Source organism: Adiantum capillus-veneris, chromosome 3 (genome assembly GCF_014529385.1).
Source record: "Adiantum capillus-veneris isolate H3 chromosome 3, ASM1452938v2, whole genome shotgun sequence".
In the NCBI taxonomy this organism is placed as follows: Eukaryota; Viridiplantae; Streptophyta; class Polypodiopsida; order Polypodiales; family Pteridaceae; genus Adiantum; species Adiantum capillus-veneris.
In genome coordinates, this window is record NC_140933.1 from 13,155,804 (window position 1) to 13,299,982 (window position 144,179).

The window sequence follows — 144,179 nt, forward strand, 5'->3', positions numbered from 1 at the left end:
CAAGGGGCAATTTAACTGCACAACCTAGCCACTATAGATGGCCCCTTTAACACAACCATGCCGAAGCGGAGTGATCTTTTTTGCACACAAACAAACATAATCATTACATTACTATAAGTCTCAAGTCTGGGTGTAGCAGGACTTGAACCTGCGACCATTAGATTAAAAGCCCAATGCTCTACCAACTGAGCTATGCACCCAAATGTTATTGCATTATTATTGCTATTAATTAGCAATGAAATAGATTTCTATGTAGTAATTAAACAAAAAAGAACAACTTTGGCTTGAGCATATCACGATGGCATTATAGTAGTATACATAAATGAATGTTATCTAGGTAACTATCGCCAAGATTCCTTAGCCTCATTTGCTTCATGTCAACCATTAATACCGAAACAACAATTTTGCCAATACAATAGCCAAAATTTCAACAATGGCTTAGTAATGTTTTATAATAACTATGTAGCGGGGTCCCCATTCTTGTTTCGGATTAGCTCAGTCGGTAGAGCAGTGGATTGTTAATCCATGGGTCGCAAGTTCGAGTCTTGCATCCGGAGAAAATAACTAAAACACCGTGTAAAGTTTTTAATTTCATGCACGGTTCTAAATGAGCGGAAAGATCGAAAATCTCCTTTTCGACTCTGACTCTCCTACACCAGTCGTTGCTTTTTTTTTGTTACTTCTAAAGTAGCAGCTCCTTAAGTGATTCTTTGGCTTAATTTTCCTACATTTCCCTAACAAGTGGCATATGGTAGTAGGATTATTGGCCACTTCTAACATAATATTAAAAAACAAAATTGCCGTTACTCAAATAAGCCAAATTATATCTATTATGATTGGAGTATTTGTTGCAGACCCGGAGGTTATGCAAGTATAATAACTCATACGTTTATTTATATACTTATGCACCTAGGAACTAAAGCTTTAACTTAACTGCTCTATGCCAACACCGTCTGTAAGGACCAGACAGTATTGCTTCCCCTCTGGGGTTCGGCTTTAGGCCAATTCTGGATCTCCTCTACCATCTTGCCTTTGTTTTTTGCCTTTCTTTCCTTCTCTTTCTCTTCTATTCCTGAAAAAGAAGCAAAAGCAGTTGTTTCATCACATCAGGAGGTTGGATTGTTTTTGGCTCGAGAAGACGCAAGGCAATGGAGTTTTGCTTCAAGTTCTTCGTTTAAAAGCACTATAGCACTTATGTTCCTCTTAATGGGAATAAAACATTTTCATGTTTTGACGGCTTCACCCTTTCTTCCTGGGCTTTCTGTAGCATGACATCTCATTCGGCTAGAGATTTTCTAGCTTGACAACCACATCACTCTTAATTTAACTTTTTACGGCTACTTAATTTAAATGTGAAACATGGTCGTATCTCATTCGGCTAGAGACTTTATTGCCTGATATCTCATTCGGCTAGAGACTTTATTGCCTGATATCTCATTCGGTTAGAGAATAAATTGCCAGATATCTCATTCGGTTAGAGAATAAATTGCCAGATATCTCATTCAGCTAGAGAATAAATGGCTTGTTGCTCTTTCTACTAGAGAATAAACAGTGGAAACTTATAAAATAATTACTATTAACCATGATTTACTCTTCTTTTATCCCAAAAGCTTCTTATATTATGCAGTTTAAACGCTGCAATTACTATTACGATCGTATTGATTTACGGCCCATTTACCCTCCAACACAAATCTATAGCTATTCCCTGCATCTTACAAAAATGTATTACTCTAACCATAGCTATTCCTTGCATCTTACTAAAATGTATTACTCTAACTATACTTTTAACCCCAATTTAAGTGTTTTTAAACCTTATAATTGTTTAAAAATACATTTTATTAAAAAAAGAAACTTAAAAACAAAACAAACAACAAAGCTTTAAAATAGGCGTGTGTTATAAGGTGGAATAGGATAGATCAATAAGCACTAATGCTATATTACATGAGGCTGCTCAAGGTGCGGTAGCCCAAAGGAAAATTACCTTTCGAATTCCCAAAACAAACAACAAAGCTTTAAAATAGGCGTGTGTTATAAGGTGGAATAGGATAGATCAATAAGCACTAATGCTATATTACATGAGGCTGCTCAAGGTGCGGTAGCCCAAAGGAAAATTACCTATATTACATGAGGCTACTCAAGGTGCGGTAGCCCAAAGGAAAATTACCTTTCGAATTCCCAAACCAAAATACCCTTCAAATTTCAAATATTCCCAAAATACCCAGTATTTTTGTCAAAGATTCCCAAAATGCTCCTCAAATTTTTCGAAATACCTCTGGTTGTGAGATTAATTCTCCAAACATAAAAATGTTTGTAGCTTTTCGTAATAAGACTGATTGCCTATCAATAAACTAGAATTTGAGTTGGTTATGTAAACTTCGGAGATGAATTGCGTCATTATTTTTTAACATAATTGTCCTTTGTTGCGAGGTGATTTGAGACAAATTACATGCTAAGCACTCAAAAACGGATCTCAATTGTCAAAAAAGAATAAAGATTAGAAAATCTTAAACAATCCAACCAAAATAGATACAAGGGTATTGGTCCCGCATGCCTGACCACCAACACAATGGTGTAGGATGGTGCAAGCACTTTTTAGGCCACATGGCTTCCCTAGATTCCTTTCTCCATAATAGAGTAGCATAGATATTTGAAATTGGAGGGTGAGATAACCTACAAATTTTTAAAACTTTCATTCTAAAACCCTTTAAACGTGGACAATTAATCTTAACAAATTTTTATTTGTAGGTTTTCGTTTATTCAACACCGTTGTGGATGCTCTCTCTCTCTCTCTCTCTCTCTCTCTCTCTCTCTCTCTCTCTCTCACACACACACACACACACACACACACACACTCGCTCGCTCAAAATTTTTCGCTTCAACGATACTTTCGCTCCCCTTCTTTGCTAGCTTAAGTAACATTGTGCAGCTTCTCAGGCTTTTGCTCCTTCTTACCGATGCTTTTGCTCCCACTTCTTGCCAACAAATTTTTTGGGAGATTTAGCACCTTGCGGGAGACGAGATGGGCTGCCACTTGGCAACTTGAATCTCCTCCCCCAAAAGAGGATCGATCTGTGTGCAGGGCCTTGGAATTCAAATTAATTATGGTCGTGCTGGCCAGAAACCGCATAGCACTATTGTGGTGTTGCTCACAAAAACCATAGAAAGAGGAGTCAAACGTAGGATTCGGTCGTGCTAACCCCCTCCAATCTCCGAGAGAGAAATGAAATGAAATGTTATATTAACGTCTTCGAAAGGCCAAAATGACCTATGAGACCAAAAAGCTACAATTGGTGAATCTGATATCATGTATGAGTACGGAAATTACAAAGAACTAACACTAAAACACTAAGGAAATGAATTGGAAACTGATTTGGAGTTGAGATGAGATATAAGGGGAGGGGTTGGTTGGTTCAAACGAAATATCTCATTGGTCGTTGTCGAATCTCATCAACCCCCTCCGTGGTTAGTACTCTGGTTGGGCGTATTGCATGTCGAGCTAGAGTGATCTATATCTTCTGCTGCTGTAGCCTTCGTCCGATGGTGGGAGACCCGCCGTGGTCGCGGGCATTTGGATCTGTCTAGCTCAATGGCTCCGTCAAGCAACGCACCTCTAGTGTGGGTGGCCTGTGAGATATGTTGTGATGACTGCTCCTCTGGCTCTCCCCTGGCTGGTGTAAAGAAATATGTGATTCGTCTCTGAGACTATCTCTCCCCTGATGTCCTCAGCAAGCTCTCCCTAAATCTGCGCAGCTCTAGCAAGAATAATCCGAGAGGCCGATCCTCGTATCTCATGACTCTAGAAAATGGTCTGAAACCTTCTCTGAACGGGCAATGGAAGCAGTCGCGTATCGCATAATACGCCGGGCAATGACATGTGTAGTGCAACTCTGTCTCTGGCTCTAAGATACATAGGTGACATATCCTGGCCCTGCTTTGGTACCCTCAAAATCGATCAGTCTCGATATGGAGCTGATATGAGAATGTGCGTATCTACCCAATAGCGCATCGTACCCCATGAGATAAGTGTGTATCCATGTATGCAGGCCTAGTCACAAAACCTTCCTCCGTGAGTTGGAGGCCATCTTCGTGCCAAACTCTTGGGTCGGTTGTATCCATGTGCTCCTAGTATCTAGCTGAATCAGATCCGGCCTATGAGGCTTGTGATCTCTGTCCATGTGAGGGACAAGGAGGGTGCATCCACGGAGTATTGAAACGGAGGCAATCTATCCATGTTGAAACCATGTGACTGAAACCATGTTGTCATTTGTCCATACCAACAAGGTTGTATTGCCTTGTAGTGCTAGTTGTCGAGATGACTCAAGGGCAAGCCGAGCGTATCTGTCTGTAACATTTAATGGCCTAAAAACTTGTGTGTAGCGGAAATTAGCATGAACATAGTGGGCATTTCATTAGAATAGAATCCTAATGAGAATTACAAGAGTGCTTGGGTGGAGAGAGCAACAAAAAGCATAACACCTAGTTAGATAGCATGAACAATACTTTCAAAAGAGAGAGAAATTAAGGTATTGACAACAGCTGAGGACCGGATTTGCATGGAGCCGGTCCCCCCTCCAAAAGGCTTTGTATTATGGTTTCTCCCATCAAGAGAGACATTGTACAATACAATTCTTTGTGTTCCTTCAAGACTAGCTAGTGCAATGAAGATGAAAGCTTCCTGCACTAAGAAAAACACTTAGCAAACACAACATCAATTATCCCGGTCTCATAGCCAAGACCTCACACACCTTCAAAGATGGTGAGAGCTAGCAGGGTATGAGAGTAGATTGAGCGGAAGGAGTATTCTTACGAGAAAGATGTACATCTCCTCACATAATCACTCATATTAGCATAGCTTAGCTTAGTAATTAGCATGGTAGAGGAGATGAGCATGCATTGAAGCTTGGCTCTTGGTTGGATTTGCATCACAAAGCCAAGAGTTGTTGGTGTAGGCCTCCCTTCTCACAAGCTTGGAGTAGGTGGTAAGCTTTCCATTAAAGCTTGAGAAGGAGAGAGAGTCTTCTTTACTTCACACATGAGATTGTGTGAGTGTGTGCCTTGCAAAAATCATCCCCCTCTCTCTCTTGGGCAACCCCTCTTGCTATTTGCTCTTGCTACCCTCTCATTGGACCTCCCCAGGCCTAGCCAATGGTAATTAAGCAGTATAAGTGATAGCCTTCAGACATGTGTCCCCCTTTCCACTTTTGTGAGAGCTTTAGGTAATTTAATAAATCAACTAAACTCTCATTGGACCCCTTTGCCTCCTGGCCAATAGGAATCAGGCAAGCCATTGGGCTGTCTGATTCTCATTGGACCCCTTGGGAGACTGTCCAATAGTCTTCTAGAGGACTAAATTCTCATTGGTTCTTTTATTAAGTGTTTTTAAATTAATTAAACTAAATTTACTCTAGCCTAATTCTCATTGGTCCACCTCCAAGGCCATCCAATCGGAATTGGGTACACCTTGTGGGCATCTGGGCTAGTTGATTTAATAAATCAACTACACTCTCATTGGACCCCTTTGCCTCCTGGCCAATAGGAATCAAGCAAGCCATTGGGCTGTTGAATGCTCATTGGACCCCTTGGGAGACTGTCCAATAGTCTTCTAGAGGACTTAATTCTCATTGGTTCTTTTATTAAGTGTTTTTAAATTAATTAAACTAAATTTACTCTAGCCTAATTCTCATTGGTCCACCTCCAAGGCCATCCAATAGGAATTGGGTACACCTTGTGGGCATCTGGGCTAGGGAGCTGACATGTGTCCCTCATTCCGTTTGTGTAAAGGGAACTTGTGTGTGTGTGTGTGTGTGTGTGTGTGTGTGTGTGTGTGTGTGTGTGTGTGTGTGTGTGTGTGTGTGTGTGTGTGTGTGTGTGTGTGTGTTTGTGTGTGTGTGTGTGTGTGTGTGGATTCCTCTCTCATCCCCTACAAGCAAGCCTCGCCTCCTCCTAAGTAGGGATTTGTAAAGACTTTTTTGACACACACAAAGCATCCAATGCCCCCATGGTTGACCTTTGGACACAAATTTTGAATTTTGGAACCTTAGCATTTTGGAAGTCTTAATGGGTTGAACCTTAGGGTCTTTTTAGCCCATTGTTGCACATGGCTCTTTTGGAGATGGCCCCCCCTTTGGATCCCTATTTTCCCTCCTTTGGATCCCTACTGTGGCCGGTCTGCTAGCTAAACCAATATTCTAGCTTTTTCTCCCCTGGCACTTCCCCATATTAAATTATCAGTTTAACATGAGAAAATAATTTAGGAGAATTAGATATTGATTATTATGACATTACCTCTCTCTTGAAATCATATTCGTCCTCGACTATGGTGTAGAGAAGGTAAAGCATATTCATGAGTCCTTTTCTTAGCGGGTAGAGGATCCCTATGTTACCCTACGACATCATTCCACAATGGATGACTAGTCCATTTGGCGTTTGAGAGCCTGAGGATGTTGCAAGCATGTCTACACATTAGTCCTATCAATCTTCCATAGTAGAGTGACAAGCTCTACTTGATGTTTGGGAAACGTTGTCTCCGCAAACTTGATCTAAGCATGCATACTACTTCATTTTTGTGCACAATAAAGAAAAAGAGAGTCTTATAAGACAAAAAAATTGTTCATTTTGTACATTTTCTTACTCTTGGGAAGCATTGTAAGCATTGACAAGGTTTAGGTTATCCTTTAATTGTATGCCTTGCATCCATCTATCATCTTCAAAAGGATAATTCTTAAACTTAATAACATATCGTCGGCGGATAGTCTTACCGCCTCTTAGTACCTTCTCTTCATGTTGGAGAATGGACTCAGGCTACATCACCTCCTCTTGGTCCTCGATCTCCGGTGGGTCTTCAATAGTTGGTTCTTGAGGTGGCTCTCCTTTGTAAGTCTTTAATAGGCTCACGTGAAAGCATTGTGTATGAGCCAATGATTGGGCAACTTGAGTTGATAGGCCATCTCATTGATTGGCCTAAGAATCTGGAAGGGACCATAGTACCTTTTTGCTAGTTTAGCATAGTACTTTTGGTGTCCCATAGGATTCTTGCCCGTTGTGTGCCTTAATTGAGCCTTGGGAAATTTTAATAAGACCCAATCGTTTTCTTTAAAGGCTTGGGCTCTTCTGTGCTTGTCAGTAGCAACCTTTTGCCTTTGTTGTGAGATAGAGATAGCATCCTTAATCTTTTGAAAAGATTCTTGTAGGTCTCGGCTATACTCATCTGCAACAGATCTTCCCGTGTAGCTTAAGTAGCAAGGGACTTTTTGATCTTCCCTCAATTACCTCAAAAGGTGCTTTTTCCGTGGAAGTATGTACAGTGTTATTGTAGGCATACTCCACTAAGGGTAAGTACTTCTCCCATTGGGATCTTTGATCTACTTCCGTTACATAGGCTTTTACTAGATCGAGAATTGTTAGGTTAGCTATTTCACTTTGGCCATCCGTTTGTGGATGATAGGCCGAAGAGAAGTTTAGCCTTGTCCCTAAATTCTCAAAGAGACCCTTCCAGAAATTACTAGTCATTCTAGGATCTATATTTAACACTATGGACATTGGCAAGCCATGGTACTTGAAAATTTGTGAAATGAAGAGGGTTGCCATTTGATGGGCTTTGATAGTCTTTTTGACAGGTATAAAATGAGCTTGTTTACTGAACATGTCTACTATCGTCCATATTCCCGTATTCCCATGGATAGACTTAGGCAATCCAAAGATAAAATCCATGGATATGCTCTCCCATGGTGAATTAGGGATTGGCAAGGGTTGAAGCAATCCAAGTTGCTTCCCTCTATCAAATTTTATCTTTTGGCATACCACACATTTAGAAACATACTCTTGTATGTTCACTTTCATGGTAGGCCAATAGAAATATGTTTCAATTCCCTTTAAGGTAGACTGAATCCCTCTATGCCCCACATAAGGAGGAGCATAAGATTCATACATTACTTTCTCACGTAGTGAGTTAGTAATGATAGTCTATTGCCATAGAGAAGATAACTATCTTGTAAAGAAAATGGTTCTTGTTTCTTCCCTAATGCAAGGGCTGAAATCACATCTCTAAAATCGGGATCAATAGCATACTCATCTATCATTGAAGATAGGTCATTGTGAGTTGCTATGGAAACCGGCCGTCTTGAGAGTGCATCAGCTACTTGATTATGCTTGCCAGCAATGTGAGCAATATGAAAATAAAATTGCGAAAGGAAATTTGCCCACCTCATTTGTTTGTCGGAGAGCTTGGTCTGCGTCATGAAGTACTTAAGACTTTGGTGATCCGTTCGCAGAATGAAACGAGTCCCCAATAAATAGTGCTTCCATGAGTCTAAGGCATGTAACTGCAAGGAGTTCCTTTTCATATATGCCTAGAGTTTTCTCAACAAGGTCGAGCCTTCGACTTTCATAGCCTATGGCGTGCCCTTCTTGAAGCAAAACAGCTCCAAGGCAATCACCACAAGCATCACATTGGACCTCAAATGGTTTTGAGAGATCCGGTAATGTAAGCACAGGTTGAGAGATGAGCTTTTCTTTAAGATTTTCAAAAGCATTGTTCTCCTTAGTAGACCATGTATACCTAACGCCTTTCTTTGTTAGGTCATGTAATGGTCCCACAATTTGTGAGAACTTTTCTATGAAGCGTCTATAGTATGCACACATACCTATAAAGCTTCTTAGTTCATGAAGATTCTTTGGTTTAGGCCATCCTTTTATTACCTCTAACTTTGATGGATCCATTTGGATGTCATCTTGAGAGATATGTGACCTAAATACTAAATCTCTTGCAAGAAAAATTCACTTTTCTTTCGATTAACAGGTCTTGCTTGTGTTCGTCTAATGAATTAGAGTAGATGATAATATCATCAAAGAACACTCCAGTGAAGGTTCGATGAGGCCTGAACAGCTTCTCCATCAAGCGGTTGAATGTGGCTGGTGCATTGGTCAAGCCAAAAGGCATGACAATGTATTCGTAAAGACCAAATGTAGTGCGAAATGCGGTCTTTACAATGTCTTGATCAACTATCCTTATTTGATGATAGCCACTTTTTAGGTCAATCCTACTGAAGTAGGTTGATCCTTGTAGCTTATCAAATAGGTCTTCTACCCGTGGAACGGGAAACCTATTCTTGATAGTGATCCTATTTAGTTCTCTATAGTCAACACACATACGATATGTGTAGTTTTTCTTTTGCACTAAAAGCACATGTGAGCAAAATGGAGATGAGCTAGGCCTAAACATGCCCTTCTCAACTAACTCATGCACTTGCCGCATAATCTCCTCTTGTTGAGCTTGAGAAACTCTATAAGGAGGTTTGTGTTAAGTATGGAGCCTGATTTACCCTTGTAATTTTCTGTGGTAAAAGCGCACATTTGTAAGGCCCCCATTATGAGGAGAAGCCATCGTGCATGAAGGAAAATCACTCACCGGAAACCAAAATTTTCACGGACAAGAATCAGGGGCAACTTTAAAGGCCTCGGGGACGGGGGCCCCCGAGATTTTTTTTTTTGCCGGAATATTATGGCCGGACGGCGGCCGGAAAGTGGTCGGAAAACAACCGGTCGGTTGGCAGGTGGCCGGTGGTCGGAAGTCAATGGCCGGTGGCCGGTGGCCGAATTCAAAAGCGGACTTGTCTTCTCAAGGGCGGCCACACATGGGCGGATTGGAGGGTCTGATTTGGACTTATTCGCACAAGGGCGGCTACACATGGCTGTCTCTCATAAGAGAGGGCAGCCCTTTTGGCCTATAAAAGGAGGCCATTTCTACACACATTTCATAGTGTGAAGTTGATGCAACAAGGTGAGTGTGAGGTGGTGAGAGTGAAGCAAGGCGGGAACTCCATTAAGGGTATAATCCCTTTGTAATTTACTTCTTGTTTTGAAGTACTAAAGCCATTGAGTGGCTGCTTTCCCGTGGACGTAGCCCACATTGGGTGAACCACGTATATCGTGTGTACTCTCTCTCTCTCTCTCTACTCTATAATTTCGTGTATATAAATCTGTCTCTCTCCATTAAGTAATCTACTCAATTATCTATTTAGCTACGTCTTATTTCCTAACAGTTTGTTAGGCGGTGAACTTCCTAGAAGGAGTTCAATTGCATGGTCATCATTACCTCGTTTAGGAGGTAGCTCACAAGGGATGTTTTCAATAAAGACATCTTGAAACCCCTTGAGAAAATTGGATAACTCTAATTCCTTTTGGTTGCTTTTATTTTCTTTTGCTAAAGCATTAGGTTCATTTTGAGGATATTTAACAAAAATCATGTACACGAAAATAGAGCTCTTTATTGACTTGTTGAAAGCTGGTGTATGTACAATGGGGATAGTGTTACCCATTTCCTTAGCATCTATATACATGTCTTTTTCCTTGAACTTAAAGGAGATTCTCCTTTCAGGAAATTTAACATTGGCAGCCAGGTGGTCAAACCATGGTGCCCCTAGGATTACATCCTCATGCTTGAGAGGAGAGATAAAGAAGTCCTCTTTGTCCACATAGCTTTGGACATGAAGCCTCAATTTCCCGATTAAGGGAGTGACTGAAGCTTCTTGCCCCTTGAAAGCACTGTCTGCGGGTAGAACATCTCCCACCTCATAGGCTTGTATGCCTAGCTTGGTGGCCAACTCTATAGATATAAAATTGTGAGTAGAACCAGGGTCAAAGAGAATAAAAGCATCATGTTCTCTTACCTTTCCCCAAGCATGGCATAGAGGAGATCCTTTGTGGTGAATTTGGTGAGTCTCCTCCTCTTGGATTTCAACCAAGGTAGCTCTAACAGGATCTTGGCGGTTGTTCTTTTGGGGACAAGCACGGTACGCATGCCCTTGGTCGCCGCACTTGAAACACCGGTTATCCTTGCGATAAAGCTCAAGCTCTTCAGGAGAGAGTTTGTTTTTACCTTTGTAAACTCCCTTCTCTTTAGCTTTGTTGGAGTTACCCTTAGGAGACTTTTGGACATTGTCCTTCCCCTTAGGCTCGTTGGCACCCTTGTTTTTCGTGGGCTTATTATTTCTTTTAGCCCGCGTTCGGGAAATTGATTCGAGAGGCCACCATAGTATTGTGTATTACCGCCGATATGGTACGTGGCCTTTGGGAGTTGACATACTCCGCCATTTCTTCGTTTAAGCCCGCACAAAATTGTTGCTTTTTCTCTCCAAAATCCAACTTTTTGAAGACGGTGGCTTTGAGTCGTAGGTCCCAAAACTTGTCTACATATTTGTGGATGGATTCATAGGGAGAGAGCTTTAAGCTTCGCCATTCGGTGAGTACTTTGTCTTTGGCATTGATGGCCAAAAACTGCTTCATAATGGAAGCTCTTAAATCTTTCCATGTTCGTGGAGCTTCACCGTTGGCTCGTAGGCTAGACCACCATTGCCTGGCGGACTTCTGAAAGTGCATAGCTACATGGCGTAGCTTAGAGGACTCCGTGAAGCCCTCATCTCCAAATGCCGCATCAAACTGTTGGATAAAGGCTAAGACTTTGTCCGTAGCACCAAATGTGCCATCATAGGTAAGGAATGAGATGCTCTTCCCTCCCTCTTTGAAGTTCTTCAGCTTGAACGACCTCTTCCATGCGGCATAGGATTTCCTATGGCCTCTTCTTTTTGATGGTTCAAAGGTTGCACCATCACTTTCTTCAGAAGATGAAGAATTTGAATAAGGTGGAGAAGAGGGTGACCTCTTTCTTGCCTTTTTCTTGTCTTGATCTTCATCATCTTCACCATCACTTTCATGAGAGGAAGAGGATGAAGAAGATGGAGAAGAGGGTGTCCTCTTCCTCGCCTTTTTCTTCTCTTGCTTTTTATCATCCCTCTTTGAATTATGATGTGGAGAAGGGTGCGATGGTCTTCTCCGCTTTGGTGGTGATGGAGAGCGTTTAGCCTGCCGTCTTCGGGAGCCATCTCCCCCGAGGTGGCGGGAGACTCGCTTCTTTCTCGTTCCTTCGGTGGAGGCTCTTGAGTTCTCCTTTGGGAAGGAGATGCATCATCAAGAAGTAAATTCTTGAGCCCTTCATATGGATTCTCTTCTTCTTCCCGAATCGGAGAGAGACCTCTTTTGGAAGACTCACTAGGAGGCTTCGTAGGTGTTCTCTCGTCATGGTGGTGATCTTCGAGAATCCCATGAGCACGGAGCTGCCGTTGCACTTCACTTTGGAGAGATGGATTGCCCATAGCTTGTTGAAGCCTAGAAACAAGATAGTTAACAAGCATCGAAGCATCATTAGTAGCTTGCTCATTAGCAAAATCAAAGTATCAACATTAATTTCACTCTCTTTACTATTGTCGGCCATTCTAACAACTTTTAGGTGTACTTTGGCACTTCAAGCCCTAGTTGCTACTCCTCTTTAACCCTTTAGAAAAAGCACTCAAGCTAATGTACCCGTGGCTCGAATACCATTAATTGCAAGGAATAGAAGAGAGGGTTGTTCAACAGCAAAACAGCATCGGCTCCTGTCAAGATTCTAATAGCTCAATAGTGGTTAACAAGCCCCGTAGGACTCCACTATTAAGACCATAGCTCTCGACGTTGATGCCCCGTTAACTGCACGAAAGCAGGCGCACTGCAAGGCTGAAAAATCCCTATTCTACTTACTCACAGGCAATTAATAATACCAACCATTTATAGCTAGCTTGAGGACCTCCCTTCTTGAGCAAGAAAAGAGAAACCTTGTGCTCTGATACTAATGTAACATTTAATGGCCTAAAAACTTGTGTGTAGCGGAAATTAGCATGAACATAGTGGGCATTTCATTAGAATAGATTCCTAATGAGAATTACAAGAGTGCTTGGGTGGAGAGAGCAACAAAAAGCATAACACCTAGTTAGATAGCATGAACAATACTTTCAAAAGAGAGAGAAATTAAGCTATTGACAACAGTTGAGGACCGGATTTGCATGGAGCCGGTCCCCCTCCAAAAGGCTTTGTATTATCGTTTCTCCCATCAAGAGAGACATTGTACAATACAATTCTTTGTGCTCCTTCAAGACTAGCTAGTGCAATGAAGATGAAAGCTTCATGCACTAAGCAAAACACTTAGCAAACACAACATCAATTATCCCCGTCTCAAACCCAAGACCTCACACACCTTCAAAGATGGTGAGAGCTAGCAGGGTATGAGAGTAGATTGAGCAGAAGAAGGAGTATTCTTACGAGAAAGATGTACATCTCCTCACATAATCACTCATATTAGCATAGCTTAGCTTAGTAATTAGCATGGTAGAGGAGATGAGCATGCATTGAAGCTTGGCTCTTGGTTGGATTTGCATCACAAAGCCAAGAGTTGTTGGTGTAGGCCTCCCTTCTCACAAGCTTGGAGTAGGTGGTAAGCTTTCCATTAAATCTTGAGAAGGAGAGAGAGTTTTCTTTACTTCACACATGAGATTGTGTGAGTGTGTGCCTTGCAAAAATCAGCCCCCTCTCTCTCTTGGGCAACCCCTCTTGCTATGTGCTCTTGCTACCCTCTCATTGGACCTCCCCAGGCCTAGCCAATGGTAATTAAGCAGTATAAGTGATAGCCTTCAGACATGTGTCCCCCTTTCCACTTTTGTGAGAGCTTTAGGTAATTTAATAAATCAACTAAACTCTCATTGGACCCCTTTGCCTCCTGGCCAATAGGAATCAGGCAAGCCATTGGGCTGTCTGATTCTCATTGGACCCCTTGGGAGACTGTCCAATAGTCTTCTAGAGGACTTAATTCTCATTGGTTCTTTTATTAAGTGTTTTTAAATTAATTAAACTAAATTTACTCTAGCCTAATTCTCATTGGTCCACCTCCAAGGCCATCCAATCGGAATTGGGTACACCTTGTGGGCATCTGGGCTAGTTGATTTAATAAATCAACTAAACTCTCATTGGACCCCTTTGCCCCCTGGCCAATAGGAATCAGGCAAGCCATTGGGCTGTTGAATGCTCATTGGACCCCTTGGGAGACTGTCCAATAGCCTTCTAGAGGACTTAATTCTCATTGGTTCTTTTATTAAGTGTTTTTAAATTAATTAAACTACATTTACTCTAGCCTAATTCTCATTGGTCCACCTCCAAGTCCATCCAATAGGAATTGGGTACACCTTGTGGGCATCTGGGCTAGGGAGCTGACATGTGTCCGTCATTCCCTTTGTGTAAAGGGAGCTTGTGTGTGTGTGTGTGTGTGTGTGTGTGTGGCTTTCTCTCTCATCTCCTACAAGCAAGGCTCACCCCCTCCTAAGTAGGGATTTGTAAAGACTTTTTTGACACACACAAAGCATCCAATTCCCCCATGGTTGACCTTTGGACACAAATTTTGAATTTTGGAACCTTAGCATTTTGGAAGTCTTAATGGGCTGAACCTTAGGGTCTTTTTAGCCCATTGTTGCACATGGCTCTTTTGCAGATGGACCCCGTTTTGGATCCCTATTTTCCTTCCTTTGGATCCCTACTGTGGCCGGTTTGCTAGCTTAACCAATATTCTAGCTTTTTCTCCCCTGGCACTTCCCCATATTAAATGATCAGTTTAACATGAGAAAATCATTTAGGAGAATTAGAAATTGATTACCTCTCTCTTGAAATCATAGTCGTTCTCGACTATGGTGTAGAGAAGATAAAGCATATTCATGAGTCCTTTTCTTAGCGGGTAGAGGATCCCTATGTTACCCTACGACATCATTCCACAATGGATGACTAGTCCATTTGGCACTTGAGAGCCTGAGACTACCGCAAGCATGTCTGCACAATAGTCCTATCAATCTTCCATAGTAGAGTGACAAGCTCTACTTGGTGTTTGGGAAACGTCGTCTCCGCAAACTTGATCTAAGCATGCATACTACTTCATTTTTGTGCACAATAAAGAAAAAGAGAGTCTTATAAGACAAAAACTTTGTTCATTTTTAACATTTTGTACATTTTCTTACTCTTGGGAAGCATTGTAAGCATTGACAAGGTTTAGGTTATCCTTTAATTATATGCCTTGCATCCATCTTGCATCTTCAAAAGGATAATTCTTAAACTTAATAAGATATCGTCGGATAGTCTTACCGCCTCTTAGTACCTTGTCTTCATGTCGGAGAATGGACTCGGGCTGCAGCACCTCCTCTTGGTCCTCGATCTCCGGTGGGTCTTCAGTAGTTGGTTCTTAAGGTGGATCTCCTTTGTAAGGCTTTAATAGGCTCACATGGAAAGCATTGTGTATGAGCCAATGATTGGGCAATTTGAGTTGATAGGCCATCTCATTGATTGGCCTAAGAATTTGGAAGGGACCATAGTACCTTTTTGCTAGTACTATGCTAGTTTAGCATAGTACTTTTGGTGTCCCGTAGGATTCTTGCCCGTTGTGTGCCTTAATTGAGCCTTGGGAAATACTGCACATAGAGTGAAAAATGCTTCATAAGCAACAACTTGAGGAATACGCATGCCGTTCCAAATCAGCCTTTGCTAAACACTAGGGCCCATAACACCTAGTGTGCATGCATTTAGCAAAAAGTAGATCCGAACCTGTATATCCATGGTGATCCTTGCCAATACTTATGGCAAATGTGATGCGCCTAGCACACATTAAAAAGGAATCTGAATAGTTCTGAAAAGAAACTAAATATTTTTAGTTGCAATCTTCTGCAAGCCTTGCTGAAACGTTTGAACCATAATAGAATGTGAAACATTGATCACTTCTAGGTACAAACAATGAAACTTTTTCATTAACAACTTAGAGCCTTGCTATATGTATAAACAACCATCTGTAATGTTGTTTAGCAGTACTTGTACCTGAAGAAGTCATTCTAAGTATCCGACAATTTCTGGCCACTGAAATTGCTCCTGATACGTCGTGCTGAACATGGTCTAGAAAACAGATTTGACCAGCACCTAGGGACTTTGTCATGACACATAATTGAAATAATGGCACCAGTGTCAATTTAGAGACTCATATTCTCCACATGTGGAATATGTCTCATGTAAGGATGTTTAAAAAAGAACATCCTTCAAGTACAAGATGTACTTGTGTGTGGAGGTAATTCTAAACACTCTCTGACAAGAGTGAGAGGGACCCTCATTCATTGCTCCACACTGGCTAAACCGAACTCCTTGAGTCCCTAGACCATGTTGTATCCCATGTGGCAACATGTGCCAAATCGAACCCGACAAGTCGATTCTTAAGAGTATAATCTATAGTGGACACTACAGCTCAAAATACTTGCTTCGACATGCCCTTCGCATGGCTCTAAAACATTCAAGTGTATTTACACGACTTGAAACAAAACCAAGCATAGCATACTAAAAAATGGAATAACACCAAATCGATAGATGCGTACCTGGAGATTTGAACTGAATGTTCACTTACCCGTATTCAAATACAGAGGAACACGTCGTCCACTCGTGAAAAACAAGCAACATTGTACTGGAAACCCTGGGTGTTGCCTTTGCAATCCAAACCCTTTGATTAGAATCTACGTAGTCAAACCCCTTGGTAAGACCCTTTGTAATAACTTCTTGACTAGCAGGTAACAATAACCAACATAGGCAACCGTGTCCAGAAATGATTGAAATCATGTAAAAAGTTGAATTTGTCTGCTACCCCATGGTAGATTACTGGCTTCTTTCATTGAAAGTAGAACTAGGATAGATCAAACTATGACCCTCAATGTGTTTGGGGAGATGTAGCAATCACCCTCCGAGTCTTACCCCAAAACAGTATGTCCATAGACAATCCGTAGTGCTATAGAGGGAGCCAGAGATCCCCACAAGTGAAATGCCTAGCCCTTATGGACATTCATGCTGTCTCAACCTATTGCTGCATCTATACTCCGTGGTAAAGATTAGCTGATGGGAGTTTAAGGTGATCAAAAACTCAACTCGAGTGTCGCACTATAATGACAAGACTCTTGCTTTTCCATTAACGTCGTTGTGTAGTCCAGTGGGTAGATCTGTTTGATCTTAAGAACAATCCCCCAAGGAATGCCAACCGTTGGGTCATACCCAAGATCTGACAATGACTCTTAGCCAAAGTGTGGGGCGCCTAGCCCTTATGACAATTATTGTTCAATCGATGAAACGATGAAGACTAATATAGAGGGCGTCTTGCCCAATTTCTAATTGAGAGTTAGAGCACCTTGGCTCATGCTGACTCCCAAACAAAACATGTATCAAAAGCTTCTTAGAAAGTTTTCATTATTCTTGAGAGAAATAAGAAAAAGAGAGAGAAGAAGAGTATACTGGACTAAGGAACTTTTCTTAAATTTCTAGAGTGTGTGCCCAGAATGTGTGCTCTTAGGCATCTTATGCCTGATTTGCAGCTTATCCTATAAGCATGCAGTAATTTGCCTACATAACTCTCGCATCAAAAGAAGAAACTGAAAACACAAGCCACAGCTTGACCCACTTACCATGTATGGGGTTGTGACTTGACAAAAATGACTTAATATATGGCACTTTGCCTGTGAAATAAGTCCTTGATTTAGGTTCCATTTAGTGGTATTGTGCGTTGACAGCAACCATAAATTTTAACAATCCATAACTTAGTTTGTCCGTGACAGAGTGTCTGGTGTTATAGCGAAAGCGTAATCTCTGAAGCGGTGGAATTCATGCCACCTGGTTAGCATGCTTTGCATACAGATATTTAAGCCCTTGGCAAGAGTGATAGCCTCAAACGTGAGAGCCAAAACCATTAGTGCCTTGCACAGTCTAAACTGGTAGGGATTCTGTGAGCTAATATTCCCTATTGTGCCAGTTCCCCGAAGCCTTGCTGCATATGAAATTGCCAAAGCACTTTGCTTTGCACAATGCGAGTAATTGCCAAGTAAAGTTTAAAGAGGAAAAAAACAAGAAAAACTTAAACTTGGCTAACCTGGTCGTTGTTGCTGCAACCAATTATCATGAAATTTGGAAGGAAAAACTCATTCGAAAACGGCGTATAGCCATATCTGCTTGGCCTAATTATGGAGACGAATCCTTGCTCCAATGAAAACAAGCCCTAAGAATCTGCTTGACAGCTTCTTGAAATGGTCGTTAATGGTTGGTCCTGTCGAGCACCTGCTGCCTCCTTCATCAAGATTAGCAATAGGCCGTGCCGATCTCCATGAGATTCTCAAGCACTACCAGCCTTGACCTTTGCCATGCATGAGAAGAAGCATTGCTTTTAAATGAGAACATTGCTCACTCAAGCCGTGCTTGAGTGTGAGTGGTTGTAGCTCATCGTGTGTTCAAAAAAGAGAAAAATAGCATGCTTTTGGGAATGCTCATAAGCCTGGCTTGTGCCTTAAGGGTTGAAATTGTATAAGCATGGAAAAGCAAATTTCAGGCAGCATATATACATGCTAAAGTACTCACATCGACTTGCCTAATAATGTTTGCCTTACATGCCATTTGTCCTTGACAAACACTGTGACATGTGTCCTTGACAAACACCCTTTGAAACAACCTCCCCTTCCACCATAATTCACGGTCTTGAAGCTTGCTTGTACAAATCTTTTGGCCCGTTGATGCGAGTAACAATCACAAGCCTTGCTTGTATGACGAGAGCATATACTTGAAAAAATTGGCAAACACAATCGAAAGTGATTTTGTACCTTATATTGTACGTGTATAAACGTGCTATTTGGATTGCTTGGCGCGGATGTTCCTAAACTTCGAACCGATCATCGACATCATTGTTGCCTCGCAGCCTTGCTCGAAACCATGTTGAACACAATTGGTGGAATTCGTCATTGTGGAGCCCATATGGTAACCAATTTGACAGATCAACAGTGATGGTGTGTTCTTGACATAATTAATTCTATCTCCCTTATAGCGCAATTACGCTTGTCTTATGACACCTTGACTTTGGATGGAAGCACCTCGCCGATCCTGCAATCTTCTTCTGTATTTCTCTCACCATGCCTTGCTGCTCCTGCCCACATTGCTAGAGCAGCCAGTGTGACCCTTCCTGCTCCTGCCCGGCCTTGCCCGAGCTCCAAAACACGTGGGCGACCGCCCTTGTTTGGGGAGGGTGCCCAATTTTAGGGCGCCCCCATGTTCAAAAATATGAACTCAGAAACAAAACCATGGCGGCCTAGCTGACGGCAACCGAGAGATGCAACCTGCGCTCGCAGGGGTCGCTGTGTTGCGTGCATGACAGGGATGAAGAGACGAAAATTGCCAATCCCGTCTTGGCGATCCTCTTTGGAGCAATCCTGACCCCAATCCGTGCAGGTCATCGATTGTCCAATCCCGTGCAAGCAGTCGCTCCCACGGCCCTGCTTCTTGTGTCGACCTTCATCCTCTTCGGCTTGTGGTTTCAAGGGGCCATGCCCACGGCCTGTGTCTTCACACGGCCTCCACGAGCTCCAAGCCCGCCGAGAGAGAGAGAGAGAGAGAGAGAGAGAGAGAGAGAGAGAGAGAGAGAGAGAGAGAGAGAGAGAGAGAGAGAGAGAGAGAGAGAGAGAGAGAGAGAGTTGGGAAGAGAAAGAGAAACCATGCATGCTTCATGCAACCTTCCCCCCTCCTCCATGGCTCCTTCTCCCCTGGCTCTGATACCAGTGTAAGGGCAAGGAGACTGGAACATCCTCATCACCACCCATCCATGCCCTATATAGGCCCTTGGCCTTATAAATATAGGAAACCCCTTGACTGCATGTCCGTCCAGAGAGAGAGAGAGAGAGAGAGAGAGAGAGAGAGAGAGAGAGAGAGAGAGAGAGAGAGAGAGAGAGAGAGAGAGAGAGAGTTGGGAAGAGAAAGAGAAACCATGCATACTTCATGCAACCTTCCCCCCTCCTCCATGGCTCCTTCTCCCCTGGCTCTGATACCAGTGTAAGGGCAGGGAGACTGGAACATGCTCATCACCACCCATCCATGCCCTATATAGGCCCTTGGCCTTATAAATATAGGAAACCCCTTGACTTCATGTCCGTCCTGGCCCTTGGCCCTGGACCTTGGCCGTGACGGGTCCTACCCTTGTCCTGACAACGTCCATGATCAACACCTCCCACTTATACCCACCAGTAGCCACATGGAGTACCTAGATATGGCCTCCCATAATACAGTAGAAAAATATAGTGCTTTGTAAATACATGACATATGGTTTACATATCCACCAAAGCATTGCCAAGTACCTAGATATGGCCTCCCATAATACAGTAAAAAAATATAGTGCTTTGTAAATTCACTTATGCCCACCATTAGCCACATGGAGTACCTAGATATGGCCTCCCATAATACAATAGAAAAATATAGTGCTTTGTAAATACATGACATATGGTTTACATATCCACCAAAGCATTACCAAGCACATCATTTCTTTACGAAGATCCATGATGATGGATGTGTTTGTCCATGTCAACATATGACATAATGCCAAGTATTGATCCAAGGTTGAAAGGTTTCAATTATAGTGGTCTTTATGATAAACACAAAAGTTGTGACATATCTCAAGCTTGAAAATTATATGACGTAGAAAAAAGAATGATTACTGCTAACATGTTTGCGCAGATCTTTGCTACACCCTCACAACGAAGTGGAGCGCAGCACAACCACCTCCTTGGCCCATTACGGGCTCATATGAATTGCAAGGATGCAAGCAAGGAATAAGACACCTAGAAGTGGTCCATGACCACGTAGGTTTGAGAGAGTAAAAAATAATGTGCAAAGATTGACTTATGATAGTTATGTTGCTGGTCATTGTGCATATATGGTGAAGATTACACAGTGGAACCCACTTGTTTTGAAAATTATATCAAATATGAGAAATATAGGCAAGCTATGGATGAGAAGATGGTTGTCCTTGATGTAAATGGAGCATGCGAGTAAGTACCATTTTTAGAGGGAAGGAATGCAATTGGATGCAAATGGGTGTACAAGATAAAGCACAATTCTGATGGCATTGTGAGTAGGTACAAGGAAAATCTTGTGGCCAAGGCTTGTGCACAAACAAATGGGATTGATTATGAGAAAACATTTAGCCTTATACCCAAGATGGCTATCATTTGTGTGTTTATTGCAGTATCTATAGCTTTAGGATGAGTCTTGAAATAGATAGATGGAAAGAATGCTTTCTTGAATGGAGACTTGGAGAAAGTTGTGTATATGATGCACCACTGGGTTATGTGAATATGAGGCTGTGTGACCTTGTCTGAAGGTTGAATAAAATCACTTGAGCTTGGTATGAAAGAATTGTGGCATTCCTTGTTTCTTTGGTTTTAAGATGTCTGATGTAGATCATTTATTGTATGTGCATAGGAATTGTTGTGATATGTATTTACGTGGATGACTTGATCGTTGGAGGTGATAATGTAGTTGAAGTAGAGGGTGTACACACTCTACTTAGATCATTTATTGCATGTGCATAGGAAATGTTGTGATATGCGTTTATGTGGATGGAGGTGATAATTGGTTGAAGTAGAGGGTGTGCACACTTTACTTATGCAAGAGTTTGAGATGAAAGACTAGGAAGACTTGTAGTATTTCTCGGGCATTCAAATTGTATGAATAGAAGAGGGTGTATGGATATCACAACGACAATATGCTTTGGATATGCTAAAAAAGTATGGTATTGCGGATTGTAAGCCAATTGCAATGCCCTTATATAAAAATTTAAAGTTAGAAAATGATGTAGGTCAAGTGCTCAAGAATGCTACCATGTAAAGGAAGATGGTTGGTATCTTGATCTACTTAACTATCTCACATCTAGACTTCAGCTACACAATTGGATTCATGAGTCCATCTATGGAGTCTCCCAAGAATCGAGATGTTGTGAGTTGCACATTTTCCTATGTGAGTGCTACTTTGGATTATACACTCTTTTATAGGGCTAATGTTGAGTTACAACACTATGGTTACACAGATGTGGATTGGGCTGGTAGCACATATAATCATAGGTCTACCATCAAATTCATGTTTTCAGTTGAAAGTGTTGATATCACATGGAGCAGCAACAAGAAGCAACATATGGTTTGTCTATCTAGTATAGAGGCAGAGTACAAGGCTGTTGTATTCATGTCATGTAAAGTAGTGAGGCGGTCCGAGGCGGTCAACAAAAGAGGCAACCTCTAAACACCCCTCAAGGCTCCTGTGCTGCTCAATGGGGCTGGGGGAAACCATAAACAAGAGAAACCACAACAAACCCATAGCCAACAACAAATGAAGGGGCACCGCCTAGTTAGAGAGTGAACTAGGATGCCGAAGAGGAGAATCCCTGAGCAATACAAGCGAGAAGGAAGGGTACACTATGAAGGAGTACGAGCGGAAGTGCGACGCGAGAGAGAGTGCGAGAAGAAGAGCACGACGATATGGTGAACTCGCTCTACTGTAATGTGTAGAGCATAGTGAGTTCTTATTAGGTTTTAACAAAAGAATACGTGTACATACCTGGCAGCCTGCCCACTTACCTGGGCGACCACATTGGGATTTATACCCCAACAACCTCCCACTTAAAGTCCAATGTGGTACTTTAAGTGTGAGAGAAGCTACTATACAAGCTAATATACAAGAGATGTAGAGAAGTGATGTACTACCCTACACCTAACTGCTTGCGAAAAGGCGCAAAGCTCTCTGAGGGAAGTCCTTTTGTAAGTAGATCAGCAGGATTTTCTGTAGTGTGAACTTTGACAAGCTAAAGTTGCTTATCCTCGAGCATTTCCCTGATGAAATGATACTTCACATCCACATGCTTTGTCTTTGAGTGATAAACTAGATTGCGAGCCAATTGTATAGCACTTTGACTATCACAATATAACACAGGCATCTCTTCTTTGATTCCCAATCTGTTACTAGTCGATTAAGACAAATTGATTCTTTTCATGCCTCTGATGCTGCAACATATTCAGCCTCTGTAGTAGACTGAGTAACACAATCTTGTAATCTAGAACGCCATGATATTGCTCCACCAGCCAATGTAAAGACATACCCTGACGTAGACCTTCGGTTGTCTAAGTCACCTGCATAATCTGAGTCTGTAAAACCCTTTACACTTAGCTCCTGACTCCCATAGCATATACGCATACTCTTTGTAGCTTTCAGGTATCTCAATATTCCTTTCACTGCCTCCCAATGTTTCTTGCCTGGGTTTGACATGTATCGACTTACTACTCCCACTGCAAATGCAATGTCTGGGCGAGTAGCAATCATTGCATACATCAAACTACCCACTGTAGACGCATATGGAATCTTATCCATTTCAGCCTGTTCTTCCTCAGACACTGGACAATCTTGTTTGCTAAGTTTCACATATGGTGGCAATGGAACACTCAATGCCTTTCCCTTCTCCATATTGAAACGTTGCAAAACCTTGTCAATATACTCTGTTTGAGATAACCAAATAAATTTCTTTGATCTGTCTCTCTCAATGCGCATACCAAGGATATGACTTGCCTCACCCATGTCTTTCATGTCAAACGATTTTGCCATCTTTGACTTCAAGGCTGAAATTTCTTCCAAGTGCTTGCCAGCAATCAACATGTCATCCACATACAAAATAAGGATCAGCCAACTACCATCCTTAGCCTTCTTTGTATATAGACAGTGATCGAACTCACTACGTTTGTAGTCTTGAGAAAGCATAAACTTGTGGAATTTATGGTACCATGCCCTCGGTGATTGTTTTAAGCCATAAAGACTCTTTAACAACTGGCATACCCAATCTTCCTTGCCTTTCTCAACAAACCCTTATGGCTGCTGCATGTAAATTTCCACATCTAAATCACCATGCAAGAACGCTGTCTTGACATCCATTTGGTGCAACACCAAATCTAATATGGCAACCAATGCAAGAAAGCATCTCAATGTAGTCATCTTGACCACCGGAGAGAAGACTTCATCAAAGTCAATGCCTTGTTCTTGCTTAAAGCCCTTGGCAACAAGCCTTGCTTTGTACTTTGGCTGACTATCATGAGCGGTGATCTTATACCTGTAAACCCATTTACAAGGTAGAGCCTTTTTTCCCTGTGGTAATTTAACTAGCTTCCATGTCTTGTTTTTATGTAGAGCTGTCATCTTTGACTGCATGGCCAATTGCCAATTCCCGGAGTCCTTCATTTGCACTGCTTCCTTGTAACATGAAGGCTCATTGCAATCAGTCAACATGACATAATTCATAGATGGAACAAACCTATCAAGAGGTCGTGTGACACGTCCAGATCTACGCAGAATAGGTGGCTCAGGCTCAGCCACAACCTGTGGTTCCACTCTATCCTGTCCTTGCTCCTCTTGAGCTCTGACATTTTGTCTTGCACGTGCAAGTCTATCTTCTTGGAAGACAACTCTTCTAATCTCCTCAACCCTTTCTGGTTTAGAATGATATTTGGATTCGTTAAAGTGAACATCATTGTTGCGGACAACCTTTCTGGATTCGGGATCCCAAAGTTTGTACCCCATCTCACCAGAATTACCATAGCCTAGAAAGATGCACTTTCTACTCTTTGGCTCAAGTTTGTTCCTAAATTCCTTTGGAACGTGACTATATGCCTCACAACCAAAGACTCTGAGATGCTTGTATGAGGGAATTTTGCCTGACCATACCATCTCTGGCACTGAATCCTGACTGTCCTGTCACTGTCCTATAAGCATAGACTGTGACAATGCCTCAACGGCAGTAAAGCAAAGATGCAATCCCAACTGTCTAACTCACAGTCAATACATCCTAGCTGCCTATCTAAGGGTGCTCGAGGGATCGCTCCAAGACCTATATCACTGAAAGGATCTCAACATTCGAGAATCCCCCAGCTCAATAAAACCTCACTCGACCCTCAACAAAGGCTGCAGTAAATCTGCCAGTACATAGACTTCCCACAAAGTCATACATCCACAAATTTCCCACTATATGCTGTAACCGCTACGGCGGTTGTTTGCTGTGTGACTCACAGCAAGCAAACCCTCAACAGACATACATCATCTCTGACAATACATCCCATGTGGAAGTACCTCCAATGTCAGGATGAAATCTAGAATATCAGGCAGCAAACACAAGCTACCTGATGAACTAGTGGATGTCGCCTACAGTCTGTGTGTAGATGCGCCCGTGTCGTATGTGACACGCCTCTAAGAACTGTGAGCCGTCCTTCGATGTGTAGACAGCCACAAATCAACACTCTGTGACTGTCGATATCCTCAGCACCTGCAGTCGTAGGCCGAAAACCCCAAATTTGCAGAGTCAGATCTGCACCCGCTGAGACCACGTAGTTGAAAATGGCATGCGCAGACCTTTGTCGAAGCCGAACGGTGCCTGTCAAATTTCACTTCAATCTGAGCTAGTGACTCTAGCCTCCTGTAGTGCTGCCCCGAGCGTCGATCTGAGCTCTGATACCAGTTGAAGGAGTACGAGCGGAAGTGCGACGCGAGAGAGAGTGCGAGAAGAAGAGCACGACGATATGGTGAACTCGTTCTACTGTAATGTGTAGAGCATAGTGAGTTCTTATTAGGTTTTAACAAAAGAATATGTGTACATACCTGGCGGCCTGTCCACTTACTTGGGCGACCACATTGGGCTTTATAACCCAACACACTAACACTAATATCAATGCTACAAATACACACACCAAACACCTAGAGAGAGAGAGAGAGAGAGAGAGAGAGAGAGAGAGAGAGAGAGAGATTTGTGCAAGAATTAAGCTTCAATTTAAATGATTGAAACGGGTGTATAAACAGCTTGAAGGAGAGTCAAGAGACATAATTAAGTTTGATGATGTTGTGATCTACACATTATCTTAGGGTTATGGGAACCCTTTCACCATACAACCCTCTTATAATGTTTTGTCGAGCAAAAAAAACAAACACAAGAGCTCTTAAATCACATACAAGCAAATACTACAAAATAATCTCAAAATGAAAACGTGTCACCTTAAGCCAAACGAGATGAGGTTGCCAAGCGTGAATTGGAGAGACTCAAGAGAATTTTGAACCACGATTGCACCCAACTTATTGATTCAATTGATGTGCAAGAGTAGGTACAACTTTGATTGAAAGTTATGAATCACTCACTCCCTTGCGATGCTACAACTAGCTCAAAGAAGCTTTCCTGTACACCATAAGTAATGGTGTATAGAGAGCTCGCTCTCTCTCCCTACAACTAAGATGGAGAATGGTACGCTCAAAGTAGTGAGCAACAGTATAGAGATTATACATTTACAAAGGGAAAAAGGCTCTATTTATAGGTGAGGAGAGCCCTTATTAGGATTATCTTATGATTAACATTTACATAGAAAACCATGTTTATGAAATTTTTAATATGTTCTTATGAGAGTGGGCCTCTCTTGTCTCTTGAGTCACATGGATGTGGGCTCAAGAGGAGAGAATTATTAAGGTGAAATAGAGAAGATTCTAGAGAGGTGAGTGATTTTTGTATGAGGTTGCTTACTCCAAGGTAGAGTAGAGTGAGTGCAATTTAAAAGAAAAGATAAGCATTTAATGTCCATAATCACTAAAAGAAATTTAGTACTATAATTACAATGGGTAGAATGACTTGAAGGGTTGAGAAAAGAGGGGTGAATAAGATGGAGGAACCATTGATATAACTTAGACTCACTCGTGCATAGATTGTCGAAAGTGATCGTCGATCGGTCTTCTTCCTCTTCTTTCCTTCACGCCACCACCATAGTTCAACACCTCCAAGAATATGAAGGTTTTTTGTTGATAAAAAACCCCCATTTTGCAAAGTTCTAGGCATGGTTAGGTTGCTAAAATTTTATACACTTTGAAAAGATGAAATAAAATTGTAATATGGGAGTAAAAGAGAGGGATATGTAGATAATGTATGTAGGTAGAGATTCAAGAAAGAGATATGGGTGTGAGAAAGGAGAGTTATGGTGAGGAGCCTTGAGAGCAACCATGGAAGTTGCAGTTTTGAGTGAGGAATTGAGAGGAATCAATGTGTGTGTGTGTGTGTGTGTGTGTGTAGAAGTGTGAAAAGAGGTGAGAGAAGACTAGGGGTGGAATGGAGGTGGACCCAAAAAACTCCACCAAAATGCTTGTTTTCCTCATTGCCAAAGTCTTTGGTGGCCCCCTCCTTTGTTGAATTTGCACAATGCATCCAAGAGTGAGCCCCTACATGAATCATATCATGATACAAAACATCCAAGTTATCTTTACATATGCATGAAGGAGGATCATTGGTGAATAAAGAAATATATACATGGTGGCACTAGTTTATAGACTACTCATGGATTTTAGCTTAATGAGCACATGGTGTTTGAATTATGAGTATAAAATTAAAAAAATATGTCAAAATTATGGGTATGAAAAAAGATATTGGAATCATATGATATGGTCCCTCTTTTGTATTATTTTGGGTGAAAGAGGAAAAAGTATGTAAAGTAAATGAACATTATATAATAAAAGTGAATAAGGGAGTAGAAATCGATTTTTTGTTTTCACAAGGGTGAGTTTGTATAAAAGAAGAAGATATTTAAGAGATAGGAGGATGTACACACTGGTAATAAAAATATACTTATGGTGCAAGAGGATGAAAGAAGACATACACATGTCTAATAAAACACACACCTAGGTAAAAACATTTACAAAAATACCAAAAATCAATTTAAAAATCCCTATATTTAGGCCCTATATACAATGAAATATTTACACACACATGGACCATAATATATTTTATTTTTTTGTTTTGGCTCAACTAGCCCAATGACTAGCCAGTTGGGATTTTTTAGGAGATATTGGAAAAATTTCCTAGCTCACACACGTCTATGTACAGTGAAAGGATGAGGATAGCCGCAGTGTTGGAGTGATTTTGATAGGGTTAGGTAGCTCACTATGGCAATTACGGAGAGCCAAAAAACTCATACCTCAACACCAACCCACCTTCCTTGATAACCTTGTCCTTGACCTTCTTATCAAGCTTCTCCTTTGCTTGCATAGAATTCCTTTGTAGCACTCGTAAGCTGCTTCTCCTTTCCACTCAAGCTTAGCCAAGGTAAGAAGTCGATCCATCCATGCTTCTTGATTATCTTGTGCCCCTTTGCCGTGAAGCCGCATTGTTGGAATGCTGAGCTCAATTGGTTGCAAAGCCTCTTGACCATACACCAAGTGAAACGGTGTGAACTTTGTGGCCTCCCTGTATGTGGTTCGATATGCCCACAATGCTCCATCCAAGAATTCATCCCATAACTTTGTCTTGTTTTTCACCATCTTTTTTATGATGCCTGCAATGACACCATTAGCTTTTTCTACTAAACCATTTGACTATGGGTAGTAGGGTGTGCTATGACAATGTAAAATGTGAAGCTCTTCAGAAACTTTAGTGAGTAAACCTTTCCTAAACCCTCGGCCATTATCAAAAACGATTTCCAAAGGTGTGCCAAATAGACCTTTCCTAACCAACCTTCCTTTGATGTAACAATCTAACACAGGTGTGATATCCTCATTCATTTTAGCTTGTGCAATATATTTTTACAACAGGCACACTCTCTTTTACCTTTGTCCTAATGCTTAATGCCTTTGTTAAATCCCTCCTAACTTCTTTTGAGTGTTCTGGAGGTCAAAGAAGTATCTCTTGAAATGATCAACAACTTCCTTATAGTTTTCCTTAACATCTTGAGATAGAGAGTCAGACCAAGTGCTAGCATCTTTTTTAAGGACTACTTCAAACATTTCTAAGCATTCAATATCTCCTATCACTCTCTTTATGCGGCACGCCATTTTGAAATTAGCTAGAAATAGCTCGGCATCCTCGCCATGCTCTCCAAAAAAGAGAGGATATTCTAACATTTGGTGTTGGGCCTTTACTGAAGTAATGTCAACACAACACATTTTTGTTTTTCTTTCTTAAAAAGATTTACACAATAATGTTTTCTAAATTGCAATCTATTCTACATCAAAATAAAAACATGCACATCAAATGATCTATGATAATCAACAAGAGGCAAGATGACAGGGTTTGGTGACGCGAGAATTTCTCCTACTCTTTGGGCACCAAACATGAACACCATACGTTGTTGAAAAGATTTTTTCTAATAATTGCAATGTTTATTCTAACATGTGGAGTGAAATGAAACGAAAAAACCTCTATTCTTGGGCCATTATCCATGGCCTATGCATGTTCTAATGCTTAAAAATAACACAAGAATAAGCTAATATCGTACCTAATGAAAGGTAAAATAAAAGGATTTACCGAAGCGTTTATCTCAGCCAACCTAAGAGGACCTAAAATCCAACGAATTACACGTTGAAATTGCAACTTAGTATAATTATGTGTATCTTTTGCCTTACAATGCGAATGAAAGGATCATACAAACTCTGATGGTTCATGCAAACTACTTGACTATTCTAAAGGTTGAACCTACACGCAAACATACACAAGCCCTCCTCAGTGGGGGCACCAAAAATGAGGCGGTCTAGGGAGGGCAACAAAAGAGGCAACCTCTAAATACCCCTCAAGGCTCCCGTGCTACTCAATTGGGGTTGGGGCAACCACAAACAAGAGAAACCACAATAAACCCACAACCAACAACAAGTGAAGGGGCACCACCTAGTTAGAGAGCGAACCAGGGTGTCAAAGAGGAGAATCCCTAAGCAATACAAGTGATAAGGAAGGGTACACTAACACTAATATCAATGCTACAAATACACACACCAAACACCTATAGAGAGAGAGAGAGAGAGAGAGAGAGAGAGAGAGAGAGAGATTTGTGCAAGAATCAAGCTTCGATTTAAATGATTAACGCGGGTGTATAAACAGCTTGAAGAAGAGTCAAAGACACAATTAAGTTTGATGATGTTGTGATCTACACATTATCTTAGGGTTATGAGAACCCTCTCACCATACACCCTCTTATAATGTTTTCCCAAGCAACAAAAACAAACACAAGAGCTCTTAAATCACATGCAAGCAAATACTACAAAAGAATCTCAAAATGAAAACGCGTCACCTTAAACCAAACAAGATGAGGTTGCCAAGTGTGAATTGGAGAGACTCAAGAGAGTTTTGAACCACGGTTGCAGCCAACTTATTGATTCAAGTGATGTGCAAGAGTAGGTACAACTTTGATTGGAAGTTATGAATCATTCACTCCCTTGCAATGCTATAACTAGCTCAAAGAAGCTTTCCTATACACCACCAGTAATGTTGCCATAGAGAGCTCACTCTCTCTCCCTACAAGTAATATGGAGAATGGTACGCTCAAAGTAGTGAGAAATAGTGTCGAGATCATACATTTACAAAGGGAAAAGGGCTCTATTTACAGGTGAGGAGAGCCCTTATTAGGATTATCTCATGATCAACATCTACATAGAAAACCATGTTTATGAAAATTTTTTATATGTTCTTATGAGAGTGGGGTTCTCTTGTCTCTTGAGTCACATGAATGTGGGTTCAAGAGGAGAGAATTATTGAGGTGAAATAGAGAAGACTCTAAAGAGGGAGTGATTTTTGTGTGAGGTTGCCTACGAGAGGAAAACAAGTCATGATGAGAGGTAATGTGCTTTGTAGCACCACTGTCAAAGTACCACACATGAGCATCAACAACTGAATACATGCATCATGGACAAAAGGATCATAAGTGCACTTTACACTAAAAGCCCATTCTGCATCAAAATCAACATCACAATCTCCTTTCACAAAGGACTCAACAATAGTTGCACTTGTAATGAAACCAGTCTCTTTCTTCTTAGCCTCTTTAGCCTTCAATTTTGGGCACTTCTTGATCAAGTGATCGGTTTGTACCAGCTTTCCTCTACCGCTTTTGAGGAACTTGGTTCCTCATAGGGTGTTACAAGCACAAGTGTGTGCTCTTCTTTCATATCTTATGGTTGCATAATCATGTATTGCACATTCCCATCATACTTCAACCTATAATAGCACTCATTTCTTATGGTTGCATAATCATGTATTGCACATTCCCATCATAAAATAGCACTCGTGTTTCATGATTGGTCCATTTTTCCTTTATGGCACACAATTTGTTGTTTTGAGAAGGGGGGGGGGGGGGGGGGCGCATAGGTTGTGCAAGTGGTGGAACAAGGAGTTTTCCTCACTCTCGTGCTTTCATGCACATCCGTTTTTTGAAAATGTGCCAGAGTTTGTGTCACCGTCTCTGAGACTTTCGCTAAACTCGAACTACTAGTAGTTACAATTGGTTCAACTTGTGTAGGTAGTCACTCTCAATGTCAGATCCTTCCTCTTGTTCATAATAAATCTCCCAATTGTCCCTCAAATATATCGCATCACGTATGCAAGCATCTAATGTCGCATTTTTCATGCTTTATAACTTGAATGCTATATAGGATATCATTCAAGTTTTTGTTGAGAGATCCCTCCAAAAACAACAATACTAGCCTTTCCTACCCTTGTATTTCTTTCCTTGAACGTTGTGGTGTATATTGCTCAAATTGACTGGTACAATCTGTACAGTTTTTCCTTGTTTCTATCTAAAATTGTAAATTTGAGCAACAATGTCATGTTTAGTTTTCATTTTTGAAAATTATGCCACAAGTCTTCTAAGTAAAGTGGGTAGGTCAGTGATTGTTCCATTTTCTATGTTTTGGAACCAGGTCTGGAACTAGGTCAAAGCTTTCCCATCAAGTATCAAATCAAATCCTGTAGACATGTAGTAGTGTTAGTGTGTATACGCGCTTCACCAGGGGCACTTTTCTCCCACTGGGTTTTTCCCCCTGGACATCTGGTGTGAAAGGACACCTTATCTCTTAGGGTTTCATATAAGCTTTGTAGCTCTGAGTTTGTATACACAATTATTATTCCAATACAGAGAGAGAGACTACAGAGATCTCGTACACAAGCTCTGTGTCTTCTCCTTCTCCATCTTCTTCCTACTCTGAGTTGCTGTCTTCCTTCTGTTTACTGTTTCATCATCTTCAACAATTGGTATCAGAGCAAGGTGATTTCCAGAGCCTCTACTTGCGTTTTCGCGTCCGCGCGCGCAATCGCAGTTTTCAGGCAGTTTTCGGAAAATTTGTTCGTGGGAGCATCCTCGACGTTCCGGGAGTATTCTGAACAGGCGACCTGGGGTTTTACCCCCCTTTCGAAGCCGTTCGAGCCCTCAAAATTTTGTTCTGAGCAGCGTAGCAGAAGTTACTTTTCGGAGGCGTTTAGATCAAGAGGGTGTGCTTTTTGACAGATTTTCTTCAGGTAAACAGTTCTTTTGGGAAGCAGCTTGTCTTAGCTTTGTGCTGAGATTTTGTGTAGAGTTTTGCTTGGATTGGAGAGGAGATTTGTGAATCTCTTGGAGGTTCTTTTGCTCTCTTGTGTGCATCTACAGTATGGCTCAATCTACGGAGAAAGAGATTTTTGGTGCGTTTACATCCGAAGACAAATTGGATGGTACCAACTATTCTCTTTGGTCTTTTATGGCCAAAAATGTTTTGGTTGGTAAAGGATTGTGGGATTATGTATCTGGAGATGAAGTTCGTCCAGGTAGCATTGCACCTGCCACGCCTAGTCGTGGTGCAGCTGTTGGTGCAGGACCCTCACAAGTCACTCCAGAGCAAAAGAGATGGGATACTAAAGATGCACAGGCTATGGCTGTGATTGCCTTAACCATAAAGAGGACAATCACACCACATATCAGATCTTGTAGAACTTCTGAGGATGCTTGGAACACTCTGCAAGCTATGTTTGGAGGAAGAAACGCTGCCAGAATAGAGTTTTTGAAGAAACAACTTGACAAAATACAGATGGACGAAAGTGACGATATTGTCGAGCATCTTACAAAAATCAGGGATCTTAAAGAGCAATTGCTTAGCATTGATGAAGTGATTCCAGAGAAGGACTTGGTTTCCAAAACACTCAATTCACTACCACCATCTTATTTGACTTTTCAGACTTCTTTGACTCTGTCTTTGCGAGCTAATCCTGACCCTCTTCATTTTGAAGAGTTAGTGGCTTTGCTATTGCAGGAGGATCAATCACGTAAGAACAAGTCTTTACAGGTGGATGGTATGGATCATGCTCTTGTTGTACAGAACAAAAACAGGGGTAAAGAGAGTGCTCATCACTCCAAGTCTAGTGCAGGACAATCTTCAGAGAAGTCTAAAGGTGATTCCGACAAGTCCAAGAAGAAAGGTAAATGTCACTACTGCAAGAAACCTGGTCACTACATTAGTGAGTGTAAAAAGCGAATTGCTAAAGAAAAGAAGAAAGAGTCAAGTTTGGTTGTTTCAGCTTCTGGTGATTCTTCTACAGCTAAAGAAGAGTCTGCAAACTTTGTGCAGGATTCTTATGCTTTTGTAGTATGTTCAGATTTTTCTGCTTACAGTGTTGACAAGACACAAATGATTTGGTACTTTGATAGTGGTGCATCCAGGCATATTACTTCAAGGAAGGATTTGTTTTGTTCATTGGATGCAGCTCCAGCAGGAAAGAAGGTGACATGTGCAAATAATGCTTCTTATCCAATCAAAGGCGTTGGTAAGATTTTGATTACCATTTCAGATGGTTCAGATTTATGCTTGCCAGATGTCTTATATGTTCCAGGGATCAAGAAGAATTTGTTGTCTGTATCCTCTCTTGCAAAAATTGGTCTTCGGGTCATTTTTGAGGATGACAGATGTGTTGTACGAGATCGAGAGAATGGTTATTCTCTTATCACTACAGGTACGCTGGACAATGGACTATTTGTGCTAGATCGTTATGAAAAGCAGATTCAGGTATGTATTGCAGAAACAAAGACTCAGGCCATGCAGGATGCTGAGTTGTGGCATGCTAGATTTGGGCATGTTAGTTATGGCAGTTTGATGACTTTACAACGTCATAATATGGTGCATGATTTGTCTTTATTGGAGATGCCACCAAGACATGTATGTGAAGGTTGCGTTCTTGGAAAGATGCACAGATTTGCATTTTCGCAGGATGGTTCAGTTAGAGCGACACGAAAGTTGCAGCTTGTACACAGTGATGTATGTGGTCCTATGAGGACGCCATCTATAGGAAACAGCCTTTATTTTGTGACCTTCATTGATGACTTTTCCAGGTTTTGTTGGGTGTATCCACTCAAAGCAAAGTCAGATGTGTTTGCAGTTTTTCAACATTATGTCGCCATGGTTGAAAATGAAACAGGTTGCAAAGTACAGACTCTTCGTACCGATCGAGGAGGTGAATACATGTCAGGTGCATTTAAGGATTTTTTGGGAAAGAAAGGCATTAAACACCAATGCACTATGCCATACACACCACAACAGAATGGTGTTGCAGAAAGGAAGAACAGGTCTTTAATGGAGACAGCTAGATGTATGCTCAAGGCTAAGAGTTTGCCTCATAAGCTATGGATGGAGGCAATTGCTTGTGCAGCACATGTTTTGAACAGGTGTCCTACTCGTGCCTTGAAGACCATTACTGCATATGAAGCTTGGTATGACAAAAAACCTTCAGTCAGTTATCTTCGTGTTTTTGGTTGTCTTGCTTATGCTCACATCCCTCAGCAGTTACGTGGGAAGCTTGATGATAAGGCAATCAAATGTATATTTGTGGGGTACAGTAGTGGAAGTAAAGGTTATAGACTTTACAATCCTGCTACAAACAAGATTTTTGAAAGTCGTGATGTAATTTTTGCAGAAACTACTGCTCAACCTATGGTTGCTTTTGATGTACCTCATATGCAGACACATGATGTATTTGAAGGTTTGCTTCCTTCTTTTGTGGAGAATCAAGAATCACAACAGGTTGATAATCTTGATCAATCTTTTGATCAGCATGTGACACCTCATGATGTAGAGGAAATTGTGCGTGAAGAGCAAGAAGTTCTCAGGGAAGAAAGAACCTTGCCTAAATGGGTTCAGAAAACTTTGCAGGATAGCAAGTTGGATGCACCGTTGCCACGAAAAACACGTGCTGGTACTACTTTTGGCAGAGAGCAAGTAGATTTGGCTTGCTTTAGTACTCTTTGTGATGCAGATGAGCTTGATTCATTTGAACAAGCTTTAGAGTGTGTTCAGTGGAAAGATGCTATGCAGCAAGAAATTGATTCTATTCATAAGAATCATACATGGGATCTAGTGGACTTGCCTACAGGTAAAAAGCCTATTGGTACAAAGTGGGTTTTTAAGGTAAAAAGGAAACAAGATGGTACTGTTGACAGGTACAAAGCAAGGCTTGTGGCAAAAGGCTATGCGCAACAGAAAGGCATAGATTATGATGAAACCTTTGCTCCTACTTCTCGTGCGTCCACAGTTAGATCACTAGTTGCAATTGCTGCTCATCATGGTTGGAAAGTGCATCAGTTGGATATCAAAACTGCTTTTTTGAATGGTGATTTGCAGGAAGAAGTTTATGTAAGTCAACCAAGTGGTTTTGTTGTAAAAGGTCAAGAGCAAAAGGTATGTAGATTGCGTAAAGCTTTGTATGGTCTCAAACAGGCTCCAAGAGCATGGTATGAGAAGATACATACTTATTTGATTGGCCAGGGATTTCAGAATAGTCCAACAGAAAGTACTTTGTATGTCAAAAAGAGAGATGGAGTTCTCATTATGCTAACACTTTATGTGGATGATATGCTTCTTACAGGCAATACTGCAGATGAAATTGAAGCGTTTAAAGATGCTTTGAGAAAAACCTTTGAGATGTCTGATCTTGGTTTGCTACATTATTACTTGGGTATTCAGTTTGTGCAATCAGAGGATGGCATATACATGTTGCAGGCAAAATATTTGCATAAAATTTTGGACAAGTTTGGTATGCAAAATTGTAAGCCAATCTCTACACCCGTAGAAACTGGATCAAAGTTGAGCATGCACGATGCTGGAGAACCTTTTGATGTACATACTTATGCAGCAGCGGTTGGTTGCTTGATATATTTGGCAGGCAACACTCGTCCAGACATTCAATTTGGGGTTTCACAAGCAAGCAGATTTATGCACAGCCCAGGTATGCATCATTGGCAGGCTGTGAAGCGCATACTTCGTTACCTTTCAGGTACCCCTAATCTTGCCATGTTCTTTCCAAGGGGGGATATGTATGGAAAGCACAATTCTATGCAGCTTCTTGGTTACAGCGATTCAGATTGGGCTGGTGATTTTGACACACGACATTCCACAAGTGGCAATTGTTTTTTCTTGGGAAATGCATGTATATCTTGGCTAAGCAAGAAGCAACCCACAGTGGCTACATCAACTTGTGAAGCTGAGTACAGGGCAGCTTTCACGGCAACAGTTGATTGTGTATGGATACGCAGGTTATTGGCAGATCTTTGTGAGTGTCAACAGGCACCCACTACCATTTTCACTGACAGTCAGAGTGCTATTGCAGTTGCAAGGAATCCAGTATTTCATGCAAGAACAAAGCACATAGAGGTTCACTACCACTATGTCAGGGAAAGGCTACATGCAGGGGAGATCACACTAACTTACTGTCCTACACAGGATAACATTGCAGATCTATTTACGAAGGCGTTATCACGAGAAAAGTTTGAAGCTTTCCGAAAAGCTTTGGGCTTACTCTCATACACATGATGATCTGCTACCTTGTACGGATTCACACTATCACTACAGGGGGGATTTGTAGACATGTAGTAGTGTTAGTGTGTATACGCGCTTCACCAGGGGCACTTTTCTCCCACTGGGTTTTTCCCCCTGGACATCTGGTGTGAAAGGACACCTTATCTCTTAGGGTTTCATATAAGCTTTGTAGCTCTGAGTTTGTATACACAATTATTATTCCAATACAGAGAGAGAGACTACAGAGATCTCGTACACAAGCTCTGTGTCTTCTCCTTCTCCATCTTCTTCCTACTCTGAGTTGCTGTCTTCCTTCTGTTTACTGTTTCATCATCTTCAACAAATCCTTCATACTGCATATGGAAATCATAAACTTTCTTGGCCCTTAGAAATTGTCTATATGTGCCTAAGTGATTATGAAGATCTCCATTTCTATCGTACTTGTTTATCCAGGTGTCACTTGCCTATGGTGTGCTCGTCTTGTTCTTCTCATTACTGGTACAATTGGTCCAAGATGTTCAAACAGAGTGATTGGTCTCGCTGTGACTCACTAAACCGACATTTAATTGTAATGTCATGATTTGTATTCTCGTCAGGTGTTGCAAGGGTTCCTTCGTTAACCCAATCTTGTGGTATCAAAATGTATGAAATGCCACACTGTACATGGAAGATATGAGAAAGAGAAGCAACAGGGGAGACACAATCGACAAAAGTAATTGTATGATCACTTTCATCATCCAAAATTTACGTTTGTTTTTACAAAATTGGTTTATACCTTAACCAAAATTTAAAACAAAGACTTTGATTTGAACTCAGAGTAACATAGGGATGAGGATCTCATCTACTAAAAAAATAATTACAATTTGAAAGCTCTTGGCCCCATTTACCTACCGTACATTTTTGAATGAATGGGTTCAATGAAAAAATGTTGAACTCGACGTGAATTTTATTCAATAATCAAAGGTGAAGTTATAATAGTTGGACTCAAGGTGATAAAAAAGATATGCGTGCTAGCTTGGCTAATAACATCCATTCAACTTCTTTTCAAAAGATAATTGACTTTATACAATTATTTAAACCTAATCATTAATTTGAGCCAAGAGTAGAATCTCAAAAGATACCAAATCATGCTTATTTTTAGAGAACAAAGAGAAATCATTCAAACTCGTATAAAAAAGATCATTATTTTGAGTCAAACAAAACTTCAATAAAAAACTCATCATCATTTGGAACTTAACTCAAAAAAATTCACTTCCCTCCCCCTATAATGTCCTTTATTTGCTAGCTAAAAATAAAACGAGCACATATGAAGCTCTTGATTGAAAGGAGTCATCTACAAACTAAAATATCAAAGAAGGTTCTAATGCTTCACATGCAAAAGACAAATGTATTTCTATCTTCCTTTTTCACTAAGGCCAAATTCATAAGGCGTGATAGAAGGTCTCCTAGGCACACACAATTGGATCCCATGTTTACGCGACACGACACTAGCGACATGTATTGTCTACATTGACTGCAAAAGACAACATGAAGAGAGAGTGTATTAGATTGGATTGACTGCCCTAAAGCATGACAACTGAATTGGATGCCTGCACGACGTATATGTGCTTGATGGAAAATAGAGGAAACCTACTTCTTCTTTGGAGAGGGTCACCATAGGAATGGTGGACCCGCCACTTGAGAGATCCAATGAGAACTCCCCATGCAAGCCATATTTCTTTTGCCTCAAACTTAGCCCAACCAAGGCAAAAAAATATTTTGAGAAAATTACCAAAATACCCTTCCAATTTGCCAAAATTCCCCCATTGCCCCTGGTATTTTCAGGATTCTCAATTTTCCCACATTTTCTCTCCGACTACGGTATCACAGAGTCGAGCTCGTGCATGGTGTGGATGCCGCAGGCTGAAGTACTACCGCACTTTGTGAGAGCACCCTTGAGCATTTGAGGGTCGTTGGCAATAAGCGAGCAAGTGTGTTGGCAGGAAGTGAGGAGGGGCGTACAGGGCAAGAAGCTTCTTCTCTCTCCACATACTAGTGTTCTCTCAAAGGCATGCATGGGAGCCTTTTATGCGATGTGTGGGCATGGTTGTGTGCAAGGCAAATGTGCATCCACATAGTGAAGGATACATGTTGATGCAAGAGCTCTTTGTTTGTATGTAAACAAGTGTGGTATTGCGGGTACATACATGAGGGAAACCATGGATGAGAGTAATGTAAACACATCAGAGAATAATGCATTTGAAGCTACCATCTTTGCAACTCTTTCTCTCAGTGCTCAATTTCAATCGCTCGATGTGCTTCGTTCAAAGGTTTGAGAACAAGCAATCAAGTCTCATGTGTAGTTGAGGCATGCCAACTCAAATCAATCCAGGTATAACGTTCTATGCAAGTCAAATCAATCCAGGTATAACGTTCTATGCAAGTCAAAGGGATGTATGTGGCGCTTGCATGCGTCTTTGGTCTCTGGTGGACCTGAATGTGTGGTCAAAGCATTTCATGATGAGCATACTTGTGGTGGTGCTTCACATGCCTAAAGAGTACCATGTATGGTTTAAGGGGGAGCTTGTTAGGGTACACCTCCTCATGGGAACCATCTCTTTCCTATGACACATAATGTATGGGCATACATGCATGCATACATCCATGCCCATGAAGACCCCATTAAACAAAGACTTCATTCAAGAAGGTCCATGATCTCTATCCTTTAGCATCTTAGCCTTTGGCTATAAAATCACTATGTACATACTTCATTATGAATCTAATGTTTTTGCTTTTCATTCTCACTCCAAGCGTAATTAAGTCCATTACACTAATTGTCCATGAACGCCACTAATACCCATCCACCCTAACCTAATCCCTACATTTGCAACAAACCACTGAAGGTTGTTTCTTTTTAATGTTTCTTGCGTTTGGAGAATGCATTACTGGCTTCATCCATTGTCGTGACTTTATTGGGTTGGATAACACATTCTTGACAAGCAAATATCTTGTGCTTTGTCAACAACCATAGGGATCGATGCTATGGGGGCTTATTTTCGATAGCATTTGGCGTAGTAGATGCGAAAAATGAAGACAATCAGGTGTGGTTTTTGCAAAATGTACGTGATTGTATGGCGAGTGTCAATGCAGTTACTTTTGTATCAGACAAGTCTTCTCCTAGTTGTGGAGCTTGTCTTTCCAGGGTGTGAGCATGCATATTGTATGCGTCATTTGGATACTAATCTCAAGAAAAAATGCAACAATGGAGAATTTATTCGGTTGTTTTGGGTAGCAGCTTATGCTGACATTGTGAACGACTATGGTGCGGCTATCCAAGGGATGAGAGTCATAAGTCATGCCGCACGACAAACTACTTATTGACCACTTCACCCCCATCTCATTGGGCGAAGACACACTTTAAAGGAAAGCGTTATGGGCATCTTACATCCAACATTGCTGAGTCATTGAATGCATGGTTGCTTGAGGTAGAGATAAGCCTATCATGTCCATGCTTGATATCATTTGTTGCTAACTAACAACTTCTGTACGTGGAATGGAGGGTAACAAGGCATGTGAGTCTTTGGGAGATAGAGCATAGTTTGCATTGGTTGCAAATGTAAGAATTTGCGCGAGGTGGGAAAGAGTGCTTGACAATACCGTATCTTGCCCTCTAGTGATATGTTTTTTGAGATCTTGACAAGTACAAAAACATGTGTGATTGATGTATGTACAAGGTCATGCTCATGTAATAAGTGGCAAACAGTTGAAATTCCATGTGCTCATGCTGTTGCAGTTATTCTCTTCAAGAGAGAGTGTGTTCAATCGTACGTACATAAGACATATACTTTGCATGCCTATTGTGACACTTATAGTGGTGTCATAAGTCCAATTGTGGATGCAAGTGAAGATGCTAGTGATTAATTGAAACCACCTGCAACACGTAGGCCACCTGGACGTCCTAAAAAACTTCGTATTAGAACTGGGGATCGCTTCAAGGAAAAGCATATTTTCACATGCTCGTGTTGTGGTGGTCTTGGCTACAATGAGCGTACTTGTAAAGCTCCAATTGCAGATTGAATATGTAGCTGAGATTTGGCTTCATTTTGTATTGGAAAGCCATAATGCGTGTGAGGAATTTTCTCTCCGATTTGCTCAATATGTACCTGGGATTTGGCTTCATTTTGTATTGGAAAGTGAGAATGCGTGTGAGGGATTTTCTTTCCGATTGTAGCAGGGGTTTGGCTTCATTTTGAACTAGAAAGCCAGACCACATTTTCCTTGCGATTTGCTCTATATGTAGCGGAGATTTTGACTTGCCTTCATTTTGTGTAGATAGCTCGAATACTTGATTTGCTTAATTTAGGACTTGGGGTTTCTTGGGAATTTTCAAAAATTTTAAGGGTATTTTGGAAAATGTAAGGTGTATTTTGTGGGGGTAATTTTCCCAAAGATTTTGACGATCATGCTTTCTTTCGTAAGATGCTGTTGCAATGCCCTGTTATTCTAAGATCAAGGTTCAACAGACGCGATGATATAAAAAAGCGCTCTCTCTCTCTCTCTCTCTCACACACACACACACACACACAGACACGCACGCAGAGGCGCGCGTCCCCACTGATTTCTCTTGCGATTTGATCAACCGCGGCTCTTCGACTCTTCTTCGTCGTCGCCAAACACCGATCTTTGATAATAGGATTTTCTTCCTTAGGAAGTGGCGCAGCTCGCATGCCATAAGGGCATGATTATTTTTACAAGGAAGGGATAATCTTGCTGAGAATGGCTTCCCAGGATCAGAGTATCTAGACCTGCGGGGTGATCGTGTGTTGGTGCCCACATGGGGGACCACGAGCTTGAGGAAGGAGAAGCTTGCGATGAACCGGACTTAAGCTGTGACCCTGACACGGATTTTTCATACCTGGTACTACATCCTTCCAGCTTCCGTTTGCTTGCTACACACATATTGCACGCAGCTTGCATCTCCAGCTCTTTCTTATCGTGCCTTTCTCTGGCATCAGACATCGAAGTTGTGTTTTCTCCTTGTTTGCAGGATGAGAAGCTATCCGTTGTTTTGGGTGATCAACAAAAGTGCTTCGAGGGCGGGGTTTCAGCAGAAAAATTAGGTGAGAGGGTAAGATGTTTTAACCAAAGGTTTGAGTACTCATCTGCTCACACAAAGACCAAGAAGAAACTGTGCCTCTTATCGACAGAAACAGACGAACGTACAAATAGTAACACAATAATGTAGACACATTTAGAGAAAGAAAAGCAGACCACTGTAATCCATTACTTGTGAATGAGTTCATACTTTTGAACAATCAAAACTGTAATAACAGTTCTCCCTATCAGCTTCCAAAAGTCAAATACTTTCTAGAAGTGCCTTAAATTTCCATTGCTTACTAGTTCACAATATAGCTTAGAAAACAATGGAGGTAAAAAAGATGAACTACAAGGATGCATCCATCCATTAGTTAAGGAGAGAGACTTTTTGCCAATGCCAGTTCATGCATCTCTTAAGGGACATGATATGCTGTTGGGAACAGGTCAGTGCGGGATTTTGTGGCACAAGGTCGCAAATTGGGAAGCCTTGTCCTTGTGACTTCCATTTCGATTGTATGTGCAATTTTTTTTTGAAGGCTTACTTGATTTTAGTTTAAGCCTGTTGGTGAGTTCATCAAATATTGCACAAGGGAAAAATGGGCTAGTCTCTTCCTATCATGGAGAGACCGAGTTTGGGTGAGGCTTACTTGATTTTAGTTTAAGCCCGTTGGTGAGTTCATCAAATATTGCACAAGGGAAAAATGGGCTAGTCTCTTCCTATCATGGAGAGACCGAGTTTGGGTGAGGCTTACTTGATCTGAAAAGCCTTACTTGATCCAAATAGCCAAGTGAGGAATAGAAAGTTTAGGTGTGGGGCTACTCAATAGGCTCATCCTCACTTAGGTTGGAAATAATACTGGTGTACTTGCTACGTGAAATGTATACCTTTTATCTGATTACAGTCTTTTTCTTGGCTTCAGGCTCAAAGTTTGGTGGCTATGGGTCTTTTTTACCTACACAGGAAAGACCACCATCTATATTACATCAGGAGAGGCCAGCATCTGTTCTGGCTAGTGATACACAATGCAGAACAAGGACAAATGATGGAATGATCGAGGTATTATATAATTTTGGTGAATTTAGATTGTTGCAACATAGAAATTGAATTGTCATTACATGTTTTTTTTTTTTTTTTTTTTGAGAGAGAGAGAGAGAGAGAGAGAGAGAGAGAGAGAGAGAGAGATCTATTAACGTCTTCTAGAGGCCAAAGTCAGCCTATGAGACAAAATGTGTGTATCTTCTGGATATCCAAAAAAGGATAGAAGTGCTGAAAAAAATTTGATACAAATGGCTAGAGGTGGCTACGATAGTCTCATTAGAGGTGGAGTGAGTACATGTGCACGTAGAAGGAGGGGATGGAGCTCTATTTCTAGTGGATGTGAAAAAACTATATGCTCAGGGAGTACAACCATGATTCGCAAAACTAGATCCATCCGGTACCAAACTGGGGGTCTAGTTATAATGCATAGGTGGATAAGGTAAGAAAAGCCCTTGTAGTATAGCAGCAGGGTCGAAGAATGCTCGCTGTACCTCTCTTTGTCTGGCCTGCTCATGTTGTGTCCGAATGTGGCGAATTTCTCTCTGGCATGCTTGTCGAGAACTATATCCCACCACTTTAGGTCGTCTCCTGGATCCAACCTCATCTACCTGCTGTATAGTGACCCCTCTCGCTGTGGTAATATGAGAGAGAGAGAGAGAGAGAGAGAGAGAGAGAGAGAGAGAGAGAGAGAGAGAGAGAGAGAGAGAGAGAGAGAGATGATGAAATGAAATGTAACATTAACGTCTTCAAAAGGCCAAAATGACCTATGAGACCAAAAGGTTACATGTGATGAATCTACTGCCAGGTTTGGGTACAAAAGTACAAAGAACTGAAAAGAAAATAGTGGGTAGGGGTGGGGTGAAAGCTGATACAAAGGGAATACAAAGGGTGAGCTGATACAATGGAGCTCTCTGACAGTCGAGGCATCATATACATATACATCAGTATCCAAAAGGCTATAGAGATTCAATGTCCTCCAAGGTAGGCATTGTCGGAACGGCTCCTTTGTCGCGCCAGTATGGGATGGATCCTCTGTTGCAATCTGCGTCGATGTAAGAGGGCCCAGGCGACGGGATCGCCCCAACTCTATCGCCCGATCAAGCAGTATGCCTCTGGTGCCTCTGCTGGCGTTATGCTGTGGGGGTTGCTCGAACTCCTTTGTCTGTGGCTGAAAGAAATCTGTAATCTTTTGCTGTCGCTGGATCTCTCTCATTGTGCCCCTCTTCAAGAGGTCCTCTCTGTGTTTGCGAATCTCCAATAAGTGTAATCTGAGGCATCTATGATCCTGGTAATCATGACTCTAGAAAGTGGCCCAAAACCCTCTCTGAATAGACAGTGAAAGCGGCCTCGTATCTCATAGTATATAGGGCAGTGACATGTAATATAGCTCTGTCTCTGGCGCTATCTGGCACACCTGACAAAGCGTACTCTAAATCTGCCTGTCTCGATCTCTAGCTGATGTGAGGATGTGCGTATTCGACCAATAGCACATCGTATCCTGTGGGATAGATGAGTATCCATGTATCCTGGTCTGATCACAAAACCATCCTCCGTGAGTGGGAGAAGATGCTCTCTATAGAAAGTCATCTTCGTACCTAGCTCATGTGTAGGTTGTATCAATGTCCTCTTCGTATCCAACTGAACCAAGTCCTGTCTGATGAGCCTGGTAATCTCTGTCCTAGTGAGGGAGATGGAGGGTGCATCCAGAGATCCATGGACAGCAGTTTGACCGGGTGTCATGCATGTCGGGCCAAAGTGGTCCGAATCCTTTGATGTAGCCTCCGTCGATGCTGTGTAGTTCTCCGCAGTCGTGGGCGTCTCGATCTCCCTAGCTCAGTCGCTCGATCGATCAGTGTACCTCTGGTGTGAGGCGACAAGATTCACTGTGATAGTAGCTCCTCTAGTGTCCAGTGTCTGCGCAGCTCGAGCAGAAACAAACCCAGGCATCTCTGATCCTCGTACCTCATGACTCTGGAGAGTGGTCTAAAGCCCTCTCTGAACAAGCAGTGGAAGCGGCCTCGTATCTCGTAGTAGACGGGGCAGTGGCATGTGTAGTGTAACTCTATCTCATGCTCTATGTCACACAGGGTGGATGTCATGGCTCTGCTGGCACTCTGTTGTATCGCCTAGTCTCGATCCGCAGCTGGTGTGAAGATGTGCATATCTGGCCAATAGCACCCCGTATCCCATGAGACAAGTGGGTGTCCATGTATTTGGGCCTCGTCCCAAAACTGTCCATCGTAAGCTGGAGAAGATGCTCTCTGTAGAAAGCCATCTTCGTGCCCAGCTCCTGTGCTGGCTGTACCCATGTCCTCCTGGTGTCTAGCTGAATCAGGTCTTGGAGGATGAGCCTGGTGGTCTCGCACTGTGTAAGAGTCAGAGAGGGTGCATCCAGTGAGTACTGGAAGGGGGGCATGTCACAAAGTGATGACGTGGCGGACAGTAGAAACCCTAATTTCTGCCAAAAACCCTAAAATTCTTGTAAACCTTAATTTCTACCAGAAACCCTAATTTTCGGAAATCGTGGAGGCGGAATATTTATAGGAAATTTTCGGCGACGCAAATCTGAGCTTTTTGCTATGATTTGGGAAAAAGAGAACTTGCTTTTTATTGGCTCTCATTGAGAGAGAGAGAATTTGCTTTTGCTTTCAGAAGCTCTCTGTGAGAGAGAGAAAAGAGCTTTTGCTTTCAAGCTTTTGGGGCTCTGCTTTTGGGCATCCCTTGTAACCTTTAAATTAGTGGTGAGGGCCTCACTTCTCAGGGCATCTGGACGCAGAGTCTGAGAGTGAAACCCTAACCGCTCTCTTGTACTTTGATGATTGATTAATACAAAAAGAAATACCGAAAGGGGCGCCAGTCTTTGGGGCCAATATCTCTAGGCACGGAACTCCGCCGGGCCAGTGCAAATCTATTGTGATCCGTGAATTGTTTTGAAGTGGTTATTTGGTGCTGTCGCGGTTGATTCTTGACTTGGAGTGTCCAAGTCTGTTACAGTGGTATCGGAGCACGGCCGATTTCTCTTCTACGGGAAATCCGATCCCCGAATTTTTTTTCCGCGGCACCTATGGCTTCAGGCAATGATCAGTCGACTCCCTCTGCATCTGGAGATGCGGGCTGGGATCACAACGAAGATTCAGACAGAGAGTATGGCCCGCCTCGGCCTACTCAGGCGGAGCAAAGAGAGATGGAGCGTTGTCAATTGATTGGCGATGCAACAAAGATGATGCTCAATTTTGCCAAGGACCTGAAGATGGGAAAATATATGAACCAGACCTCTTTGGAAGAGGTACAAATGGAGTGGCAGAGAACCACAACACCACTCCCAAAACCCGCTCTCAAGAAACCTTCTGCCTCCAAGAAAATATACGGAGAAGGAACTGGAGAACGTGGTTGATGCACGGATTGCTCAGCTTTTTGACGCGCAAAAGAAAGCCAAAAAGCACGGCAAAAAAGCAGAAGAAAAGCACTGACTTTCCAGGATATTTGGGTCGTCAGTCGACTTTTGACAAGGCAAAGAAATAGAAGAAGCGTGTTCGATTTGAAGGAGTACCTAGTTCTTCTTCTTCTTCTTCTTCTGACAGTTCTTCTAGCTCTTCAGACTCGAGCCAAGAAGACAGACAAAGCAAAAAGCAAAGCAAGAAACAAAGCTTCGGAAAGGGCAAGAAAAAAGACAAAGAAGGCTACATCTCGCCCAGAGACTGACAGTTCTACTGAGGACTTGTCTACAGACAGCTCAGATTCTGATCATGGAAACTTTTATGCGAACAAGAAGAATTTTTACAAAGCCAACAAGTAGGACTTTCTCGAAGATGAAAGCAAGAAAGTTCGAGAGTTTAAGGAAGGTGGCCACTCGATCAAGTTTGATACTTTCTCAGGATACTCAGATGCTTCGAAGGCTTTGTCTTTTATACAACAGTTTGACATCGCTTTCGCGGGAGGAGGCTATTCAGAGCACTCCAAGATTCGGAGAGCTGCCTCTTATTTTAAGGGGAATGCTCGCACTTGGTGGTCCACGCTTCTATTAAGCAAGACTGTGCCAGTTACATGGTTGAAATTCAAGAGGCTTTTTATTTCTTCGTGGTTGACTCAAGAGTTTGAGCGAGATATACGAGCTGCTTGGAACCATCTCCGGATGACCAAGAGCGATACAGTGAATTCAAGATTCTGGAACTCTTTTCTACCCGCCTCTTCATTCAAGAAGATCTTGTTCAGAGAACAGATTGAGCGGTTTACCTTGGGTCTACCTACAGAGATCCGAGATTACTGCTTGGAACAGAAGTCAGCTTCTATTTAGGAGTTGATGAGTCATGCGAAGCGGGGCTTTGCCATTCACTCTGGCAGTCTGACCTACCCCACAGATGAGGCCATGACACAACGAGCCGAACAGACTTCTGGGAATGAAAGTAGAAAGAAAAAGAGCAACCCAGAGAAGAAGGATGCACGACCCAAGCTTACTCTTGAGGAGAGAGCTCGCTTCATCAGAGGGAAGTGCTTTGGATGCGGGGAACATGGACATATCTCCGCGAAGTGCCCTAATAAGGCACAGAAAGAACAGAATGATAAAGACGACGACAGGTCTGAGAGTTCGAGAGCAGCTGAGGAATGTGGCAGAAAAGGCAGATAGAAAAGCAGAACTGGTACCACATGGCATGGGACCTGCATCGAATCTAATGAATGAAAGTACAAACTTTGCCGCTTTTGGGACAAAGTGCAGGATCAGGAAGCTCTTTTGAAGGAGCCAAGGCCAACTTCTTTTCACTTGGAATTGGCGGCTCAATTTGGAATTACGCCCGACAGATTGACGCCACAGGCGGAGGTAGTTCGATTGGCACCCGGATGGGATATTGCCATTACACCGAGCATTGGCAAACTTTGTTTGCAATGACATGGGTGTTCAGGGCACGCGAGTGACGTTCTAGTCAGGATCCCTTGGTACCACAAGAACTACGCCGTGGTTGACTACCGGGCGGAGAAAGCGACTTTGATAAATGAAGGGCTTAGAGATTGTACTTGATGAACTTCAGTTTCTTACTCATTCTTTTGGGAGAGAATTGAACGCTGGATAAAGGTTGAATATGTTTTGACCTGATCAAAAGAACGCCAAGATTTTTCTCCACACTCATGCCGATTGCTTTTCAGAGGGCCTGAAGATCAAACCATTGATCTGATACCTGGAAGCACGCCACCGAATCGGCCACCTTATCGTGTGAGCCGAGTACAGAATGAAAAGATTATGAACCCAGTGAAAGACCTCTTGGAAAAGGGTCTTGTCCAGCCTAGTACTTCACCGTATTGCTCTCTTGTGTTGTTGGTTTTGAAGAAAGACGGATCTTGGAGAATGTGCATCGATTATAGCACTCTCAACGAAATCACCATCAAGAACAGATTTCCGATTCCTAGGATTGATGATATACTCGACAAGTTACAGGGATCCTCGTTCTTTAGCAGGATTGACTTGAAGAGTGGATATCATCAGATTAGGATAGCGCGAGGAGATGTCTACAAGACAGCTTTTTGGACGACTTTTGGGTTAGTTGAGTTTCTGGTGATGCCTTTTGGCTTAACCAATGCTCCTGCGACATTTAACCGGATGATGGACATGATTTTTCGAGAGTACAGGCTATTTGTTGGCACTTTCTTTGATGACATCATTGTTTTCTCCAAGAATGAGGCAGAAGTTAGAACACAGAGATCATCTGCTTCAAGTCTTTCAGGCATTACGAGATCACACGTTAGTGATTAATGAAAAAAGAAAAGTGAATTTTTCCTACCAGAGATACACTTTTTGGGACACATTGTGTCAGCAGTAGGAGTGCAAATAGACCCGGCCAAGATAGAGTCTATCCGTGATTGGCTCGATTTGAGGAATGTCCATGAAGTTAGAAGCTTCTTGGGACTGTGTTCGTACTACAGGCGGTTCATACGAAAGTTTGCAGAGGTTGCTTCCCCTTTGCATACCTTGATACAGGAAGGAGTACCTTTTTCGTGGGGACCCACAGAGGTGACTGCCTTTCGGACATTGAAAGAGAAATTGACTACGGGACCTATTTTGACTTTGCCGGACTTGCAGAAGTCATTTGAAGTGTATTGTGATGCTTGTGGTCGTAGTCTGGGTGCGGTCTTGATGCAAGAAGGCCATGTCATAGCTTACGAGAGCCGTTTGTTCTCTAGGCCGGAGATGACAGCACATATCTATGAGAAAGAGCTTTTGGCGGTTATCCATGCTCTTACTCAGTGGCGGCATTATCTACTCGGAGCGGATTTTACTGTCTTTACAAACCATCAGAGTTTGCGCTACTTCTTGTCACAGAAGCAGCTTTCGGAAAAGCAGATGCAGTGGGTGAACATCTTGTCACAGTTCCACTTCGAGATTGTCCATGTGCAGGGACAGAAGAATGTGGTGGCAGATGCTTTGTCTCGGAAACCGTTGGTTCTGGCTGTTTCCGAGATACATCATAGGAGCTTCGAGGATATGGTCGATCAATATGCCACAGATACAGATTTTGCAGATATTTTCACATGGCTACGGGATGGGGAGACAGTAGCTGGATACTCCCTTCGGGAAGGCTACTTGATGAAAAAGACTATGTTGTGCGTTACACAGCCGTTGAGGGAAAAGGTTATGACTGAATGCCACTGTCCAACTTTTACGGGTCACCGCGGCATTGCTACCACCATGAAAGGGGTAGAGAGATACTTCTTTGGGCCGAGACTCAAAAAGGATGCGGAAGAGTTTGTGCGCAGTTTCTTGGTATGCCAGAAGGTCAAGTTTGACAGGCATAAGGCACAGGGATTGTTACAGCCTTTACCCATACCCACCCACCCCTGGGAAAGTATTGAAATGGATTTCATTTTGATCTCCCGAGAACACAGAATGATTACGATGATTTTCCGATTACATGGCACGTCTGAGACGATTGTCTCCGACAGAGACCCCAGCTTTATGAGTTTGTTTTGGAAGGCAATTTGGGAGAACATTGGCACACAGTTGCAGTTCTCGTCATCGTTCCACTTGCAGATTGACGGGCAATTTGAGATTACCAATTCAGTGATTTTAGATTTATTGAAGTCTTGTATCTTGGATTAGAAGACTCAATGGGAAAAGAACCTATCTTTGGTGGAATTTGCCTACAGTAACACGATACACTCTTCGACGGGGAAGACGCCATGTGAGATTGTTGAAAGTGCTTCGAAGGTTCCATCCTTCTTGAGCACGAAAGATTAGATATTGGAAGCGGATGAATATTCGCGAGATTTGGATACGGCTTTTGGCAAGGTTTGCGAGACTTTGCAGAAGTCTCGAGAACGACAGAAAAAGGCAGCGGATCGCCATCGTCGCGACTTGAAACTGAAGGAGGATGATTGGGTGCTCTTACTTTTGAGAAGGCACGCCTAAGAAAGAAAAAGGGAAAGGAGAGGCTTTTTCCAAAGCTTAGTATGTGATACTACGGACCTTTCCAGATTACTGAAAAGATAAATGATGTCTCCTTCCGATTGAAACTGCCAGATACTTGGAGGATTCATAATGCATTGCATGTGAGTCTCTTGAACCCTGTTAAGGGTGATGTGCTTGATGATGGGGAGCCTGATGAGCAACCCGAAGTGGAAGAAAACGAGGAGATCCTTGTTCCTGAACAGATTTTGGCACATAATGATATGAAGAAAGGTAAAGTCCGAAGGCGGTTCTTGGTTTAGTTCAAGAACTTTCCTGCATTTGATGCGAAGTGGATGGAGGAGGAGGACCTAGCAGATACTCCTCGGATTGTGAAACTTTACTTCGATGTTTTGGTTTAGCATAGTCTACTCCAAACGGAACCCAGAAACTTAGCTTGGCCGAAGATCTGGTGCAGTGGGATGCACAAGAGGGGAGTCACTCCACTCCTTTGTCAACAGATGCCTTGATTTTGATACTAAAGTCACTGATGTCTCTTTGAGCTTCAGGGATACTGAGAGCTGACAGTATTCTGTTGGATGACTTTATGAAATGGAATTCCTGACATGGTTGCAATAGGGGTTAGTCAATCGGACATTGATGAGGTCCCGATTGGACCTAGATGTGATTGCTAGCTACATTGCCGATAAATCATGGTCTAAGATCCGAATGAATGTTGAATGTCATGTGATGTCCTGTGATGTCTGGTGATGTCATGTGATGTCGTGTGATGTGACTGTCGATTTTGTACATGTGCTAGATGTGTGTTCCTAGTACGTAGGTACTAACAGTAAGTGTCTGCTAAGACGGTTTATGGCTTTTTTCGGTTTTGTAGGCGTAATCGCGGTCGATTACAATGCTTTCAAGAGGGGGGTATGTCACAAAGTGATGACGTGGCGGACAACAAAAATCCTAATTTCTGCCAGAAACCCTAAAATTCCTGCAAACCCTAATTTCTGCCAAAAACCCTAATTTCCGAAAATCGCGGAGGCGGAATATTTTTATTTTATATATATATATATATTTGGAAATTTTCGGCGACGCAAATCTCAGCTTTTTGTTATGATTTGGGAAAAAGAGAACTTGCTTTTTACTGGCTCTCATTGAGAGAGAGAATTTGCTTTTGCTTTCAGAAGCTCTCTGTGAGAGAGAGAAAGAGCTTTTGCTTTCAAGCTTTTGGGGCTCTGCTTTTGGGCATCCCTTGTAACCTTTAAATTAGTGGTGAGGGCCTCACTTCTCAGGGCATCTGGACGCAGAGTCTGAGAGTGAAACCCTAACCGCTCTCTTGTACTTTGATGATTGATTAATACAAAAAGAAATACCAAAAGGGGCGCCAGTCTTTGGGGCCAATATCTCTATGCACGGAACTCCGCCGGGCCAATGCAAATCTGTTGTGATCTGTGAATTGTTTTGAAGTGGTTATTTGGTGCTATCGCGGTTGATTCTTGACTTGGAGTGTCCAAGTCTGTTACAGGGCAATCTGTCTATATTGAATCCATGTGCCTGGAACCATGACGTCATTTCCCCATACCAACATGCTGTGTCTCCCTGTGTGGCTAATTGTCGAGAGGACTCAAGTGCAAGGTGGACGTATTTGTCTCTGGCAAGTTCCCATAAGCGGTGTACGAAGGAAACAGATCTGGTGAGTGCCTCAACTACTAGTGGGGGGGCAGCTAGCTCTGCTTGGATAATGGCACGTGGTACTGAAGCCTTGGCTCTAATGAGCAGCGAGATCATGGAGACCAGAGGCTTCTCCATGTGCCCCCATCCTTCAGTACGACCTGTTCTCCGGTGATGATCCAATGAAGGCCCCCATATCTCAGCTCCATAGAGCAATACAGAAGCCACCTTCAGGAGCCTCGGACGAAGCTCTGGCTCTTTGACACTTTGAACCTGTGAACACATCCTCTCCAGTCTCTTCAATGCCAAATGGGCTCTGGTCAATCTAGTCTCTGTTGCTCTTCTCAAAGAAAATGCTGGTCCACTCAAAACCACTCCAAGGTAAGTGTAAGCATCTGTATATTCCACTATCTCTTGGCCATATGTGAATGCGGGCGCTGACCTCCTGAGCCACTGTGGGGTGGTATTAAATACCATGACCTTGGTTTTACCAAGGTTGATAGACAAGCCACTCATGTGCAAACCTATGCAAAGCATCCAAGTGACGTTGCATCCCGTCCGGAGAGTCGGAGATCAACACAATATCATCAGCATATAACAATAGCGGAATCCATGTCCCTGCCAGCGGTGCACCTCTATCACCATCTCTCTCAATGTAGTCAGAAACCTCATCCACATACATACCAAATAGAGTAGGAGAGAGCGGGCATCCGTGCTTCACCCCAATAGTGGAGTGAACCGGTGTAGATAGACCCTTTGAGGTGCGTACATGCCCTACTACTGATCTGTACAGTGCCATGATCCCCCAAAATGAGCTCTGTGGGTACTCCCATCTCCTGTAATCTGCGCATCAATCTAGCTCTGGATACTGTGTCAAATGCTTTGTGGAAGTCCACAAAGCTACAATAGATCCGTCTCCCACGGGATTTGCCTTCCTCGATGATGGCCCTGAGTGTCAAAATATGGTAAAGAGTAGAAAAACCTCTCCTGAACCCTACCTGCCCAACAACACGCATTCCCTCCCTCTCTGCCCATCTACTCAGCTGCTGCTCAAGAATGGATGCGTACAAATGTGCCAATGTGTGTCCAATCATGATAGTGCGATAATTTTCAGGCTCCATGGGGTCTCCAGACTTGAAGATAGGTACGATCGTAGATAGGCTCCAAGTATCAAGCAAGCCCTCACACATGGCATGGTTAAACATAACTGCTAGAAGCTCTGCTAGTAGATTTCTGGCATGCATGAAATGCTCAGCCACTAAGCCATCATGATCATATGCTCTCCCAGTCCTCATCCTGTCAATGGCCTTCTTCACCATCTCAGCGGTGAAAAAAGCACATGTGTGTGGGCATGGATCGGGGGGGGGGTCGGGAAGGGGCTGCTGTCCAGAAACTGTGTACAAAGATGATGCGTACTAACCCCAGGTCTCTTTAGAGGTAATGGCATGGGGAGGGGAGACTGCTCATGAAAGAGCCTCCATGCCTCACGCGAGTCCTGACTCAAGAATAGCTGGTATAGATCTTGCTCTAGTCGAGCGAAAAATGCCCTCTTCTTCCGCCGCACTATGCATCGGAAGTCAATCTGTGACTGTCTGTGTGTGATGTCCCCCAAAAGCACTTGCCTTTAAACTCTAGCTCTAGTCTGACGGCATTCCTCATCATACCAGCTGTTCTGAGGCATGCTCCCAGAATGACGTCTCTGCTCAGGCTGTGTGTTGGGTATGCCTATGCTGCTGCATCATGTAATGTCTGTGTCAATATGGTAGTAAGCTCCTCTAGAGGTCGTCCTTACTCCTCAGTGGATAGGCGTCTGTAAATCCCGTCTATGTATGCAAAATCCGTCTCCCACGTGAAGGTGTAGTGAGTAGGGGCTGCTACTCGTGGAATGTGTGCTACACTGAATTGGAAAGAGATGGTCAGCTACACAATTGCATGATCCACTGCCACTCCCACAAGTCTGGGCCCAACTATGAGATCCTGGATACTAGAGATGAGGCTCAGCTATGCCATGACATAATCTAGCGTGCTGGCTCCATGTCTGTGGAAAGCATGTGAAGCCTCCCGCAGCGGGAAATCTTTGTAGGCCATTTAAGATGGCCAATCCATGTGCAGTCCACATGTCTATCATAGACAAGTGCCGTCCATACTCAGTACGTTCTCCATCCTGTGATATCTTGGATAGGCCCGTCTCTGCAACATCCAACTCTCTTAGCATCTCCTCTGAAGTATCATAAAATACCGTCTGATGATGGGCAGTCCTAGCATTGAAGTACCCTAGAATGATAATGTCATCATATGTCATCATCCAAAATAGAGAAGGGGGACTGTCCTTTGGGTGGTGCATATACTGACGTACTCGGGGGAAAGTAGCAAATGGCAATGTAAAGATATCTACCAGTCTCTGCTCTCAATCTCACCCACATGTACCTAGCTTGTTCATCCCTACGAGCTATATGTATCAATGGCTGCAACTCCTCCCTGAATAACACTGCCACTCCTCTTGAGCCCCGTCCTTTGTGCTCTGATCGTGTCTCCTGTCTACAAACTGTCTCCCATCTGTATCCACTAACGTGAGGCATAGACTGCCCAGGGGCCTGATGTGTCTCAGAGTAGAAGATGATGTCTCTCCCGGTAAAACTCTCCTCAAAGCACCCACATCAAGACGCATAGATCCATTACAATTCGAGGTAGCAACTTTGAGTGTGGTCCCATAGGTCTCACACCGTCATGTGGAGCGTGGCTCCAATATCGCCACTCTTCCATCTCGGTAAAAAGCGATCTTACCTTTTTCCCTTGCTGCTGTAATTTCTGGTATTACCTTCTGCATATGAGCGATCTGTGAGAGGGTAAGATCATCCCCGAGAAAGATGCCTGTTTTCTTAAGAGTTGGTCTCTTCTTCAAAAAGTCCTTCGCTTCCATGGAGGAAAAACGAAGGATGAGTGCCCTTTCTTTCGAGGTTTCCCCCTTTCTCCCATTTTTCATGTTGCCCACTCTCCATGCTCTTGAGTGCATCGGCTCATGAACCCCCATCAAAGCCATGAGTTCTTTATCTCTTCGTCCACATTATCTTTGTCTTTAAGGCCGCAAATTCTCACATGTAGAGAGCGCACACGCCTTATATGCTCCTCTTCTAGTGTCAGGTTAATTATGGTGGGTGCGGACATTGTTTCCTTGCTTTTCCCCTTCTTGGCAACCTCAATCCACTTCTCGGCCTTATCTGCCTTCTGTTGAGTCTTTGTGATAACGTCCACCCAAGAGGTCGTCATTTCTTTGTGGTGCTCTTCCCCCTCTTTGATGGCTCGCACTTGTTCTTTGATCGTGTTGAGCTCTTCTATTACTAAAGGTTGCATTCTCCTTCTTCAAGCGTGTTTCGTGAGCGTGCCTTGGCGAGCTCCTTCTTTAGTGATGCAATCTCTCCGTCTTGGGCCGTCATCCGATCTCCCATTGCCGCGATTTTGCTTTCTTGGGCCGAAACACGATCCTCGAGCATTCTTATTGTCCCTAATAGTTGGCGGTTCATATTGTTAATGGTTTCGACCATTTCTTCTTTGCACTTTGAAACTACATCTTCTAGGGGTCGGCTTTATCATTTTGCTTCCTCATGTTTGATCGGTGTCAAAAAATGAGAGGAGAGAAAATTGACCTACACCCACAAGCGCTTCCATATTATGCATACATGTTCCACACTAAGCATACATGGCGTGCATTTCTTACAATTTCTGCACAATACGATCAAAACGACCAAAAAATTCCGTTTTATGCAATTTTCTGCCAATTCTGCATTTTTTGAAAATCAGCAATTTCTACTCTTTCCGAATTCTGCGATTTCCTGTAAAATCCTCAGTAACTTTTCTGAGAGTTCTACCAAAAAGACTGATTTTTTCCCTGCGAAATTCTGATTTCTAATTTGCTGGCCATTGTACCTGTTGTACCTTGGGAGGGGGGGGGGGGGGGGGGGCGGCGAGGGGCAGGGCTGCAGGGGGGTGGAAGCGTGAGGGGGGAGGGTGGGGGCGGGGGGTGGAGGTGGGATTGCAGCACGAGGGAGGGGGGGGGGGGAGTTGTGGCAGGGTGGTTACGCGAGGGGCTGTGGCGAGGGGGGGGCTTCCACGAGAGAGAGAGAGAGAGAGAGAGAGAGAGAGAGAGAGAGAGAGAGAGAGAGAGAGAGAGAGAGAGAGAGAGAGAGAGAGATTTTGTGATATTGGCAGAGGATAAAGCAGAATGCTTCATGCGCTTCTGTGCGAGCCAGTAGTTTAAGCAAAGGTTCCGGCTCTGCTGTTCTAACCCATGAGAATGGAGGAGGAGATAGTGGACCTGTAAATGAGAAGGTAACCAATGTTGCTAGCTCTTTTTTGATAGGAAGGGCCGAAGACAAGACAGGTCTTCCGAAAAAGGTTACATTGAAGATTAAGATGGGATCAGAAACCAAAGAAAAGAAGAAGAACGCCACAATTTACAGTGATTTCGGATTAAGTAACTCCTCGTCTGAAGAAGAGGAAGAGTTTGTGGATGAGGATGGCAGAACTGACTCTGATCCAGATACAAGCCCGGATAGAACACCTTTAACAATGATTAGGGTAACGAACATATTTGATTGTGTTTTTTGATTCATTAGTTTGGATAAGAACATGAAGAATATTTGCTTACCCATGTTTGACAGCTTATGACATCCCATCACATTCCAGATGGTATGCTTCTGTCACCGTTACGAGATCTTGTAACAGAGCCCTTTATGCAAAAGGAAAGGCTCTGGTTAGCATGCGAAGAAGTTAAGGTCAGATCACCTGGCCTAAAGAAGGTAAATCTGTTTCAACATGGAGACACTTTTGAAACACTAGATAACCCAAAAGAGCAGACAATGGAGTATGCGGGTGAGACGAAAGGAAACAGTGCTAGGAGCTCAGATCGTTCATTAAAGAGAGTAAAGGTTGACAAGGAAAGAGGAGGCTCAAAGGATAGTAGCAGGCATGTATCCAAGCCTCCTCCGAAAGCTTATGCGAAAGACCTGGCTAAAGCAAGTGAAGTTGAACGGCAAGTGAGAGATGCAGTGAGTGAGTCTGGTACAGGGGTAAGGTCAAATGATTCCCACAAAGAATTTAAGGGGTTTTCTCTAGACAGGGCGCTGCCAGATTATGTGTTGTATGATGGAGATCACATTCCAAAGGATTTCTGCTCTCCTTTTCAACCGCCAAAGGAAGTTGATTCAGGTAGAGAACAACAATCAAGAGGTTCCAGAGCTGACAAAGTAGCATCGTCTTCACATGAAAGCATCAATGAACACCGCGATTTAGGTAATCAAGGGCCAGATGCAAGCAAAGAGTTTGTCAACACATTGGGAATTATTTCTCATGGCAAAAGGCATGCCGAGGTCTCCTTGGATCCTTCGAATGGGAAAAAGAGGAGCTCAGGAAAAGTTTTTGTTGTGCCTAGTGAGGAAAAAACAAAATCTGGCCAAAATGCAAGATCATCAACATCTAAGGGCAAAGGAGGAGGAAAGGTTACCGTCCCTGCTGCTGATATTCCCACAAGGGAAATGGCAGATTCAAAGAAGCGATCAATAGAATTTGGACATGATGCGGATGTATTGAGGGGCTCATCAAGGGAAAAAGGAAAGGTCTCGTACAAGGAAATTCACATGAGTTCTGGGAGGGATAAATATTTAAAAACAAGTTCAGAAGCTGACCTGCTTCTGGAAGAAATTCCAAAGGGTGGGCCTCAACATTCTTCTAAGGTTGCTGGTAACAAAGATTATAAGGATTTTCAACAAGTAGACTTGCCTAAAGTACATAAGGCAGAGAGTCTGGAGCACAAACGGAAGGAAAAAGTAAAGAGAAGGGTAACACCTGATTATGTGCACAAAGAACCATCTAAAGTTTCTGAGGATAGACAAAGAGAAACAGCCACAAGAGATGTGTCCACGAAAGTGCCACAGCCATCCTGTGTACCTGAAGCAGTTAGTACTGATATGCCATCCCAGGCAGTAGCCCTACCACCTCCACCAGCAGCAAATGGTGTTGCCCCTTATGTACTTGTTATGGATAACTGGGTGGGTTGTGACAAGTGTCAAAAATGGCGACTTCTTCCTCCTGGGGTTGATGAAGGAAATCTTCCCCACAAATGGCATTGTAAGATGCTATATTGGCTGTAAGTTTCAGCACCGAATCCTTAGCGACACTTTTGGGGTTTGACTCGTCACATGACTTACCAGTGAATTGCTTTGTTTTGTCAGAGAGAAAGAGGGTTTGAACAACTGTAGCATTCCAGAAGCAGTCACAGATCAAGCCACCCAAGCACTTTACAACATTTCGGCACCCATACCGCCACCTATCCAGGAAAATCCTCCTGTAGGGGAGCAGGTTCAGCCTCCTCCTGTGGTGACTTCATTGCCTCCGGTCAATCTTACTGTCAATCAGGAAATGAAGGCTTCCGAGAAAATTAGAGGTGCAGCGAGCACCAAGAAACATAAGATTCCTCGAACAGGTTCAAGTGACAATACTGTGCCAGGCAAAGCGAAGAGTTTTGCCGAGGCTCCGCCAGTGACTCAGGATGCTAGTCAAGCCAAGCTGGATGGAGGGGATACAATCCTAACTCAAGAGAAAATACAGGCAAAGGTGGAAGTTCTAGATTTGGGCTCTGTTAAGACTGGAGAAGGGAAGCAAAAGGTGAAGGAGAGAGATAAGGCAAGGCGACACCGTCCCAGTGATGGTGGGTGAGGTGTGCCTGTTTGCCCACATGTTTTTTTGGCTGCTGTTGTCTTCGTTTGCTATTTTGTAGTTATTTTTTTGAATGAAACACAATTGTATAGCAGGCTTGAGCCCTTCTGCAAAGAAACATAGTCAGACACCTGCAAACCTTGTTCTTCGAGATGCAACCAAATTGAAGCACAAGGCAGACAGTTTACAGGTGATTTGGCACGGATTGCTCAGAGCATAGAGGATCTTTGTATGCTTCTAAGAATCACTTATTTGTCTGAGGCTTTTTAATCACTCGAGCACATTCCAAACGAACAGGGTCAGGAGCGTCCAGGCACAGCTCTATATTTACAGGCTGCATTGAAGTTTCTTCAAGCAGCGTCCATGCTGGAAACTGAAGCTTCAGAACATGGAGATAACAGACCTGGACCACTTCCTGTACAACTTTATGCGGATACTGCAAAGCTTTGCGAGTAAGATTGGTCTCTTTAAGTTTCCTTTATGGACATTTTATTTTATTTTTTACACGTGAAAGATACAAGTCGATGGTTTTGGCTTATGCTCTTAGTACCTGACCAACTAGCTGGGTTGGTTGAAGACTTGTGGTGATGCACTGTCCTAAGTTTTGGAGTCTGAAACCCCTAGATAGAAATAATCCCCTGTTTTTATTCCAATGCATATGCCCGTGTCCTATCCTAAGTTGTGGGGTCTGAAACCTCAGAAAAACATCAATTGCCTGGTGCTGAAATTTGCAACTATTTCCAACTACTGTTTACTTCTTTGCTGTAAGCATCAGAAGTTGATCTTGTTTTTTTTTTTCCTTGCTGGAATCTTACATCTTTGATCTTCAAAGTTCGGTTTAATAAACTAAACCAATAAGCATCCATGGCAGATGAGGGATGCTTTACACTTAGCAGAGGCCAGGAGAAATAGAGGTCGATGGAAGGACCGTATGAACACCATTCAGTTTACCTTCATTAGATGTGGGAATGCAAACAGTTAAGCTACATGGAGCGCTGCTCCAAAGAAAAACAGGGGGCTTAATGCCTAAACATAGTATAAGTTTTGAGATTATTAAGCCTGCTTTTGAAAGAACTGTCATCCTCCTCTGTCTATAGTTTCCAAAAATAAGTGATCCTGGATTAAATACGCATGATAGTTTGTGTTACTAAACTTGTAGGTTCTAGCATGCATGCCAAGGCTGCCGGCCTCATTGCATGGGAGGATTATGTAACTGAGTTGGCACATTGGCAGGTGCCCATCCTATGTCTTATGTCTTTCTTTCTCTCCTTGTGTATGTGTGACATCGACAGAATCATGTGCACAGTTTGTCTTGTTCTATAGGCTATGCTTGATTCGGTCAGGGGCATCCAATTGGTCAGTTCTGCTGACATTATCTTTCATTGTTTTATCAATTTTTTTTTTTAGTACAAAACCAAATGTGCAATCTTCAAGGCAGGCTTGTATGTGGATTAATTCGCGCATGAGTTCCAAAATGCCGTGTTCCATATTGCACATGGGAATAATTTGTGTTTTTGAAAGACTTATCAATGCTACGTTTTCAATATTTGGTTCCAAAGGATTGTTAAACGCGAATATATTTGGGTTCTCCACGTATGCAATACATGGCTCTCGTCCAAATGCACCCCATGATTGTACTTTCTAATTTCAAATTTTCCATATGCCAAATATGGTGCGATTTAGAATTTGGAGGAGGCACCAGACTTGAAGGCTACTGGTTTTTGTGCACTAAATTCAAAATGTTCATTGTGCATTTACGGATATTGCAAAGGTTAAATTTATTGCTTGCTTCCTCATTCTTTTGCAGATACTGCGCTTCTACTTATGAACGCAACAAAGACCTTGCAGTTGCTGCCCTTGCTTACAAATGTGCTGGGGTTGCACGGATGCGTGTTGTGCAAGCCAAGAGCTCACTTATTAGTAAATGTCGAGCGGAAGTTCAAAGTAGACAACAAGTTGCACAAGGTATGTAATCGGGATAAGAGTGTTAGGTGTGTGTCGGGATCTCTCATTCTTAATAAGACATGGTTTGTCTCTTCACATTACCTTTGCATCGAAGGAGATTATTGCAGATCTTAATGCAATAATGATGGTATCCTTGTTGCAAAGGTTTTTTTAATATAGAAAGTAAAGCTATATGTGAGGAAGGGAAAAGAGTCCATACCCGCCCCCCCCCCCCCCCCCCCCCCCCCGGGCCCTTCTCTCTTCAGTGGATCTCTTGCTGCTTCACTTCTCATTGAGATGGTTGTGCGGCCAGTTCTGGTCTTGGGCTGGCCTTTGGCTTGCATCACAGATAGGGCACAGTTCTTTTCTCATTCCTCAGTTTGTGGTCTCTGCCCATGTTGTGGGCAGCCTCTCACTTGACGGTTCTTCTTGTACATGGGCAGCCAGGCCATTCATTTCTGATTTGTGAAATGCTGGTCAAAGGGACGAACAGAGTCGAGAAGCATCTCAGGTGTGTTCTTTGTAGGGCTCCCCGCTCTTTAGCAGTATGGTGAAAGTCGTAATAACATTAGGACAAACTTTCAATGTATACAGCTCAGTTGTTGCAGAGACAGACATGATAAAATAAAAGCTCGAATGTTGATGGTAGGATAACAACACTGAATGTCTTTCAATCGAACAACTTGCTCTATACGTTTTTAGTGAAGGTGTGAGCTCTCTTTTTGGGCGCCATGATGGAGTTCGTGCAACCATTTCTCTTCCAAAGAAAAGCAAGCTCTCAAAAAGTGTCTTAATGGCTTAAATACATCTCATCAAGTTTGCATATTTGGTGATGTCTGAGCACGCTCATGGCTTCAGACTGGGTGTTTATGAAGAGCACAATTGGGGTGTTTCTGATGGATTCACATGTATGTCACCAGGATAAGACATGTAGAAACTTGGGGTTTCAGATTGGTTTGGATGTCTCCTCTTAGCAGCAGTTCATGTTAATCTTGCAATCCATTTGCAGCAAGCTCTTCTTTGTCAGTGGCCGGTAGAGCGTTGGTAGCGAATCAGGTGCTCTTGGCTATTGTTTAGTATACTTGCTCTTGCTGGATGCTTCACTTGGGGGTTACATGGCGAACTGTGATTCTGGTCTGAGCAGAGTGTGGTTTGGGCATACTAGATATGCAGATACAGCATTCTGCTTTGATATCCGCGCTCATTGTCCAAGGACTATTCCATGGACCTGAGCCTTGGGGGCTTTTCTTTCATTGTGCACTTGCCCGTTTTTTACCTAGACATGAAGAGGTGGCTCCTAACAGCTGGTGGTGTTCCTATGGCTGGACTTTTTCTGAGGCACCCCCCCTCCCACATACCTATTTTTTGGGGTTTTCTGCAAGAGATTGCAACCCTTATTTTGTGCTTGCATTTTTTTTTCTGCAGGGGCAGCCAATCCACCAATTTTTCAACCCTATTGTCACAAAGTGATGACGTGTCAGGCCACGACCCAAAGAGGAGAGAGAAATGAAATGAAATGTTATATTAACGTCTTCAAAAGGCCAAAATGACCTATGAGACCAAAAAGTTACAATTGGTGAATCTGATACCATGTCTGAGTACGGAAATTACCAGGTTACAAAGTTACCAAGTTACAAAGAACTAACACTAAAACACTAAGGCACTAAGGAGAAAGGGAATAAAAAGGGGGGGGGGGGGGGGGGGGGGGGGGGGAGGGGGGGTTTGTGGGTTCAGATGAAATCTCTCATCGGTTGCTGTCGGATCTCATCGACTTCCTCCATGGTCAGAACTCTGGTTGGGCGTCTTGCATGTCGAGCTAGAGTGATCTGTATCTTCTGTTGCAACCTTCGTCGGTAGTGGGAGACCCCCCGAGGTCGTGGACGTCTGGATCTGCCAAGTTCAGTGGCTCTGTCAAGCAGTGTACCTCTAGTATGAGTAGGCTGTAATGACTGCTCCGTTTGCTCTCCTCTGTCTGGTGTAAAGAACTCTGTGATTCGTCTCTGAGACTGTCTTTCCCCTGATGTCCTCAGCAAGCTCTCCCTAAGTCTGCGCAGCTCTAGCAGGAACAATCTGAGACGCTTCTGATCCTTGTATCTCATGACTCTAGAAAAAGGTCCGAACCCTTCTCTAAACAAGTAGTAGAAGCGTCCGCGTATCTCACAGTATGCCGGGCAGTGGCATGTGTAGTGCAGTTCTGTCTTTGGCTCTAAGTTACATAGGTGACATATCCTGGCTCCTGCCAGCACCCCTCGGAATCGGCCAGTCTCGATCTGGAGCTGATGTGAGGATGTGCGTATCTATCCAATAGCGCATCTTATTCCATGAAATAAGTGTGTATCCATGTATGGTGGCCTAGTCACAAATCCGTCCTCCGTGAGTTGGAGAAGATGCTCTCTATAGAAGGCCATCTTCGTGCCCAACTCCTGTGTCGGTTGTATCCATGTGCTCCTGGTATTTAGTTGAATCAGATCCTGACGTATGAGCTTGGTGATCTCTGTCCGTGTGAGAGACAAGGAGGGTGCATCCAAGGAGTATTGAAGCGGAGGTAATCTATCCATATTGAGACCATGCGACTGGAACCATGATGCCATCTGCCCATACCAACATGCTGTATCGCCTTGTAGAGCTAGTTGTCGAGATGACTCCAGGGCAAGCCGAGCGTATCTGTCTCTGGGGAGATCCCATAAACCGTGCATAAAGGACATTGATCTCGTCAGTGCCTCCACCACGAGAGGGGGGGGGGGGGGGGGGGGGTGGCCAGCTCGGCTCGGATAATCTCATGTGTTACCGAGGCCTTAGCCCGAATCATCCGAGCGATCATAGAGACCAGAGGCCTCTCCATACATCGCCATGCATTTGTATTACCAGATCTCCCATGGTGGTCTACTGAGGGTCCCCATACATGAACTCCATAGAGCATAGCTGGAGTCACTAGAGTGTCAAAGAGCCATAGCTTTGTTCATGGTTCCTGAAACTGAACCTGCGAACACATCCTCTCCAGTCCTCCCAAAGCTGCATATGCTCTCGTCAGTCTAGTCTCTGATGCTCTCCTTAGTGAAAACACCGGTCCACTGAATACTACCCCAAGATAGGTATATGCATCTGTGTACTCCACAGTCTCCTGGCCATACATAAATGTGGGTGCCGACCTCTTGACCCACCGTGGTGTGGTGTTGAACACCATAACCTTGGTTTTTCCCAGATTGACCGACAATCCACTGTCACGAGCAAATGTATGCAGAGCATCCAAATGACGCTGCATCCCCTCTGGGGAGTCCGAAATCAACACAATATCATCAGCATATAGTAACAGTGGAATCCATGTCCCTGCTAGCTGAGCCCCCCTGTCTCCCTGCCGCTCTACATAGTCTGAAAACTCATCCACATACATCCCAAAAAGAGTTGGGGATAGTGGGCATCCCTGCTTTACTCCGATAGTGGAGTGGACCATGTCAGACATTCCCTCAGTGGTGCGTACCCGTCCCATCACTGTCCTGTATAGAGCCAGAATACCCCATATCAGCTCTGTAGGCACACCCATGTCCTGTAGTCTGTGTATAAGTCTGGCTCTCGGCACTGTGTCGAAAGCTTTGCGGAAATCCACAAAGCTACAATAGATTCTCTTGCCGTGGTGTCTACCCTCCTCAATAATAGCTCTGAGTGTCAGAATCTGGTCCAGAGTGGAGAAACCTCTCCTGAAACCTGCTTGCCCTGGTGCTCTTATTCCCTCTCGCTCTGCCCGTCTACTCAGCTCCTGCTCAAGGACGGATGCATACAACCTAGCTAATGTGTGGCCAACCATGACGGTGCGATAATTCGCGGGAATCATGGGATCTCCTGACTTGAAAATAGGCACAATCGTAGACATACTCCAGGTCTCCGGGAAGCCTTCATACATGGCTCGATTAAACATCATAGCCAGGAGCTCTGCAAGCATATCCCTGGCATGGATGAAATGCTTTGCTACTAGACCATCATGATCATGCGCTCTCCTTGTCTTCATCCTGTCAATGGCTTTCCTTACCCTCTCCGCAGTAAAGAAAGAAATTGTCTCTAGACATGTCTCTAGTGGGTCTGGCAGAGGTGGTTGCCCTGATGCTGTGTAGAGAGATGTGGCATATTCCCCCCATGTCTCAGTGGAGGTGACCGCGGGTGGTGGTGAATGCACGTGGAATAGCCTCCATGCTTCGCTTGAGTCCTTACTTATAAATAGCTGATATAGATCCCGCTCTAGCTGAGATAGATAGGCCCTTTTCTTTTGTCGCACTAGGCGGCGAAAGATAATCCGTGACTGTCGATGTGTGGTAATACCCGTGAGCACTTCCCTCTGTAGTTTGATCCTCGTCTCTTTGCACTCCTCATCATACCAACTGTTCTGGGGCATGTTCCCAGATCGTCTCCGTGTGGGCTGGCTGTGGGGGTATGCCTTTGATGTTGCATCATGGAGCGTCTCTGTCAAAATCTGAGTGAGTTCATCTAGTGGCCGTCCCGGCTCATGGGTGCATAGCTGCCTGTATATCTCATCGAGATACACAGAATCCGTCTTCCTCATGAAGGTATACCGAGTGTGTATGGGGACCCCACCTAATGGAGCTGTGCTAAACTGAAAGGCCAGGGTGAAAGACACGATAGCATGATCAACTGCTATTCCAAGTGGCCTAGTGCCCACCATGAAATCCTGAAAGAATGGGATGAGACCTGGCTGGGCCATAACATAATCCACTGTGCTCGCACCATGTCGGTGTGGAAAGCAAGTAAAGCCTCCAGTTGTCGAAAATCTTTGTAGGCCATTCACAATGGCCAATCTGTGTGCGGTTCCCATATCTATCAAGTATCTACCATACTCAGTGTATTCCTCATCTTGTGATAGTTTGGATAGACCCATCTCTGTGACGTCCAGCTCCCTGAGCATCTCTTCGGAAGTATCATAGAATATTGTCTGGCGGTGGGCAGTCCTAGCATTGAAATCCCCTAGTATAATAATGTCCCCATCCTTGGAAAACTCCCATATGTCATTATCCAAAATAGCAAAGGGGGATTGTCCTCTAGGTGATGCATATACCGACGTACTAGGAGGGAAGTAACAAATAGCAATGTAGAGGTATCTGCCCGTCTCTGCCCTGAGCCTCACCCACATGTACCTAGCCTGTTCATCCTTGCGTGCTATATATATCATTGGTTGCAGTTCCTCCGTGGATAGAACTGCCACTCCCCCTGAGCCCCGTCCTCGATGCTCCGATCTGGTCTCTTGTCTGCAAGCTGTCTCCCATCTATATCCACTCACCTGTGGCATGGATTGTCCCGGTGCTTGATGCGTCTCAGAGTAGAAAATGATGTCTCTCCCCATAAAGCTATCCTCGAAGGCCCCTACATCAAGACGGAGTGACCCGTTACAATTCCAGGTTGCCATCTTCAGTGTGGTCCCATAGGTCTCGCACCGTCATGCAGGGCGTCGCTCCAATATCACCACCTTTCCATCCCTGTAAAAGGCAATCTTCCCCTTTTCCCTTGCGGCTCTTATTTCCGGCATTACTTCTTGCATATGAGCAATCTGCGAGAGGGTGAGGTCATCTCCAGCCCGTCTTCTTTAGAGTCGCTCTCTTCTTCAAGAAATCTTTCTTCGCTTCCATGGAGGGGAAGCGGAGAATGAGTGCCCTTTCCTTCGAGGTTTCTCCGTTGCTCCCACTTTTCTTAGTGCCCACTCTCCAAGCCCTTGTATGCGTCTGCTCGTTGACCCCCACCAAGGTCATGAGTTCTTTCACCTCTTTGTCTACATTATCTTGGTCTCTGAGGCCACATACCCTTATGTGTAAGGCCCGCACGCGTCTCCTTTGCTCCTCTTCGAGTGTCAGGTTGATGATGGTTGGTGTGGGGGTGGGAGATATTTCCTTGCCTTTCTGACGTGGCCATCGTATGGATATAGAAAACGTGGCATAAGAAGTGGCGCATAAAGTGGCCCGTATGGCTGCTGATGTGGCAGCTGATCAACTTTTTGGGCGGCAGTTTTTTAGCAGCTGCCTTTGGACCAGGGCGCCTAGCTTTTTGGCCCAGTGGCCGTAAATTGAAGTCTTGGGGGTTTTCTTAGAGAGTTGAGTGCATGGTTGCACAGTTGCAGAGCAGACTTCACGGGAGTTGTATTCTGTGCCTTTTATTATAAAAGAAGTAGTGAAAGGTTGCCAGACTTTGGGGCCAGAGCATCTGGAAGTGGAGCTCCACCACTTCGCGTCGTGACTATAGTCTGTTTCAAAGTTGAAGTGTTAGTTTTTAAGTTCTGTTCGTGCGTTGCTATGGAATTACCGCCTTGTCAGTGCCAAGCGGGCTAGAATGGTATCAGAGCTTTTGTCGATTCCTTTACGGGGGATCTGGTCTGACTTTTTGCAGCGCACGGCATGGATTTTGACAGAGAATCCAATCAGGAATAGGATTCTAATAATGGCAACAGAAATTCTAATAATGGAAGGTCAGTTAAAGAGGTCAACTTGAAGAATCTTTGATCGACAATCCACAACTTGCAGATCTTTGGTGGAAATTGCAAGCTAGCACTTGTGCAAAGTGACTTATGAAGTATTCGAAGGATCCTAAATATGCAAGTATTCAAAGGATTAGCTGGTCTCAGAATTCTACGAGAGGTGGCAAAACGTTGCCAACCTTCCTCTCAAATCGGCAACGCAAGTGAAGCTGAAATCTTACACGAAGACCTCTCTTTCGACGTGAGAGAAAATTGATCGAGCCATGGAACGCAAGATCAGTGAAATTGTTAAGTACAAGAAACACTCTGCAAGGGACAGAAGTCCGAGTCTTTTCCTGGTTATCTGTCACGTGCACATCTAACCCTATGTGCATGTGGACAAGCTATCTCAGGTCTAGGGTTCAGGTTAGTCTAGGAAGTGTCCTAGCACCCTTGTGAGCCTGTGCGCAGGCTGTGCATGTCCAGGCACTTAGAATAGTTGCATACCCTTTGATTGCACACATCAGGATTTAGCATGACATTCAGTACCCATCATGAGCATTTTCCAAGAGCATAGAACCCTTTTTGCCAAAGTACACATTTTTCACTTATTTATTAATAAGTGACTTTTGTTGGAAAAGTAGGTAAGACAAATTGCTAAGGAATTATAAAAAAAACCCAGTGGGCACTCAGTAGAAGCAGAAACAGAAGATAAGCTCAGTGCACAAGTGCAGAGTGCAGCTTGCCCACCATTTTCTCAGCAGATCAGCCTAGCGTTTGCAAATTCAGCAAGTTTTGCCAGCGTTCTCAGAATTCAGTAGATCAGAGTGGCGTTTTCAGATTTCAGCCAAATCAGCCAGCGTTTTTGCATTTCAGCCCTAGTCCGGCGAAGCAGTTGCAGATTCAGGCCGCAGTACCGCCACATCAGCAAATCCCCAGCAGAGCATCGAGCGTTTTCAGTTTTCAGCCTTGACGCCGTCGTCGTCGACATCGTCATCGTCATCGCAAATCCCTATCTTGACGACGACACCTTCGTCATCATCATCGTCATCGCAGTCCCTATCTTGACGACGACACCTTCGTCGCCATTGTCGCAGATCCCGGACTTGACGATGACACCATCGTCGTCGACATAGTTATCATCAAGTATCACAACATCTAGACCATTCGGTACTACGTACAGGACATACCGAATACGTATCGTACCTTACCACCTTGGTTGAGACCGTCAGTGAAGCCAAGGGCTAATCACACTATTTTCCTATTTATGGCGTGCTGGTACGATGGGATTCAGTCTCCTAAATCATTGTTTACGCTTTCGCTATAACATCAGCTACTTTATTCAGAAAGAATTGAGGCTGGTACATTGGCTTGTGATCGTTGTATATGTCTACAATGGCGGACACTTTACATCATTGGCTCTATGCACAAGGAGCAACCAATATCCGACGCTTTCTATGGTAGCAAGTAGGCATGGCCTAGCTATCAAACAACTAATTTATGAGACGACATGAATAGACTAAGAGAGCCTATAACCTCTTGTTTGCTGTCAATGCACATCTAACCCTATGTGTATGTGGACAAGCTATCTTAGGTCAACTTAGGAAGCGTTCTGGCACCCTTGTGAGCCTGTGCGCAGGCCGTGCATGTCCAGGCACTTAATTTAGTTGCATATCCTCTGGTTGCACGTAGCATGATCATCTGAAACCGGCCCGTGGGGCGGTAGGCTTTGGCTTTCACCCGAAATTCTATACTTTAGATACACACAAAGAGAACGTGCAAAGGAAACGTGTGACGGGAATTAACACTTAATCATACACACGGCTCGGAAGCTAGAATGCTTGGAGCAGACGCCGACAACCTGTAGGCCCCAAAATTGGCGCCCCTTTCCATATTTCTTTATACTTTGAGAGGGTAAATTACAAAGTAGAGTCTTGGGAATCCTTTACCTGTATCTAGCTAGATACCCCTTGTTTTGGCCAAATTTCGGCAGCATAACAGCCCCAAAACTTGCACAAAACTAATACCCCGATTGGAACTCACTTGCATTGGCATAAACCCTCTGATTCCTGCCCAAAAACAGTAAATTCAGCATGCTGTATTTACTGGTTTTTGCCCTGTTTTCAGCCCTAAACAGTCCCCGAACTGTCCTCTGCCAGTGGGGCACTGTTCCCAATGGTTCTGGCGTCCGTATGGATGAAAAACAGTCAATTTACAGCTCATACACAGTGCTGAAAATGCACCTGTACGGTGAGGTTATGACCCTTACCGGTGCTTGCTTTGGAGTAGCAATTAGCTACCCTTGTTCCTGCTCAAGGAGGCTCTTTGCCTCAGCAGGAAAGCATGAAACCACACAGTTGTACATCAGTCAAATGAGGAGCCCTCTTGTGGGGTATCACATAATTGCACGTGGGGAGAGAGAGAGCAGTGTGTAGTGTGCAGGGCATCACTCCTAGCACCACACTGAACATAGAGTGGAAAGAAAGCACTCCATAGCTCTTAACCTGTGACTGTTGCAAAATGAGGCCTCTCCAAGAGCGCCACTTCTTGTGATGCAAGAGGAAAGTGCACAGGAATGTGCCACTTGGCGCGTTTACAGGCATTTTTCCGTTTCAGGGTTACCTCCTAAAAATCTCCCGACTGATTGCCCAGTTGACTTCGCGGCAGAGTTGTAAAATGTTCCCCTTGTCATTCCGAAGCTAATGACGCGAACACATTTCACGGCCCAAAATAGCTGTTCCCTAATTTTTAGGAGATGTTTCCGTTGGGCTCTCATTGGTCATCTGACCACTTATCCTCAATGGGACCGCATCCAAAAGTGCAATGTGGCCCAACTGTCGGATACTTTCTGTTGGTGATCCCACCTTGACTTTATGCCTTTATTGAGTTCATTTCCTAGTATCCACCAACTTGCTAAGTGCGACGGGGGGACCTACATGGCCTTGCACTGAGCCTAGACATCCTCTTACTATACGAATTCCAGTGCCAAACAACTTCCCGTGTGCGAGTGGAACTACCGTACACATTGGCGATACAATGTCCGACCATTTGCAACTTCAAAAAGAGGGTCTCAAAAATAAAACAAAAATCATTGGAAAGAAACCAACAACTAAGGTTAGCAATTGCCACGTCCTCGTGACATACCCCCCTCTTGAAATCGCAAACGTCCTCGATTGCATACCATAAATACATGCCATTGATGATCTTTTGATGTTAGCACTCTTTTATCTTCGCATGTATCCGTAAGAAAGGTCGTAACACATAGATACAAATGACTTAATGAGACCTTCATACTTTTGTCATTTACATCCATTACACTGAATTCATATGTACATTTGATGTACTAGCTCTATCATTACCCCTCCTTTGCAGACGTTGGGTTGGGACATATATAGGCTGTAACCCAAAGGCTTCAAGGTAAAGTTGCAATACATTTGGTGACTCTGACAGTTCATGCTCTTCCATCCACTTTGCATCCCTAGGCGGATAGTTCTTGAACTTCTCCAAATAGCGTCTTGCAACCTGTCCTTTAACTTTTCTGTCCTTATGTGTCAAAACTTGCTTAGGTACCAGGATCTCATCAAGTTCCTCAACTTCTGGCTGATCCTCATCTGGCATATCTTCTAGCACATCACCCACGAAGGGTCTTAGAAGACTCACGTGAAACGCATTATGAATCTTCCATGCATCGGGCAATTTCAGCCTTAAAGCCACATCGCTGATCTTGTCAAGCACTTGAAAAGGCCCATAGTAACGCATATTGAGCTTAGGAAACAGCCGTTGCTTGCCCTTCATCTTCTTTAACGTTGCCTTTTCGAACCTTAACAGAACCCAATCACCAGGTGATAACATCAATTCACGAGGGTGACGATTAGCAACCTTTTTTTGCTTTGCCTGAGTCTTCTCCAAGGCAACTTTAATTTTATTATACATTTCATCCATGTTCTCAATATATCGATATGCCTCAAAGATCTTGTCTTTTGTATGCAAAATGGGAGGAACTTTTTTGCCGTCTTCAACAATCTCGAAAGGTGCTTTGCGAGTTGACGAATGCACCGTATTACTGTATGCATACTCAAGCATAGGCAAATACTGTTCCCACTTGCCCTTATTATCTGACATATAGCATTTCAGCAGATCTAGGACAACAAAATTAGCCTCTTCTGACTGTCCATGTGTCACGTGACACATCCAACCCTATGTGTCCGTGGACAAGCTATAGTATGACAAGGGATCAGTCAATCCAGTCAGTCTAGCTTAGGAAGTGTTCTGGCACTTTTGTGAGTCCGTTCGCAGATCGTGCATGCCAAGGCACTTAGAGTAGATGCATATCCTCTGGTTGCACACAGCATGATCATCAGCATTACCATCAGAATCCAACAAAATCCATCAGGAGCATTTTCCAGTGCTTTAAACCTATTTTCCCTATTTTTGACATTTTTCACTGATTATAATTTATTTTAAGCGACTTTTGTTGGGAATTGAGTAGGGCAATTTGGGTAAGATAATATATAAGCAAACCTAGGCTAGCATCATTTGGCAGAAGAGCAAGGAGAACATAGGCCAAAGCGCAACAGGTTCCCTCTCTCTCTCAGCAAGACGCCCACCCTTGGCTGCCGTTTTCCCCCACCCTTGGCTGGCGTTTTCTCCCTAGCTTCATCAGCGTTTTTTTCAACCTATCTGGTGATCTCAGGCAACGCTTCTAATCAGTAGATTCAGCAAGGATATAGCCTTTGCATTCAGCGTTTTTCAACAGCATCTAACCAGCGTTTTTGGCCACCGATTCCAGCGTTTTTGGGCTGCTGATTCCAGCATTTTGAAGCAGCCTAGTTCAGCCACTCATAGCATTCTTGGACCGTAGCCCCACAACAGTTTTCAGCAGCATTTAAAGGACCTGCAGATTGCGTTTTTGCATCAGCAGATTTCAACATTCTTAGCGTTTTTGGACAGCAGAGCAAGCAGCGTTTTCAGCGACCACGTAGCAAGCCAAACAGTAGCAGATCAGCCCGACAACTTCGACCCCTTGGATTCATCAAGCATTCAGTTTTCAGCCATTAGACTTGCATCAGATAGCTTCTACATACACTTGTACCAGATCGTGCAATCAATAGTAGACCACTCTTGCCATTGAGAGTGGGGCCTTCGGAGGAGGGTTTTACAATGTCTTTGGTGTCGTATTCTCTTCTCTCTCTATCTCTCAGTCTCATGCACTTTCACTCTCTCATTAAGAACGGAAGGCTCTCCCTTCCCTAAGTAAAAGGAACCTTGAGCACAGTTCGGAGCACTCATCTTGAGCAAAGTTCAACATTCATCCCGTTGCACTTTACATTGGTATCAGAGCTGTGACAGTGTTCTGTAAGGAGAGAACCACAAGAACCACATAAATTGGTTTTGCTTGTTGCGGTCGCACGTAACCCAAGAGCTCTTGGGCATGTCAATTCCTAATCGTGTTTTTGAAGAGTGACAGGAAATTCAAGAAAGAAGGGCTTGTCCAGCCTCCCCTTGTGCCTCTTTTCACTCATTGAGAGCGGAACGTGCACTTAGCGGCCGACCAATCGACGTGAAGTGGGAAAAAGCAACCTTAGTGTGAGCGCAAGGCCGCCAAGGGGTGCGCCCGCGGAAAAGAGCAGAACTCGGGTGAAGAGAAGATCCTTTTCTAACACAGATTGCAAGCGAAAGAAGAACCTCAAGAACCTCAAGACCCTCAAGAACCTCAAGAACTCGAGACCCTCCATTTTCTTCGATGGAGGAGCCAAGGCTAACCTCGTTCCACTTGAATTGGTGGCGCGGCTCGAGATTAAACCCGACAGGATGGGACCACTAGCAGAGGCAGTTCTAGTGGCACCCGGATGGGACATAGCCATTACACCTGTCATTGGCAAACTTCGGTCGCATTGTCAGGGATAATTGGGGCACGAGGACTTTTTCATAATGCCCTTGGAAGGTTTTGACGTCCTCCTAGGAGTCCTTTGGTTGTACCGTAAGTACAACGCCATGGTCGATTATCAGGCAAAGAAAGAAATGTTGACGAATGAAAAGGGTTGAAAAATTGTACTTAAATGTAAAATTGAAGGGCGAGTCCGTCTCTATTGTATCGGCTTCGGCCATTTCCAAATTAATGAAATCCAGTCTCTTTGTTTACTCGATGTACTTGAAAGAGTTAAATGATGAACACAAAACGAACATTTCTGAACTTGATAGAGAACGCAAAGATTTTCTCCACACTCATGCGGATGGCTTCTCTGAGGGCTTGCCAGGCGAGTTGCCCCCATCTCGACCTGAGGAGCACACCATTGATCTAATACCTGGAAGCACACCACCAAACCGGCCACCTTACCGTGTTAGCCGAGCCCAGAATGAAGAGATTATGAACCAAGTGAAAGACCTGCTGGAGAAGGGTCTTATCCAGCCGAGTACTTCACTCTACTGCTCTCCGATGATGTTGGTTTTAAAGAAAGATGGATCTGGGAGAATGTGCATTGATTACAAAGCTCTCAAGAAAATCACCATGAAGAACTGATTTTCGATTTCAAGGATCGATGATATTCTTGACCGACTTCAGAAATCCTCTTGTTTGAGTAGGATTGATTTGAAAAACGGATATCATCAGATCTGAATCGCGTCGGGAGATGTCTACAAGATAGCCTTTCGGACGAGCTTCGGTTTGTATGAATTTTTGGTGACGCCTTTTGCCCTTACCAATGCTCCAACGACTTTCAACCGAATGATGGATAGGATTTTCAGAGAGTATAGATCATTTGTCGACACTTTTTTTGATTACATTATAGTCTTCTCCAAGGATGAAACAAAACGTAGGCATCATCTGCTATAGGCATTGCGAGATCACAAGTTAGCTATCAATGCCAAAAAGAGTGAATTTTTCTTACTGGAGATACACTTCTTGGGACACATAGTCTGAGCAGCAAGCGTATAGATGGACCTGGCCAAGATCGAGACTATACGTGATTGGCCCGATTCGAAGAATGTTCATGAAGTTAGAAGCTTCTTGGGTTTGTGTTCTTACTACCGGCGGTTCATTCGAAAATTTGCAGAGGTAGCTTCCCCTTTGCACATTCTGACATAGAAAGGAGTTCCTTTCTCGTGGGGACCCACAGAGGTGACTGCCTTTCAGACACTGAAAGAGAAATTGACTACTGGACCAGTATTGACTTTGCCGGATTTGCAAAATTCATTTGAAGTATATTGTGATGCTTGTGGTCGTAGTCTGGGAGCAGTCTTAATGCAAGAAGGCCATTTGATTGCCTATGAAAGCCGATTGTTTTCAAGGCCAGAATTGACAACACAGATATATGAGAAAGAGCTTTTGGCAACGATCTATGCTCTTACTCAGTGGCGACATTACCTACTTGGAGCTGATTTTACGGTCTTCACTGATCATCAGAGTTTATGCTACTTGTCACAAAAGCACCTTTCAAAAAAGCAGATGCGGTGGGCTAACATCTTGTCACAGTTTCACTTCCAGATTGTCCATGTTCAGGGATAGAAGAACTTGGTGGCAGATACTTTGTCTCGGAAGTCAATACAGAATGGGGAGGTAGTAGCGGCGTATTCCATACGAGATGGCTACTTGATGAAGAAAACGATGTTGTGCGTTACACAGCCGTTGAGGGAAAAGGTTTTGACTGAGTATCATTGTCCACCTTTTACAGGTCACCGTGGCATTGACACCACCTTGAAAGGTGTGGAGCGTTACTTCTTTTGGCCGAGACTCAAGAAAGATGTGGACGACTTCGTACGCAGTTGTTTAATATGCCAGAAAGTCAAGTTCGAAAGGCATAAGGCACAAGGATTGTTACAGCCTTTAGCCATTCCCACCGGCCCCCGTGAAAGTATTGCTATGGAAAGGACTAGGTGATGGGTATTCCTGATGCCTCACAAGGTGGGTGACGGGTGCATCGGAAAGGGAATATCCATAGTCGGGAGGAAATTCCGAACTGTGTTAGAATTGTGCACAAGGAAAAAGCAAGCACTTGAATGAAGATGGGTTCAGAGGAAACTTTGAGGAAAAACAGATGCTTTCTCAGAAAGCGGGATTGCTTTTCGGGAAAGCAGATGCTTTCCCGCGAGGAAGTCTATGTCTGCATTGCAACTGTGCATGTGATTGCATCCAGGGACGCTTGGGAAGTGCTGTGAAAGCATTGTTTTTAACTTATAAGGTTTTATTGAGTTTTTGGACAGATTCATACCATTTTTAAAGGTGACCGACCGCCCACTTAATAAGTGGGCAGCCATCTGATAAATAAGGCAATAGATCAGTCAGCGTTTTCTCTCTCTCTCTCTCTCTCTCTCTCTCTCTCTCTCTCTCTCTCTCTCTCTCTCTCTCTCTCTCTCTCTCTCTCTCTCTCTCTCTCTCTCTCTCTCTCTTTCTGGCAGAGCAGCGAAAAAAAAAGAAAATTTTGAGGGGAAAAAAAAAAGGCGCGATCTCTACGCGAGCAGCTATTCGTGCCCGTGGCTAGGAGCTATAAAAGCATCACATGCCCTTACTTAGGAGGAGGACCAATCTTTGGAAGGAGGAGACGCTGCTGCAGATTTCAGTCGTAAAGAAGACGTTGTCGGTGATGCCCATGGCTGCCCCAAGTGTACCAGATGTCGCCAAGACCCAGTGCGCGAGTTCCCTCGTGAAGAAGTGCCTACGAAGCGTGTTTCCATCGGGACAAGTTGCTGTTTTTCTCTGTTTTCAGCCCATAAACGTCGTAGACGGGGCTGATTTACGAGAAGGAACCCGAGAACACACCTCTTTTGTGTGTAGGATTGGAAGAGAGGATTTTCTATGGAGAGATCTCTTTCGGGGAATTGCTATTCGAGAACGGAGTTGCGTTTCGAGCGTCGAGACTTCGAAGGTAACGATTTTCATGTTATGAACTCTGAGTATTTGTTTGCAGGTGTACTTCCTCTTAGTGAGGGAGTAGGAGCAAAGGAAGGTATGAGCCTCTGTAGGAGAAAAGCGCTCTGAGGAACTAGAGCCAAATCAGCCCAGGGGTTTCGTACCCGAGTTTGGGAAGTAGATCCACGGATCGGAGAGAGGTAGTCTCTCAAGTTGCAATCCGGAAGTTGGGATTCCCAAGTAAGTACTTCGTGTCCGGGAAAGCAAAGCTCTTCTGGGGGAAGAGGACTCTGGAAAGAGAGTTGGAAAAGAGTTGCAGGGATGCCATGCCCTGAGTTTGGAAGGTGAGATCCAGAGGCGAGAACCTTGATTCTCGAGGAATTGGAATAAGGAACGGAAGTTCCTTGGAATAGGGTTTTGCCCTAGGATTCGGAAGCCGAGGCTTCTGGGAACCATCAAGTCTTATTCTAGAACGAACGTGGTAATACGTTGGGTTCAAGTTCTTGTATAGACTTCTCCTCAGTAATAAAGATACTATTACGGGGGGGACCAGCCCATCTTCTGGTCCCGAGTACTGAGCAAGGTTGTTTCCGTACGTACGTACGGTCTGGTTCTGTACCGTACGGTACGTCCGTACGCATCGTACGTACCAAAAAAAAAAAAAACCCGGAATTTTTTTTTTTCATCGACGGTGGCTATTCCCCGTGGTCGGACTGGTTGGGCGAGGCCTTTAATAAGTCCACCTATCCTATACTGGTTATTATCACAACAGAGAACAAGAGAGTAGAACAGAGTCTCTGCACAGTGTCTGCACAGAGACCAAGGAAGGATTTGCTGCCATCGATAAGGTTCTTTCTCCCTCCCTCCCTCCCTTTGTGTTTGGAGTCTGCAAGGAGGCACTCTAGAGTCCTGACCTAGCGAAAGATTGTAAGTTTTGGATTCAACTTTGAAGTGTGCGTTAATTGTGTTATGTAGCGGTTACTTAACTTGTGGGGTGATTTTAAGTGTTTTTTGAAAGTTGTGGCTATGTTTAAGTATTGTGCAATGTTTTTAAACTAGATAGGTTGTATATAAATTTGAAATTCTTTGTATTTTTAGCTTTTAAAAAAATATACTACGAATTTTACGTACCTTATGGCCCAATCCATACGGTACAACGTACAGTACGTACCGAACACGTACCGAATACTACGTACCTTACAACCTTGGTACTGTGTTGATCTTCTCTCTCTCTCTCTCTCTATATCCTTTGGCTTCAGTATTAAGTGATAAATTCTATTTATCCGAGTATATTTTATATTGTTATGCGCTCCCGTTTGTGACAGTGGTATCAGAGCATGGTCTCCTCTCTTTCTCTGTAAAGGAGGACGACTGTGGGAAGATACGGGAAGAAGCCATGACAAGCCAAGAGAGAAGTAAGCAGGCGGAACCCTAAGTCCTGCAAGGAAAAGCTTGCAGAGTTGGAATTTTTTTTTTCTCTCTGCAAGAAGTCGACACAAGACTTGGGATTCTTTGAGAAGGCAATAAGAGCATGATGCTCAAGAACCTAGAGAATCCAAGGAGCGGAATTCTCAAGAGCTTCAATAGCCTATCAAAAATGCGCATGAATGCGTGTAATGTACAAAAATGTACATTCGATAGAGGAAATGGAAAGATTGGATTCCAAGCGTGGTCCTTTTGATCACGATCTGGGGCATTGAGCATGGGACATCTCAAAATAGACGCTTCCCATTCTCTGCCTTCATCTCCGACATCACGAAAATCTAACACTTGTTCTCCATGCCCTTGCCATGGAAGCATGGAACCGACCTTTGCAGTGCTCTTATGTGATTTTTGTCCATTAGGTTTGTACCCTCGAGTGCAAAATGGACAAGGCATGAGAGAAGAAGCCCCTTGTTTGTAGCCAAGCAAACACTTTCTGGTCTTCAAATCCCTACCTAAGTGCCACTCCACATCATAACTACCAAAACCCTCAATCTCCAACTAGTAGTACAAGCTGAAAGTGTACACCTCAGTGTACATAGAATCCAATCCCCGTAGTGGGACGGGAATCATTGAACACAACAAGTTTGGAGTAAGGGAATTCAATCTAACTCCTGAGTTCTTGAATAGAAGACCCTCGAACTTTAAGTGAGAGGGCAGGCTTTCAATCAAAGTTACATCTTTGAGGAAATCATAAAGTGCATTGTGCTTGTTTGCTCTTTTGCACAAGATATGGTTATGTCTAACCGGGACTACCACTCTCGAGTGTTTATGAGAGGAGGATCAAACTGAAACATTGTTTTCTGAGATGAATTGGTTTGCTTAACTAGCCAGAAGGTCAACTATTGATCTGGTATCCGGTAATTCTCGAACAGATTACCTGCTACTGCGGGTGGGAAATTATGAAGGAACCATTCTGAGCTTTCAAGCAAAGAAAAGCTTTCATGAAGCTTGAGTACTCTTTAAGCCCACACCCCCTACATGGTAAGGGAAGATATGGTAGTGCTTTTTGTACAAGTGAATGAACACTCTCTTTAAGAGGGAAGGAACAAGCGACGACTACGGCCTGTGCTTGAGGAATCCAAGGATTAAAATCCTAGATTATTTGATGAGCGGGTTTTGCTCTAAGATCGAGCCAAGTGATCATCAAGTTGAGCGTCTTCGCTTCCACACCAGCAGTTTGTTGGTACATTCTTTGATGACATGATAGTCTACTCAAAGAATGAAGAGGAGCATAGGCATCACTTGGCCATTGTGTTCAAAGAGCTACGCAGTCATAGGTTGCTCATCAATGCAAAGAAAAGTGAGTTTTTTCTGGAAGAGATTCTCTTTCTGGGACACATTGTCTCAAAGGATGGTGTCAGAATGGATCCTGCAAAAGTTGAAGCGATCAAGTCATGGCCAAATTTGAAGACGGTGCATGATGTCCGAAGCTTTTTGGGACTATGCTCCTATTACAGAAGGTTTATCGGAAATTTCACTGAGATTGCTTCACCTTTACATGCTCTTCAAAAGAAGGCAGTCACCTTTAGATGGACACAGAAAGAGATTTCAGCTTTTAATCTCTTAAAGGAAAAGATGACTTCAGATCCAGTCATTGTGTTGCCAGATCTTAGGAAGTCATTTGTGGTCCAGTGTGACGCCTACGGTAGTATCATTGGTGCAGTGCTAATGCAAGATGGCAGGGTAGTAGCCTATGAGAGCAGAATTTTGCAAGGGCCAGAGATGACCATGCAGGTCTATGAGAAAGAGTTACTGGCTGTGATTCATGCGTTCTTAAGTTGGAAACACTACCTGCTAGGTGCAGATTTCGTTGTCCAAACGGATCATCAGACCTTGCGATACTTCTTGACACAAACAAAGTTATCTGAGAAGCATATGCGATGGGCAAATATTTTGTCCATGTTTCATTTTCAGATTGTGCATATGGAAGGCAAGAAGAACGTTGTGGCTGATGCCTTGTCAAGGAACCCACAAATTTCAGCTGTGTCGATTCCTTATCATCATGAACTTGATGATATGAGAGAACAGTATGCAAATGATGAAGATTTTGCAAGGGTCTTCGAGCAGCTAATGGATGGACGTCATGAACACTATCTTCTTAAAGACTGGTTCATGATGATGCATGGCAGATTGTGTGTCACAAAGCCATTGCGACGCAAAGTTATGGAAGAGAGTCATGTCCCACCGTATGCAGGGCATCATGGTATCGATGCTACAGTTAAAGCGGTTGAGACATTCTTCTATTGGCCTACATTGAGAAGGGATGTGGATGCCTTTGTGCGAGAATGCCTAATATGCCAAAAGGTCAAGTTTGACAGGCAAAAGGCACCAGGGTTATTGCAACCACTACCTATTCCAGATAAACCATGGGAAAGTATTGCTATGGATTTTATCTTTGATCTTCCGAGAACGCAGACAGGAAACGATGGTATTTGGACCATTATTTGCAGATTCAGCAAACAGGCTCATTTTATTCCTGTCAGGAAGAAGATAAAGCCAGATCAGATGGCACGCTTGTTTATGAGCAATATTTTCAAGTATCATGGCATGCCACAGTCGATTGTTAGCGACCGTGATCCACGCATGACAAGTTTGTTCTGGAGAGGCTTGTTTGAGAATATGGGCACCACGCTCAAATTCTCTTCGTCATTTCATCCTCAAACAGATGGGCAGTCAGAAGAGGCAAATTCTACTGTCCTGGATCTGCTGAAGTGCTATGTGTCAGAGCATAAAGGAAAGTGGGAGCAATATTTGCCATTGGTGGAGTATGCATACAATAATACAATGCATTCATCAACTGGCAAGGCACCCTTTGAGATAGTTGAAGGTGGCAAGAAAGTTCCTCCTATACTGCATACAAAGGACAAGATATTTGAAGCAGATAAGTATGTTCAGGACATGGATGAAATGTACAAGAAGGTCAAAGTGGCCTTAGAAAGGACTCAGGCAAAGCAAAAGAAAGCAGCTGATCGTCACCGTCGTGAAGTGGTATATTCACTTGGTGATTGGGTGCTTTTACGCTTTGAAAAGGCAAGGTTAAAGAAGATGAAGGGCAAGGAAAGACTGTTTCCAAAGCTCAGCATGCGTTACTATGGGCCTTTTCAAGTATGCGACATAATCAATGATGTTGCATAATGGCTGAAATTGCCTGACAGTTGGAAGATTCACAATGCGTTTCATGTGAGTCTTCTCAGACCCTATGTGGGTGATGTGCCAGAAGATATGCTAGCTGAAGATCATCCGGAAGTCGAGGAACTTGACGAGATCTTGGTCCCTGAACAGATTTTGGCACACAAAGAAAGGAAAGTGAAAGGCAAGGTTGCTAGGCGTTACTTGGTAAAGTTCAGAAACTATCCACCAATGGATGCTAAGTGGATGGAAGAAGGTGAACTTGCAGAGTCACCAACTGTGTTATCACTTTACCTTGAAGCCTTCGATTTGCAACCTACCTTGACCCCTTGAGTTTCACAGCTACATGGATTGTCAGTGTGACAATGGCTTCTGAAACAAATGATGTACATGGTATTTAAAGTGAGCTCAAATCAAATACTTGTTACATGAATGTTAGAGCTGTACAGATTGTCAGTTTGGCAATTGCTCTTATGGAATGTCCAAAAGTTTGGTTAGTGCTATAGAAGTGAGTATTTCTTGTCAGTTTGTCAAGAATACAGTGATTGCTTCTATTGAAGAGTACATGTGTAACTGCATTCTTAAACTGTCGGTTTGGGTATGCTCGAAAGTGTTACGGGATCCAACGTGTACTATAAGACAGTGGCAAAATGTGCAGCTACCATTTTGTCATTGGAAAGTTAGCGACTCAAAGCAATGGCAGAGTGCGAAGCTACCACTATGTCATTGGGACAGGGTTCACACGCAGGCAATACATGAGTCGACGAGGTGTTGAATACACCAGGGTTGACAATGAGCATGTATGTGTCGTATATGTGTCGACAGGTGTTGAATACATCAGTGTTGACAGTAAGCATGTACGACATAGATGCAAACAAGGACGTTTGAGATTTCAAGAGGGGGGTATGTCACCAGCGTGTGAATACTATCTATCCTTTTTGTTGATTTCTTTCTTATTATCTATTTACTTTCACTTTTTGGAAACACCCCTCAGGAAATCTAACTGCCCTGCATTGCATAGCTAGTGTGGAACTGTCCAGAGGGAGTCCAGGCCTGAGGGCAAGAGAGCACTAAGGTTGGACAAGGACTATGGTTAGCAAGTGGGGTCATTGACTAGCCAAAGTGGAATCCTTTGCTACAGAGGCTACATTTCAGTTCTGGATGTGGCCGCAGTGTACAAAGAGGGTCGGATGACCTAGAAAGATACAATGGCAGCATCTCCTAAAATTTAGGGAACTGCTATTTTGGGACCTGAAAATGTGTTGACGTCATTATCTCCGGAATGACAAGGGGAACATTTTCTTACTCTGCCGTGAAGTCAACTGGGCAACCGGTTGGGATATTTTTAGTCGGCAACCCCGAAACGGGAAAATGCTTATAAATGTGCCAAGTGGCACCTTCTGGTGCACTTGCCTCATGCATCAAGAAGTGGCGCTGAATTTAGGAGGGGGAGAGCCTCATTTTCAGATTTGTCACAGGTTAAGAGCTATGGAGTGCTTGCTTTCCCTCTTATGCACAGTGCGGTGCCAGGAGTGATGCCCTGCACGCTACGCACTACCCTCTCTCTCCCCTTTGGCAGTATGTTATGCCCCTCTAGTGGGCTCTTCATTTGACCAATGTACAGTTGTGTGGGTTCATGCGCGATTGCCGAGGTAAGAGCCTCTTGCACAGGTACTGGATTAGCTAGCGGCTAATCCCCCCGCAGGTACAGGTGAATTCGGAGAGGTTTCACGCCAGAAATCTCGTCCGATTCAAAGGGCAAGTAGCCCTACAGGTGCGGGAGCTCGAGGACTTGCTACGGATGCGACCGGCACGCGAAACGGAGCCTGAAACAGTGAATTACAGCCTGCTGTGTATTTTTGCAGGTTTAGGGTTTTGGCCCTAAACAGACCCTAATACCCCCAGGAGGTTCGGGGACGCAAGGGGACCGCTGTACAGGTGATCTGGCGCATTTTCAGGGCTGAAAACAGAGAATTCAGCGTGCTGCAGATTCTCGCCAGGTTTTGCAAAGTGCCCGTATGCGTCGGGAAAGACAGTCAATGCGTGGGAATACTGACTGTGAAGGGTTCTAGTACAGTTATGTTGCCGAAATCGGGCTGGAACAGTGGAAATTCAGCCGAGTTTGTGCGGGGCAGCTTGTAGGGAACCACAGCGTTTATTCCCTCTTTTGAACAATAAAGAAATACCGAAAGGGGCGCCTAAGTTAGGGGCCAATCTGGTGTCCGTCTACTCATACAGGTGCAATCTAGCAGCCTGTATCCCTCTCCCCTTTGTTGTGTCTTGAAAGTACAGGTAAGATAGACGACTAATAATGGGTGAAAGCTAAATCAAGGTTTAAAGTAAAGTCTACCGTCCTTTTTGGATTGAACATGCCGGTTTCAATGGCCACAACGTCCGCAGCAAATCTGTAACTCCAAGTTGTCCCATGTGGTGAGAGAACTCTAGAACCTGTGTATGCAACCATCCCACCATTGAGTCGAGGGACCACTCTGTCTCGGCCCTACCACAGAGGGGGAAGGAGAAACCAACTGCCGAGTCCAAGGTCTCTGTCCCCCTAGCGGCGAGAAACAAAACATGGACCCTGAAGCAAGCTGCCGCATTGTCCGCTGCGGAATTGCCGAGAAAACGAGTGAACCCGTAGTCGAAGAAGTCCCAACGGCGTCGGATGTCAATACTCGTCAGACCACGAGGGATAGCTGCAAGGGAAGATGTTTGAATGTGCAAAGGGGGCCGCAAGAAGGGCTGACCCTCTCACGCTAGGCGACTCGTGGCAAAGGCGCTGCCAAGAGATCTCCTAGCCGCTGGAGAGAGACCAGTCTCCTAAGTCGACTGTGAAACTGGAGTAGGCGGGGGAGGAGGAGGAGCAAGGGGGGGGGCGGAGGAGAAGAGGGGCGGATGGGGCGACAGAGGTAGAAGGGTGAGGTGGAGAGGCGACGGGAGCAGAAGGCGGGGGGGAGGATGAGGGAGAAGGGGGGAACTCTTGGGGGGGGGGGGGGGGATGGCTGTGGGAAGCGGAGGTGGGGGATGGCGCAAGGATCTCCTCCTGCTCGAGAGGACCAAAGCGGTTCCCCGTGGGAACCCACTGTTGCTGAGTAGGCACCTGAGGGCCACTCTGAGCGCCAGGCTGAGCGCTGTGGCCCCTGGCATCGTCGGCCACGGGCCTGTTGCCATCCCTCCTCCGCTGGAGCCCCAGGCTCAGAGGGTGGCTCTGCATGAGTGCGTTGTGCCTCTGGCTGTGGCTGCGGGCCAACCCTGGCAAGCTGGGGCTGAGGCTGTGGTGCAGGTCTCGGCCTTCTCCGTGGACAGGCCTTCGCGAGATGGCCCATCTGTCGGCAAATGAAGCACTGGTTCGGGAGGCCCGAGTACTCCACACTCTGTCTAAACCAACCCCCACTCACCCGAGGCAAAAGGATAACCTTCGAGAGCGTGTGGGTATCTCTGACCAAAACTCGAACTAAGGGGATGCCTGCCGCCTTGGCAGCTACTGATGCTGCCGTACGAGGTGTCTCTAGGACAGTCCCAATGGCGGAGCCGATCCTAGAAAGAAGTGGTAAGTACTCCCTCCGTAAACCCGAAAAGCAGACTGAGATGGGGATGGCTGCCTCCTCTACTAGAACATCCGAGGCCGGGTCAAAACCATGTTGCCACTGTCGAAAGTGGGCGCGTGATGCTCGAATGGCCAGTGGACTCATAGCTATGACCTTGGAGGCCATCTCGGAAGTCTCGAACTCGATCTGATAGTAACCCCGTCCGAGAATCTGGACATCCCAGATCTTGCCCACCTCTGCGAGAAGGCAGGCCTGGAGAAGGTCTCACAGCTCTCCTCTGCTAGGTCGGGTGCCGAGAATCTTGCAGATGACCGAAGTTGCCTGCAATCGCTCTACCTCTACGGCAAGGCTCGCTTGCTCTGTTGGCGAGAGAGCAAGTCGAATGGTGGGCTCAGCGGGGTCGGGCGAGGGGGCTTCGGGCGAGTCCCTCTGTGGCGAAGCTGGAGCCTCCATCTGTGTCTACTGCTGTGGCGGAGAAAGAGAGAGTAAAGCAGTTTTTCTGCAAAGGGCCCCAGCAAGCACTGTCGAAGAACCAACACTGCCAAAGCCAATCGATAGAAGAACCACGGCGCGAGAGGAAAAAACAGTACAAAAAGAGCCACGGGCCGAGGAGGGGGGGGGGGGCGGGGCAGGCGGCGTAGCGAGGTGAGGGTGAGGGTGAGGGTGAGGGCAGCGAAAAAAAGGGGGGGCAGCGGGCAGTGAGCAGTGGGGGCAGGAGGCTGGCGGGCAGGGGCAGCGCAGAGGGCAGCGGGCAGCGAGGGCGGGCGGGCAGGGGGAGGGGCAGGGCAGCGCAATGGGCAGCGGGAGCGGGGGACTGGGGCTGAGGGTGGGCGCAAGAGAGGGGGGGGGGGGGGGGGGGGGGGGGGGGGGCGACATGGGGGTAGCGCTAGGGGGTGCAGGTGCGAGGTGGGGAGCGGCAGCAGCAGCCTGGGGTGTCCAAGTTTGTTACAACTATGATGAGAACTACTGTCATCTGCAGCATCTCAAATGGGTGCATTCTCCTCCGAAGCCTGAGGGACAGAGGTAGGAGAATAGGGTTCATTGAAGGTAAAAGCTCGTCGAAAACAACATCACGACTGAGTACAACATCCTTCTTCTTTGGATCATAAAGTTGATATCCCTCTGAAAAGAAGTTGTAGCCGACAAAAAAACATTCTCCTGGAGTTGGGGTGAAACCTCCCCCTCTTCTCCTTCGGTTCATGGACATATGCATTGCTCCCAAAAATTCAAAAATAAGAGACGTTGAGCTTCTTACCGAAATAAGCTTCAAACGCGGTCTTGCTTGGAATTGAAGAGGTTGGAGATCGGTTTATGGTATGAGCTGCCGTGGCAAGTGCCTCCGCCCATAAAGACTTTGGCAAGTCTTGATGCTCAAGCATGGTTCGTGCCATTTCTACCATTGTCCTATTCTTCCGCTCCACAACTACATTCTCTGAAGGTGATCCGGTATTTGCAAGCTCTCGCTTGATGCCATTGTCCGCACAAAACTGAATGAATGCTTTGGAGGTAAACTCCCCACCTTTGTCCGATCGATTGCTTTTCTTCTCCACAAGAGAACGCCAATTCTTGAAGAGGCCAAATGCCTCATACTTGTTGTAGAAAGTATACCCAAGTAAAGCGGGTGAAATCATCCACAACAACATGAAATAGAGAGCCTTGCCGAGGGAAGGGGTCTGTGTAAGTTCACAAAGTTCGGTGTGAACCAACTCCAAAACAGCAATGGCTCGGCGTGTAGCAAGCCTCTGAATAGATTCTCGATGTTGCTTCCCACGAGTGCAAGTAATGCATTTGCCATGCTTACTCCCAACATCTGGTAAGCTTGTAAGCATCTGCTCACGAAAAGCAAGCCGAAGAGCATCATTGTTCAAACAATGTGACAAAGTGCCAAACCGGTCACCAAATACATGGGAAAGTGGGATCTAAACTTGACTTTTTGACCTAAGACTGTCAATTGTGGCAAACCACAAGGGAATACCAATGCTTGATGGACAATCGTGCTAGTGCTTTTGCTGTGACTATGTCCTGCGAAGGAATGAACACGCAAAACTAACTGACAAGACGGACAATTGGAAACATTGTAAATTCCTTGAATGCAAACTCTTCATCTTTTCTAGAGTGATCTTCATGCATCTGTGCTCATCTGTGAGTAAATCATGTGCATCGTGCAATATGGAGTGCTTATGAGAAGGTAACACATAAAGATGGTGACAAAAATACAAGGGATCGTCACGAATAAGAGACTCGGACAATTCATACGGACTAATCATGCGAACAAAAGATATTTCCTGAATGGGTACTGTGGACCTCGACTCGAGAGCCAAGATCGGTCCTACGTGACCGATTGTATCTGCAACTGGGTTAGCTTTATGAGAAACACAATAAAACAAATTACCAATTTGCTCACAAGACTGGAACCATCTAGCTTGACGGTCAAATGTACTCGGTACAGATTGGAGCAACTTGAAGGCTTGATGATCTTGACAAACAATCAAATCTCGATCATGCACAAAATGCGTGTCTTGTGTAGGAGAAGGAAGGACAAAAATAGATTTTTTTCATGCAATGACTTATTCTTTTCTGGATTGTGGGACTCAGTACCGAGAGAAACTAAGAGACTGTGTGTTTTATCCTCTTTCAAAACATGAGAGTGAGAGATTAATGACATAGATGGGATGTTCGTGTTACAACGTAGAACCACGGGAGGTGCTCCTTCAATTGTGAGAGAGAGTGTTTTCTTTCTTCTCAATTTGTGGATTATAATCTTTAAACCACTTGATCGCAAAAATCAAATCACCTCCTTTGAGAGGAAAAACCACAAACATACGATGAAAACTGACATCTTGAACCAAAAGTCACATCAAGACATTCATGCGTGAAAGAAGAGTGCATGCTTGGAGAAAATTCAGAGATCACAATGGGATCTATTGGAATAGGTTCTAAACGTGCGCTCTTCATGAGATAGTCACTAATCACATCATGCACACTACCCGAATCAAACAAGATCACAATGCGTTGACTATTCACATGACCATAACACTACATGAGAGACTCATCTACATGATCATTAGAAACTTGGGACACATTAGTGTTCTCACTGATTGCATTAACAGATGATGTGGATTGTGTGGGTTCTTTAGGTGCTTTCTTAGGACAAACTCGTTTTATGGGACCTTTAGAATGACATTCAAAACATCTTCCTTCCTTTGCATATCCGGTACGTTCTTCAAGAGTTAACCTATCTCTTAAGAGTCCTTGAGCAGATTTTTCATCAGGTGTCAACTTAGGGGTGTCCTGAGTTTGAGTCTTTTCTTTATTATCATTGTGAGAGTTCTGTGCTCGAGGTGTAGAAGGAGATTGAGAAGAAGAATTACCGTTATGCTTACCATTGTTCTTACCATTTGGTTGGTCTTGAGGGGTACTTGACTTGTTCTCCTTGGGCTTACCTTTGTTGTGCTTCATTTCTTGCGCTAGAGCGATTCTAACGGCGTCATTGTAGCCCGTAGTGTTGAAGACTTGCACATCGAACTTGATGTACTCATCCAATGCAAAAAGGTAAGCCTCCTTTCGTTCTTCATCTGATTTGCACAATTGAACTGCTAAATACGGTTAGAAAAAGACATAACAGAAGTGCCATTTTGCTCAAGACACGCCAATCTTCTTTTAACCGATCTAAGGTACTGCGGTGGCATGAAACGAGCCTTGGGCTTGTCTTGGAAGTCGCCCAATTGAGAGAGGGGTACGCCTTCCTCGGCATGCTCAAGATGCTCAGCCAACTGTGACTCCTGCCAAGCTTGATACCAATTGATGGCATGCTAGATACATGGCAACAATCAAAACTTTACTGTTGCTTGTTTTCTTGTTAGTCGCAAAGTAAGCATTAAATTGATGCAACCAAGAATGAATCACAAAAGCATCCATCTTACCATCATACTTATTGAACGTCAACTTGTCAGTGGCTGGATTGTTGGAGTCGTCGCCTCTATCTATGCTATGTGATGACTTGCCGGCCTCCTTGAATGGCTCGCTCTTCGTGGAGAGTACGTGTAGGACCAACTCTTGCATGCGTTGGTCCCTCTGCGCCTCTCGCTCTAACTCCATAGCCGCTTGCTTTCCTTCGGCCGCTATGCATTGAGCCTCGCGTGCTTGCTCACGCTCGAGCTCCATAGCTGCCCTTCTTTCTTCAGGCGCTATGCGTTGAGCTTGGCGTGCTTGCTCATGCTCAAGATCCATAGCTGCCCTTCTTTCTTCATGATCTCTATCCATGGCGGCACGAAGAGCCTCTTGTTGTAGCATCATCTCCATCATCGACTTGACCAAAGTTTCCACAAGGCTTGGTGGAATCCGTGGCGTAGATGGGGATGGGGGAGGATCGGGGAACAATCCTCCCAATGTAGGGACTTCTTCTCTTCCAACTCCACTCTCATCACCTTCATGCAGAGTATCCATGCTGCTTCTGGTGATGACCATGTATTGAGTACTTGGGTACTTGGGTTCTTAGGGTACTTTGGTTCTTGGGTACTTGGTTACTTGGCTTCTTGGGGTACTTGGGTACTTGGGGTTCTTGGTACTTGGTACGGCTTGGAATCTGCAATTAAGAAGGCTTCTCTCTTACCCAAGCTCAACTACTTCTTGCGGGTGCACCCCTTGGAGGCCTTGCGCTCACACCAAGGTTGCTTTTTCCCACCTCACATTGATTGGCCTGCCGTTAAGTGCAAGGTCCGCTTTCAATGAGTGGAAAAGAGGAAGGAGGGGAGGCTGGGCTTGACAAGCCCTTCTTTTTGGGTTACATGCCACTCTTCAAAAACACAGATTAGGGATTGACACGTCCAAGTGGTCTTGGGTTACGTGAGATCACAAGAAGCAAAAAAATTTCTGTGGTTCTTTGTGCTTCTTTCCTTGAGTGATAATACCGAACACTGCCAAAGAGCTCTGATACCAATGTAATGTGTAGTGGAAGAGAATGATGGTGTAAGCTCAATGATCAGTGAGTGCTCAAGGTTCCTTTTACTTAAAGAGGAAGGGAAAGCCTTAACTTAATGAGAATGTGTAATGATCAAAACAAGAGACTGGAGAGAGAGAGAGAGAGAGAGAGAGAGAGAGAGAGAGAGAGTACGAAGATACGGGTCCCGAAGATACGGGTCCCAAACCCCCCTCCAAGGGCCCCCCTCTCTTTAGAGAGGTATTTGCTTTAGATTGCACAAATTTTGGTACAATGGCTCTAAATGCTGTGATGCTTAACAACGACGATGTCGACGGTGATGATGATGTCGATGACGGTGACGACGACGACGATGTCAAAGCTAATGGGCTGAAATCTGAAAATGCTCTTGATGCTTGTGGCTGAGATCAGAAATCGTTGGGAATGTTGATGGGAATCTGCTAGTGCGGTGAGGCTACGGGCTGATCGGTTGTGGTCGGCGACGACGATGGCTGAAAAACGCTAAGTGATCTGCTGGCTGAAAAACTGTTCTGCTGTCTTGGTCGTTACGTAACGGGCGACTGCGACGAGGGAAGTGTTGGTCTGCTGTGGTACTGCGGTTGGAAGCCGGGGAAAGCAAAACGCTGCTGCTGGCTGAAAACGCTGATGCCAAAACGCTAGGTGCTCATGGGAAAAACAATGATGGTGCTGATAATCCCAGGTACTTGGTAGTGCTTGGTTCTTGAGAGGCTCCTTCACTGCTCCTCTGGCTTCTACTGGTGCACCAAGGGCTGGTTAAATAGGTACAAATGCTTGGGTCAGGCAGCCATCCCAACAAGGGTAAATGAAAAGTCACTTATTAATAAAATGCACTTTAAGAGGTGTTTTACACGCAGTTTAGGAAAAAGGTTTGATGCGGTGAAAATGCTTATGCTTGGTGCTAGGTACTGATCCTAATGCTAATGGGTTGTGCAATCAGAGGGTATGTAGCTACTAAGTGCTTGGACATGCACGTCCTGCATACAGGCTCACAAAGGTGCCAGAACACTTCCTAGGCTAACCTAAACCCTAGAAGTAGGTACAACTTCTCCACATGGACAGAGGGTTAGATGTGCACGTGACACCAACTCGCTTTGGAAACTTCCTCCAATAATGGCCCTTCTCACCACAACTGTTGCAATGCCGTTCCGCCTTCAAGGCTTCGCGTTCGGTATCACTTTTCTTATGTTTCGTGTTATTGCTTTTCTTCTTACCCTTCTACTTCTTGTTATTGTTGGACGAACCGGTCAAGGTTTCGGAGCTCGGTTTCTTCCCCGTATTGAACCGCTCCTCTTGGTCCATCACCATTGGAACAATGTCGTTACAAGAGATAGTATTCAGTTGGTGACTCGTGATCAATGAAGAATAGAAGTTGGTATACCGAGGAGGCAATTGGGCCAAAAGCTAGATGGCCATATCCTCTGAATTGATAAGCTTTTCCATATGAAGTATCTCTTGTTGAAGCTCCTGGATCTTGTTGATATGATCCCGCATGGAAGAGTTCTTCCCATCCTTAACTGCACCTCGAGGGCTATCCACTTCATCAGAGAAATTCGATCATATAGTGAAGAGAGTCGATCCCAAATCAACTTCGCGTCTTTCATCAATCGTATGTGACTGATAACGGAAGGTGTACTGTTGAGGATAATGAAAGACAGGATTCGAGCATTGACGCGCTCCCATAGCTTGGCTCCCGCAGGGTCCTTTGGCTTTTGAAAGTTGCTTGAAACAAAGCCTCCAAGCTGGTAAGAGTTGAAGACTGCCATCATGGTTGCTTTCCAAATGGCATGGTTGCTTCCATTCAATTGCCGATCCGAGGGAAAGGTAGGGGGAGGGTAGGTATCTTGATTGGTTGATCACCTACGCCAGAGTAGAACTAGGACCTATCTCCCCACTCTTCATTGACGGGTGGCTCACCACCACCGGTCTCATCCCCATGATGTACTTCGTCATCACGGGCTGAATTTGTGTTAGAATCATCACTCCTCTCCATGGTGTTGGAGAACTTGGGCATGTGACGAGGTTAGGTCGAGGTAGAAGGGAGAAAATCTGTAAATCTGCCCACTACAACTGAAATCAGCCCCAAATGAGTGAAAAAATGCAGAAAAACCAGCAAACCATCTCTTTTCGTTGTGAAAATTCAGCACCAAGTCTCACACAAATCACCAATCCAATTCGAGAGCATGCCGTGGCTCTAATACCATGTCAAAGGTGTAGCGGAACAAGGTGAATCGGGTGATGAACTTGTCTGCAACCGCGAGCAAACCTCCTCTCCGGACCGGGCAGCCAATGGATCTCACATCTATCAGGATAGATCTCCTCGCACTCAAGCTCCTAGCCCACCGTACGGGCACAAGAACAAGCTGATGAATAAGAAGACGGAGGATGAGCAGTAGGTGGTGGTAGTGGAACATAGAGTGGAGGTGCTGAAGGTGATGTGGGTGTTCTTTGGAACCCATATGCATTAAGCTTCCTCCCAGGAACTGAGAAACATCTCCTGAGATCTGACGTGAAGAGATAACAAGGGGAATAAGAGAAGGGGCAGCAAGAAGGGAAGAGTAGATCTGAGAATCTGTTGGGTTCTACTTTTGTTGCTTGGCCAGATACACCAATTGTCGAACCACGCACTGAGTATGTGTCTCCTCTGGGTGGAAGGACTCTGGATGCTAGGAGGACTTGGTGGATTTCCACCTGTTTTGTTGTGATCTCCATGTTCTCCGTCCTTGTTGCTAGGATCGTGCTTCGATCTGCAGAGGGCAAGGAAGCAAGTTGATCTTTGATACCATTGATCACTTCTGATTAGGGATCGGACGGAAACACAGAGACAATCACATTTTCTGAAACTCCGTAATGTGCCAACTGAAAAGAATAGATTGGAATAGACTTTTAGTACTTCAAAACAACACACACACACACACACACACACACACACACACACACACACAGAGAGAGAGAGAGAGAGAGAGAGAGAGAGAGAGAGAGAGAGAGAGAGAGAGAGAGAGAGAGAGAGAGATGATTATTAATGCAGGTGATTCACCGAGCTCATCCACACAGGTGGACATGGATGCGCCAAAAAATTCATCAATGGATAGAGCACTTGCACACGGATCTACACCTCCAACAACAAATTCTCATGCAGGAGGCCCACTTATTATAGCTGCGAAGAGTCGCACGAGCTTCAACCGAATATTGGACTACGTAAGTTACAAGTATACTGTTTTTTCCCAAGGTTGCAATGTGATACTTTCTTGAAAGTGTCACCAACTTTGTTTGGGGGTGAGTATTTCCGGACTTGTTGAAATGCAGGTTATGGATACAGGCTCAGCTCTAGATGCATTGACGAAATCAGTCAATGCATTCACTGCAGCTGAATCGGCATTATCATCATTTACCACAGAAGGCATGTCTGCTTTAAGGAAAGTTTTGGATTTTAGCTTTCATGATGTGGATAGTTTTGTGCGGCTTGTACGTATAGCTTTGGAGGCGATGGGGCATTGAGTATGGATTGTTGTGTATATTTGATTGGTTAGAGTAATCTCTGTGGGTTTCTAGCCCACCCCAGCCACCGCATGTTATGCACATGAGAGGATGCTGCTGCAGGCTTAAAGCAGTGTACCATATTTACAATGAGATACACAGCTGTAAAAAGATAGAAGATAAAGAGGGTTTTAGGCCTCTCTCTCTCTCTCTCTCTCTCTCACACACACACACACACACACACACACACACACACACACACACACACACACACACACACACTTGATTTGTCTCATAGGCCGACTTCGGCCTCACATAACGTTATAACATCTTTCTTTCTTTCTTTCTCTCGCTCATATGAGCATTTGTATTCAATTTCAAAGCGAATCTAATCTTACTTGGCGAGGGCTAGCCTTTATCGTGGCTAGGTATGCCGATCACCCCCGGAGTGTGGTAGAAACTCAATTCGTTGGTTTTATAGAGTGCGCTCTAATCATGAATGGGCTGTATACAGACCTGCACCTACTCTTGGGCACTGATGATGTGAATAAGAATTTCATAGTTGTCATCCAAGGCATGCAAGATAAAGGTAATGATTTGTTTTTGTTTTGGGAATCATTTGCAAGCTTTACACTAGATCGGAGCCCCAAAAGCTATGTACTTTCTTCTTTTTAACCTAAATAGTCATTTTGGATTAAAACATTGGCATTGATTATTTGTTTATAATCTGTATGGGAATGAGTCAAGAGCAGGGGAATTACCAAGCATGTGCAAAGAAATTACGGACATTGTAGGTTTTAACTTCGTTCGTGAGTTTTTTGAGCATATCAGAAATCTCTTAATAGAGCATATACATGATAATTTTGGCGTTATAACCTCACATTATTATAAGTCAGGCCTAGAAAGCATGCTAGCTTAACAGTAATAAATGCAGATGATCAACTAATGGGGGGGGGGGATTATGATTTAGGGGAAAAAAGAAAGAGAGAGAAGTGAACTCTGCTTAGGCATGGACAGCCAAAAAGAAAAACAACAATCACCGATTGTAGTTGACGTAAGACCTTTGAGAATTCCCATATTAGGAATGTAAAAGCACTATCAATGTCGTATTTTCCCTTCTCCCTTGTAACAGCAAAAATTACAATAAAAGACAAGGACACATTAGCGCCCCCCCCCCCCCCCCCCCACCCCCCACGCGGGGTGCGCGCGCATACAAACACACACCAATGGCAAAAATTTGGCATTCGAGCATGTGGGTCTCTCAACAAGTTTTTAGTTTTTTATATATTGAACTGTTAGTCTTATCGAAGTCAACTTTAGGTCGTATTTAAGTGTACAATATGAAGTATTGAATTGTACAATACTATTGCCTCAGTACTTAAAAGGTTGGAGCATGAGTGTGAGGGGGTCTTGGAAAGGTGAGGAAGGTAGTTCTTGTAAGGGTATGGCCAACGTACCACGATTGTTGCCTGCATACAAGTCTTAGAAAGAAGTTTTCATGCCTCTACTCGTAGAATATTCAATGGGGTTTTATGTCCAGGTTTGACTAAACAGACAGCTTTTCCTGGCGGCCTGCCATTTGCAAAATCAAGGCATCTCTCATCGATTCTCCTTTTCGACCATTTTTATTGAGTGCATGCCAATTTTTTTCTATTTCTTGTCCATCTTTGTTTCATCGCCATTCAAAGTGGCACAAAACGTGTAAAATAAAGCGATCACTTTATAAAAAGTATATACCTTCATAAGGTCAGCAAAGTGTAAACTTACGAAGTATAAGGGACTAAAACTTTCACAAAAGCACAAAACCAATGCACTCAAGAAAAATGGATAAAGAAGAAACACTAAATCATCTTATTTTTTTCTAGACAAAATAGATAAAAACCAATCATTATTCACTTGAAAATTCTTTTAGAGAAGGATTGGGCATGATAAGCAAGAGAAGCTAATGTGACTTAAACGGCTCTTAGCTCTGTATCGAGCTCCCACCCCTAGGCATGCACCATCATTCCCTTCTCTTTCCCTTCTCGTGTCATACTTGCTCTCCCTTTTGGCTTGGCTTCGAGGTCATGCTTTGAGATTCTCCCTTGGGGGAGGTGTAATGGCTCTACAGGATGCTCTATGTAATGGGCTCAATGGAGGAGTAGCATCGAATGCAGCCTCAAACATTTTACCCCTGCAACATCAGTCTTCACCGTTGACTATTGCCCATCATATGGCTGCACAACACACTCCTCCTCCATGCCAAGGAAAGATTCAAAGGCCGATTTCTTCTAACCCTCTCTCCTACGCCCATGCCCTGCAATCAAGGCCGACTCTCAACCCTGGCTCTATGCACTAGTTCTTGCACGCTGTTCCTACTAATTCCACTCTTGACATTTAGAGTAAGATGGGCTTCATGGTGCCAAACCTACAATCCTCTCCTCCGAGGGTATTCCATGTAAGCCCCTTTGCTCTATGCACTAGTTCTTGCACGCTGTTCCTACTAATTCCACTCTTGACATTTAGAGTAAGATGGGCTTCACGGTGCCAAACCTACAATCCTCTCCTCCGAGGGTATTCCACGTAAGCCCCTTTGTGCATGGAAAAAATGTATCTTTTTCCTTTATTTCCAATGTATGGCACCACATTGAACCTCAACCAGAAGGCTCTATGTTAAATGATTTTCACAAAACCTACTCTATTGAAGCTGCACACCAACAAAATCCAATTCAACAACAAGGATAATGCTCTTCTCCCTTAGAAATTGATAAACAAGACCATTCAAGCGGAGAAGAGACTGAAAACCCTAACACAGTTGAGGAAAGGGCTTAGGGGCAGGTGATTGTAGGTTCTGTGGAGCTTGATAACTGGTTTAAACACTTACAGGATAGAGTTGTAATCGGGTTATGTCATTATCAAGTTCCCGTCTGGATAGAGTTTCCTGACTTCCTCTTGGAATTTTATCCTTGGCTCAAACAAGTTGGCCTGCAAGTAGGCAAGATGTTGGGACAAATGCCCTCTAAGGGATCAATTCCAAATGGGACTCATAGCTTCTTATAGAGGTTGATACAGACTCCCCCCATCAGAGAATTTATCACCCTCAAGGACCAGGCTAGGCAGCTCTTGTGCTCAAAGAATAGTGTACAAGAATCTCCCAAATGCTTGTTTTCACTTTCTCAAACAGGGAAACCTTATCAAGGACTTCCCAAAATTTACAACTAAAGTCCAGAAGGAGGCAGACATAAGTAAAGATGCAAAAGATAACAATCAAGGCTTTCAACAAGTCAATAGAAGGGGTAATCAGAGGAGAGAAACAAAAATAATAGGTATGTTAACAGCTATGGAGCCCTACTGGATGATGTCTTTGATCCCTCCTCTAATGATGGAAAGGAAGACGGGATGGAGAACCCCTCCCCACCCCAATCACATCCTGCTAACCAACAAGAGGAGGGTTGCCCTAACCCCTCCCCTTGCACCTCTCCAGTCCTTCAAGTCCCTTTAATAGCACCCAACAGTTCTTCAGAGAAGATCAGAGGGCTATCCTCAAATTCAAAGGACTTAGATGAAGGTGGAAACTGTATTTTTTCTACACAAGACTAGTCCCCTGTCACTAAATCTGAAGGCCACTCACTCTTGGCTGATAAATTGGTCCATGATGACTTCATTAGCGACATTCAGGCAGTTGATAATGAGGAACTTAACAAACTCTCTCAATTTCCACCAACTTTTTTTGAAAACCCTTATGACCCAAGCTGAAGAGGAAACCCTTCCAATCCAAATCAGCAAGGCTAAAAGGAAGAAGGAAAAGTCAAATGACCCCAATAGGATCTTTGTTTCCTCAACAAGGCCCCTTGAAACTGTTAAAAATGAATCAACTCATCTCAAGGCCATCTCTTAACTGCAAGGGACTTAAGACCCAACCAGAGTAGTATGTATTAAAAAGTGATTGTCTGATTTTCATTTGCAACCTAATTTAATATGTTTGAAGAAGTGAAAGTTAATGACCACCTACTGCACCAAAACCTTCAGAGGGTCAGTAGGAATCACAAATGTTTTGGATCCAAACACTTTGCAAGAAGGGGAGTTTCTACCATTGGTATTGCTTCAAGGATTGAACATCTCAGAAGTACTATTGGGCAATCAGGATGTCTCTCTCTTTCAAGGAACCATTAAACTAGACTATTGTTTGTGTGTATGCTTCTAACTCTGTCTTTGAAAGGGCTTCTACTTGGACTAAGTTAGTGGATTGGCTAACCTTGTTATTTTAGTAGCGGATTTCAATATGGTCACTTCTATAAAAGATAGATGGAGTTCACTAGGTCAAGCAATTGAAGGCAAAGAAAAACAAAGATGGGACGATCTGTATGATAGGCACTCTCTGATGGATGTTTCAGAAGATACTGGTCTTACTTGGACTAATAATCAACTGGGAAACTGTTTCAGATCTGCAAGACTAGATAGATTATACATGGCAATAGATTTGGTCCAAGACCATTGGCTTGTTAACTATAAGGTGGATTCTTCTCTACTTATGACAGATCATAAACCAGTTACTTTTGAGATTCATAAAGGTGATCATAACTTTAAACTTGGCTGCCCTCACTTGGACAGTTCTTTATTTAAACTCCCTTCAGTTCAAGCAACAGTCGAGAGCATTTTCAAGTTTCTATTTCATCTTATGCTAATGCTTTTATTGCATGGGATAAGGTTGTTAAAGAGACCCAGTAGGTCCTTACTCAGTTTAGAAATAAGACCAGAGAAATTAGATCCTTAGAAGAGTGATGATTAGTGAGAGGATAGCTCAATTGAGGCCAAGACCCTGACTGACTCCTCCTCCCTACAACTCATTCCCCTAAAAGATAAATTGAGGAATGAAGGGCTGTTAGAAGCATAGAGTGCCCTTGCTTGGACCGAACAATTTTGGGTTGGCAACATAGACAAGCCCAACCCTCATATGTTTTCTCTCTCAAAGAAGAAAAAAGTAATGATTTCATCCCATTACTTCTAAAAGAAGATGGAAATAGATGCAAGACTCATCAAAAGAATGTTGACATTGTCATGCTTTTTTTCCCAATATTTTTTCTAACCCCCCTCCGAGAAATAATGAGATAACTAAAGCTAGAGAAAGGATTGCTGATATGAGAAAAAAAGGCCCTTGTCCACGTGATACAAATTTTAGGCTTACCAATATGAGAGGGGGAGATTAGAGAATCCATTGGAAAACTTAAGCCTAGAAAAACTCTTGGCCTTGATGGTACAATTGGTGCCTTTTCTTATGATTGTCTGGCAAGAAGGTGTGGCTCTTGGAGCTCTTTCTCCCTCAATTAATGATGGTGTCATTAAACTCATTCACAAAAAGGGCTCTAGGGAGGATCTGCCAAACTGGAGGCCAATAACATGTCTGACTTCTTTCTAAAAGATCTTTTCTCTGGCCTTAATTTTAAGACTGAGCCCCCTCATGGATCGATTTATATTGAAGGAACAAAAAGGATTTATCAAGTGCAGGTACATTCTGGATACAATTATCTCCATCTGGGAGGGTTGTGATTTTGCAGATTAGACTAATCAGGACTACATATTCTTCAAGATTGATTTTGACAAGGCTTATGAAAGAAGTGAGTGGGATTTTATTCTTCAGAGCCTGCATGACATGGGTTTGAGAAAAAGATTCGTAAAATTTGTTCATTTTCTTTTTGGCAATGAATTTGCTAGAGTTTCAATCAATGGTACTTTGTCTGATTCTATTCCTTTGCATAGATCTATTAGACAGGGTTGTCCTGTGTCCCCACTGCTTTATGCAATTACTTCCGATGCCTTGGGGAGGTTAGTGTAGGGATAATCCTAGCCATGGGATTGCCCTCTTACCTCCTTCCATGAGACATACATGCATGCATGACATCAATCCATGAAATATGAAGACTGCATTAAACAAAGTCAAAAGATTGCATTAAATGAGATCATGACTTTACTCATCTCTTTTGGAGACTCTCTCACAAGTGCTCATGCTCCCATGCAACTTGGCCTCTTGCATCAATTCATACACTATCTCAAACCTTCCTCTCTTGGTTATATATAAGCCCTATGTATCAAACCTCAAAAAATCTAATCCATTACTATTTCCGCTTGCTCTTACATTGAGTTTACTTGTTGGCTAACTTGTGATTATCATCACTATGCTAATAATTCATAAACGACACTAACACTCATCCGCCTTAACACTAACCTTTTCATGTGATATTAGAGCCACAAGATGGCTAATGACCCTCAGATCATCTTAGATGCAGGATGTATGCAAATTCAAGATGGACAGATTTTCAGGCTTCTTGGTATCCCTATGGGATTCAAGGTCACGTATGCTCAGAGATGGGATTGGGTAGTTTCATCAAGCCTCTGTCTCTTCTAGATCTTTTGAATCATTACTTACTTTTTTTTGTCGTGTTGGTACCCATCTAAGTATCAGATGAAAAAGGTGACCAGTTTGGCTAGAAACTTTCTATGGGGAGGAGGTGTAGATCAACACAAGATATCTAAAGTTTCATGGGAGACTTGCTGTCTTCCTAAAGAGAAAGGGGGATTGGGTACCCTCAATCTGGAATTTCTGGTTGTCAAGGTAGCAGCACAGTGGATATGGAGAGCTGCAGAATCTATGGACTACTGGGCACTGTTGTTGAAGAGAGACATCCACAAATTCAAACTGAAGCACTACAAAGCCTGGAGCAATCTCAATCTTAATTGTCCCTATTAAAATTGTGCCTTATGGGTCCAAGTTGGTTTGTAGAATGTCGAAGGCATGGAATACTGTCAAAGCCAACTGCAATCCCATCCAAGAAATCATGTATAACTACTGTTCCTTCTTGCTAGACTCTTTTTGGTTTGGATTTTTTGCAGGTAAAGCTGATGCTAGCTATGGGAGAAGAGGACATAAGTGTTTTAAAGCTGGGATTAGAAGTTGGAATGATTTGGTGGAGCAGAATAAATCCTTCAAAGAGAATACATGATCTCATGTACAAATGCCAATTGGTGTATACAGAGGGCAAAGTTGTGCATGGCCAAATGCATTGTGCCATCCAAAGGCTCTCAATCCCACAGCAAGGTGTCACATCTTGCCTCTCTGATGTACAAACATTTTACTACCAAAGGCATTGTGGAGCAGCCCCTCAAGCAAAAGCTTAACTGGATTTGAAAAACTAACTGGAGTTGTAAACAGTCGACCTACAGGTTTAGATGTCTTTGGGCCTATGCAAGCTCCAACAAGCAACGCACTCTTATGTGGCTCCTCATACATCAAGGTATATGGATAGCAAAAAGAGCTCTAAAGACTGGACAGGGAAATGGAAATTATAACATATGTAAAGAAGCTATTGAGTATTGCAATCATCTCTGGTTCAATTGTAAAGACAACAGAAAAATCCTAAAACTACTTCAGACAGTTATCTCCTGCTTCTCTCTCAATGTTTTGGATTATAAGGACCTCCTGTTGGGGAATTGGAAAGGTATAGATGTTCCCCTATGGAACAAGTGGAGAGGGGATGTCCTATGGCCCAATTTCCTCCTCAAAAAAGGCAATGGAGGATTGTTATGTCTCATTATGATTTGGGCTAACCCACCCCTTACTTGTGGGTTCCTTGTATCTTTTTTCTGCATCTGTTAATCAATTTTCACTTTCCACCAAAAAAAAAACATTTCTTAGCCTAATTAATCTTAGGTGTCTTTTCTCCCACCTTGATCAAGTGGCACTCTCCTCTCCTCTCCCTCTCTCTCTCTCTCTCACAACTTGATTGGAGTTATAGTTGCTAAGTATTTTCCTTTTAGAGTACATGTCACATGTTAGTTTTTTTTGTCTTCTTCTTTAGCGTTTTCAATGAAAGGCAGCGAAGACAAGTTTAGCCTTGAGGCCTCGTATAGAGCAAGCTCAGCACTCCGCGACAATGACTTATTTAACTAAGTCGAGACTTGTTTCTCTTTGCTCGCGCTTGACTTGCAAGCACTACCTGATAATTTCCCATTCGAAGACTGAAAACGTGTGCAAGTCTGTAAGAGCTGCCGTCGCCTTCCGCTGCACAACACGCCTACCTGCACATTCTTTGACTGGCTTCAACTCCTTGGCGGAGACATGTCCTATCTCTTGTATCACCACGAGGTGCCCACAACACAGGCAGACTCATGGCCGCCTCAACTGCACTTTCGACACCCCTAGACCCTTTTCTGCGCTGCCCCATGCACATCCCTTGCCTTTGTTTTTCCTCTTTCGGTTCGGCTTGCTGTCTCGCAGGCCCATCCCAATTCCTGGCTCTCAGCAACTTCATCGGCAAGCCACCTGAGCTCCTGCCAAAGCGCCCCCAGCCAGGCTATCAAATGCGGAGAGGATTTGCCCCAAGAAAATCCGTTGTCTACAATCCGTCTTGGAAGCCTATATTCTCAACAGTAGAAGAGCCCCCTTTCCCACCGTCGTGGCTTCCCCAAAGGTCCAATGCACTCAAAGTCATAAAAGGAGCTTCCCGACGTATGACCATCTGCAAAGGAAACACACACCGCCATCTCTTAGGGGAGAGTATGCAAGCAAGCTTAGAAGGACGGAAAACCTCAGCTTCAACAGGCCGCGGACCTCACAATCCTTCTTTGCAATTGCCTCCCTTCAGTCTTTTCTGTAGAGGGAATCGTTTTTTATATTGTCTCTACTTGTGATGGTCCATTTTAAAGGCATCTTAATCTCACATTTTCATTTTCATGCAAAGGTCATAGAACCAAGTTTTTTTGCTACTCTACCTTTCCCAAGCATCACTCATTTGAGCTCGCTCTACGCTTGGAACGGATTAGACATTGCCACAATTATTTTATAATAAAAACATCCTTGGTAAGACCTCTCGAGTTTCAAAATGGGCAAGGAGTCTCTAGCTAAATTCGACGGCCAAGGTTTCCATATTTGGCAAGCTAAAGTAAAAGGGTATTTAATGAAGAAGAATCTCTGGGGCATAGTGAAGCCATTAGCAAAAAATGAGATTGGAAACTAGGGCTGCCACTACTAGGTATCAAGAGCGAGATGAACAAGCATATGGCATTCTTCTTACCTCTCTTGATGATAACTTCTCAAGAATCTTGGCTAACGCTAGAATGTCATTTTGGAGCAAAAGCCAAAAGATCCAAAATAACTCTCAAAATGCAACTTTATGCACTCACAATGGAGCCAGGAGAGAATGTAGCCTCCTTAGTCAATAGAGTGAAAAGCATTTGTACTCAACTCACTTATATTCAATGCCCTATTGATGATGAAGATAAAGTTGCTATTCTTCTCAAAGACCGTACCCGATAGTACCTTTGAGCAAATAGTAGCAGTCTTCATGGAGAAGGATCCGGTACCAAGCTTGTAAGACACCATCAATTCACTCCAAGTCCATGAAAAGAAGAAACCCAAAGAAGGACAGTGGAGGAGCATTTGTGGTTTCATCCAACAAGTGCAAGAAGTGTGGGAGAAGCATTCATGCTACAAAAGATTGCTACATGCTCAACCCAAGCAGTATTTGTAAGAAAATAGGACATCCATCTTTTAGATGCTTCAAGAAAGACCAAGAATAAGATCAAAGACCACGAGAGAGAATTTTCAATGCAAGAAACAAAGACAAAGGACGGGTTCATCTTATGCAAGACGAAGACGACAACCATGAATATCTTACAGTGAGTTTACTTGTCGGCTAACTTGTGATTATCATCACCATTAATTCATGAACAACAGTAACACTCATCCGCCTTAACACTAACCTTTTCAGTTAGTCAGAGACATGCTTCAACATGGAAAAATTAAAGGCATACCCAATGAAGGAACAACTAATCATCTTTGTAAAAATTTGCAAATGACACCAATGCACTAGTCAGGAATGATACACAATCGGTGGATTTTGTTTTGGAATGTCTTAATACTTTTTGTCTTGCAGTGGATCAGCTATCAACCATTTCAAAACAGGTTTCAGAGTCACTAAAGGGGCCACTCCACTCATTGTCTCTCGAGCAGGATGGTCAAATCTTTAGGCTCCTTGGTATACTAATGGGATTGAATGTTTCTCTCAATCAGAGATGATGCTGGGTTCTGGAAAGATTCAAGAAAAGACTTTTCACCTGGTAGAATCATCAGCCTTATCTATCAGCAAGAGTTTTTGTTTTAAATCATTACTTACTCTCTTCTTTGGTTTATTTTCTAGCATGTCAGCAGCCCTCCTAGTACCAACTTAACAAAGTTTTCACTCTATCTAGAAGATTTACTATGGGCCTCAACAAAATTCCACAACAAAAATTCCTAAGGTGGCTTGGAAAACCTGTTGTCAGGATAAGGAACTTGGAGGCTTGGGAATTCTGAACATTCAACAGCTAGTATTTAAGTTAGCCAGCAAATGGATCTTGAGATTAAGCATCTCCTCAAACTAATGGGCCCTTTTGATTAAAAGAAACAGCCCAAAATTACTCCTGAAGGAATACAAAGCATGGATTGGTTTATCTTTTGATGAATTCGTTTCCTCTAATGCTAACTTTGTTCCTAGGGACTCTGAACTTCTTTGCATATTCTAGAAAGCTTAAAATACAAGGAAACCAGATTAGTCTCCCCATGCTGACTGGTCTTCTTGGGGCCCCTTCAAGGCTCAAGACTCTATTTGGTTTGGGTGGCACTCTAAAGTTAAGGGATTCAGTCTAACCAGAAAGGCTCATAGCTGCTTTAAAGATGGATTGAGGAATTGGAAATATGTATATAAAGATGGTGTATGGCTCTCCAAAATTGAAATTATTCAAAAATTTCATATCTCTCAAGGGTGTGCAGGCCTGGTCCTTAAGAGGATGGAGAGTATGATGGCATTTACACAAGGCCTACCCCCTTCTCCAACTGAGGAATAAGGAATCTTAGACATCCATGCCTTCTCAACATGCAATTAACATCCTTGATAAGTTTCACATATGGCGGCATTGAAGATACTCAATACCTCCCCCCCCCCCCCCCCCCCCCCCCCCCCACATATTTGAAACGTTACATGACCTTACAAATGTATTCTTGAGATGACAAAAGAGTCCCCTTGGATTTGTCACACTTGATATGCATACCAAGAAGGTGACTAGTTTCTTTCAGATCCTTCATATAAAAAGTATGACTTAACATTTGTTTCAAATTGATAATTTTGTGAGAGTTCTTTGCACTGATTATTAGCATGTCATTGATATATAAGACACGAAGAATGAATGAACCATCATTGAGCTTCTTTGTGTACAGACATTGATTCTCTTGGCTCCTCTTACATCCATGAGACTATATAAATGTATCAAATTTTTGCTACTATTGCACGGATCCTTGGCTCAAGCCTTATAACGCTTTTGTGAGTTTACACACAAGCTCTTCTCTGTTCCCTTAGGTTGCTGCATGTATACATCCTCTTGGAGATCACTGTGAAGGAAAGACATCTTCCCATCCATTTGGACTAACTCCAAGTCCTCAATAACTACTAATTCAAGCACAATATGCAAAGTAATCAACTTGACCAGAAGTGAGAAGATTTCATCAAAATATACGTTTTTCTACTGCTTGAGACCCTTAGCAATAAATCTCGCCCTATACTTAGGCTTCAAATCTCTTGATGTAAACTTATGCTTATAAACCCATTTGTAAGGTTTATTTTTGGCCATTAGAACAATTACCAAGTCTCATTTTCGACAATCAAGTCATATTTTGATTGCATAGCTTGCTCCCATTGCACTTATCATCCATCAACATGGCTTCTTGGAAGCAAGACGGTTCTTTGTAGTCAGCCATCACAAAATTTACACCTAGCTAAAATTGCTCAAGAAAATATGAGGCTCTACTTGATCATCTCAAACCCTGACTATTGCTCTCTGCTCTCTTTGGAGTGTTGCTAGTGGAAGGATCCTCACTAGACTTCTGAGTTGCTACCAAAATTGACTAAAATCTTCAAATGTGACCCTTTTCTAAACCTATTTTACAAGCTCCCAATGAAGATCACATGTGAGCTACAAATAATTCTACTAGATTCTAGGTGCCAAAGATGATATCCCATCTCTCCATCTGCACCATATCCAACAAAGATGCATTTGTGTGACTTTAGATCAAGCTTATGTTTTAGATCCTTTAGAACATGAGCATATGCCTTGCAACCAAAGACACATAAATGATCATAGCGTGGTTTCTTGCCTGACCACAACTCCTCCACCATGGAAAACCTCTCTCTAACACGCTCCCAAATTGTGCAATTTATACGCTTAGCTATTTCATTCTGGGTAGGTGTGTATGATGCAGTAAATTTCCACCAAGTCCCTCTCTTTGTATAGAAGTCTATCATGTCTTTCAAAACATATTCCCCATGGTTATCAATCCTCATTACCTTAAGCCTTTTGTTTGACTGATTCTTGACAAGTGCGAGAACATATGGAATGTATTGAATACCCCATCCTTATGTTTCAAAGGGTAAACCTGCACCTTTTAAGAATTTTCATCTATACATGTTATAAAGTAACTAGCTCCCCCTGGAGACTTGGCCGGCATAAGACCACATATGTCACTATGTACAATCTCTAGTGACTCAACTGGAAAATGAAAAATCTTTGTTTTCTTGCCATACATGCGATGTTAACACATGGAAAAATCACTAAAACTCAAAACTCACAAATATCCAAAACATGGGTGTCAAAACCTTGGATGTGGTGCCAAGTACTGGCTTCTTTTGGCACTAGGGTATGCTTTCAAGATTTCAAGAATGTGGCTAATGTGAGTGGGAAGTTTCATCTCACCCCAAAAGTTTGACACGTGTGGTAGCTGTCTATTTGCTACGCTCGATACACAGTGATGCACGAATCACCTTAGAAGTGGGAAAAAAAGAATTTTGGTATGTGGGAAATGGCCATGAATTTTGAGTATAAAGGATCAAGCCTACAAAGTTTGGAGAAATTCGAAGTTTGTTTGGCATTTCTCCCATGAAAAATGCTTGTTGGGTTCAAAACTGGCAAAATAAGGTCAAAAATTGGATTTAAATGGTGTGAAAAGGCTGATTTTGCCAAATGAATCATGGTTCTGTGAGCGTTCAAGATAGGGGCGTGCTTACTTTACCAAATATTTTTTCAGAGCTTATGATCTTGATGAAGCTGAAAGAAACAATGAGGCAAAATACTTAATTGTTTTCCTCAGATTGAAGCAGTGTGTGGATTTTGGATTGAGGAGAGTCATTGGGAAATGGGATGCATTGCTAGCCATAAATCAACTGCTTGGTTTGTGGAAAGTTAAGAAAGATGACTTGAAGAAATAGTTTTATGGTATCAAGAAGATTTTGCATGAGTTTGAGCATACAATTTAAGAATATTCCTAGTGACCGGGAAAAAGAAGCTGATGAGTTAGCTAGGGAAAATTTGAATGCTTTGGTAACTCCTTTAAACGTCAAAGAAACCTTGTATGTAGGAAGGGATTCACTATAAGATGTGTAAGTAGTTTTTGGTAAAGGCCAATGTTTGGAGGGCGTGTCAAGGATTCACCTTAAGATAATAGTTGCAAAAGCAAAAAATTACACAATGGTAGGTGAGGATCTCATGTTTTATGGCAAAGATAGAATTCTAAGGAAAGTTCCATACAAAAAAAGAAATAGGTTTAATTTGAAGCATTTCCATGAAGATACAGGTCATTCACGCAAGGACTAGGTTGTATTTTGTATTTTGAGAGCAGGTCATTGTTGGACTTCCAAGATAAGAGATGCTTATTTTTTATGTAAGTCATGCTATTAATTCCAAGTGTTTGCAAATTGAAAACTTTTGGTTGAACCTAAAAATTAAGTAATGGCATTTGCAAAATGGGGAGTGGACGCTATAGCTCCGATGTCAAGGACCAATTTGGGAAAAATATACCCTTGTGACTGTGAACTATTTGAAAAAATGGGTGGAAGCAAGAGCAATAATAGATGTAATAGCAGGAATAGTGGCTTCTTTTTTGTACAAACATGTGTGCTATAGGTTTGGATCTCCTATAGCTATCATTTTTGTTTGTGGTCCAAGTTTTTGAGGAAAACTTGTTGGTGCTCTCATGGAGAAACTAAAAATCCAGCACATGCATTCTTATCCTTACTACGCACAATGCAACATACTGGTTGAAAATTGCAATGGTAAAATTGTAAAGATTTTTTCAAAGTATGCTAGAGAGCATCTTAAAGTGTGGGTCTTGGACTTGGAAAAGTGTTTGTGGGCTAATTGAACTGGATATAGAGTGTCTACACAATTTACACTATATGAGCTTGTTTATGGAAAGGAAGCTCTCATGCCTATACAAATGCAAATGGATGCATGGAAATTTTTGTATAGAATGCAAGGTGAATTTAAAGAAAAGCTACAAGAAAGAATTCTTAATCTAGAGTTGTTGCAAATGAGCACACACACACACACACACACACACACACACACACACACACACACACACACACACACACACACACACACACACACACACAGAGAGAGAGAGAGAGAGAGAGAGAGAGAGAGAGAGAGAGAGAGAGAGAGAGAGAGAGAGAGAGAGCTAGTTATTATTAGCTTCAGAAAGTGGAGAAAATGAATGAGAGGTTGCCAGAGAAAGAGATTAAAGAGGGAGATCCTATAGTGATATATGATTCTTGCCTGGATTTCAATTTTCAGAAGAAGTTGAGGGACAGATCGATGGGGCCATACTGAGCGAAACATGTTTTTTTGAATGGCACATATGAGCTGGAAAAACTGTCTGGTGAAACTTTGCTCTACAAAATAAATGGTTATAGATTGAAGGAATACTTTGCAAGAAATGTGGTTCTAGATGCAAATTGGAAGGGTGGTGGTAATGCATGTGCTAGTCTCCACCCAATCGTGCTATCTTATAGCCTTCCCCTAGCGTACACACTGTCCGGCCGTGCCGATGGCCTTGCCCATAGGACCCATGTCCTACATTACCCCCCCCTTGGAGAATTGTTTTCGTCCTCGAAAATGAACGTAGGAAAATGTTTCTTAAGTGCGGAGACATTCTCCCATGTAGAATCTTCTTCAGGTCTATCTAGCCATTTTACCAACACCTGTCGTCTCCCATGATGTCTGGTGCGAAGCTCATGAGAATCCAAAATCTTTTCGGGCTCATGAGGAATGCTTGGCGGTTTGATAAGTTCAACTAATACACTTGTGTCAATGACATTATCATTCTATCCTAGCTATTTTTGTAAACGGCTAACATGGAAAACAGGATGAACTCGTGAGTGCTTTGGGAGAGCTAACTTATAGGCCATTTGACCTATATGTTGAGAATGGTAAACGGTCCACAATAGCATGGTGAAAGTATAGCAACTTTTCCCGTCTTCAGAATTTCTAAATGCTCCGGAACTTTGAGGAAAACCTTGTCTCCTTCTTCAAAAGAAGCAAGACGACGATGCTTATCTGCGTACTTCTTATATCGATCTTAAGCTTGCTTAACATTCTGTTGAGCAACTCGAAGCATGTCAAAATGGTCTTGGAGAAAATCCTTCGCTTGTTGTATCTTCTCCTTAGCCAACCCCACCATAACGGGTGATCTAGGTTGAAATCCATATAAAAGCATAAATGGACTAAACCCTGTAGTCACATGCTTTGAACTATTATAAGCAAATTCCAATATAGGTAAGAAGTCTTACCAATTGGTTTGCTTCTTGCTAACGTACGCTTGTAGCATATCCGCTAGCACTTGATTAACTCTTTCTGTTTGACCATCCATTTCTGGATGATCAGCCGTACTTAGATTAAGTTTAGTTTCCAGCTTTTGGAACACAACTCTCTAGAACTGATTATCGAACTTTCGATCTCTATTACTAATGATACTAGCTGGAAGACCGTAGAGTATATATATATGCTCTACAAATAGCCGTGCTAATTTCGGTGTCTTAACCGTAGTCTTAGTGGGAATGAATCGACCCATCTTTGTGAGACGGTATACAATTACCTAAATGGTATCATGGCCATGATTTGTAGTAGGTAGTCCTACTACAAAATCCATAGAGATACTCTCCCACTTACCTTGTGGAACCTCTAAAGGATGTAAAAGGCCACCTACCTTGAGGGGCTCTGCCTTATTAACTTGGCATTGTTGGTAGTTTAGAACGTACTCTTGAACATCATGATGTAAGCCCAGCCAATAAAATTGCCATCGAACTAAGGCATACGTCTTATGAATACATGGATGACCAGCACTTGGACTATCGTGACACTCAAATAAGATTTGGCGCCTAGTGTCTGAGTCCTTTGGCACACATACTCTACCTTTGTGGAGTAAGTAGCCATCATCAATGGAAAAATTCTTCCATCGCTTAAGCTCTTCCTGAGTAGGGGTGGAGCTCTGTGTGTTGGAGTTTCTATCTCCGCGTGCAGAGACATGTTGATATGGCTGTTCAGAGACATGTGAATGTGAGGGATCCCTTTTTAAAACTGCACTCCACACTTTAGCATATGATTGATCTTGTGCACACTTGCCACGTAATGACTCCAAAAATCCACTCTTTAGTTCCGTGAAAGCAAGTGAATTAATCTGAGGCATCCGACTTAGTGCATCCGCTACTACATTATATCACCCCTTGCAATATCGTAGCTTACAATCATAATCTTGAAGGATTTCTGCCCATCTAGCTTACGGACCCTGAAGTCTTTTTGAGTAGTAAACCATTTGATACTCTCATGGTCAAAAACTACTTCAAACTCGGCACCATATAAACAGTGTCGCCACTTTCGTAAAGCGTGAATTATGGCATAGAGCTCTCTCTTATAAACAGAATAATTTTGTTGAGCTCTATCTAACTTTTTACTTTCAAAGGCTATAGGTCTTCCCTCCTAGAGAAGTACTGCACCAATGGATTTATCACTAGCATCAGTCTCCACCACAAATGACTTAATTGGGTTGACGATTGCTAGGATGGGAGCAGTGGCTATAGCTACTTGAGCTGTTCGAAATTGCATTTTTGGGCTTCTTTCCAAGAAAAGGTCTTAGCTTTTGATTTAAGATGATCCGTCATAGGAACAATGATTTTGGCATAGTCACGGATATATTGTCGATAAAATCCAGCCATGCCTAAAATTATTTGAAGCTCCTCAACCGTGTTGGGATGTGGCCATGGAAGAATGACAGCGACCTTGTCAGTGTCCATCTTGATGCCATAATAAGAGATCACATGAGAGAGGTAATGTATCTCTGTTTTAAAGAAACTGCACTTGCTTTGCTTCGCATAAAGCGCATGAGCTCGTAGCTATTCGAACACTAATCGTAGGTGTTCTATGTGTTCATCTTCAGTCTTACTGTAAATGAGAATGTCATCAAGGAAAACCACAACAAATTTTCTAAGATAGTGACGTAAGACACTATCCACGAGTTTCATAAATGTAGCTGGAGCACTGGTTAGAACAAAAGGCATAAGCAAAAATTCAAAATGCTCGAACTATGTTCTAAAGGCAGTTTTGGAGATATCTTGTAAAAGGATACGCATCTGGTGGTATCCTGAACGAAGATCTATCTTTGTATAGTATCTTGCCCCATGGAGTTGATCAAACAACTCATCTACTCTTGGCAGAGGATACTTGTTCTTGATGGTTATGGCATTTAATCCGTGATAATCTACGCACATGTGCATAGTACCATCTTTCTTTTTTACCAATAGAATTGGTGATGCCCAAGGTGAAGTGCTAGGTCTAATGAAACCACGGGCGAGGTAGTTAGCCAACTGACTCTCAACCTCCTGGGCTTCTTTAGCACTCATATGATAAGGTGGTTTACTCACCGGTTTAGTGCCTGGCAAGACATCTATGACATGCTGCACATCACGTGTAGGGGGTAAACCTGGTGGTAAATCACTTGAGAACACATCACTATACGCCGTGAGTAAGCGAGTCTACTTTTGCCGTGCAAAAGGAGAAAGTAAACTAGAGTTTATGCTGGAATGGAGAATCTTGTAATTCTTGTAATGTTTGTTTTACAACAGTTGCACGTTGCTCTATAGAATTAATATTGAGAGAACTTTGCTCGTTAGATTTGTTAACAATTTGTTTATCAATAGAATTCATTGCACTTTGCATACCATTACTAGCATTCATGGCACTTTGCTCTTGAGAATTCACAAGACTTGGAGACACTAACATAAAAAGACTTCATCTATTAAATCTGCTTTCTGCAAAATAGAAAGCTCGGCTATACATATAAGAGGTGCAGATGTATATTTTTCTCACCAAGCAAAAGTGCATGTTTACCATTGGCCATAAAGGATAAGGAAATGTGTTCATAACTAGTGTGCAATGTGTTTCCTAAACCATGCAGCCACTCCCATCCTAAAACTACATCAGCACGGTCCATGTTCATAACTTGGAAGTCAAGGGTCATCGTATGATCTTGAACAATAAGCTCAACCCCTTGAACTACCGTTTCCCATACTTCTTTATCATTCCCAAATATATGCTCCACCACATACTTGTGAGAGCAGGGAGTCTGTGTAAGCCTCTTTGATTTTTTGACTAGCTTATAGTTGAAGTAGTTATGAGTTGCACCATCATCCACTAAAATACGAACATGTTTTCCGTTAATAGTGCCATGCATGCAAATCAAATCATGGGGACCAAAGGTGGGCTGCCACATTGAAGCAAACACACAACACTTGTGCTTTTCTTCCATATGAAAAACCTCTACAACACAATATTTAGGAGATGAATCTAATGTGAGGCATTGCACCGTGTGCATGGCCTTTTCTTTGCCTTGCAAAAGAGGAAAATGTTTCTTGTTATGTTGGTACGAAAGACATCTAAAACACAAATTGTGTTTCTTTGCACGCTCAAAATCAGCAGTGGTGAGAGACCCACGTGGAGTATCTCGTGATTGCTTAGGCTTCTTAGCCTCTTGTGGACGTGGAGAGGTAGATTGTCTCTTATTCCTCTTGGAACGTGTGGGAGATCTACCTCGCCATTGGCTCTTAGCCACATTGCTCTTAGCAAAATTAGTCTTAGTGTAGGAAACATTTCCTTTCCTCTCTTGGTCATCATCATATATTTGGGCATGACTGATGTCTTCTTCCAAAGTTTTTGGATGTTGGGTCTTGACATGAAGACGATAGTCTTTGTCAAGACCTTATTAAAACCCCGTATCTTTTGGAATTCATCTAGACCTTCTAGTTTTAATAGGATTTCTCGATACTTTGAAAGGTACTGTGTGAGAGAGAGGCTAGACATGCGGCATGCATCCCATGCTAACCAATTCTTATCTTCTTCATTGGAGTCCAAAAACTCTTTGGAGAAAGAAGCTTGAAACGTAGCCCAAGACGGAGGACGAGCATCTATTGGAAATGTCATCCACCACTTATAGGCCTTGCCTTTAAGAGATAGACTTGTTTCCAGAGGCTTGTTTATATCTGGGGTGTGTCTCAATCGATGAATATCACTCCATTTGTGTAAGAACGTATTGACCGCATCCTTGTTGTGATCACGCTCTTCCTCGTGAAATTTAGGAATGGTGATATTCTTAAGTAATGCATTGCTACCTTCTGCATCTTTTGCAGCATTTGTCTCTTGGACTCCTTGAGTCGTGCGAGCTTGGTTCCCTTGAACTGTGCCACTTGTGGCTCCTTGAGTCGTCTATGAATTCATAAATTTCACAAGTAACTCCATAAGATTGGTAACATTTACATTAAGTGTAGAGAGGTTGCGTTCAAGTACGCTTTGGCGATTTTTCAAAGTCTTGAAAGCAGCCATATTTACAAGGCCATGATCTCATATTAGTGTCAGTTGCACCCGTGGTGCCTTGATTTTGATCTATGTGCTCAAAATCAAACGTATGTGTAGGTGGGATATCCTCACTAGACATGGTAAACACACACTTATGCAAAGAGAGAAAAAAAAAAAACGACAACTTGTACCTTATGAAATTAAAGTCGTGAAATTAAAGTATGCTCCGCGATTTGTGTTGCAAGCGAACCTTGTCTTGTGTTGCATGCGAACCTCGCCTTGCAGGAATTTGAGCGCTTCACTTGTCGTTCGTTGTAAGAACACTTTGTTGATTCTTCACAAAAACCCGTCGTTTTTGTGAAGGCTTTTGTTCACTTTGGAGCTACCTCCTTGAGGAAAAAATATTTTTTTGGAGGAAAACTTGCCTTCCTCCAAGAAGTTTGAAGCTTTCCCTTTCCTTCTAGTTTTCCTTTCAACTCAAGTAGGCTATCTTTCCTTGTTATACACAACAAGGGTCAATAGCTTGATGGTAAAGTGTTGGCCTCTTACCCTCATGGGGTTGGTTCAATCCTCCTTTATGCAAGGATTAAGGGGGCCTTCCTTTGCGCGTAGCCAACGGAAGCCTTCGGAGCCTCGGTGCCGTCAAGTTGCCGATCAAGTTTTCCTTGGTCGCCCACCTTGGTCGTGCGTAGATGGGACAACCGCGGTCGATTGTTGCTGTCTGTCCACACGCTGCGCACAAGAAAATGTGCCTATCTTCTTTTGTTGCACAACAAAGACGTCGCTGTCTGCAAAACATGGGAGAGAAGCAGAGCATCGCACGCACATGCAACCCGCTTTTTGCCTCTCTCCAAAAATAGCTCGGATACCAGCGGAAGGGCGGTGGTGATGCGTGTGCTAGTCTCCACCCAACCGTGCTATCTTATAGCCTCCCCCTAGTGTACACACTGTCCTGTCATGGCGGTGGCCTTGCCCATAGGACCTATTGGGGTATAAAGCCCAATGTGGTCGCCCAGGTAAGTGGACGGGCCGCCAGGTATGTACACATGTTCTTTTGTAAAAACCTAATAAGAACTCACTATGCTCTACACATTACAGTAGAGCGAGTTCACCATATCCTCGTGCTCTTCTTCTCGCACTCTCTCTCGCGTCGCACTTCCGCTCGTACTCCTTCAACTGGTATCAGAGCTCAGATCGAGGCTCGGGGCAGCACTGCAGGTCATCTCGGCCACCGTTCGGCTTCGACAAAGGTCTGCGCAGGCCATTTTTGACTACGTGGTCTCGACGTGTGCAGATCCGACTCTGCAAATTTGGGGTTTCCGGCCTACGACTGTAGGTGCTGAGGATATCGACACTCCCAGAGTGTTGATTTGTGGTTGTCTACACATCGAAGGACGGCTCACAGTTCTTGGAGGCGTGTCACATACGACACGGGCGCATCTACACACAGACTGTAGGCGACATCCACTAGTTCATCTTGTAGCTTGTGTTTGCTGCTTGATATTCCAGATTTCATCCTGACATTCCAGGTACTTCCACATGGGATGTATTGTCAGAGATGATGTATGTCTGTTGAGGGTTTGCTGGCTGTGAGTCACGTAGCAAACAACCGCCGCAACGGTTACAACATACAGTGGGAAATTTGTGGATGTATGACTTTGTGGGAAGTCTATGTACTGTCAGATTTACTGCAGCCTTTGTTGAGGGTCGAGTGAGGTTTTATTGAGCTAGGGGATTCTCGAATGTTGAGATCCTTTCGGTGATACAGGTCTTGGAGCGATCCCTCGAGCACCCTTAGATAGGCAGCTAGGATGTATTGACTGTGAGTTAGATAGTTGGGATTGCATCTTTTCTTTACTGCCGTTGAGGCATTGTCGCAGTCTATGCTTACAGGGCAGTGACAGGACAGTCAGAAACAGTACAGGTGCAGAACAGGTTTACCCGCAGCTTACAGTGTCAGAGAGACAGTGTTTTTTTGAGCTGTTTTTTGGTCTGTTTTTAGTACACCAGAGCCATTTTACAAAGGAGACTCTGCCAAAGTTTCTGCAGAATCTGAAGCTTTCTTGGTTCATTTGACAGGTTCATATTGGTTCAGAGGTTAGTTTACAGGGAAAACTCTGCCGAATTTTTCCCAGAAAAGTAAACTACTATGAAGCGTAGCTATGGCTGGATCACAGGACACTGCTCTTTACAATATCAAGAAGCTGGATGGAACCAATTTCCCATTGTGGAAGAAGCAGATTTGGCACGTGTTGGTACAAAAGAAGCAGATAAAACCTATAAAGCTCAAGGGGATAAAACCAGAAGATATGGACGAACATGAATGGAGCGAAATGGATGAATTGGCTCTTTCTACCATTATGCTGACTTTGGCAGAAAGCGTTTACTTCAATGTAGTGAGGCGGTCCGGGGCGGGCAACAAGAAGAGTGGCCTCTAGACACCCTTCAAGGCTCCCGTGCTGCTCAATGGGGCTGGGGCACAACACAACACAAACCAAAACAACAAACCCACAGCCAAATCCCAACTACACAAGGGGCACCACCTAGTTTAAGAGCGAACTAAGACGCAAAAGAGGAGAATCGTTAGAGCAACCCACAAACAAGCAAGGAATTTACACTAACCCTAACACCAATGGAACACTCTCACACACTAAAACACGAGAGAGAGAGAGAGAGAGAGAGAGAGAGAGAGAGAGTGCTCGGGCTGCTTTGAAACGTATCGGCAATGATCAAGCAAACACAACTATATATTTAAGAAAGAGAGAGAAAGGGGGAGGGGGTGCTTGTTGCATTAATATCTTCTTACAAATCTGTCATGAAAAATCAAAGTGAGATTAGTACTTGTTCAACATAGCTTGCGTAAATTTCACCACAACACATCACAAGAAAAGCCACCCCAATCACTGTCTTAAGGCCAGGGGAGTCCTCTCCACCCTGTCGCCCTCTTACAGTATGTGGGATTTATGGCTAGATTGATGACAACACCAGAGACAATCTATCAAGAACTTAACAAAAAAACACCAAGACACTTACGCATCATTGTTGTCCATTACTTCACGTTGGAAGGGAGACAAAGTATCCAAGCTTAGTCCAAATCCACCCTCCTTGATTCAGCGAATGTTGGGCTTACACTAGTAGGAGAAATGATAGATTTCCTACTCTCAATTGAATGATCACTCTCTCTCTTACAATGGCATAGAGTTCCCTTGCTAATCCCCTATTACAACACATGCACATGCATAAGACAATGAGCTTCCACTCAAGAGCTCCTTCTAGAGAGGTTGAGCTTGGCTTCTCAAGCTATAGCATAGTGCTCTTGCTTATGGCTCCCCCCTTTGTGCTAGCTACACCCTCCTTTTATAGCAATTTTGAAGGCTAGGGTTACTCCTCTAACCATGGTTGGGTTAGATTTTCAGCAATTTATCTAATTTCTTTTGCTTGGAATTATCAAGAAGTTGGTGGGGAAAGAGAGAGGAGAGAAATGGAGGTGATAGGACTTTTCATAGTGGGTTAGTGTTAGTAGAGTTAGTATTAATTTACAAATGGAATTGGATTATTTACAATGGGAGTATCCATGTAGGATACAAATAAGGAAGAAAAACTCTTAAGAGGTAAGAAAAGGTGGATTTCTTACAAGGTTGATGCTCCAAGTGTCTTGAGTAGGGCCAATTTTGACGCTTGTTGACGGTCCACTAGCTTTGACGGTACATTTTTTCTCCACTCTTGACCTTCCTTGAGAGACAAGGTAATTGAAGCTGAGTAATCAACCACCATGATGCTGTCTTTTAAGAGAAGAGGCTGAATTTTGTGGTTTTTTGATAGATATGGGTAATTTGGAGGAGGAAAAATGAGACTAGGTGGTCAATTTTGGAATGGAATTGTGTGTGGGAGGTATGGGTTCACCATGGTTTCTCTTATTCTTCAAGGTTGAGGAGAAGGTGAGTAGTGTGCAGAGAGGAGTGGTGAGAGAGATGGGGATGATGAGTGGAGAAGTGTGTGTGAAAGAGGAAAATGATAAAGTGGAAGAGAGAGTGTGGCTGCATAGCATGGGAAAACTGGGGTCCACTAAAAAAATCATAGCTCACAGCTCGTAGGTCAAAAAAATATGAAAAAATTTGAGGCAAAAGTTCAGCCCACGAGCTACAACTTTTGTTTGTATCACCTTTTCAAATTCGGAGAGCAAGTGAACTTTAAAAATTCAGCAAAATCGACCGTTTTTTTCCACTGCAAAGGTCCTTGTGGGGTCCTTCTTTGGATGATTCTTTTGAATACCTCCAAGAGTGAGCCCTCCATAGTGCATGTATGCATGCCACCTACCCTTGACCTTATTTGGTAGGTCTATAATTGAAGATATTGTTGAGATTAGGATATAAGTGAATAGTACAACTAAGAAAATCAAATATTAAGGGGTCTAAAAAATATGTACATGTCAAATATAAATAATATAAGTGGAAAAAATATAAAGGGGTCAAAAGAAATCTCTCCCATTATGAGGCTACCATAAAAAGATAAATATTTTTGGTGTTCTAATTTTTTAGGAAAAAACAAAATAGATGTAGGAAGGGAAAAATCAAAATAGTGAAAAAATATACACATAAATAAAACTAGTTTTTTTGGATTTTTGTTGGGGTGGAGTTACACCAAATATAAGAGAAGCTTACATGAAAATATTTCTATATGGAATAAAGAGTATGAAAAATGGTAAGAAAAAATTGTGGTAATGGTGAGGCAATGTACAGAGCATAAATAACACACACCTAGGTAGAAATATTTAAATAAATACCAAAATAATTATGAAAAAAATCTTTTATTTAGGCCCTATATATAAAAAAATATTTACATACGCATGGGCCATAATATACTTATATATATATTTTTTATTTTTTTAATTTTTGGCTCAACTAGCCCAATGACTAGCTAATTGAGGGTTTTTTAAGAAGATATGGGAAAAGTCCCGTGACTCACGCACGCCTATGTACAGTGAAATGGTAGGGATAGCCACAGTGTTTGGGTGATTTTGGTAGGGTGAGGTAACTCACTGTGGTAATTACAAAGAGCCGAAAAACGGCTATCAGTAGTAGACGAGATGTCGACTTATCAAGCATGGTTAAAGCTGAGTGATCTTTATGAGAAGCAGAGTGCAACTTCACAGGTATACTGGCTTAAGAAGCTTGTTGACTTGAAGATGAAAGAAGGGACACCTATGTCCAATCATCTGAATGAATTCAACACAATCTATAGTCAATTGTCAGCTCAAGGTGTCAAGTTTGATGAACCTGTTAGAGCTATGTTCCTGTTGATCACATTGCCGGAAAGTTGGAACACTTTTCACACAGCTTTGAGTAATTCTGCACCTCCAGATGGTTTGAACATAGCAGGTGTAGAAGGAAGTCTGCTTACTAAAGAAACCAATAGAAAGACAATGGACAAAGGCAAAGGAACAGCCTTATTTGTCAGGGGAAGGACCAAAGAAAAGTACAAAGGTGGAAAGAGGAATCAGTCTCGGAGCAAGTCCCGCAGTGCTAAAGGCAAGAGTGACATAGAATGCTACCATTGTGTCAAGAAGGGTCACATGAAAAGAGACTGCAGAGAATGGAAAGTAGAAAAAGGCAAAGAGAAAGCAGAAGACCATGGTGAGAAGAACAAGTCCTCAGTGAAGATTCAAGAAATAAATGTGACAAACACTATTGCAGAGGATGACAATCTAGTGTCAGGAGATATCTACTTCTTGAAAAATACAATGGACTCTTCTCTTCTTACAGCATCTGATGGAAATGCACTGAGTGACTGGATTATAGACTCAGGGGCATCACTTCATGTGTCTCCAAACAAGGAGTGGTTTACCTCTTATGTGACCACTAAAGATCATGTTCGATAGGCAATGTGCAGACATGTGAGATCTTAGGTGTTGGAGATGTTTAATTGAAGTTTCAGAATGGCTCTTCTTTCACACTGAAAAATGTGAGACATGTTCCCGCAATTACAAAGAGCTTGATCAGCACAAGTTTACTTGATGATGCTCGCTACGTCACCACTTTTGGACAGAACATGTGGAAGATATCCAAGGGTTCTATGACAGTAGCACATGGAGTAAAGTCTGGAGGACTTTACATGATTTATGTATCAAATGTCTCTAAAAATATAATCAATGTAACCGAGCAGCCGAACGTTTCTTTGTGGCATAGACGGTTAGGACATATGTCCAAGAAGGGAATGGAAATCTTGTGTCGTTCTGGTTATTTGCCTGGCTTTTCATTTAATGATTTTGAATTCTGTGAACATTGTCTGTATGGTAAGCAAACACAGCAGCCACATAAGCATAGAAGCAGTAGAAGAGATACACAGTTGGCACTTGTTCATAGTGATTTGTGTGGACCTATGCCTAACCTATCTCTAGGGGGAGCTTCTTACTCTATGAAATTTATAGATGATTACTCGAGGAAAGTATGGGTTTACTTTCTCAAGCACAAGGATGAAGCGTTTAGTGTTTTCAAAACGTTTGTGACACTTGTGGAGAATCAGAGTGGCAAGAAGCTTAAATGCTTACGCACTGACAATGGTGGAGAGTATGTTTCAAAGGCCTTTCAGGACTTTTGTGAGTCAAAAGGTATAAAACGTGAACTTACTGCTCCTTAAAATCCTCCTCAAAATGGTGTTGCTGAGAGGATGAATAGGACCATACAAGAGAAGGTCAGAAGTATGTTGTCTAATGCACAGCCGCCAAATGGGTTTTGGGATGAAGCTGTATCAACAGTTGTTCATCTTGTAAATAGATCTCCTAGCAAGGTTTTGCAGAAGGATTCAGTGCCAGAGATGGTATGGTCAGGCAAAATTCGCTCATACAAGCATCTTAGAGTCTTTGGCTGTGAGGCATATACTCACGTTCCAAAGGAATTTAGGAACAAACTTGAGCCAAAGAGTAGAAAGTGCATCTTTCTAGGCTATGGTAATTCTGGTAAGATGGGGTACAGACTTTGGGATCCCGAATCCAGAAAGGTTGTCCGCAGCAATGATGTTCACTTTAATGAATCCAAAAATCATTCTAAACCTGAGAGGGTTGAGGAGATTAGAAGAGTTGTCTTCCAAGAAGATGGACCGGCACGTGCAAGACAAAATGTCAGGGCTCAAGAGGAGCAAGGACAGGATAGAGTGGAACCACAAGTTGTGGCTGAGCCTGAGCCACCTATTGTGCGTAGATCTGGACGTGTCACGCGACCTCCTGATAGGTTTGTTCCATCTATGAACTATGTCATGTTGACTGATTGCAATGAGCCTTCATGTTACAAGGAAGCAGTGCAAATGAAGGACTCCGGGAATTGGCAATTTGCCATGCAGTCAGAGATGACAGCTGTGCATAAAAACAAGACATGGAAGCTAGTTAAATTACCACAGGGCAAAAAGGCTCTACCTTGTAAATGGGTTTACAAGTATAAGATCACCGCCCATGATAGTCATCCAAAGTACAAAGCAAGGCTTTTTGCCAAGGGATTTAAGCAAGAACAAGGCATTGACTTTGATGAAGTCTTCTCTCCGGTGGTCAAGATGACTACATTCAGATGCTTTCTTGCATTGGTTGCCATATTAGATTTGGTGTTGCACCAAATGGATGTCAAGACAGCGTTCTTGCATGGTGATTTAGATGTGGAAATTTACATGCAGCAGCCAGAAGGGTTTGTTGAGAAAGGCAAGGAAGATTGGGAATGCCAGTTGTTAAAGAGTCTTTATGGCTTAAAACAATCACCGAGGGCATGGTACCATAAATTCCACAAGTTTATGCTTTCTCAAGGCTACAAACGTAGTGAGTTCGATCACTGTCTATATACAAAGAAGGCTAAGGATGGTAGTTGGCTGATCCTTATTTTGTATGTGGATGACATGTTGATTGCTGGCAAGCACTTGGAAGAAATTTCAGCTTTGAAGTCAAAGATGGCAAAATCGTTTGACATGAAAGACATGGGTGAGGCAAGTCATATACTTGGTATGCGCATTGAGAGAGAGAGATCAAAGAAGTTGATTTGGTTATCTCAAACAGAGTATATTGACAAGGTTTTGCAACGTTTCAATATGGAGAAGGGAAAGGCATTGAGTGTTCCATTGCCACCATATGTGAAACTTAGCAAACAAGATTGTCCCGTGTCTAAGGAAGAACAGGCTGAAATGGATAAGATTCCATATGCATCTGCAGTGGGTAGTTTGATGTATGCAATGATTGCTACTCGCCCAGACATTGCATTTGCAGTGGGAGTAGTAAGTCGATACATGTCAAACCCAGGCAAGAAACATTGGGAGGCAGTGAAAGGAATATTGAGATACCTGAAAGCTACAAAGAGTATGCGTATATGCTATGGGAGTCAGGAGCTAAGTGTAAAGGGTTTTACAGAATCAGATTATGCAGGTGACTTAGACAACCGAAGGTCTACGTCAGGGTATGCCTTTACATTGGCTGGTGGAGGAGTATCATGGCGTTCTAGATTACAAGATTGTGTTACTCAGTCTACTACAGAGGCTGAATATGTTGCAGCATCAGAGGCATGCAAAGAATCAATTTGGATTAATCGACTAGTAACAGATTTGGGAATCAAAGAAGAGATGCCTGTGTTATATTGTGATAGTCAAAGTGCTATACAATTGGCTCGCAATCCAGTTTATCACTCAAAGACAAAGCATGTGGATGTGAAGTATCATTTCATCAGGGAAATGCTCGAGGATAAGCAACTTCAGCTTGTCAAAGTTCACACCACAGAAAATCCTGCTGATCTACTTACAAAAGGACTTCCCTCAGAGAGCTTTGCGCATTTTCGCAAGCAGTTAGGTGTAGGGTAGTACATCACTTCTCTACATCTCTTGTATATTAGCTTGTATAGTAGCTTCTCTCACACTTAAAGTACCACATTGGACTTTAAGTGGGAGGTTGTTGGGGTATAAAGCCCAATGTGGTCGCCCAGGTAAGTGGGCGGGCCGCCAGGTATGTACACATGTTCTTTTGTAAAAACCTAATAAGAACTCACTATGCTCTACACATTACACTAGAGTGAGTTCACCATATCGTCGTGCTCTTCTTCTCGCACTCTCTCTCGCGTCGCACTTCCGCTCGTACTCCTTCAGGACCCATGTCCTTACACAAATAGTTCTTGGTTGAGCATAAATGCTCAACCTAGGGGGTGGGAAATGATGATAAGCAACTTTTGGTATGTATATAGTAGTGTATATCTGTAGGCATGTGTACAAATAAATATAAGTACATGCATTCGGAAGCCTTGCCAATGTGATACTAGGTTTTAAACTGAACAATGTACACATTGTAAATAGCCATGTTGCATGTTGGCAATCACACACATGTACAAACCTATAGGCAGGGTGTCAAAACCTTGGATGTGGTTCCAAGTGGCTTCTTTTGGCTCTAAAGTATTCTTTCAAGCTTAGAATGTGGGTGATGTGAGTGGGAAGTGTGGGCATGCTCATATCGCTCCAAAATTTTGACATGTGTGGTAACCGTCTCTTTGCATTGGGCATTCACATGAGATGGGATAAAATTTAACACACTTGGGTCCTTGCAATTGTCAAAGCACTTGACTAATAATGATGATTGTGATGGTAGTCAACTCTCAAGTCAGTCAAAAGGAATTTGAGCCAAAATCACTCAGCACTAGCTAAGAAAGATATCTTGTACTAAGCCTCACAAGTGAAGTTGGTTACTTAGTAGGTTTCTCTTTGCTCAACCATGATATGCATCACCTGTAGAGCATGAAACACAAACCACTAGTAGAGACTCATGTGTCATAGACCCCATCAAATTATTTTTTGAAAAGGCATGTAAATGTAGAGGCAATGATTTGCCCTTGGGACATAAGAAAATCCAAGATGCATGCTACCACTCAAGTATGGATAGATATGTTTATCTTCCAATGCATAGAATTTGGGTTATTCATAAATTTTCTCACCTGTTAGATTGCGGTATGTTATTTTCATGAGCTAAAACACCCGAGCTAGGAGTGACGAGATTCAAATTAATTATCTTCACAAGATACATAATTCTCTTAGAAATATGAATTGCTGAGAAAATGTGTAAGAACATCACCTATTGTATAATTGCATAACCATTATATACTATTAGAAGAACACATAGAATCCTTGTGATCAAGTTAAAAAAGAATTGTTTTTACCATACTTTTTCAAGTAAATTGTATATAAGTCACAACTAACAATTGTATTTCTTTGGAGAAATTACATATCACAACCATAAATTTTTAGAGAAACTATGTTCTAAGCTAGCTCACAACCATATTTATTTGGAGAAATTATGTTGCCACACATGCTACAACCATAGTTGTTTGCAAAGATGAAGCTCAAATCCAGGCAAAAAGAATACTTATTCGGAGAAATTATGTTGCCACACATGCTACAACCATAGTTGGTGGCAAAGCAATGAAAATCAAATCCAGGGAATAAGCATGTTTCTTTGGAGAAATTAGGTTTGATAAGGTTAAGAGGATGATATGGATGATAGCTTATTATGATGGATGGAGATAGAGACTTGTTAAAAAGTTGATAATATTTTGTTCGCACAACATACACTTGGGGATACTACCTACTATATATTTCTAGAACAATTCAAAACATTCAACTGTATTTTTTTGGAGAAATTATGTTGGAGCCTAGCAAAATGTTATATTTCCCTAGAAAAATTATATTTGGGAGATCCTACTTGCTATATGTTTCTTGGGAAGTCCAATAATTTAATTATATTTCTTTGGAGAAATTATGTTGGAGTCTAGAAAAAATTCATATTTTTTTCTTGAAGAAACCCTAGATTCTAAGGACATCATTTTTTATTAGAGAAATTAAGCTTCAATACAACTCAGAAACAAATTATTTTTCGAGAGAAATCAATCTCAATCCAATGTACTTACCACCAAAAGTATTTTCTATGAAAGGAAAACCTTCATGTATAGAACCACTATATTACTTTCTCCATGAAAAGTGGCTATGTTGGAGCCAAGTACAAGCTAATGTTTTTGACAAAATTACTTTGGATTGAGTTATGTCATAATTTTCACGTTCGATGTCAAAAAGTAGTCAATCAGCCACTCAAATTGAAGATAAAATGATAATTGAACACGTTTTTGGGTTAAAAGCTACATTAAGCATCTTTTTATATGTCAAAATTATCTAATGAAATTTATAACTTTATATTTTTCCAGAGAAATGATATCTCATCTTAAATCACTACCATTTTTTGCAAAAGAAAATATGATGTTGTCTTCCATGCTATCAATCATATTTTTGGACATTTTGCTAGAGACATTACCTTGGAGTTTAGCATAAAGATAAAGAAAGCTTAGTCTCCAAACCATGCTTTATTGAAGGCATGGTTTCAATTCCTTCTCTAAACCATGCTTTGTTGAAGACATCCAAGATTCAATTCCTTTTAATTATCTTGCCATCCACTATATCTATCATGTGAAGCTTAGAAATCTTTTCTGTTGCAAATAATAACAAATAGTTTCCAAAGAGATTTTCTCTTCAAAATATGGTTTGCACATTTGATATTTTTTAAAAGTATCAAGTACATTGCACATATATTTTGACTCCCAATTCATTAGCTCATGGGTTTTAGCTCGAGAAATGGCAAACCCCTAGATTGATTATTGAATATCTAGCCTTGTAATGCATACATAAATCGATCAACCAACAACCTGCTCATAGAGAGAGGAATCAAAGTAGCCGTCATCATCATGAAGATAAGCCTCAAATCTATCTCCATTGGAGTAACAATAGGTTTTCAATATTCAATAGACCATGTCCCATTCTTCACAATAGCATCATACTTAAGATTTCATTGCGGTAAACCAATTTTTTGAATTTTGTGCTCCATTCCTTGTCATATATACGAGATAAAATCAAAACATAACAATCTAGTGCACAAGAGGTAGGCTAAGAAGTTGAATAAGTACAGTGAGACAAAAGCCATATTTACTATCATGTAAGGTTTGCATCATCCATTTTGGTATACCTCTATCTTACTCATTTTCAACCCTATCACCATCAATTAAATATTGTAAATCTGCATAAAGAATGGTTGATTTATTAAGTCATTTGAAACTTTCATAGGCTACACATGTGACTCATTTGGACTTACATGCATACTCATAGCATAGAGGCAACAAAAAACCTTATACATGATGTGAGATCATATTTAACTATTTGGTACTTAAAAGATTTTGATTGCTTCTTCCACAAAACCAAAAAATTTACTAATTAAAACACACTTCATTTTTGGATGATACAACTAGTAACGTTTGCTTAACCACGAAAAATAAATTTCACAGCCTTATCATCCGTTCCTTTGAATTGTTTCTTAGGCACCAAAACAAAGTCCTAGCAACCCAACACACACCTGGCCAATGGATGGCTTCTTGCCATGCAAAGCTTGATTTAGGTACAATGATTTTGTGAGACATTTACTTAGTACATATGCACTACACATGATAACGTCAAGCCAAAGTGCATGTGGAAAAGTTTAAATTTTGACCATACATTATACCATCTCCATGCTTGACATATTTTTCTTCTTAGCAACACCATTTTGTTGAGGGGTATTCAAAACTTTATTGGTGTTTTATCCCACAACTTGCCAGAAATTTATTGAATTAATTATACATATACCCGCCACTTTGATCACAATCGAGTCAATGTCCACATTAAAACTATTTCAACCTTAAGCAAAAATTGAAGAACACAAAGATTTTACACTTTGCCTTAATTGGATTCACCCATATATGGATGGAGTAATCATCAATAGAAGTAATAAAGCACAAATGATTCCCAAAAGATGCAGTATGCATCAAAATAAAATGTTGCAATGGACAAGTTGCAATTTATGAGTAGTTCACACAGAACTATCCTTAGGAATGTTAGAATGCTACATTTTGCCCAAAAAATGCACCCTTCACATACATGTTTCAATGGTTCCTCAACAAATGGCAACGAAGCAACCATGAGACAATTCTATAAACACATTTTCCCAAAAATGAACCTTTCACATAGATGTTTCAATGGTGCCTCAACAAGTGGCAATGAAGCAACCATGAGAGAATTCTAAAAACACATCAAACTGGGGAATTCACATGATCACCAAGAGATGCATGCCAAAAAATTGCATAGAAAGAAACCTTTGAACAAAAAATTTGCATGGTAAATCTTATACACATTTCTTGTAAGCATTGAGCTTATACAATCCACAAAATAGTGCCGAATACCACAACAGTATCACCAAAACTAAGATCATGAACTATACATTTCTCATTCACTAACTTGGCTAAAAGATCAACTTTTGCAAGTTTAGATATAGATAAAATGTTCATAAAACAAATCAATAAGCATGAAAGAATTATCATCTGTATTATTAAAGAATGCATGACACTATTCTAGTTAAGGAAAATCTCGATAGAATTGGAAAACTCATGATGAGATGTAATGTGCTTAGTTACCTACCATGCATCATCCACTAGATAGGACTCTTAGACCTATTGTAATGAAATGTTACCTTCTTCTTGCCTTTATTGCCACAAGTCGTGGACCTATTGATATTTTCAAAATTAGTAGTAGTTATGGGGGAAGGCCTACTAACTGCAAAAGCATTGGAGGTGGCAATTGTGGTAATTTTTGTTGTGCAACCACAAGTGCTTGTCCAATGGCATGTTGCTTAGCCCTTCTCTATTTTAGACTAGACCTTTTGTAGCAATACTGAGAAAAGACCATCCAACTTCACATTATCAAGTCTAGATTTTGTCACAAGCCTAAAAATGGAGGCAAAAGTTTGATAAAAATCTAGAAAGTATCAAGAATTGTTAGCATGGGAGTGCTACCAAGAATGACCTCACCTATGGAAATTAACTGCTCATTGAAATATTTAATCTCCCTAAGAAATACATCCATATCATCTTCCTTGTGTATAATCTCTTGGATTGTATCTTCTTACATAGGTAAATAGATTTTACCAAATTAGGAACTACAACAAAGTCTAAGCTAGTCTATCCCATGCTTAATGCCATGTTGTGTGAATGGGTGGATCAACAAATTCTAAAAAAGAAGTGTAATAAAACCATGAGCATGTGCATCCTTAGCATCCCAATATGCCTCTCAACAATAGGCAAAACAACTCTAGCGTTAGAACTACTAGGACCTGCACCATCATCCATAAAACATGTATCCATAGAACCTAGTTTTCCATTGTAATCGTGCATAATGCTCCAAATTTCCAGCATGGTCATGTTGCATCATGTATACCCAAAGTGGGTATTCAACTCCATCCAGTCTATCCTCAAGAGATAGCAATCAAAAAACATCATCATTGCTAGCCATGGCCAATGACTTCACCTGATGCAAAAGTTTCCTTGATAGCATAAAAATTGCACAAAACCAAGTTGTGCTATATTGCACAACCCACAAAAGACTTCTAAGTGTCTATTTTGCATAAATTTGCAATTGCCAAAAACCTACACAAAATGATGAAATTTCCCACATAATACAGCAAGTATTGAAGACCAAGGCTAAAAGGAGCCCGTATAAAAATTTCTATGATACCTAGTTCTCGGAGCTTCCTTGACTAGGGCTATGTCACCCTAAAAATGCTCACAAAAATCACCTCAAATTGAAAATGTGGCTTGCATGGGATAAATCAACACTACCTTATGCTATCAAGGATTTAATCTTTTGAATCTAAAAGCACATATATTGGAAATGGGGCTTACTCTCATCAAACCTGTTTTGCATACTAATACTAATTTATGTTTTTTTTGGAAAGTGATGGATGCTTTATTCGTTTACTCTCATGGTACTTGGTTGCTATCTACTTGGGATAAAGTATTCATTCTCGCTCCTATCAAAACTTTCTATGATGTATCAAATATGCTTCTTAAATCTCAAAAACACATGGCCTCCTCTCTGGTATGGCAAGGTAGAACAAGATACACTAGGGACTCCATAGGTTTAGAAATCTATTTTGGAGTTTTGTTTTTAAACTTCCACGTGATGCGGCTACTTAGAATGGGACTCATTCCAACCATAAACAATTTTTCACACCTTTGTTCTTTTCCTTGGGGGTTCACTATGTGTAAAACTACCATATCACGTGCGTTCAAGACATGTTTGTAAAACCCCTTATTTGTGAATTTTGTTAGGAATATAATATACCCTTTTCTTTTAAAATTTATAAGTTTTTTTTCAAATTTGAAAAAATAATTCCCTTTTGTATATATATTTCTATAAGTTTCAAGAACTTTAAATACCCTTCTGTTGAACTCACGTGATAGGTTACATTTTTATTAGGTGACCTCCCTGTGTTTAGGACACCCCCCCCCCAGATCATTAAATGTTGTAGGGTTGGCCATGAGGTCAATGGTCTCAATATACACCCTATTGTGATCGTAGTCTTGTGTGAGGTAGTAAGTGCAAAGCAACCTTATCATTGATAGGCTTTTCAATGATAAGGTGGTGAAAAGTGTGTATAAGACTTCTAAGGGGATTTGTTGAATATCAATCCCTTTACAAAAATTGGACATTTCCGTAGTATGAGAGAAGGAGGGCAACCTCATAGAACAAGGTGGAAAATCTCTCTGATCTAGCTATGTTAGAAAATATGATGTTTAGATAGTCTATATATGAAGCTCAAAGCTAGAAAAGCTCTAAATTTCTTGGATAAGCTCTAAATTAAAAGCTTACAAAAAAATCACACTCCTCTCTCTTGAGCTCAATAAGAGAAAGCAGTGAAAATATACAGAGTATAGTAAGAGTGAAGGTGCACTACCAAGGCTTTTACCTGTGATTGATGATCGACAATTGGATGAGTCACTTGCAATGGGGATATGGCAGTATCTAGTGATACTTGATGTTGTATGGGATCTGATGTTACCCTATGATGTAGGAGATTTTGAGTTAGCTTTTGACCTAGTAGGTGACAAATATATGCATGGTCTAGGGAAATTGACTTATATGCCATATGATCCAAGCGGTTTTCATGAAGATTTGTGGGTTAATTCATGTTTATGCTCTATCGGATTGGGCAACTGCAGCTCAACGGCCAGAAATGAAGTGAATGCATGACCTTAAAGTGCTCACTTTGTGGAGTGTGTTGGTTCTTTCAGATCAACGATCGAAGTTACGGTTACCAAGATATCACCATATTTAATTTCACCGGGGGCCAATTCCATACCAATCTGGTCGGCTCTTTCAACCAGGGAATGCCGGAAAACAATGTCGTTCTTCGTAGTGCTTTAGTTGAGTTGTATGCCAGATGGCTAATGGAGACACACATGCTTTGGAAGTTAAATATGTTAATGTGGGCCCGTACGGAAGCACATAAGGTTTTTGACGAGTTGAGTTCAAAAATGTCGTCTCCAGGAGATCATTGGTTGCGGGGAATTCCCAACACGGCTGTAGCAAAGAAGATCTAGCTTGTTAACTAAATGCAAGGGAAAGATTTTCTCCAAATGCAATCACTTATACCTGCATCTTGAAGGCATATGGCACTATCGAAGAAATTGATACGGGTATCAAAATTCACGATGATATTGTCAGTCAATGCAAGGGAAAGATTTTCTCCAAATGCAATCACTTATACCTGCATCTTGAAGGCATATGGCACTATCGAAGAAATTGATACGGGTATCAAAATTCACGATGATATTGTCAGTCAAGGACTGTTGGAGGAATATGTCGTGCTTAACAATTCTTTGGTCAAAATTTTGATACGAGTATCAAAATTCACGATGATATTGTCAGTCAAGGACTGTTGGAGGAATATGTCGTGCTTAACAATGCTTTGGTCGATAATGCATTCCAAGTGTGGTGTACCTAAGAATGTGGCCACCCATCGGGGTTATTTTGGCCGCTCACCCATAGACCGCACCCACTTAAGGGTTGATACGTGGGTGTGAATGGGGAGAAAAAGAAAAAAAGCATGGCGGCAGGCAGCAAAGGGGGGCATAGTATGGGAGAGAAGATGCGCTCATAGCGCACGACAGAGAGCTTGATCGAGAAGGTTGATGAAGGGAAAAATGTTTATCACCCCATGGAGACTCTATTCGGCACTGCTCTCGATTGATTTGGGGGAGATCCACCAGTTGATTTCCATATCACCAACAGGCGGCTTGTCACGCCACTGTGACAAGCAATAGAAGGGAATTCTTTTTTAAGCCTAAAAATAGGAGAGATTTTGGGGGGCATCAACGAGAGGGCAAGACGAGAATTAGAGTTATTGCATGAACAAAGGAACAAGGAGGAGGGTAGCTTGAGAAGAAGGAAGGAAGAAGTCGGAGAAGGAGCAAGCAACGCTCTCAGCAAGGAGGATGAGGAGAGCTTGGACGAGGTTAAGCGGGGCTCACGAAGAAGGTACTCAAAGTCGACGAACAAAGCATGCTCTTTTTCTCGTGCATAAGCGAGGAAGGGGCTCGACCAAGGAAAGGTATTTGACTGAGACCAGGGATAGCAAGTTAAAGGTTCCGAACTCTCTCTCTCTCTCTCTCTCTCTCTCTCTCTCTCTCTCTCTCAGTAAGAGAAAGCAATGAAAATATACAGAGTTTGACAACATTCAAAGCAGGGAAATTCGACACGAATGAAATTTTTGATCACCGATGACATTTTAGATATAGTTAATACTTTTGATGAATCACAGAGTGTTAATGGCCTGGTAATTGTAAAGGGAGCTTAAAATCTTAGTTTTCAGTTAACCCAAGTGTTGGTGTTGCTAACAACCCACCTTGGCTATTGATCAGAATGTAATGTACTCAAAGCTTGACTTGATTAATTGATCATTATGGTGATTACTGGAGCTTTTAGTGTCTGGTGTTCTTATTCTCTCTCACACCTCGCACAGCCAGAGGTCCAGCGCCTTCTCGGCTCATGTTTCGAACACATATCTGCCGACAGTGCATGTTGCAGATGAGGCTTCAAAGAGTCGCTAGTATGATAGTGATTTTGAGTCCGATAGTAGTAGTGATTCTTCATGGTGTGAAGATGCATTTCTGGGTGGTTATTCATCTGATGAAGCCTCTTTTGAAGATGGATCCTCTCATAGTGGCAGTATGATGTATGATCTTACTCCATTCATGCAATATGGTATATGTATTTCTGAGACCCATGCTAGCAAGGAATCTTCTAATTTTCAAAACGACAAAGCTGAGAGTGTTGATGCTAATAAGCATGCAAGTATGGCAGATTTTATGGCAAGTGTATAGAGAGTGTGGCTTTTCAATTATTTTGCTACTATTGAGCATGAATGCTTGAGCAGACTTGGGGTTTTGCGAACTATGTTAGGAATTTTTGGAAATGTCTTTTGTATTTTCTTTGAGAGGAGGGGTAGTGGCAACGACTGTATCTATGTGTGTTTCCTCATACATTTTCCCTTTTACTTTGATGAACTCTTACTGAGTACTCTACATTTGTGTAATGGAATCTGCAAAAGTTCTTTTGGGATGCATTTAGGCGGTTGAGTCTTCCAAGTGCCAATCCTATTTGATGGTGAAAGAGATATGGTATTGCTTCATGCTATACAGTTTATGGGTTTCACGCTTGCGAGTGAGATTTCCTCCATCCACACTTTTTGCATCAATTAGTGGGCTTATTGATTTTCCACATGGAGTCAAAACAATGATGTAGTGTATGAAAGAGGGAGACTAGAGAAGGAAATAGAGTCTTTAAAAAAAGATAAAAATAGTAAAATGTAAAGAGAAAAGTAAAAGGAAAGAGGGAGAGATATTAAAGAGAGATAAAAGAGTATGAAAAATAAATCATCTTTGGTTTATATAGAGTCAAGAAAAAGGGATAGAGAGAGAGAGAGAGAGAGAGAGAGAGAGAGAGAGAGAGAGAGAGATGGAGAGAGAGATAGAGATAGAGATAGAGAAGAGAGGGAGAGGGAGAAAGAGAGAGATAGAGGGAGAGGGAAAGAGAGAGGGAGGGAGCGATAATGAAAGAGAGAGAGAGGCAGAGAGAGAATATAGATAGAGAAAGATGGAGAGAGAGATAGAGATAGAGAAAGAGAGGGAGAGAGAGAGAGAGATAGGGAAAGAGAGGGAGATAGATAGATAGATAGATAGAGAGAGAGAGAGAGAGAGAGAGAGAGAGAGAGAGAGAGAGAGAGAGAGAGAGAGAGAGAGAGAGAGAGAGAGAGAGAGAGAGAGGGAGAGAGAGATAGAGATAGAGAAAGAGGGAGAAAGAGAGAGACAGAGATAGGGATAGAGGGAGAGCAAGAGAGTAGAGAGGGAGTAATAAGAGTAGATAAATCTCTTATTGCTCACTTTCAACTCTATTGCACTCCCTCTCTAACTACAAGAGATCGCTTAAATTTCGACGTCAGATTACCGACATCAATGAAGAGCGTCACTATATGTGTAGGTAAATCTGTAGGAAGATGAAGTTTTTCTTTAAAATAATTTTCAAATTTTTGACTCGTATACCAATGCACTTTCCTTCACATTATCAATGTGTATACCGGCGCACATACCGGTGCCTATACCAGCGCACATACTGACATCTATACAGGTGATTTTCGCAAAAGTAGAAGCGCGGGTTTCTCCTGCGTATTTTTCTCCTTTTGTCTCTTCCTCACTTGCCCTCCTCCTCCTCACTTTCTACAAATCTGCTGCCTCACGACTTGCCGGAGTTGAGATTTTCACTCGTAGGCTGCTCCCTATCAACAAGATAAGCTTCTTTTTAAGTTTCCTTGTAGATTTGTGCACTTTTGTGTGTGACATAAATAATATTAATTAAAAATCATCATTAACTAAGAAAGATAATGACATTTTATTATTAAAAGAAAGATTTATTTTAATTTATGTTATTTTATAATTAGTTTTGTTGTTTTTGTGTAAATAAATTTAGAAATTAAAAAATTATATTGTTATTTTTGTAATTGTGACTTATTGTAAGCTTCACTTAATTAGGTTTTGTCCTTTAACACTAATCGTTTAATTAATAAGTGATTTCATCGCTTAATTTTGGTTCGCATTTAGATCAATAAAGGTTATCTACTTAATTAGAGCACCTACCTGCTTACGCATTGAATCATTTAGCTAAGCCTCCTTAGTCCTACACACGGCTCAACTAGTTTCGTAATTTAGTCACTTAGCGACTTCGGGCTAGTCGTTTAGGTTTCATCGATATTCAAACGGTTTATTAGGGCTTGCCGCTTAAAGGTAACCGCTTAGGCTACATGCTTAGGGCTAGCCGCTTAATATTAGCCGCAAAAGGACTTCGACAAACAAAGTAAAATAACGCAATCGAACTTCAACAACGCACACATACTTAAAAAATGCAAACATATTTCAAAAACAGACTTATGTCAAACCCTAATTAATGTATAGGCATTGACCAATAAAGACGAGATTATTACCCGGTGGTCCTTATCTCTGTGCACCTCTAGACCGAGGTGTGTGGAGATCGGGCATGGCAAGAGAATGTGAGGTTGTTAGATCTAGCGAAAAATAGTAGAAAAATCGTAAACAGACTTCAGAAACACAGTAGTCTTCAAAAGTGACTTATGTACTTCAAAAACGCAATCGGACTTCAATAGCGCACACAAACTTAAAAAACGCAAGAAAAATTCAAAAAAGACGTATGTCAAACTATAATTTATAGGCATTGAACAATAAAGACAAGATTATTATCCAGTTGTCCTGATCTCTGTGCACCTCTACACCGAGGTGTGCGGGGATTGGGCATGGCTAGAGAATGTGAGGTTGTTAGAGCTAGCAGCAAATAGTAAAAAAATTACAAACGGACTTAAAAATTACAATAGTCTTCAGAAGTGACTTGTGTGCTTCAAAAACGCAAAAAGACTTTGACAAACGAAGTAAAATAATTCAATCGACTATAGCGCACACAGACTTAAAAACCACAAACATATTTCAAAAACAGAGGTATGTCAAACCCTAATATATAGGCATTGACCAATAAAGATGAGATTATTACCCGATGGTCCTGATCTCCGTGCACCTCTAGACCAAGGTGTGCGAGATCGGGCATGGCTGGAGAATGTGAGGTTGTTAGAGCTAGCAACAGATGGTAGAAAAACTGCAAACGGACTTCAGAAACGCAACAGTCTTTAGAAATGACTTGTGTACTTCAAAAACACAAATGGACTTCGATAAACAAAGTTAAATAACGCACTCGGACTTCAATAGTGCACACAAACTTCAAAACCCCTAATATATAGTCATTGACCAATAAAGACGAGATTATAATCCTGTGGTCCTGAGCTCCATGCACCTCTAGATCGAGGTATGCGAGGATCGGGCATGGCTAGAGAATGTGAGGTTGTCATGTATTGTTATGTAGTTAGTGGTGTGTACTTATAACAAGATTGATTGATTTATTTGTTGCATCATTGGTAGATAAAGTATGGACGATAGGATGGTGTGTCCTTGTGCGCATTGCAAGCATCAAATCTTTTGAAAAAAATAAAGTGATCAATACATACACAATAATGGTCTCTTTTCGATAGAGCAACTACAAGACCTGCATTATCGATCTCATGGTCCGGCGGTAGCCTGATAAACCTCTGCAAGTAGATATTGTTCCAACTTCATCCCAGAGAAGACGATTTTCAAACAAACAGCCATGGACTAAGTCCAGCCCACCAATACCCGATTCCACATTTCGAGAAGTAGAGATGGAGCAGATGTTAGATGTGTTCTTTGACATGGATCCCATCATTGAAAACCTAGAGGCAACAATATTTAAGGAAACATTAAGAACCAACCTCAGTCATCCCGTCCATATCGATGGCATGATAGCAACAATAAAGAGGGAAAGATGATGCAAACTCTTGCACGTATTTTTCTTTACAATGGCGCAAAAATCTTAGTTCTCTGTATTGCTTTGGCAATGCTTAATTAGCAGTCTGCTGTTTGCGGGTGGTCTGACACCTTCATCACAGGTAAATACATTGTATCCTAAGCATGCCAAAATGCAAATTACATTTCAATAATATGATTGTTGTGTTTACTTGGTGATGTAATGACACGTTTCTCTACCCATCCAGCCACTAAAAAGCTTCTTACTAACTTGGGCTTGGATTATCACAAAATACATGCATGCCCTAATGATTGTATACTCTTTTTCAATGAATATAAAAATTTGGAACAATGTCCCAATTGTGGATCAAACAGGTATAGAGAGGAAACACAAGGAAAATTTATCCCCGCGAAGGTTCTTTGACACTTTCCTATCATTCCAAGATTAAAGAGCATGTTCAGGTGCAAATCTATAGCTACTTTGATGACATGGAACTCAAATACTAAATCAAAAGATGATGCGATGCAGGGTCCTGGCTAACTCTCATGCATGGAAGCACATAGTGAAAGCATGGCCTACATTTAAGGATGAGCCTCGATGTATCCATTTTAGTATGTAAATAAATGGAGTAAACCCATTTGGATTATGGAGTTTGTCATGGAGCACGACCTATTTTCTTGGTTAATTATAATCTTCAACAAGGGCCATCTGTTGTTGTCATTGATCGTCCCAGGAAAGTACAAAGCAAAGAACATGGACGTCTATCTAGCACCACTTATAGAAGAGCTCTAAATCTTGTGGACAGGGATCGATGTGGTTGATATGTCCCAACTAATCAAACGATGAAATGTACACGTGCATGGCATTCTCATGTGGACCATGCATGATTGGCCAGGCTTCGGTGAGTGTTTAGGTAAGTATCTTTGAAACCCTCACATACATGCTATTCATGGCCGTGCCAATGCTTTTATATTTTAATTTTATGATTTTTCAAGATTGTGTATGTCCAAAATGTGGTCCTTGACTTGGCTTTCGCCGCTCCAATCATTTGAGCAAGACAGTTTACGAGGAGCATGGTAGATTTTTGCGTGAAGGACATGAGCTATGTGGACCAAACATATGCAAACATGACATGTGTCCACTGAAACGAGTAGTTGGAAAAACATGTGGCTGGAGAGGGGAGATTTCATGCCACCCGGAATGAAAAAACTTTCTATTTTCCATGAACTCCCGTATTGGAGTGACTTGTTGATTAATCATCTGCTCAACCCAATGCACATCTTCAAGAATCACTGAAAAAAGGGAGAGCAAGGCCCAAAGAGATGACCTACAGACTGTGGGTCGAATGCCAGAGATGTGGCCTCGACTTAAACCCAATGGAAAGTTTGCCATCCCAAAAGGTCCATGGGTTTTGAGTCGTGCAGAAGAGCAACAAGTGAAGAAAACTATATCTTCATTCAAGACTCCCACTGAATGCATGCAATATTTGAAAATGGCTTTTACTAGAGATGACAATCTTAGCGGTCTTAAGTCCCATGATTGGCACAAATTTTTACAGTTTATCTTACCAATTTTCATAAAGCATTTTTTGACAGATAACATTAGAAGAATCTATAAAATTAATGAGTTGGTACGCTGGATCAGTTCAAAAGCGATAAGAGAAGACAACATCGATGCAACACACTTAAATGCTATTGAAGCAATGTGTATGGTGGAGAAGTACTTTCCAACAAACATTCTTACCATCCTAATGCATCTACTTGTGCATGTGGTCGATGAAGTTGCAATTGATGGGGTAGTCCATAGCAGATGGATGTTCATCTTGGAGGGATTCATGAAGACTTTAAAGGGGTTCGTTTGTCAAAGGGCTTGTCCCAAGGGTAGCATGGCCGAAGGATGGATTGTACAAGAGTCTCTTGTTCTCATAAGTGAATTTTTGGACTCAATTGATCCAAAGATTCCTTGAATGTGGACTACTGAGGCCAATGTCAAGATCACAGGGGACGAGCCTCTTGGACTACTGTACAAGAGTCTCTTGTTCTCATCAGTGAAGTTTTGGACTCAATTGATCCAAAGATTCCTTGAATGTGGACTACTGAGGTCAACGTCAAGATCACAGGGGACGAGCCATAGGAACAAGGCATCATTAGGAAGATGGATATCACAATGCGAGAAAAGGTTATGAGATTTTGCTTTCTCAACTCAAAAATCATGCAAAAATGGCTAGAGAGGTACAAAGGGAAAAAGCAGCAATGCTTGATAGATCGCTTGCAATTCAAGCGCAACCATGCCACTAGAAACCTTCCTTTTCCAGATCATCTTCAGAAATTGCCCGACTTTTCCAACTGGGCGGTGGTTAGATGCGACAATCTTAGAGGCAAAGAGGAAAAAAGTGTTGATTACTAAAGAGGAAGAGGAGATGTCAAGGGGTTGCGATTGGCATGTAAATTTTCACAACTTTCCTTTTCAACGGGCCACATGATCACATTACTTTAGTAACTTTAAGTTTGTTTCAATTTTTTGACTGCAATATCACAAATATGGAGCTTTGTGGTCGCATGGGAGACACTTTAAAGTGCAACAGATAGATGAACAAAGAATCACCTTCGACATTGGTGTTAGAGAAAGCTTTGTCCAAGAAAGTAGGAGTAGTGCCAGGGATGAGAACACGGAAACTAGCCAGCTTGAATTTTTTGGCTACATCCAAGACATCTTGAAGATTAGCTTTAGGAAGTTTGTTACTTTTAACTTTTATGTCAAGTGGTTCAAAGTTATTACCAGTGTCCCTAATGCAACCATGTGCAAAGATAAGAGTGGATTGATTCAAGTGAACTCTAGGCGAGTGTGGATAGATACGTTCGCACTTTTGCAGCATTATTGAGCAAGTTGTGTTCACAATAGATCCGCTATGGAGAGAAAATGATGAAAAAGATATATCTAAACCACGCTGGCTCTATGTTGTTCAAGTTGCTCCACGGAGCAAGCAAGTGTGTGAAGGATTGGAAGTTGAGGTCGAAGAGCTTCATGAACAAAGTGCACGACCGACAGATGATGTAAGTTTGGATTTTGAGCTGGAGGTCAGTGTGGTGAGCAGATGCTTGAACCTAGAAATAAGCTTTCAAATACTGAAACTGATGCAGAGAGTGACAAAGAAGTGGAGTTTGATGATAAAGATGCAGAAGTACTACTAATTTTTGCTAGGAACTCTTTTGTAAAACTTTCTTAACTAGTCTATAATACTGGATAGATTTAATGAGTCGTGTTGTAGCTTTGTTTTTTTGTTATTTGCATTGCTTAAGCTTTTCTTTTGTAAAATAACATATTGCATCTGTGTTATTTGTGTATCTGTAGCCATGGCCGATAACGATGATACATACTCTCTTAGTTTTAGCTTTCCCATCACTCTGGCCGGCATGTCACTCGAGCATATGGGCTCCTTTTTGTCACAATTCACACCAAAGCAGGTTACTTACGTACAGATCCTTTGGACAGTTGTTTCCTCTAGACCTATTACTGCCACCCTTACGCCTAGGACTAGTGTGCCCCCTACATCGATCGGCTCTACACCTTAGTCGACTAGTTCATCTTCAAGACGAGGTAGGTATCATTCTGGAGGTGGTGATTGTTGTGGTAGCGGTTCTACCGATGCATCCACACCACCGAGAGAGCGTCCACCACTCTCTTCAATAGATAGTTCACCGATTGGCACACCACGTACACCTTGGGGATCATACGAGCATGATCCTAGCAAGGTGTACAAGGGCAGGGATAGGGTCGAAAAGTCCATGCGACAGAGGATTCGACAGCTCTGTAAAATTCAGTTTGGTCACTCTGTGATGGAGATTTGGGATAATCAGGATTCGACAGCTCTGTACAATTCAGTTTGGTCACTCTGTGATGGAGATTTGGGATAATCAAGATGATGAAAGAAAGAATTACATTATCGAGGTCATTCAAAAAGAGTACATGCCGACAAAGGGGTGCGATCCGGTCTTAAATGACTAGATTTTGAGCATGGCGATTGCCACAATTTCACACCATCGATCAGAGGCGAGAGACAGGTACAGAGACGACAGTCAAAGCCGGCATGGTTGGATGCAGAGGAGTGTGCGGATATTGCATGAGAGACAGAAGACAATCCTCAAAGATTTCAGCAGGAGAGAGATGCAGCCACAAAACATTTGGAGTCTGCTGGAGCGTCATATCATGGGAGTGGAGGCTAAGACACACTTCTGTATGAGTTTGTAAGTACTACACGTATGCTTTAAATTATCAAAAATATATATGTTATTTGAAGATTTATCTTATGATTAATTGTTAATTTTGCAGGAAGTTGTTGTGAAGCGCTCTTCGACATGCCGAGAGGAGAAGTATGGGTACAAGCATGGACTTGTGACCCTTTTTACCCAACTACAAGAGGAGGTAGAGGCCGTTGTAGGAAGTTGTTGTGAAGCGCTCTCCGACACGCCGAGAGGAGAAGTATGGGTCCAAGCATGGACTTGTGGCCCTTTTTACCCAACTACAAGAGGAGGTAGAGGCCGTTAATTGGGAGGCATTACCATGAGGGTGACATCCTCCATATATGTTTTTTTTTTTTGTAGTAGATGTAGTCTTTTTGATACAATTGTGCTCATTCATTGTATACATGTATAGTTTCACGCTTATGTTTATGGTTTTGCATTCCGTTTACGATTATGATTATGGTAAAACAAGTGTTATGGTTATGGTTTTGCAATTATGGTATGACAATCATGGTATGGTCATGGTTTTGTAATGATGGTATGGCAATCATGTTATGGTTATGGTTTGGCAATCAAGTTATGGTTATGGTTTTGCAATGATGATATGGCAATCATGTTATGGTTATGGTTTAGCAATCAGGTTATGGTTATGGTTTTGCAATGATGATATGGTTGTTATGGTTATAGTATGACAAGCTGGTTATGGTTATGGTATACCAAGCACGTTATGGTTATGGCTATGGTATGGCAAGTAGATTATGTTTATAATTTTCCAAATACGGTTTGGCAATCATGTTATGGTTATGGTTATGGTTATGGTTTTGCAATGATGGTATGGATGTTATAGTTATGGTATGACAAGAAGGATATGGTTATGGTATGACAAGCAGCTAGGTTTATGGTTATGGTTAAGGTATGGCAAGTGGGTTATGTGTATGGTTTTGCGATTTTCAAGTGATGTTTTATTATGACTAGAAAATCTTCATGCCGCCGTGCCTATGGTTTGGGAGTCGACATTATTGTTATGCTTTTATAAACTTGTCGGTTGCTTGTGCACTCTTCCTTTGGGTAGAGAGGGCTATTTCCTGGTGCTGCAGTACATGCAACATTAGTTCCTAGTCCTCCTTGCCTAATTCTTTTTTGCAAATTTTATCGCCGGTACAAGTATCGGTATACGAGTTATAATGCACTTTGAAATAGGCATCGGTATAGAAAAATTAATTTTTGGCGTCTATTTGAGTGCAAATATCGGCGTGTGTTTCATTCCGTGTTCCGACGGTGACTGTACCGGTGCCTATACCGACGATACGATGCCAGGTTATTTCGATGCTTATTCCAAGGCTTTTTACTTTTAAAACAAGCTTTGAGTCATCGGTATCTGCGTCGATTTTTGTGGACGCGTTGTAGTATCTCTACTTTTTAGAGAGAGTGTAGACATAGATAGTCATAGACTATAGTATAGGTTTCTTTCCTCTTTACCTAAGAAGAGATGCACTCTTCTAATCTATGAAAGGTTGGAGTTTTTAATTGCAATAGGATAAGTGGACTGGGATTTATTATCTCGATTGGCACACCTTTTTACAGGGTTCACGGGACACCGTCGAGAACTATGGTCTTAATAATGGAGTCTTTTTAAACTTGTCTATGGCTTAACCATTATTGATCTATTAGCAAGCTCAATAGGAACCGGTGCCAGGCTTAGCACTGTTAAACCCACTCCACTACTTTTTGCAATAAAAAATATTCTAAACCACGGGTGTAGTTACTTCGGTGTAGTTTTTTGAAGACTAAGAGAAGTAGAAACCAATGATTTAATCTCTATATATCTCTATCTCCTCTATACATTAGATAGATAGATGAGAAACCATCTGGTGGGGAGTAGCCATCACATTCATCTTTTGGTTGGTTCATGTCCCAGATGGGCTCCCATCCAGGGTGGACATCGTCTCTAGTGGACCCGAGTCTTTAAGCAGTAAGTCCAAACAATGAAAATAACTTATTTGTAGCTAGTTTTTTTTTTGGGAGCATGAGTGTAGATTTCTCTTTGTTCTTTGCAGGTATGGCCCTCCTATACCCACGGAGGTGTCGATCCATCTACCCAGATTCCTCCATCGGTGGTAGATCCAGACCTCTAGCGTGCTCTTTCTTTGCAAGACGAGTATCTCCGTTCGACGGAGGGATTGTTTGGCCGCTACACTCCACATCATCTTGTGGCCTAATGTCTTTCTCAACAGACCACGCCATGGGGGAACCAAGGAGGGACTCCCTTCATCCAGAGCCTCCCACCCACGACACCTCCTTCTATGGTCCCTTCTCACTGACCTACTCCCCTTCCATCACACGATCCCACTCCCCTTCCATCGCAATGTCCTACGCCACTCCATTCCACTCCTGTTTCACCCGAGCATTGTCGACAGTCCACAGCTGCTCAATGCACTTCTTCTGGTAGCGTGCGTCGACGTTCCTCTCAGGGTAGCGAGTGTCGAAAGAGAGGAGTGGAGGGGGATCTTGTGGGTACACTTGTTTTGGTAATTCGGGGGGGGAGACGGAGTCTCCTATTTCAGAGCACGCCGTCCCAGACGTAGAGGACAAGGATATTGATGCACCTGTGCTAGACATGCATGGGTGCTACTACAGAGTAAAGTATGGCGACGAAGTGGATTTTGGTACTGCATAGGGTAGGGCGTTTTGATATTTTGTAAAGTTCAGAGACCAGTTGTCCAATCACGCACGCTACATTGAGGAAGTGTTGCATGCTCGATTCTCAAATACCCCCAATAAACGTTTTTCAGCATAATGGTTGGAGGGCTACATTAAAAAGTTTTTGAAAAACAAGAAATCAAGCATATGGCATGCAACGGCCAATCAGATCGCAAATTTAGATAGAAGCTACTGCGGAGGCAACATGGCAGATGCAGAGTGGGAGTGGGCCATGCAAGAAAAGAGCAAACAAGCTACAACGAGCTCATCTTATAGACAACAATGGGAAGCTCAAGCAAGACAAACTCTCACACACTATGGTTCGGAAGGCAAAGCAGCTTGGAAAAATAAATATGTAATTTTTTTTCTAAACTGATTTAAAAAGGTTTTAGATTATGAATTTCTCTTGTTATTGCATCTTAAGAAAATTATCACTCCGAGTCTTCCGACTAGAGAGATGATCAAGTATCGAGAGCGTCACACAGAATTCGATACTTCGATTCGTGACAGTTGTTGGAGAACCATCACATCTCTCGCGAGCAGTTTCACTTAGCTATCGAATCGAATCATCTCCAAGACTTTTTTAACTTATTTTAAGCTTGTCCATGTATTTTAAGCTAAATTGCATGAAAATAAAATATCTATATTGATAAAAATATCAATTTTAACTACGTTTTTACTTTATTGTCTATAGTCAGACTATCTTTTATTATAAGTTTAAACAAACCATATTGTATTAATTGTTTTGAGTTGTTAATTTCTTTAATTTCGTTTTGGTTCATGTAGAGTCAAGGTGATCAAACATATTATAAACCTATGGACGATGAAGAGGAGGAGGAGGGTTTTGACACATAGATAAGTTTTTGTAGTTCACTTTTATAAGTGCAAATGTGGCACAAAGAACTTTATGATCACATGTATATAAAATTTAGTTAGAATTTTGATCTTATTTGTAACTTTTTTAAACTATTGATTTTTTGCACTTTAGTTTGTCAAGGTAATGTATTTTTTAACTTCAATGTTTATGTTTTTTACATTTTTTCAAAAAACAATTGATGCTTTATATATTTTATGCAGTCAATTATAAAGGTTCTCATTTGTGCCATCCAATTTTGGGTGACCACTTTTATTTTTGTATAGGCTTTTGAAGACAAGAAACGCGATAATAATCGTGAGAATATATCCACGTTTATTATCGCGGATATTGTTGTTAAACCATTATCGCAAAAATTCCTACTCCTACTATCGCTCATTTATTTTTTTCTTTCTCCATTTCCATGTGTTATTTGACGACAATAGAAGCAATTCTCAATCTTTCCTTTAAAGTGGTATTAACTCAAACAAAAAAGATACAAAACTAGCCCATCTTGCCATAGGGACAAAAATTCTTCTTCAAATGTGTTTATTTTCATAAACTTTTGTAGGAGTTGAACACTCCTCCAACCAACCAAACCCCACACACACACACACACACACACACACACACACCCCAACACAAAACACCCCCCCCCCCCCCCCCCCCCCCCCCAAAAAAAAAAAAAAAAAACCCACAAAACCCAATATTACTTTTGTATGGACGTGGGTAGGACGTGAGCTGCCCAAACGAAGAAATCTTCCTGAAATGTGTGTTCATTTTCATAAACTTTTGCATTTTTAAACACTCATACAACAACCATCAGCTCACGTCCGTTCATACGTCCTATCCACGTTCATACAAAAGTCAGCTCACGTCCTATCCACGTTCATACAAAAGTATTCTTGTTTTGATTTTAAGGAGGGAGGGAGGGAGAGGGGAATTGAATCTGATTGTTGTTAGACTAAAATAACTGATTGCAGATAAATATAGTATTTTCAAAGGATTGATGCCACGGATAATGTGGCGGCATATTGGTGAATGGACGGGACAAATAAGCGATGACGGTGCGGTGCGGCAACGGCGACGGTGACGGTGCGGTGACGGCGACGGCGGCAACAAGAGAAGTCAAGACCACATTATATATTAATCACATTCAAATAACCATGAATTAGAGAGAGAGAGAGAGAGAGGGAGAGAGAGAGAGAGAGAGAGAGAGAGAGGGAGGGGCTATGGATCGGCAGGAAGATAGTGCAAAGATAGAGGTTGAGGATGATACATTGCAGAGTAGAGTGAGATCATGGGTGCGGAACTTCGGGGAAGCGATGGAACGGGGAGATGTGGATGGCACAGTGGAGATGTTCGAAGAGGGGGAGTGCTTTTGGAGGGACCTGCTAGCCTTCACCTGGAACATCGACACGGCCGAGTCACGCCAAGATATTTGCTGCATGCTGCACGCCACGCTGCAGTCTACTCAGCCCCGCAATTGGGAGCTGCTGGGAGACGCCGAGGGGGTGCCTGGCTCGGATGTTGTGCAGTGTTTTGTCACGTTCGAGACGCAATTCGGGAGATGCAAGGGAGTGGTGAAGCTCCGAGGCGTCGTCGACTACCAGTGCTGGTGCTTGCTCACCACCTTGCAAGAGCTGAAGGGGCATGAGGAGAGAGCGGGGCCGCGGAGAGAAGTGGGCGTGCAGCATGGGTCTATCAGGGGCAGGAAGTCGTGGCTGGAGCGAAGGACTGAGGAGCTGCAAGCGCTGGGAAGCAGCAGGCAGCCCTATTGCCTGATAGTAGGCGGCGGGCAAAACGGCATAGTGCTGGGGGCGCGGCTGCGAAGGCTGGGAGTGCCTGCTATCATTGTTGAGAAGAATGCCTGCGCGGGTGACTCGTGGCGGCAGCGCTACAAGTCGCTGTGCGTGCACACGCCCGTGTGGTACGACCACCTGCCCTACATCCCATTTCCGGATCACTGGCCCAAGTTTGCGTCCAAGGATCAGGTGGGAGATTGGCTGGAGGCCTACACTCTGGCCATGGACCTGGTCTACTGGGCGTCCACAGAATGTAAGGCGGCCCGCTTCGACGACTCAAAGCAGCGATGGGAGGTGAAACTACTCAGAAAATTGGACGGAACTAGCCCTAACAAGCCGATACAGGTGACGCTCTATCCCACGCATCTTGTGCTGGCCACCGGTATGTCCGGCTCGCCCAACGTGCCGGACTTCCCCGGCGCCCGCGACGTCTTTCAAGGCACGCAGTACCACTCCAGCCAGTTCAGAGCGGGCGACCAATGGGCCGGAAAGCACTGCGTGATCATCGGTTCCAATAACTCTGCCCATGACATCTGCGCTCACCTCTGGGAATCTGCCGCGGCAAGCGTGACAATGGTGCAGCGGAGCCCCACCCATATTTTCCCCTCGGACAACTTTGTGGAGGTTGTGTCTGCCGCTTATTTGGGGAAGCACTCGACCGCAGAGGGCGACCTGCTCCTGGCCGCGTTGCCCTACAAACTGCTCCCCCAAGCACACATACCCGTAGCGAGCAAGGCAGGAGAGGAGCACGTAGAGCTGTACAAGGAGTTGGAGAAGGTGGGATTCATGCATACGTTCGGAGAGGACGGGTCGGGGATGATACCGCTCTACCTGAGGAGGGGATCCGGGTATTACATAGATGTGGGCGCGACAGAGCTGGTGCGGGCAGGGAAGGTGAAGCTGAAGAGCAGGGTGGAGGTGGTGGGGTTGAGCGAGCGCGGGGTGCAGCTGAGCGATGGCAGCGAGGTGGAGGCAGACTTGGTGGTGTATGCGACAGGCTACAAGCCTATGAATGATTGGGCGGCCCGCCTCATATCGGAGGAGGTAGCGGGCAAGGTGGGGCTCTGCTGGGGCTTGGGATCCAACACGGTCAAAGA

General features: G+C 42.7%; 2 protein-coding genes and 1 non-coding gene across 3 annotated transcripts in view; 2 read left to right on the forward strand and 1 right to left on the reverse strand.

Annotated features, from left to right (window-relative positions):
• Positions 1–127: 127 nt before the first annotated feature.
• TRNAK-UUU (transfer RNA lysine (anticodon UUU)) lies at positions 128–200 on the reverse strand. The gene has a single exon. It is a non-coding gene; the product is annotated as a tRNA-Lys (tRNA).
• A 40,586-nt stretch (positions 201–40,786) lies between these two features.
• Positions 40,787–92,208, forward strand: LOC147460523 (cysteine-tryptophan domain-containing zinc finger protein 7-like). Its single transcript, XM_086507886.1, has 11 exons — positions 40,787–41,194; positions 41,324–41,396; positions 42,294–42,430; positions 55,671–56,039; positions 56,123–57,606; positions 57,692–58,167; positions 58,271–58,365; positions 58,473–58,627; positions 59,983–60,140; positions 91,560–91,729; positions 91,838–92,208. Exons 1-11 carry the CDS (start codon positions 41,111–41,113, stop codon positions 92,027–92,029), a joined length of 3,393 nt encoding a protein of 1,130 aa, XP_086364012.1. The 5' UTR covers positions 40,787–41,110; the 3' UTR covers positions 92,030–92,208.
• A 50,228-nt stretch (positions 92,209–142,436) lies between these two features.
• The window catches only part of LOC147460524 (indole-3-pyruvate monooxygenase YUCCA1-like), a 2,055-nt gene continuing 312 nt past the window's right edge, over positions 142,437–144,179 (forward strand). Inside the window, exon 1 of the mRNA XM_086498808.1 lies at positions 142,437–144,179. This exon is cut by the window's right edge and continues 312 nt beyond it. Within this exon, the coding sequence (XP_086354934.1) occupies positions 142,510–144,179 (1,670 nt within the window). The 5' untranslated portion in view covers positions 142,437–142,509.

What these genes read in the sequence shown, in the direction of transcription:
- LOC147460523 (XM_086507886.1), top strand. Translation starts at nt 41,111, where the DNA reads ATGGGGGACCACGAGCTTGAGGAAGGAGAAGCTTGCGATGAACCGGAC. An exon ending in GGTTTCAGCAGAAAAATTAG is followed by an intron (nt 41,397 to 42,293) that starts GTGAGAGGGTAA and finishes TCTTGGCTTCAG; the next exon opens with GCTCAAAGTTTGGTGGCTAT. An exon ending in TAGACAACAAGTTGCACAAG is followed by an intron (nt 60,141 to 91,559) that starts GTATGTAATCGG and finishes TTATTAATGCAG; the next exon opens with GTGATTCACCGAGCTCATCC.